Source organism: Squalius cephalus (genome assembly GCF_949319135.1).
Source record: "Squalius cephalus genome assembly, chromosome: 9".
NCBI lineage: Eukaryota > Metazoa > Chordata > Actinopteri > Cypriniformes > Leuciscidae > Squalius > Squalius cephalus.
Genome location: NC_137130.1, coordinates 39,873,039 through 40,017,217, shown reverse-complemented (window position 1 = coordinate 40,017,217; position 144,179 = coordinate 39,873,039). Strand labels below are relative to the sequence as shown.

Genomic DNA, 144,179 nt, shown 5'->3' with positions numbered 1-144,179 from the left:
CAAGTGATGAGTCCTACATAGTACGTTTTTTTTCGGACTTTGTCACGACGTATTTCGGATTCATAACGAGGTCTTTTAGGTTTCGTAACGTTAGACATTTTTTATCCGACACGTTTGTAGCTGCAGCTGTGGTAACTAGAGCAGAGCTGGCAACCCGGATGCCGAAACACTACTGACTTTGTGATTAGTAGATAGGTGGAGGGTGGAGCATCAGGCCAAAACACAACATGACAACATCAACATCAGTTTAGGGCTGCAACTTCACTTTTAAATGACAATATCCTGGCCGGACTACTGTTGTCAGTGATATAAGTATTTGAAATGAACGTGATTTCTTAATGTCTAGTGACATATCAGGGCCATTTTATGATTAATTGAAATACATTTCTTACATACGGTTCCTTTAAATACTAGGTTATCACTGTCATGTTGTTCGACTGGACCAGGACATGGTGGCCTTGCCATCATTTCCAGGCAGTCTTGGAGGCGTCTGTCAGACTACTTTCCTTCTGGAAACCGAGCCCAATTCCACGCCCATCTGATACAGGTGCGGTGATTTCCAGGAGACCAGGGCTCTGATGCAGCCATGGGTCACCCTGTAAAAAAATACGGCTCTCTGCGTGCGAATTGGAGCGAGTAACCCTTTTTATTGTCTTTAAAACCCAATTCAGCATGCCAGGAATGGCTTCCCAAGCCTGGCTCCGGGCGGCAAAGGGTTGGAGAGCCACACGCCGTACTGTGGTGGGGGGCTGATGCTTACAGCAGCATGAAACAGAGGAAGAATGCTCTTTTTGTGAAGGTGTTTGTTTTTAATGTGATTCGCCTTAACAGCGGGAAAAGGTCTGGGAGCCCATATAGCTGGTGGGGGGAACCCTGCATGAACCACACTCGTGGTGTGACAAATTTTGAGGAGATGATCTTTGTGCTGAAGGAAAAAAAATTCAAACTCAATGGCTTTTTTGTGCGACTTAAATAAGCAGTCGGCTTTGCCCATTTCAGGCTTCAGTATGCGGAGAAAACTGAGTTTCCCCATAAGCCTCAGAGACTGATGTAATGCGAAAGAAACTTATCAAAAGGGAGACAAATTATTCCAGGCCCTATTGGCAAACTGGGACACTTTAAACACATTCAAATGTTATTCAAGTGTAGGTCTAATGAATTAAATACACAATGACAATATAAACAACAATAATAATAAACATCACTTTTTTTAAGGAGGGGTGCAGGTACAGCAGAAGTCAAGTCCTCAGACTTCTTAGGATCAATTTCATCACCATATATAGCTTTGCAAATATTGCAAATGTCCCGGCCATCCGAGCTTGTACCCTCCATCTTTCTTGTTTTTTTTTTGGCAGGCTTTGTTTGTTTGTATGAAATGTACGAAAACTGTTAGCTGCATAAAGCACGTCTATCCTCAGTCACTCCAATGATGTTTCAGGGACTTGAAGAGGGACTTGTCCACCGGTTGCAGACAGTGGGTGGTGTGGGAAGAATAGCCCACCACATGTACCCTGTGTGACTGCATGAGCCTCAGGAATTTGATGTTGAATACATGGCTGGTGTGGCCATCCAGCAGCAGAACGTGGTCTGAGGTCATCCTTAGGGAGCATGTCCACGACCTGCATCCCCCAATCCAAAAATTGCTCAGCTGTTATCCAGCCGTTATAGGACACCTTCACCACTGTTGTTGGGGGAAATGTTATAAAGCCACTTGGCTTTGAAAATGACCAAGAGGGGGGCCATAGTCCCCTGCAACATTGAAGCTGGCCAAAGCATTTTTCGTCTCCCACTTTTCAGCTGATGTGACCTCATAGCAGGCACTCCCCACCTCTGAAATAACAGTGGCTGACAGAAACTCCTGTCTCATCGCAATTCAAAATGTGGGAAGGCACATCCTTGATTCCCAGCTCAGTAAGGGTATCTTGATACTGCTTAAACCATTTCTCAATTGCTGTGGGGTTAATCCCTGCTGCTCTTGCAGCAGAGAGGGCGTCCGGTTTCCGAGGACAGGATTTCAGCGCATACAATTTTCGAACCAGTACTACCTTAGCCCCCCACCTTTTTGTTGGTTGCCTATGTGTACTGGTAGACAAGCGACTGGATCTCATTTCTTCTAAGTGGGAAACCTCTCTTGGAAAGGGTTTTGAACAGCTTAGCCAACTCTGCCTCATTCTCGAAGCATGCTTGTAGCCTTGTACGCTATTCTTGAGAATGCTTTTTGGCACGTTTCAAACATGTGCAATCATGCAAAGTTGTGGACCCTGCCCTGCCTCCACCTGCTCCCTATACTCCATTATCACACCCTTCATCCTATTCTCACTCCATTGGTTCAACTTTTGCCCTGGCTTCTGCCCTGGCCTATTCTTCTTTTTTTCCTCATCTACTTCCTCCCTGTCCTCTTTTCTGCCATTGGATTCTGAAATAGGGCCTACACGATTATTATCATCATTGCTATTATTCTGTCGATCTGAAATTTTCAAATGAATTATGCTAACTAGTTTTTTTTTATATGAACTAGCTAGCTAGCAATTAGCATTAGCATTGCAAGCTTGCTCAATACAAACAGTTTAAGTTTATCTTTATTGAAATATCTACCTAGCTAACTAAATTTATGAGGGACACAAGGGAACTCAATTCCCCCATTTGAATGATTGGAATGGTTGTCCCAGTTTGCCATAAATACCCTGTCCTAGTTTAACAATGCTCTATTAGCAAACTGGGACAGTGTCAAAATCGCATAATAAAAAACACTTTTATACATCCTATAACAAAATATATAACAATCATAAACGATCCATGAGGTTTTTTTTACATTTATAAGCTCAACATTATTCATCTCAGAATGCTATGTCATACAATCACGGTTCACAGCAAGGTTGTTGAAAATGGTGTGCCACACCCCCGGAAGTGATGTCATAGCCGCAAAACCATTTTTTTATCACATACTTATGATGAGCTCAGTGTTGATTTACCTGAATATAAGACGAGGTTTTTGTCCTAAAAATAGGCTGAAAAATGGGGGGTCGTCTTATATTCGCGATATAGACAAAATCACGGGGGGAAAGGGAGAAAGGGTCTTATATTCGGGTCGTCTTATAGTCGGGTATATACGGTATATACATACAGTATATATATAATTAAATCATATGTACAGATATAAATTAAGAAGCTTAAATGTCTTTTACCCATCTTGGTAAAACCCATTTCTTACCCATTGTCCCACTATACCAGTATTCAACCTACGAGAGCTTGTTGTAGTTACTAATTACCTATTCAACAGTGTAATTAGATCACTGTACTAATTACTCTCTCTCGAAAGTATTTAATTATTTATTACTTTCTAAATCAACCTCAACCAGTGGAATAGGAACCAGCGGAACCAAGGACTGGAGTTTAGAACCACTGGTATAATCTAAAGCAATTCTATATAAAACAATAGTGGGTTTAACATCAAAATGATCACTAAATAAATATGGGAAGTCCGATCTCATGGCATTTCATACATATTGTACAAATTCATATAAATTAGACACCTTGTAAGAGTGAGGTTGTACGATTTAGACACCTCATAAAGTGTATACGAATTGCCGTGAGATTGGATTGGTCCATACACAGTATTTAGCTCAATTACATCAGAAGTAACTGTAATTAAATAACAGAAAAATTAAGAGTAATCCCTTACTTTACTTTTTCGAGGGAAAAGTAATTAAACTAGAATGCATTTCCGGAGGAACTGCGAAGTGTGCTTGCTCGGGTGCGGTTCACTAACGTTAGCAGGTAGTGGATAAAGGTGCGTTGAAGTTTGCTTGATCTGAGAATTTCAACAATAGTACTTTTTTCAAGATTGTGCAAAAAGGTGAAAAGTTATGTGCATTAAGAGACATGTCTACAATGTGGAGTAGTGCCAATGGCATTGTTTATGTGGCTTGGTTGTTGGTTTTGAAATAATTGGTTATGAGTATACAGCAGAGAGTGGGAGTGTTTTGGGTGATGAAATAGTAGCCTATTGAAAAGAAGTTGACAGTCTTCATTTACTGTATCCAATAAGCCAATACAAAACTCACCCAGCTGTTCTGTGGTTGAGTGTTCCCTTTGATTAGGAACAAATTTACTATCTCAAATTAAGGTCTACCGTAATTAGCGATGCTTTGATTGCTGCTGTCAAGATGGTTGTCATCACCTACACAGAAACGCTTATTTTTATAGCCTACCGTCAGTCCTCATATTGTAATTAAATGAAAAACGCTATCAGTTTCACTATTAGCTTATTCTAGATGCAATCGCAACAACATGGATAACGCTGTTTGGCCTTGCCTAACTTTATATGACATGCGCCATATGCTAGAGTTACACATCCCGCTGCCATTTCAGGGCTTGAATTTCGGTGCGGGAATGTGGGGATAGTGCATAATTTAAACCAGGGTTCACCAATCTCAGTCCTGGAGGGCCGCTGTCCTGCAGAGTTTAGCTCCAACCCCAATTAAACACACCTGAACCAGCTAATCAAGGTCTCACTAGGCATACTAGAAACTTTCAAACAGGTGTGTTGGAGCTGGTTGGAGCTAAACTCTGCAGAACCCAGAACCCTTTGAACCCTGATTTAAACCATTCCCGCAAGGTTAGCTTTTATAGTGCAAGAAATTCCCGCACAAATATATTCGCTTCATCTCAGAACAAATGATTAAAAAATAAATTCACAGAAAAAGATGTCAAACTGTCTTTTATTTTCGAATTGAATTCCTCAATCAGCGCTGGACCGGCATTTTCTGTCTTCCGCTGAGCCCTGGCCGTAGACAGATCATATGTTTTACCCTGTCAATGCAGTGGTCTGCGTTGCGCTGATCTTATTCACACTATCGAGTGTAGGTGCAGCATTCTAACATTGAGTCATAATGAGCTGTTTGTGAAGAAATTATCCGCCACCAAATTATGTAATTTTAATCACGAAATTGAAACATTAAAATACAATTTGCTCTTTATGGTGTGCGAGTGATAGAGCGCGGCAGCAACGAACCAACTGATCAGCTTGCAGCGTAACAACATTGAATGTTCAGCCGAACAGCTGATCATAGCTGTACAGGGCGCCTTATTATTTTTCATCTCCATAAATATATCTAGTAGTAAAGCTAATGCAAGGGCTAGAAATCAATTCATCTTTTGCTGATACTTCCTTGTCATCATGGAGAGCGCAGTTCATGGTTGCATAGCAACGACAGACGCCACGGGAGAGCAAGCGCTTGTGGAAAGGAGAGAGCGGCGCGCTCGCGCTTTCCACTTGTTTTTACACATCTAAGGTGCGTTCCATTCGACAGGGTCCATACGCAGTGTTCACTGCTCCCCTACTCCCTGAGCACGGTATATCAGTTGAAGTGGACTTCACTGACAAAAACCGTTCATTTGAAACGCCCTGCAAACGTCATCAAAGAAAGTCAACTACGGGGTCGTGCAGATTATGATATAACATTATATATATAGGACTACATTCATATTTTAATTTTTATTATTATATTATATATTTACAATTATATTGCACTATTTTACAACACCTCTAGAGCGACGTTGTTGATTGTTTGAGCATGTGACTGCGCGTTTCTCCTTGTTTTCTATTGTTATGCGCAGCATATTTCCCGTGCGCACAAACACAGCCACAGACAATGAATTGTTTGTTCGGTTAGCGAAGAAGAGCATGATGTATTTTGTATAAAGTTTTTTTTTTTTTTTTTGTTATTAACTGTTTTGAGATCTGGAAATGCACAATTCATGCATACAAATCTGTATATATTAATAAATGAAGATGATTAAATTAGACCAATGCAAAAAACGAAATTCATGCCTGCATTTATTAAGACAAACCTAGTAAAAACTAATGCAGTATATTACACTGACTTGGCAGCTCTGTGAAATGTAATACAACAGTGCCACCTACTGTCTAAATGCATTAACATTAAAAGTGTGAGGTGAAACTCTTGCATAGGTAAATGGGTTTGTCTATTAGCCTGAAATTAAAAAAAAATTAAAAAAATTCAGATTTTGTGCTTCCTCACATTGGAGTCCCGAGTTCATGTATAAAGTTTGGTTTCGATACATGACAGAGTTCCTGATATATGGACGACTTCCTGTTTGGCGACTACGCCGCTGATTTCGTTTGGCTGTGACGGGCAAACGCTTCCGAAAATCAAAAATCCTTCTAGTAACTTTTGTGAGGCTTGGTCCAAGGATCATGTACGTCCAGTTTCGTGAAGTTCGGACCAAATTTGTGACCTGTGAAAATTTAGTTTCGTTTTCTGTTCAATCCACTATGGCGGACGAACGACATGGACTAGTGATGTCATCTTCGTGAGCAACTTACACCGGTACTGACCGGACATTTTAAAGTTGGAACGGTGTCTCTGTCTCAAAGGGCCTAGGCGCAGGAGCTGGCCAAAATTTTTCTCCCGGGAATAATAATAATAATAATTATAACTAGAAAAATGCATTTCCGGAGGAACTGCAAAGTGTGCTTGCTCGGGTGCAGTGCACTAACGTTAGCTGGTAGTGGATAGATGCGAGATGCGAGAAAAAATGCGAGAATGCGAGAAAAAAGATGTCAAACTGTCTTTTATTTTCGAATTTAATTCCTCAATCAGTGCTGGACCGGCATTTTCTGTCTTCCGCTGAGCCCTGGCCGTAGACAGATCATATGTTTCACGCTGTCAATGCAGTGGTCTGCGTTGCGCTGATCTTATTCACACTATCGAGTGTAGGTGCAGCATTCTAACACTGAGTCATAATGAGCTGTTTGTGAAGAAATTATCCGCTTCCAAATTATGTCATTTTTATCACGAAATTGAAACATTAAAAAACTATTTGCTCTTTATGGTGTGCGAGTGATAGAGCTCGGCAGCAACGAACCATCAGCTTGCAGCGTAACGACATTGAATGCTCGGCCGAACAGCTGATCATAGCTGTACAGGGCGCCTTATTATTTTCCATCTCCATAAATATATCTAGTAGTAAAGCTAATGCAAGGGCTAGAGCTATTAATCTTTTGCTGATACTTCCTTAGCTGTGTCTGAAACCGCTCACTCGTTCACTCGTTCACTAATCCCTACATAGTGAATGGCAGTTGAGTGCACTACATCAGCAAAGAATTCGGACGCTGACATAATTATCACGCGCCAGAAAGCTCAGACAATTTGTCATAAACATTACCTACCCATCTTTAATATTTCCTTTTTTTGGCTGTATGAATTGTATGTAACAATTGTATGTATGTATTTTTCACGTTTATTGCGTTATTTGATTAAAAAAAAAGATAATAAAAACACTTGCTTGTCATATTTATTTACTTTTTACATTCATATGTGAAAATAAAAGAGAACAAAACACTACACAACACATTTGTTTATTCAAATATAGATATAACGGTATATATAAATAAATAACCAGGCGTCTGGTCTTATAAATTATTGTTTTCTAACTCACGTGCACCGTTGCCATGGTGACATTTTTGTTTATTTTTCATTCGCGCTCTATCGCCTTATTGTGTTGGATTGTGGGAAATAGTGTCTCAGCAAGTGTACATCGTATGTACACTCGAATTCAGAGAGGACTGTGGGTAAAAGTAGTGAAGAATGTAGGGAATGATGTCGTTCACTCAGAATTCGGACACCACTACAAAATGGCCGACGCCCTAAATAGTGCACTATATAGTGGATAGGGAGCGATTTCAGACACAGCTCTTGTCATCATGGAGAGTGCAGTTCATGGTTGCATAGCAACGACAGACGCCACAGGAGAACAAGCGCTTGTGGAAAGGAGACAGTGGCGCGCTCGCGCTTTCCTCTTGTTTTTACACATCTAATGTGCGTTCCATTCGACAGGGTCCATACGCAGTGTTCACTGCTCCCCTACTCCATGAGCACGGTATATCAGTTGAAGTGGACTTCACTGACAATAACCGCTCATTTGAAACGCCCTGCAAATGTCATCAAAGAAAGTCAACGACGGAGTCGCGCAGATTATGATATAACATAAATATATATAGGACTACATTCATATTTTAATTTTTATTATTATATTATATATTTACAATTATATTGCACTATTTTACAACTACCTCAAATAAAATCTCTTTACTTCACAAACTAGCTAAGCTGGCTGCATTCACTGAGGTAAATTATAATCATCAAAAATAGTATATGTAATATTCACAACAATAACCGTTAAAATACTGTCATTTGTATAACAATGGCGAAATGTATGAATACTTACACACATACGTAAACTCCTCCATCGTTAGTTATGACCGTTCTGACTGGTGATGACGTGGTGCGCGAAATGACAGTTGGGTGATCATCGCTCTCCACTTCCTGTGAAGTGATGTATCGATGTTCCCTTATTCCCTATGCCGTGCGCAGTGCCCTTCGAACTGAACATGTTCGCTCCCTTCGGATTAGAATCTAACTTAAGATGGCAGAAAACCCTGTGAAGTCCACTTTGCAGTCCACTTACGGTCAAATGGAACGCACCTGTTGATTGTTTGAGCATGTGACTGCGCGTTTCTCCTTGTTTTCTATTGTTATGCGCAGCATATTTCCTGTGCGCACAAACACAGCCACAGACAATGAATTGTTTGTTCGGTTAGCGAAGAAGAGCATGATGTATTTTGTATAAAGTTTTTTTTTTGTTATTAACTGCTTTGAGAACTGGAAATGCACAATTCATGCATACAAATCTGTATATATTAATAAATACAGATGATGATTAAATTAGACCAATGCAAAAAACGAAATTCATGCCTGCATTTATTAAGACAAACCTAGTAAAAACGAATGCAGTATATTACACTGACTTGGCAGCTCTGTGAAATGTAATACAACAGTGCCACCTACTGTCTAAATGCATTAACATTAAAAGTGTGAGGTGAAACTCTTGCATAGGTAAATGGGTTTGTCTATTAGCCTGAAATTAAAAAAAAATTAAAAAAATTCAGATTTTGTGCTTCCTCACATTGGAGTCCCGAGTTCATGTATAAAGTTTGGTTTCGATACGTGACAGAGTTCCTGAGATATGGACGACTTCCTGTTTGGCGACTACGCCGCTGATTTCGTTTGGCTGTGACGGGCAAACGCTTCCGAAAATCAAAAATCCTTCTAGTAACTTTTGTGAGGCTTGGTCCAAGGATCATGTACGTCCAGTTTCGTGAAGTTCGGACCAAATTTGTGACCTGTGAAACTTTAGTTTAGCTTTCTGTTCAATCCAATATTGCGGACAAACGACATGGACTCGTGATGTCATCTTCGCGAGCAACTTACACCGGTACTGACCGGACGTTTTAAAGTTGGAACGGTGTCTCTGTCTCAAAGGGCCTAGGCGCAGGAGCTGACCAAATAGCTGGGGGGGGGGGGGGGGGGTTTGCCAAATTATGTAAAATTTTGGATTTTTAAAAAAAAAAAATTATCTTGTACATCCTCACATTGGAGTCTTGAGTTAATGTACAAAGTTTGGTTTCGATACGTGATAGAGTTCCTGAAATATTAACTACTTCCTGTTTTGGCGACTACGCCGCAGATTTCGTTTGGCTGTGACGGGCAAACGCTTCCGAAAATCAAAAATCCTTCTAGTAACTTTTGTGAGGCTTGGTCCAAGGATCATGTACGTCTAGTTTCGTGAAGTTCGGACTAAATTTGTGACCTGTGAAAATTTAGTTTCGCTTTCTGTTCAATCCAGTGTGGCGGACAAACGACATGGACTCGTGATGTCATCTTCACGAGCAACTTAAACCGGTACTGACCGTACGTTTTAAAGTTGGAACGGTGTCTCTGTCTCAAAGGGCCTAGGCGCAGGAGCTGGCCAAAATTTTTCTCCCGGGAATAATAATAATAATAAGAAGAAGAAGAAGAAAACTTAAGAAGAACAGTAAGTGTGCTGCTTTCAGCAAGCACACTTAATAAGAAGAAAACTTAAGAAGAACAATAAGTGTGCGCTTTCAGCAAGCACACTTAATAATAATAATAATAATAAGAAAACTTAAGAAGAACAATAAGTGTGCTGCTTTCAGCAAGCACACTTAATTAATCTAACTAATTACTAAGTAATTAGTTACACCCAACACTGGCGGTCAGTGAGTAGAGAATGTGGTTACCTATGAATATGTGAGAGACTTTTACTAGAAACTGATCTTACACTGGACAGAGCTGTTACCATAGTGTAAGATTGAAAATAATCAAAGATATTTGAAGTCCCCTCTTTCTTACCCAAAGGACCATTGGGAATTCCTAAAGACAAAGAGGTACTGATAGGGCTCGAGACCTGTAGGCCAAGGTATCTGGACATTGGCCCTGCATCTCAATGTCTATACTATCCATCCTAAACAGTATGCGAGATTAAAATAAGTGTGTCCCAAAGCATAGTATGTTGAAAAGAGTATGCAAGAAGTCCCCGGATGGTCTACTATTTCTGGTGGATTTTCAAAGTGTGGATCCGTACTCACTATAACAGCTAATATTGCCCACAACCCAGGAACTACAAACATGAGTAAAAAGTGTTAAAAAACTACAAAACATGGCGTATATGCGTGACCGACGGTGAGAGGTTTAGATAAAGGTTTGAGTGACTTATCAAAGTTTAACCTGATAAAAAAAAAAAAATTATTTAATGTTACCCGTGTTATATTTCATCTGCAATAACAATGTGGACTTTTATAAAGATCCGTTTGGCCATTAACTTTTAAATGCATCATTAATAATGCATTAATATGAGGAGAGTTGAAAGACCCTGGAATGCAAATCAACGTGCTTCTGCATTTCTCTCCGATACGGTAGGAAATGAAATGAAATGTGGAGGATTTTAACTGTGACAAGATGATTGACAGGCCAGTTTAGTGTGACAGAAGCAACAGAGAGCAACAGTTAAAGAAACAATTGTATGACGTGATAGTATGTCCCAAAGCTTATCTACTTTTTACTACACACTCAAAAGGATCTACTTTTTCATCACAAAAAGAGTACATACTCTTAGGGCGTAGTATAAGTAGGCGAACTGAGACGCAACATGGGTGTCTTCTAATCGTCACACCTTTAGTACGATGGGGGAAGTTGTAATTATCTGATTGTTCAGTTTGAAAGTCTCACATTTGGGTTTCGGTCACATGGTGAAGGAAGGGATAAAAGAAGATTGTAACAGTTGCTCTGTCTTTGTTATTATTCTGTCTCTTCTTTGTGCTGGCTCTTTCTCTTTTCTCTTTTCTCTTACTCTCTTTCTCTCTCTCCCTATCTCTAAGGTAACATTTTACATATATGCTGGGTACAAGTAATGGTATAAGTTTTTATCATCTCATACATCTATTTTGTAACTATTTTAAGTGTAACCATAACCTTATTGTCATTAAATCCTTTCAATAGCAAATGAAGTGCTAACTAGTTTTGATTTGGTATTGACTTTGAAGTGCTACCAATTGCAATTCAATATAGTCACTCTATAGCAACGCTCTCCCACATATTAAGCTATCGTAATATTAAGCGCTTATTTCCGTCGTTGGTATAAGTAGTAGTGGGTGGTTATAGAGAAGAAATGTACAGTTGTCTACCATCTTGCTGATAACGTTTCTTCAGTCATTCGGCAGTCCTGCAGCCTGAACCCCTGCAGGAAATCCACCCTTACAATAGCAATCCAGATTGAATCCAATGCCGATCAGGCTAAATCCATTTTAAACTCCCACCAAGTTTCCTCCCCGTACAAGCAATGCAGCAAACAGTAAACCACAGAACAACAGGGAGACCGTCACATGTTCCTCTTAATTAACCCAGGCTTAACACTCACTCATAAACAGAATTTTATACTTATATCTATGAACTAAGATTTTTAAGTAAAGATTTCAAACTCTCTGTCAGAACATACAACAGTCAAGATTCAAATCCAGATTATTCCAGTTCATAGTTTATCAACTACATGAAAACATGCTTTGTCTTTATTAATCAAATATATGGACATCACAACACAAAAATGCACTTAGGTACAAATACATTTTTTTACTGAAAAGATTTCTGCAATGAAAACAGAATTTTTGCTTTCTTTCCTTATTTGAGACCACATGACACATGACTGACTTTAAATGGCAACTAGAAGTGATATAGCAATAACAATAACTGTCTCTCTCTCACTCTCTCTCTCTCTCTCTCTCTCTCTCTCCATATTAATAAAAGTTGGAAGAAAGTAATTTCCATTGTTTTCTATTTTTCAAAAACTTTTTTTTTTCTATTTTTCAAAGAATGAAAGGCTTATTACAACTGATATTATCAGCCTAAAAGTGTAAATGAACTACATAATGTTGTGAGCTTTATAGAAGTCAACTCAGCAACAACGTTTTATACTGTGTTGATACAATAAGCATTTACATGTTGAACAGACCTGAAGAAGCTACTGTACATTAAGCTACTGATATGACTGGAGTTTTCATCTCATGAGAGATCACATCATTTATTTTTATCATTTAACTTTTTTTGCTTTAGTAAACAAGTTCACTTTTAATAAGAACTTTTTAGGGGTGAAATTGTTCATCTGGGGGAAGTTATGAAACTGAGGGGTGGTTTAATTAATGCAAAAAAACGAATATAATAATACAAAAATATTTGCATATAATAAGGTTTAAAATGTAAAATATTTTAAATAAAATGTTTGTTTACTGTATTTCACTCAGTTTAAAAAGATGTAATAACATTTATGATGTTTGTTCATATTTTCAGATTAAAAAAAGCAATATTGTAAAGGCTGAAGATCATTAAAGGGCATTTCAAAAAGTTGCTATGTTTTAATGTAACCTTCATGTAACAAAAAAACTTAATAAAATAGTTTGAATTAAAAATAGTGGATGAAGTTCCACATTTCTTTCATCATCAGTTGAATGGACTGAAATACTGAACTAGGAAACACCTTTATGTATTTTTTACCTAAACCTGCAGTTTATGGATTGACTTATTTTAAGATGGCGTCCTCACAGATCCACTGAAAAACATCATTACATGGAAAATCCGCCAATCCTGGCTTATAATTTACAGCACAATCTTCATAAGTTCTGCCATTTGGCTCTACAGACGCCCAGAGCCTGAAATTAAAGATCAGCATTTGCTTTCTGTGTGATATGATACTGACTGTGAGGATCATTTATTAGACAATAATAATTTGAATTCAGTGATTTCTCACCCAGAGGTCGGTGTGCTGCCATCAACCCATTTCCATGTGCCCTCCTCATCACGGTCAGTCAGACCAATCCAGACGTTAACATTAGCAGATATTTTCTTAACAAAACTCTAATGAAAATGAAATAATAACACATTTAGATCTTAAAGATAATGAACAATTTTCTTCCAATAAACTGTCGTCCAGTCAGAAGATGAGTTTACTCACGTGTTCTTCTCTGTTGTTTATGATGATCAGATCGGCTCCTCTCTCTGTACAGTATCTTCTGCTCTCAGTCCAGCTCTTCTTCTCAGAGGAAATGAAGTAAAGACTGGATTTATAGTAAATCCATCCATCTGTAAACACAACCAGTTTAGGTTCAAGCACTTTATTCCCATCACACTGATCCACAAACTTTATTTTTAACCGGTTTCACCTAAATATTAGTAATGCATCCTGTAAAAACTAAACAACCAAGTTAAGTTTTTAATATACTTTGTTTACCCTTTACACGAAGACTTTTTGACAGTTCATTTTTCTCCTTATTTAACTGGTCTCTGTGTTTAATCAGCTCAAGGTTACTTGATGATAATTCATCTCTCTCTTTTGTCAATTTTGTGTCCCTGGTAAGTAGCTCATCTCTCTCTTCGGTGAGGATGGAGATCTTGGTTTGTTGTTGGTGTGTCTCTTCTGTGAGGATGGAGATCTTGGTTTGTTGTTGGTGTGTCTCTTCTGTGAGGATGGAGATCTTGGTTTGTTGTTGGTGTGTCTCTTCTGTGAGGATGGAGATCTTGGTTTGTTGTTGGTGTGTCTCTTCTGTGAGGATGGAGATCTTGGTTTGTTGTTGGTGTGTCTCTTCTGTGAGGATGGAGATCTTGGTTTGTTGTTGGTGTGTCTCTTCTGTGAGGATGGAGATCTTGGTTTGTTGTTGGTGTGTCTCTTCTGTGAGGATGGAGATCTTGGTTTGTTGTTGGTGTGTCTCTTCTGTGAGGATGGAGATCTTGGTTAGTAGCTGATGTTTCTCTTCAGTGAGGATGGAGATCTTGGTTAGTAGCTGGTGTGTCTCTTCAGTGTAGTTAGTGCTCTTTGTCTTGATGTGGACACACAGCACTATGACCGCAGTCAGCAGAAGAACACACAGCAGAGCCAAACACACGAGAGCTGCTCTGGAGCTTCTGTTCCTCACAGTCTCACTTCCTGAACACCACAGATATGAAGATCAACGCTAATTGCTCGTATTACTCAAATGCGTGTTATAATGAAATTAATCTCAGTACCTGTGTGTTGAGGTGTTTGAGAGTTCTCTGTTTCTGTCCTGACATCAGAATCATTTATAGGATCCACATTGGCATAGATATTCATCTCTTCTTCATCTTCTCTGTCCATGCCATCTTTCCTGGGAATGTTCATATTGCCGTAAGACATATTCAGTCTGCTGAAGTAGATGTGAGATTATTAGAAGTTGTTTCTTCAAGTGGATTGCACTGCTCTGAACTTCTGCTTTTGAGATTTACTTTCAGCAGACACAACCTCTGTCGTCAAGATCATGTGATATCCAGTTTGGGGGCTATTGACAAATTTTTTTTTATTTTATTTTTTTCAGTAAAAACAATTAATTTGTACTTGTGCATTTATGTCTTGTGTTTAGATGTATGTATATGACATTGTCCATATACTTCATTAACATGGACAAAGCCTGTCAGGTATGACCTGCAAAGCTACTAGAACTCATTTCACCATATAATTACAGATCAACTGAAATCATTTGGATCTTGACTGTTTTACATTCATTTTGATATCTTTACTTCAACAAGTACTTATAAATATATGTACAAAATTCTGTTTATGGGTGTGAGTTTTAAATTTGGGAGGAAGATGTGTGGCATGTTTAAATGTGGGAACGGCTGCAACACAAAACGTGTCAGATGAGGAACTGAAACGAAATAGGAAGTAAAGGTGATATAACAGATGTGTTATCATTGATTTGTGGTAGGATACTTAAAACTGCTGAAGTAGTTACAAGGGGGGAAAACAGTGATGTTAGTTTGTTGTTTTGTTACTAGGGCGCAGCCATCTTGAGCTTCAATGGTCCGTGACGTCACTGCATGATAGGCTACCTTGACAGCTCCAGCAAAATGGCATCTCAAGAGCATAACAGATCGAGAGGGGGGTCTTATTGGATTGCAAAAATTATAAAATTGTGATCTGTCCAACAAGAGAATATAACACCTCCGATGCCATCAAGGACTGAATAACCTGTTTGCAAAATGACTGGCATAAATGTGACCACGGTGGGTCCTGTAAACAAGTTCCACTCACCCCTTAGTTGTTATCGTGATGTTCACCTTCACCGGCTGCGCGCCTTGGCAGTTTAAAGATTCTATGTGTATCAGTATATTCTAGATCCCTGCATTACTGTAGTTCTTAAAGTGACAGCAGTCTATATAAGAGTATCAGTATACATTTCATTCATACTGTGAAGAATATGCAGTTTTATTATTTCATTTGATGATTCAATTTCTTACTTAAATGCTGTTTTTAGTGTTAACTTGTACAGTTAAAAAAAATTGTCCAGTCAAAATCAGTCAGTTCAGTCAGAGTAGCAGTCGAGTAGCCTGACATAACGTTAGTAGCCTACAGTGGTGCCATGCCAGTGACGTCATCGAACACGGCTGCGCTCTGATAACAACACATGTAAATTTCAGTATTGGGAAAAACTTCATATATGTTTTGTTTTTAATATTATTTTTGAATTAATTTGTTAACAATTTTAATAACCAACATGTTATCAAAATTATATTTTGTTCATTTCAGTTCCCCTTTAAGTAAAAGTACTGCTACTTTAGTAATAATTTACTTGATTACAAGTAGAAGTACTGAAAAATAATATGACTCAAGTAAGAGTAAATAAGTAGTAAATAAGTAGTTTGCTTAAAATCTACTCAAGTAACTACGTTACAAAGTACTTTAGTATTATTTTTCTATTTTTACCTTAATTGTGGAGATGATAGCGATATGTAGCACTAAACAATCTCATGTCATATCTGTTTCATTCATACTGGAAGCCCAGTACATACTGATTCACCCCGCGCAGAAAGTCCACAAGTGAGATTCATAGAAGTATTAAATTTATGACGTTTCAGGAAATGCCTTTTATGGATATAATAACATGCAAATAGAGACATTTTGACTGGTGAAACATGAAGACAAACACATGATAGTGATAATATATCTGTGTTCATCAAGCTATCTCAGGTATTTTCATAAGAATGATGTATGTCTTTAAAGGGATAGTTCACCCAAAAAGGAAAATTAGCCCCTGATTTACTCACCCTCAAGCCAGGTGTATATGACATTCTTCTTCAAGACGAACACAATCAGAGTTATATTAAAAAATGTCGAGGCTCTTCCAAGCTTTATAATGGCAGTGAATGGCTGAAGAAAATTTGAAGCCCAAAAAAATGTATCCATCCATGATAAAAGTGCTCCACTTTTACTCCAGGGGGTTAATAAAAGCCTTCTGAAGTGAAGCCATGCGTTTGTGTAAGGAAAATACCCATATTTAAAACTTTATAAACTATAATCACTAGCTTCCACCAGATGGCCGTACGCATCGATTTACAGTGGAAGACTAAACCCTGACCCAACGCACAACGTAATGACGAACGTGGAAGCTCAGAGGAAAGAGCTAAACTAAACCCTGGTCGCGAAGTAGCAATTTTTAAGAGAAATGACGGAGGATTTCTATATAATAGAAGAGGAGCTTCAGTTTGTTGCATAGCCCTATTTGTTTAAACAGCAAGAGGCGTCTAAGCTTACGATACTCCTACATTCTACGTCATACATGTGTCACGGGTTATTCTTGTGGCACAAGTCAATTTGCGTAGTATGCGTACGGTCGTCTGGCGGAAGCTAGTTATTTTAGATTATAAAGTTATAAATATGGCTATTTTTCTTACAAAAACCCATGGCTTCGCTTCTGAAGGCCTTTATTAACCCACTGGAGCCGTGTGGAGTATTTTTTTTTATCATGAATGAATGCATTTTTTTGGTTTTACATTTTTTCCAGCCATTCACTCCCATTGTAAAGCTCAGAAGAGCCAGGACATTTTTTAATGTAAATCAAGTGTTGCGTCAGTTCTGGCAGGTTACTCTCATCAGCTGACTCTCAGCTCATCCACATCTATAGGAATACGAAGCGTATCACATATATAAGCTCCTTCGGGATTATCAGCAGCTATCGCGTTTCTCAGGAGCTAATTAAATGGCGAAATTCAGCAGGCAAACAACACCATCTCACAAGGAATCGTGCAATCAGAAATTTAGCAAGAGGAATTCGATCCCCACAAGGATTTCACCTCAGATTCATCTCAAACTTGAACACGAGATTTGCTGCATTGATCATAAGTTGCCTGATTTGGAAGTGACCTCAGTCTGCATTGCTGCTCGCATCGCTGCATTATTGACACAGGAATCGACATGATTCATTCTCCATTCATCTCTGAAAGTCTTCACAAAGTTAAGCTAAGTCCTTTTTAATACTCATTGCTAAAAGCTATCATGGTATTGGCAACATGCTTGTTGCTAATGCTATACGTGTGGCTTGGGCTAATCTAACTTAGTCGTTTTCATTAAAATGCTCTTGCTAGGCTTATGCGATCCTATTGGCTATGTGCGTTGCTATGTGTTGTCATTGGCAACTGATCGCGTTGCACATGCTGTGCTTTTAGTACTTTGCAGCCCAGATTCAAGCAGCTGCTTGATATGAATTAACAATTCATGATGCAAACGGAATAATTCTGCAGTGGCACAGCTTTAAAAAAGACATAGTAAACAGTCACAATTCAGTTGAGTCACTTCAGCGTTATCGGAAACACTTGGTCTAGTTCTTGGAAACTAGACGTTATTAGCTATAGTGTATTGTGTACCGTGCTTTCATTTTAATGCATTGTTTTTTAAGGGCTTGCATTTTTATGGGCTGAAATTCAACATGGTGGTATATTTAAGCTGTGTCTAAAAAAAATAAATAAATAAATAAAATAAATATATATATATATATACTGTATATATATATATATATATATATATATATATATATATTGAAACACTGCTTGTTCTAAAGGCCATCTAGTGGCTATTGAGAACTGCTTGCTTTAAAATATGGATAGCATGGCTGTTTTACTTTTAAGGTTATTTAGCCCAGTCGTTATTTGGAACATGGCTGTGTTTTAGGCTTATACCTGGTGTCACTGTCACATGCTGTGCTAAGCTTATCAGATATCAGCAATATGCAATAATAGTTCAGCAACATCGCTATCAGTACCATATGGTGGTTGCTAGTTAAAGGGCGGATCTGCCGGGGTGGCATATGCAAATGCCACCCTAAAAGAAAGCCTTACCACCCCTGCTGCCACCCCAGTTGGCAGCAACAAATTAAAAGTTATGGCCAATTTGACAATTTACGAGCGCGAATCTCCAATGTTCGACTGCAGTGAATGCAGCCAGCACGAGATGACGCCGAGCGGCAAGAGACTGATTTGTTTGGAAAACAGAGTGGCGCGAAGCGAGGGAGCCAAGAGTCATGAGGAATGGAGACACAGGAGGAAAGAGGTAAAAACAGATTAACTATCTATCAATATATGAAATTATAATGAAAGCACAGTACTAGCATAGTTGCGATGCTGATTTTGAGATGATAAAAATCAGGTTGAAGAACGTTTTTTCGCTAACTATACATAGGCCTATAGTTAGGTCTGACGTTTGTTCTGTGTAAAGTATTGTTAGGCTACAAAAGCTAATATTGATTCAACGTCTGTCAAGGAAAACATTGTAAAGTTACTTTGAATCTTACAGAAATGAAGAGGAAAGGTAGCATATGTAATTTGTAAATGGTGTAAATCCTGCTGATCATGAAGCAGTGTTGTTATTGCTGTTGTTTTATAATGTTTCTTCTTTTGTATATACAGTATAAAACTGTCCAGAAACGGCCTGGACTGGGAGCTAAAGGCAAGGCAAGGCAAGTTTATTTATATAGCACATTTCATACACAATGGTAATTCAAAGTGCTTTACATACTATTAAAATATACAAAACAGTTTAAAATAAAGAAACGAGAAAGAACAAAAAATAATTAAAACAGTTTAGAATAAAGAACAGTTTAAAATAAAGAAACAAGAAAGAACTAAAAATAATTAAAACAGTTTAGAATAAAGACTAAAATAAGACACAGGATAAACAGTCGGACAAACAGTGACACAGTGCTCATTCATTAAATGCAAAGTTAAACAGATGTGTTTTGAGTCTGGATTTGAATGTGACTAATGTAGGAGCACGTCTGATCTCCTCTGGAAGCTGGTTCCAGCTGCGGCTGGCATAATAGCTAAAAGCGGACTCTCCTTGCTTAGAGTGAACCCTTGGTATTTCTAGCTGATATGATCCTAGTGATCTGAGTGATCTGTTGGGTTTATATTCAGTGAGCATATCTGCAATGTATTGAGGTCCTAGGCCATTGAATGATTTATATACTAGTAATAATACTTTAAAATCAATCCTATAAGTAACTGGCAGCCAGTGTAATGACCTGAGGACTGGTGTGATATGATCATATTTTCTGGTTCTGCTAAGAATCCTGGCGGCAGCGTTCTGTATGAGCTGCAACTGTCTTATGGTCTTTTTGGGAAGGCCAGTGAGGAGTCCATTACAATAATCCACCCTGCTGGTGATGAAAGCATGCACTAGTTTTTCTAAGTCTTGACTGGAAACAAAGCATCTAATTCTTGCAATATTTTTCAGATGATAGTATGCTGATTTAGTTATTGCTTTGACATGACTATTGAAACTAAGGTCTGACTCTAAAGACACACCAAGATTCTTGACCTGATTTTTAGTTGTTTGACCTTTAGAGTGAAGGTATGCATTCTAAATGTATTTTTATGTGACTTCTTTTCAGGTTTGTGGAGAAGAAACTCTACTGTTTGTGGAGATTTTGATGTAACACCCCTGTGATCCTTTTTGTTGATTTGTTGATACAGCAGCTCATATTTACATGCATGCAATGCATGAAATGTCCCTTTCATGTCGCCTTAACAGCTGTGAATATTTTATACTGTACTGTATTTCTCATCACTTTTTCAGTAAAGACCTCATCTGTCAAAAAAAACAAAAAACCTCAAGTTACTGAGGGACAAATGGGGAGAATGTGTGTTCTAAGTAAACAATAAAAGCGATGTCCAATACCTTGTTTGAGTGCCGTAACCTATTTATTTCCACAGTGTATTTATGCTTACTTTAGTACAGCTCAGTAGATCTTCATGGGTAAGTTTTTCTTTGTATAGTTTCTTCTTGTACAAATGCTGCTTCTCTGACACAGTCAAAAACTGTTTGCTTCCCCTCTCACACATCTGCCACTCATCACCTGTTTTACCTTAATGCCTTTCCTGTGATAATGCCCCTAACTTCTATCATACTTCTATCTCCTATTAAGTGAGAACACATTGTATGGTCACTTATTCCTAATATGTGACCCTGGATCACAAAACCAGTCTTATGTTGCACGGGTATATTTGTGGCAATAACCAACAAAACATTGTATGGCTCAAAATTATAGATTTTTCTTTTGTGCCAAAAATCATTAGGATATTAAGTAAAGATCATGTTCCATGAAGATATTTTGTAAATTTCCCACCTTATATATATATATATATATATATATACAGTATATATATATATATATATATATATATATATATAAAAATTGTGAAAGGATGCAGCACTATCGCCAATGGAAATGGACAACTTTAAAGTCGATTTTCTCAATATTTCGATTTTCCTGTACCCTCAGATTCCAGATTTTCAAATAGTTGTATTTATGCCAAATATTGTCCTATCCGAACAAACCATACATCAATGGAAAGATTATGTATTCAGCTTTCAGATGATGTATAAATCTCAATTTTAAAAAAATTACCCATAAGACTGGTTTTGTGGTCCAGGGTCACATATGAACTGTTTCACATGAAACCTCAAATGCAAGACATTGATTGCATGAGATTAAGTTTGTCTGTATGAGTTTGTAAATGGCAGCCTGTGCCCTTTTGTAGTGTGTACATACTATTTCTCATCAAACTGTGATAACTGTGATTAAATTCAGTATATATACGTCTGCCATATGTTTCCACCCCTCAAAAATTCCTGCCCCCCTCTCGCCACCCCATAAATATTTTTCTAGATCCGCCCCTTGCAATGTTATCGAATATATGCTTGTTACTTCGGCTTCTAGTATTGCGCATACTGTCCTCAGCAACATGCTGTAGTAATCAAGTGTTGTTTTATGCTTATCTGGTTGCATTGGAAAAATGCCTGTTCTTTATTCTATCTGATTATTGCAACATGCTGTGTTAAAGTTACCACATGCTTGTGGCTAAAGCTATACAGATATCGGTAACATACTTGTGCAAAATACACAGTACATTCACCGCAGAGGTCTGATATTCAACACTAACAACATCGTAGCTTGATGGTCCTGTGAAGGAGTGTGGAATCATGGGAGTCGTCATCTTCACCTCCACAGCCGAAGGAATCCGTAGGACAGGAGCAGAAATCGTATTAATGATGAGGAAGCACACTGTATTTCATTGCTCAGCTGCACACTGCATCTGACTCAGAGCTAGAGGGTGTATGCTTCTCCGACCGGACTACACTACTAGTTTTAATACTAGTCCTATGGTTATACAAACATGCTAGTTGAATCAGTTTTCTTGCCGCTAGTCGGAGTTATTGCTGTAGGGTGTATGCTTCCCCTGCCAAACTACACTAGTTTTAGCAATAGTTCTGTGATTTATACAACATGTTAGTTGTATCAGTTTTCTTGCCGCTAGTCGGAGTTATTGCTGCAGGGTGTATGCTTCCCCTGCCAAACTACACTAGTTTAGCAATAGTTCCACGATTATACAACATGTAAGCTTCCCCCAATAGATCCCATACAATTGTTAAATTGGCTACAGCAACACGCTTGTTGCAATGTGTCCTTGCTTGGGGTGATGCATCCCCCATAAGATTGGATCTATAGTACTCAACACATGCCGCTAACATCGGGATGTAACCATTCTATCAGCCTCAGTCGTGGTGGGGGTAGTGTGTAAAAAAATAAATAACAGAAAAAAAATTATTATTATTTTTTTTTTCTTGGTTTCTACAGAAGTAAACTACAACCAAGTATAACAAGGTTATGACGTCATTGACAGGTGACAGTGTCCGCAGTACACGTCAACAAATAACTTGTCTAGTGATTGGAATTTATTCAAATCTACATATTTGTGAGTGTGACTAAATGTATCCAAGCATCAGCATCACGCTTGTTACATTAAACCATCCAGCTGCATTAATGACATGTGTTGCTAATTCTGTGTGAACCGGAAGTTTCCACCAGGATTACTTCAGTATTGTGTACTTCAGAACTTATTTCCAATGAAAAAGATAATTGAAAAGGAAATCTCCATCTCTCATCTCTAGTCCACAGGCGTCACTCAAAGAAACTGGACTGTGAATACACAACAAGCAAGCAGCAGATTCATTTTGATATCTCAATTTTCACTTCTTCATTTCAGGTGGTATGTCATTCATTGCAATATGCATGTTTACTGCTAAGCATTTCGTGTATTGACAACATGCTTGTTGCTATGGCTTATACGGGTATTGGCAACATACTCGTTTAGGCCATCTAGGTGAGGGCAACATACTTGTTGCTTAAGGCTTTCAGTTGGGTTTGGGGGATATTGGCATATGGTTTTGTTTTGGGGGGTTATTGCTGCTCTCCCTGCTCTTATCCATGCTAGGCTGCATGGATGCACAGGGAGTTCTCGCCCAGAATGGAGCCATACCGCCTATCCAAACTGTATGCTAATTGGTAATCCTATTTGACGGTAGTGGTCCTGACAGAAATCAAGCGTAGCGTTAGTTCTGGCAGGTCACGTTAGTCCAGCTCGCATCAGCTGACTCTCAGCTGATCCACCTCTACCTATAGGAATACGACTCCTGTCACCGTATATATATATAAGCTCCTTCAGTATTATCAGCAGCTATCGCGTTTCTCAGGCGCTAATTACCCTCCTCCATCCCCAGCTCCTCCTCTCGCCAGTCAGGATTTGACATTCTGATTCCCCTTGAATCAAAATAAATTCTTGAATTAGGTTGTACTTTAAAATCTTGAATTAAATATATTTGCAAACATTCATGTTGGTTCTGTTCTGTTCTGTTCTGTCTACCATGTTTACCTCCCATGGATGCGCAGGGAGTTCTCGCCCAGAACAGAACCATACCGCCAATCCAAACTGTATGCTAATTGTCAATCGTATTTGACGGTAACTATTCGTCTGAAAGAAGAATGTTGTATACACCTAGGAGGACTTGAGGGTGAGTAAATCATCAAAATTTTCATTTTTGGGTGAACTAACCCTTTAATGCAATGCTAATCAACATAGCCTGTATCATAGAATTTAATCAAATAGTAAGTATATTCTCACTCTGTGTTAAGAAGCAACATGAAACCACAGAAGTAATTTCAAACACGACTGACATGTATTGTGATTTTGAAGCAAAACATGATATTAAACTCATAAATTGTAGTGTTAGATGGTATGTCAAGCAAACATACTTGCTTTCCCTGTTGTCAAGAGCAAATATTTTATTACTAATTTGGTAAAGTAAGTCCTGGTAAGATCATTTGAATGTTTTCATTTGAACCATTTCATAATTGAAAGCAAAGAAGGTTAATTGAGAGGTCCGATAAAAAAAGAGAGATGTACAATTGTATGAATAAAAAAGTGCCAGTAAAAATAAAAAAAAATTAAGTGGGGTATGGTTAACATGTTCAATTTTAAGCTCTTTTTCTTTCATTCTACCGAAAATGTGCTGGGAGGAAGCCCACTGTTGCTATAGTAACAAACTACACTTTTACATGCATCGATTGACAGATAAATCATGCGATCTTATTTCACTGTTGTTGAGGTTTTTTCAGCTTTGTACAAAGTTTGCTTCTTACATTTAGTTTAACTGTTAAAGAGTTAAAGTTAAAGAGGTTAAAGAGGGCTAGCTTTACCATTCAATTGAACTGTGTTAATGTTTTCAAGACACTTACATTTTTCTTGCACCTTCCATGCAATAACTGCGTCCATGTTATGAGCCAAGTTTTTTATTTACTTCAACTGCTCAGTGCTCTGGTATTATCAATGGTATGACCCATACTGACACATACATGCAAATTCACACACTCACTATAAAGAAGTAAAGCGTAAATGTATTTTTTATTATTACTGTTTGTCACATGGTATGTTTAACACATCACCTTCTGTTTTCTTCTAACGTGTGATAGATGATGATAAGATAAGAAAAAGACCTAAAGAGAGAAGAGAAAAGATTAACGAACTGAGACTGAGTGATTACCCTACTCTTGAAATTATCTGGATTACCTGTTGTTACCCATGCACCGAGTGATCTTCACAGTATCTGCACCTGAAATCACCGTATACTCACCTTGCACTATTGCCACCTGTAAATAAAGCTGTATCTGAGTTACTTACCTCCGATCTCCTTGTCTCTATCCTGACAACCAGTTTTATCAACTCTCCAACTCTTTCCAGCAACCTAAGCAGTTCAATAGTTATTAAACATTTAAGAACAATAGTTATTTTTATTATTATTTATTTTTATTACGGCTGTATCAGTCTTTAAGGGTCAAATAAGAAATTATTAATAGAAAATCATAATACATAAATGTGATGGCCTTTTCTTGGCTTGTGGCAGTGCACTAAGGCCATTTCACATTTGGTGGCATTTTGCAGTGACATCTCATTCTCCAAGTCAAAACAAATGCAAAAAACACCAGAGAAAAACATCAACTGAAACAAATAAGAGTGGGATGAAAAGTGCTTGTTCAAGATACCCAATGCAACTAGTCTCAACTAATGTGTTTGTTATACAAAGAATGAAACTAGTGAAGGAGTAAAGTTATATGAAGAGTAACTTTTCATAATGAACTGCAGTAAATGAGTATAATAAGAGTTTTGCTGGCATTCCTTAGTTGGGAACACATGACTGACTTTAAAAGCCAGCTGAAGTGCCTTGAAAGGCACAACATTATTTAAATGTGTTGACGCAATTTCCACTGAAACAGGAAAACAGGGTGGAGCATATCAAACAGCCCCTCCCCTTTTTGAAAATAGCCAATAGCGTTTTGTTTACATCTCAGCTCTGCAAAGCTGCATTAGACAGCTTATGACAGCCACAGTCTAATAGATCCCCTTTTAGATTTAATATGAAAGTGTTTCTAAAGCAAAACAGTGTCTCTGTGGAAATATAGACTGAACATTATCTACATTTCTACTGTGTCCTCAACATCATAGGAAATGTTGTTACATTTTGTTGTCTAGGAAGTAAATATTAGCCAGAATTAGCCTTTAGCCTAATGCTAGCATCAGTCTGTTGTTCCTGTGTGAGGCTCTTGATCTGATGTGTGTTAGAGCTCATCGTTTGGTAGTTTGCCATCACTGGTACTGAGATATCGGGAGTATAACAGTTTTATTGTGAATGTTGAGTAGCGCTTCTAGCCTACACATATTAAAATGGCAGAAAACTGCAGAGAAGTTACACACATGAAACAATAAAATATAACAGAAAGACAAATTAATTTGCTTAAAGGACAAGTTCGGTATTTTACACTTAAAGCCCTGTTTACAGATCGTTTCTGATGAAATAGAACGGTTAAGATTGAAATTTGGACAAATGCTGCTGTCCCGAGAATTTTAGGTTTCTTTCGCTTTCCCCCCCACCAGTAGACTGGGTGTATAGGTGCACTCGAACACTCCTTCCTAAAACACATTAAACTTTCATTTACAAAGACGTGAAACTCACCGAGTGGTCAGGGGTGTCCACTGATATGCTCACACAAAAATCGCTGCAAAAGATGCTTTCCAACAGGTGTTTTACCTTTCATTGTAAAACTGTGGAGCTATTTTTCCAAACGCCTCACACCCGAACTTCTTCCGTTGAGAGCTTGAATAATAGACACTCCAGCCCAGTTGGTGGCGATAATGCACCTTTGCAAGCAAACCACTGGCATTTCATTGTTTGCGATCCGCCCAAGCGGCAACCTCCCCGTCTCTCTCTTGAAACCAACACGGAAGTGAGTTAAACTGCAATTCGTTGACTGGCCGCTTGAGGCTGTTGTCAAAAGTGAGTCAAATCTGTATCTCCCCCATGTTAAAATGGCCAACTTTACAGCAGAAAAAAACATGTTTACAGCCTGGTGTCTGTATGTGGCTTTGGTCTATACAGCTAATTTTGCCCTTCATGACAACTGTGAGGGGGGTGAATTTTTTTATAACTCTTCCGTTTAGTTGATTAATATTTAAAGTTCTGCAAGGGTGTGGCCACTTGAGTGACAGGTGGATTGCCGCTGATGTCAATGCTAGCCGTTTGTCTGCTGTTACTAGCCGTCAGTTCACCTCAGCAAATTTTAGCTGCTGAACTTGCCACCTCACCTCTGCTGTGTTTTGTGCTTTTTTCGGGATTATTTCATACAATTTAAAACACCCATTACTTCGCCCACGGCTTTGGGTTCCGTCGTTGTCGTCGAGTATCGTTCGAGAGAACAACCAGCGCTGTATTTCAGTTGTTTTCCTCTGTGAACATGCACTAATGGATGTCTGACAATTTCGTTGCTTTTTGGAGTTATCAGATTTAAAAACGTCAATAAAGGCTTGTACGTTCTGCTCTCACGGAACAGATAGATTATAATATGCTTATGTACCGTCAGATGAAATCCTGCAGGCGTCGGCGCTTTCTCCGTCCATGCAATAACGTTAAATGCACATCCTAGAATGTGCGCGGATTTTCTAGCGCATTTACTTGAACTTCATAGGCAATATATATCTATGGAGAGGTGGCCAAAATCAGAATTTAAAATGGACTGAATAAGCTCTCTACGAACTTGACGAGCGATGCTGCGCTGACGGACCATAGACTAAAAAAGAGTGACTGACATGTATGCACATAAATCACTGTCTCACACACACACTCTCAGAGTAATATTAAGTTACTGCATAATGCATTTTCAACTAGCAGAATAGTACAGAATCACGATACACAGTCTCACTTGTAGCCATGTCTTTTAACTATTATAATATTTCGAAGGGCAAAAATAGGAACTTTTAATTGAGCTCCTCAGCTCCACTCACGCCCCGCCTCTTTGCCCATTTTCTGTTATCCGGGAGTGACGCAAGGCCAAGATGGCGACGGCCGGCTCCGCCCACTTTAGGCTTCAAAAATGCTCTTCAGAAACCTACGGGTGACGTCACGGACACTACGTCCATATTTTTTTACAGTCTATGGATCCGCCGTAAAAAAAAAAAAAAAAAACACGAAGAAGAAGAAGAAAACAACCCCTGAACCCCATTTCAGTTTCCGGCGCGGAGTAATACCGTACCTCACAGCACATCCAATGGAAGTCAATGGAGGAGACAAAAACTACGATAAAACCTGTTGGAAAGCATATTTTGCAGCGATTTTTGTGTGAGCATATCAGTGAACACCCCTGACCACTCGGTGAGTTTCACGTCTTTGTAAACGAAAGTTTAATGTGTTTTAGGAAGGAGTGTTCGAGTGCACCTATACACCCAGTCTACTGGTGGGGGGGAAAGCGAAAGAAACCGAAAATTCTCGGGACAGCAGCATTTGTCCAAAATTTAATCTTAACCGTTCTATTTCATCAGAAACGATCTGTAAACAGGGCTTTAAGTGTAAAATACCGAACTTGTCCTTTAATGATTCATTAATGAAGATGATTTATTACAGTACAATGTATAGCTTACAAAAATGTACAACTATATTTTTTGCAAATACAACTATTTTTGCCTGCTTCCTATTAGTGATCACATTACAGATTTTATTTTAAGATGCTTTTCTCACACATATCCATTTAAAACATCATTAACTGGATAATCATTTCACTCTGATGGAGCACAGTCTTCCTCTTTGCCTCTCCAGATGCCCAAAATCTGAAACTACAGATCAGCATTAGATGTTCAGTACTGCTTTTTGTGTGATATGATACTGGCATTGATAATCATTTATTCGATAAATCAGTTGAATTCAGTGATTTCTCACCCAGAGTTCAGTGTGCTGCTATCAACCCATTTCCATGTGTTCTCCACATCACTGTGAGTCAGACCAGTCCAGATTCCAGCATCAGTTTTAAAAGACTCCTAATAATAGAATAGAAGTGAAATAATTTTGTAATTTGTTAACTAAAGGCAGGCTCACACTATACAACTTTTGGCTGGAATTTTTTGACAAAACCCCCGGATCGCTGCCAAATCGGTGATTGTTGAGGTTGCTGATGCTCGTCAAACATGAGCATGTCAGAGATGTGATCGAAGCCTGTCTTGAGCAGGCACAGATGCTGCAATATTTTCCTGTTTGATGTTATCGCCACGTGATCTTGTAGTGTGAGTGATGAAACAACATGGTAAACTGCTCTTATGATATTGTGTACATGAATGCAAGGCGGCAATTTGATCATAATTATTTTACACTAATAAACTAACAAGTATCATATTTTAAAAATGTAAAGAAGTGGTCTTTGGCAATTCATGTAGTCTCATAGTTCTGTAGTGTTAGCTTGCCTTAAGATGGACCAGGACCAGCTTTCTATCGAGGCTCACACTAGGGATGGGCAAATGAAGCCTCATGAAGCACTGAGGATTTCCCCTGATTGTTCTGGGAAAAGATATGAATCATCATGAACGTTGAAAACAGCGCCATCTTGTGGCAGGTCAAATTTATCGCAGCGCCATTGTTTTATCTACCAAGCACAAATAAAAGCCTGATAACGCTAAATGTTCAGTTTTCTGATAATATAATTCACATATTAAAGTGTGGCAATAAATTAAATGTAACAATTATATTAATACTAATTATAAAAAATACCAAAAGAGTTGCCTGATGCAAATAAATGGAGGTCTAATTATTGTATGGTTTCTATGCTGTTTATATGGCAGAATATATGATGATGTAACATAGGCTATACGCTTATTTATAAAAAAAAAATAAAAAATTGTAAATGGACTTAAACTTCCAAAAACCTGAACATGGAAAACTGTGATAGATGGGCCTATTAAGCTTTAAGCTGAGGAGAAAATCCAACGCAAATTGGAGGGGACCAACAGAAACAGATGATTATGTATTTCTGCTCAGCTAGCAACACTAGACATCAACCAGATCGAAAACGAATGAAGACGGAAAGTGAGCTCAGCTGTGCGAATGCAACCAGAAAAACGGCCCTAGGGGAACCATTAGTTCTCGGGGATCCACGCTGGTGACTAGTGCCTGTAACTATTCTGTGCGAAAGCCCCTAATCAAACAACACAGTACAAAGAGAAGATCACTCACTACTCTACTGAATAACTTCAGTAGCTTTAATAGGAATCAGTGTATATTTAATTTATACAATGAAATCTATGTATTCATTCAATTTCTTACATATATGCTAGCCTACTGTAAAATATAACTACTGTGGCTGAACATTAAAAATAAAGCGATTTAAAGCTTTTGGTCGTATTGCCCACCCCTACTATGCCCAAAATGGTCTGTCATTTTTATTTATTGTTACATTGTAAGGCAAATTTTTTTTTTTAAATAAGCAAATTAGTTTGGCTGTACTGCAAAATATTCAGAAAAACCAACATGAAAATTAATCGAAATAAGATTGTGGATCGTGATCCGGTCTGAAAAAATCGTCATATGATATTTTTGCCATATCGCCCACCTCTAATTTAACCTAAAAACAAGACTTTCACTATCTAACACATATTTCTTTATTCACCAGAAGTCGTCAGAGGATGAGAAGGAAGATGAATCTCTCTGCACAATCAATCATGTAAGCAAATTTGACATGTATAAGAAGTGGCATTTTGATCAATTGAAGTTAAAGAGAAGAGATCAGCTTCTTCACCTGAGTGGAGCTCTGCCAACTGCAGGACAAGCTGAAGAGGCAGAAGTCAACCTGTCCAGTCTGTCAGACTCTCATTGAGGCCCTAGAAGGAATCCTGAAACGCTTTGGAGAGGTCATGAAAGGAACCAGAGCTGATCGCTGCAGCTGTACTGCTTCCAAAATTCAGAACCTCCTGGCCAACACACACACACACACACACACACACACACACTCACACACACACACACACACACACACACACGTTGTGTTTTCATCTTTTATGGGGACTTGGGCAAAACCATTGTTATATTGTACAAATGGTATATTATGTCCCCTATAACTCTAAACCTACTCATCACAGAAAACTTTTAGCATTTAAAAAAAAAAAAAAAAAAAAAAAATTACATGCATGAGTTCATCATGGGGAAAAATAAAAAAGTCCTGACAAGATAAAAAATTCTGGTATTACTATTTGTGGGGAATATTTAAACCACCTCAACTCTGAGTAATTATTATATATATATTATATATATTATTATATATATTTTACCAATTTACCAATTTCTTTGTTGAATGTATTTTAACTGACTGTCACTATTGAGTCCATGTGCTGTCCTAACAATGATCTGAACTCACCGTTTGTCCATGAAGGGGTTACTAGTCCACCTTTTTTAGTTGTTGGAATTAGTCTAGCATTCCTTTTATACATTTTGTGATGTCTTTCTGTCACTCCCAACACTTCCCTGACAAGCAGAGGATGACCTGTTTGTTAATACACATCATAATGTATTCAACCTTTGGCTTTTTTTCTCTAGGGGTAAACAGTGGTGGTATGAAATAAATAAGTAATACAAGCCCTTAATGCTGCCGTGGCTAGCAAATTAGATGGAAGTGGAGGAAAAGCTTTATGTAGAGGACAATTTTTATGATCATTATTATTGTTGTAGGATAATGTATAATAATAAGCTATGCTTAACTTTTTTTTGCTGTGTTAAATTTTTGCCCTTTTTGAGTGAATTTACTGGGGAAAAATACCTTGTTTGTACACACACACGGTTTGGTGTATGCAGAAGAAGAGGAGTCAAAAGCTCCAATACAAACTTTTACTTACAATATAATTCCAACAGGTACAGACAGAATGTACACACACAGTAAATAGGACTGAGAACAGACAATGTCAGACTGAACAGAAGGAACTTAATACCAACACAGATGACACTGATTAATAGAACACAGGTGATACAGATGAGGATGATTAACTAAACACAGGTGATACGGTTGAACTGATTAAGACAGTGAACACGACACCTGACGTGATGACAGGCTGACAAGTCCAATGAAACTAAACAGAACACAAATGTGACAGTACTCCCCCTTCCGGTAGGCGCGTAGTGCCAAACCAACTGCGGAGGGAGGGGACTCAGGAGGAGGACGAAGAGTAGGTGAAGGGCAGACAGAAGGCAAGAGGGACAAGGGCAGAGTAGACAGTGCAGGCGTCCAGGGTGAAGGGATGAGGCAAAACCAGAGGAGTGTAGTACCGAGGCGAGTGCAGGGCGAGGAACGACCAAGGCGGAGCTAGGGGGACGAGGCTTGGCCATCGTGGCTGAGGGCTCATACGGTGAGGCGCGGTAATCTTGGCTGAGGGCTCAGATGGTGAGGCGGTGGCCATCTTGGCTGAGGGCTCAGATGGTGGCCATCTTGGCTAAGGGCTCAGACGGTGAGGCAGAGGCAGTGGCCATCTTGGCTGAGGGCTCAAGCAACGAGGCGGCGGCCATCTTGGCTGAGGGCTCTACCGGTGAGGTGCAGCCATCTTGCCTGAAGACGAGGGCTCAGGCATGGCGGGCATGACGTGAAGAACAGGGTGGTCAGGCAGTTTCTTTCCAGTCCAATCCTGTGGTGTCTGGGAGGTCGCTATGGTGGTGGAAAGTTGCCCCGATCCAGAACAGGGTCCTTAGGGTCTCGACGTCCAGGGCGCTGGTGGTGGCAAGTTCTTTATAAAAGAAAAAAGGTTAGGACTCTCCTGAGCCAGGACGATTATTCTGGCCTTATCGTCCATTTTGGGGCGGTCCGTTCTTCTGTCACGGTGTGGTGTAGGCAGAATAAGAGGAGTCAAAAGCTCCAATACAAACTTTAACTTACAATAAAATTCCAACAGGTGCAGACAGGCAGAACACACACACACACACACACACACACACTAAATAGACAATATGAAGTAATTCGGAAGGATAATTTATTAATTTTTACAGTTGTGGCAGATATACATTGTTCCACCTGAACAGTCAGCATGGCACCACATATTGTAAGAGTGTCTCATATCTATTCCCCCCTGACCCCTTTTGCCTGACTTTTCCTCTTCTTTACATATTTGCAGGAATACAATATGCTCTTCAAATTTACCTCTGCACTAATGTTCCTCTTACAGGAGAACATACTGTTTTTATTGATTCATTAATATTTCACCACAAAAATATTAATGTCTTGAGGAAAAACTCCAAGACCATGAAAATTCAGTGCAGTCTGGATTACAGTGACATCAGAATTAATTATTCATAAATATATGTGTTGTATGCAGGTTAAAACTTAACTTGTAAATGAGCATCTGCATTTAAGTTAAACATCTACAGCTTTCTATCACTGTGATTTTCATGTTTTTATAAATGCTCGCGCGTGTGTGTGTGTGTGTGTGTGTGTGGGGGGGGGGGGGGGGGTTTGGTTGGGGGTGTTGACTTCCTGAAGATGATGTGATTTAATGTGCTGTCAGTGCAGTCACAGCACAACTCCATCATGAGAGCACAGAGTCTGGGTGAAATGCCACGAGATGTCATAGTGGGGACTCTATTTCATTTACTTCTACCTGTTTTACTTCTGACCGGTAAGTTAAAGCTTACTTGTAGGTAGTTTGAAAACAGTTGGCTTGTTAAAACAATCTTAGGCATGTAATAATTTCATAAAAATGTAGCCCATTCTTAGTCAAACGGGAGCAGAGGCAAATATTCTGCTGTCCATACAAAATCTTAGGGGAATACGTTCATGTTAATGTGCAGGTAGAACGATTAAAATGTCTCTGCACAGCACAGCAGAAATATTTTATGGTAGTTATTCTGCATTTTGGTATTGACCAATAACTGGAAGCTAGTATTATTTTCTAGAGAAACAGTATTTACCACTTTTACACAATGTAGTATCCGCCATTTTTTGCACTAATTGTAAATTAGTGCGTAACATTTTGTTTTGCATACCAAGCATTAGGGCTGCTCGATTGACAAAAAATCAATCCCAATTCTAATGGTTTTATTAAACATAAAACAAACTTGTAGGTGGATTTTCTTAAACTTTGAATATGAATAATTTAATACATGCCAATATGGGTTGCAGAAAGTGAGAAAAGAAGGCTCTTCTGTGTGACTTCAGCAATGAACTTCAGGCCATTGGCTGGAAAGATATGGAAAGAACTTATGACAATTACTATCAAATTTATTCATACATTTCTGAAAGAGTAAATATGGAAGAGTATGTAAGTACATTAATGAATATTGGATATACACTTAAGAGGCTAAAATGTTGCAAAGACTGAAGCATTGATTTTCATATTAAGTGTTTTAGTCTTGTATATTTTAAGTGGAAATAAATGTACTGTATGCAGATTTATACATTTTATATGGTTATACTGTTTTAATGCATAAGTGCACATATTTGTCTGGCACATTTTATTAGATTCTGAATAAAACAAACTTATTTTAAAGAACATAAAGGTATTTGGACACATTCAGGGGTGGAAAGAGTACTGAAAATTTGTACCTGTAAAAGTATTGCTACTTAACATTTTCTTCAGCTTAATGAAAGAAAATCCAAGATAATAATATTTGGTCAACCAAAAGTTAAAGAGAATATAGCCAGTACTATTGCTTCCCTAGGAATAACGGTGGAAGACAGTGTGAGGAATCTGGGTGTCATAATCCCTCAGCTTTGATAGACAGATCTGTTGTAAAAAGTAGCTCCCACGACTCCCACGACTCTTCCCATTGCAGCCTGTTTTACTCCCTGGCCGAGGGCACGCTTGGCATGGATGCACTGGCGCACAGCTGGCTGTGGGGCCTCCGCAAGTATGCGTTTCCCCCAGTGAGCCTTCTCGCACAGACACTGTGCAAGATCAGGGAGGATGAGGAGCAGGTCATTTTGTTTGCGCCTCTCTGGCCCACCTGGATCTGGTTCTCCGAACTAGTACTACACCTCCCCTGGCAAATTCCTTTGAGGAAGGACCTCCTTTCTCAGAGATGGGGTGCCCTCTGGCACCCTCGTCCCGATCTATGGAACCTACATGTGTGGCTCCTGGATGGGACAAGGCAGTTTTGAGTACCCTACCACCATAGGTGGTGGCTACCATCACTTCCGCTAGGGCCTTGTCAACTCGACACGCCTATGCGTTGAATTGGAACCTCTTTGTCACCTGGTGCTCTTCTTGACGAGAAGACCCCAGAAAATCCCAAATCAGGTCCGTGCTCTCCTTCCTCCAAGAAGGGTTGGAACGAAGGCTGTCTCCTTCCACCCTCAAGGTTTACGTGGCCTCTATCTCAGCCTACCATGTCCTCCTGGAGTCGAAAACAATAGGTCAGCACGACCTGGTCATCGGGTTCCTGAAGGGAGCCAGGAGATTAAATCATCCTCGCGCTCCCCTCGTACCCTCTTGGGACCTCGCAGTGGTCTTATCTGCCCTGTAGAGAGCTCTCTTTGAGCCTTTGCAATCAGTTGATCTTAAGTTCCTCTCTATGAAGACAGCGCTCCTGGTTGCATTGGCCTCCATCAAGAGGGTATTTTCATTTGACGAAGCGTGCCTAGAATTGTGCCCTGGATATGTGCCCAAGGCTCCCACCAGTCCCTTTCGAGATCAGGTGGTGAACCTGCAAGCACTGCCCTTGGAGGAGGCAGACCCAACCTTGGCACTGCTCTGTCCAGTATGCACCCTCCATGCCTACGTAGACAGAACGCAGTGTTTCAGGACCTCAGACCAGCTCTTTGTCTGTTATGATGGGAAGCTGAAGGGAAAGGCTCTCTCCAATCAAAGGTTGCCTCACTGGTTAGTGGAGGCCATTGCTTTGGCATACCAGCAGCAAGGCCGACCGTGCCCCCTTGGGGTTTGGGCACACTCCACTCGGAGTGAGTTTCTCCGGAAGCCCTGAGTTCCTCCATCACTGTTGACATCAACGCCAGAGTTATGCCTGCGGCAGCTTTCGTGTAAGCTAGGTGCCTCCATGTGCATGGTTCCCCCCTTGGGCGACCCCCACATGTGTATATCCACTGTACGCCTCTCTGAGCGTTTGTCTTTCCCTTGGCAAGCCACCTTGCCACCCCTGGGGTTGAAAGATTCCACCCTGCGGACTGGACACCCCAGTGTTCTCCATATGCAGCCCGCTCGCGGGTCATATGTGTATTCTGTAAGTCCTCCCTTCATGCAGGCATTGTGTTGCATATTTCTCCTGAGATATGCTTCCCACCCTGCCTTGGTATTCCTGTGTTAAGTAGGAGTCCTTCGTCCGTGCTAGTCTCACGACAGGGAGCTCAGACTTGCGCAGGGAACTGGAAGACAGCCTCTGTGGCGTGATTGAATTGGGACTTCCATTCGTCAGTCACTGATGTAACTCCGAGTGACTGAACGAAAGGGAACGTCTCCGTTTCGTATGTAACTCTCTCCTTCTCAGGGAACGGAGATGTTACATCCTCCTGCCACAACCGCTGGACTGCTGGGCTGCTGGAACAGCCGCAAGATCAGTCTCGGCTCTTTAGAATAACATAATGCGAGATTGCTGTGCTGCTTCCTTTATACCCACGTGGTGGGGTGGAGTTGCGCTATGCAAATTCCGCAGAACCATGGCATTGTTTTGCCATTGGCTTATTTTGTAAGAACTCGAAGGTGATAGGCTTCTGAGCGAAATCCCCATTCATCAGTCACTGACGTAACGTCTCCGTTCCCTCCTTAATTTTTGGAACGAGGGTTACATACGTAACCGAGACGTTCACTTAAGAAAGTAAAACTGTAAAGAGTTGCTGAACCCGATCACTGTATTTTCAAAGCCACATGTCGTCATTGGCTATACCTCCCTTAACTCTTTCCCTGCCATTGACGGAATTTTCCGACTTTCCGTATTCTCATTCTTTATACAGTAGGGGGCGCTGTTACGCATCTTCTGAAAGATGAATGAATCTCCTGATCAAAACACAGGCGAAGAAGCAGAAACAAGCGATATCATATGCATACGTAAAGTAACACGATCATCAACATTATTAAACAGCATATAAATCAAAACTGCCTAATGTTACTGAATGAAATGTTGACCCAGGACAAGCTATAGGGCTGAGAAGCTTTGGAGGTGTTGATGAACTCGATCTACTCCATTTGTGTTTTGATCATCGTTCTGAATCCCATATGAATGTAGTCTGTGACAAAAACATGTTTTTCTCAGCTTTTTGCTCAAAATGTTGCTTTTTTTTAATGAAACTTACCCACATTCAAGTGCTGATAAAAAAGGAATGCATGAAGCTATAACATTTTTTTGTTGTTGATGTTTAAAAGCAGAGGGTCTGTTCTTTCTTTTGATATATTGAATGATAGATATTCATACAACAAAATATTATGGGTGCCATGAAAGTTTTGTGAAAATGATCAAAAACGCTTGCGGGGAAAAATTTCACCTGTAGATCTTGGACATGGCTGAAAGCATATCTGGTGGGCCCTAGAACCATTCTGATGACATTAGCAGAACTAAGGCTACCCTGACGTTCAAGTGGGGAGCAGGACCATAATAACTTTCAATTTTTGGAAGGTAATGTGTCTGCGGTGTTTGAGAGACAACATGAGGGTAAACACTTCTCATCTGATGAGGATACCTAATAATCAGGGTCTTCCTCAATATTATCGTCTGTCTCAGACACATTCTCCTCTATGTCACTTTCTCTGTAAAAAAAAACTGTGACAAAATACATTGACAGAAAACCTTTGCTTAGATTTCATTTTCAATTGAGAGAGAGAGAGAGAGAGCCCACAGAGCACAAAGAGAAACGGTTTAGAAGGCTTCTGTTCAAGCTTTTATGTTTGCTCCTCCCCTATGTTTGGTAAATCACGAGAATTATGTTTTCCCCTCCTCCATGCCATAGTTAGAGCCCTACAACAGAGGGAAATGTTTTTGAATATTATATTAAATATATAAAAGTATAGTCAATATTCTAAAAGTATTGCATGTTATAGTGACCTCAATATCATCCAAAACAACCAAAACAAATGTGTGTAAAATTTTTATATCACTAAAAGTGCTTGGGGTTAAATTGACCCCAAAGAACACAGATGCTACAAAATGTTTGCAGGACTACAGAAAATATCATGATGTTGATTTTATGTTTACCGAGTTGCAATAATTCTTGCTAATTTACTGACCAGTGATTTGTCATTATGGTTAAGACCATTACATATTTTGCCATTTTTGGCTTGGCCTATTTTTTTCTGCCCAGGAGTGTATGTTTGTTTCATTGGGCAACGAGGTGCGTGTTTCTGTGTAAATGTGTTGTGTTGTGAACGATTTGAAAATCCGGTAATGTGTAATCCTCAGTCATTTAGTGTATGATGCCCAGTTTTCCTCTGTAACCATTTACAAAATCAGCAAGTGTTCAATGCCTTGAAGTCCAACGTGGCTTGCTTAGTTGGGGACACTAAATATTCAACAGTACATTTATTGTAACACCAAATTCCCTGACTGACTCTTCTGTGTGAGAACTGAACTGAGCTGGACGATGACATCACTGTTTTTGGTAGAAGTGCTTAATAGATGAATTTAATAATTGATAATCTTTACAACAGAACTGACTTCAGCTGAACAATGACACTTTTTTTTTTAGAGCTGCCGAAATGAACTGTTTGCATCATTGATCATTTTCCTGTTATCACTGTAAAGCTGCTTTGAAACAATCTGTATTGTTAAAAGCGCTATATAAATAAAGGTGACTTGACTTGTAGTGTGGAGCCGTGTAGTGTATTCTAGCACTTAGTGAAATTTTTTTTCTCACATATTTTCCAAACCGAGTTTTAAAAATGTCTGACTGAATAACTCCATAGGCATCTTGTAGTAAAGTCAAACCTCTTTTCTAGAGTTAATTCCACATTAACTGGACCAGTCTGAAATTTGTATTTTTTTTCGTCATGAGACCATTTTTGTCAAATATTGTAGATATTTCAATAATGCTGAAATATAATTGGTCTTTAAATCAGGTTTCGGTCTTTCCCCATTCAAGTAAATAGGAGCTACACATGCATTCTATTGCCTTATAAAGCATTGCTGTGTGATGGCGTTACCAAGATGTTCCTCAAATGAATCGACTTGAATTGAAAATCTTGAACTAGGGAATTTGGTGTTACAATAAATGTATGGAATATTAATATTCAAGTGTTTAAGATGAATTAATTTAACATTTCGAAAGAATATATATATTTTTTTGTTCATCATTTGAACAAATATTTTCAAAGAGAAACTATATTATTAAAATACCACATTGCATGCCGTTTCCTTTCCTGTTTGGTTAAAATATGCTCTTGCTGATAAATAACTTGCATCTGGGAAATTATTTCTGGAATTTTGCCACTAAAAAAGCATGGTAGCAGAAAAAAACATAGAATAATGATGACCCATGTATTCTTATGTCTCTTATACTTTTTCCTTTACTTATACTGTAAAACTTTTCTCCCCACAGCAATATCACTGAGGTACAATGGGCTGTCAGTCGTGTATCTTTTTTTCCTTCTGTCCGTACCGCTGTTGCCCAGTCCAGACTTGGCTACTATGAAGGGTAAGTGAGAATCAGTAATGCTTTCTCTATAGTAAGGTAATGTTTAAGGTAATGTACTGTAATATTTTGTGAACAACTTTTCCTATAGATATATCTACGACAAAAGAGTATCTGTAGTAGTGTGTGTGTGTGTGTGTGTGTGTGCAGTATGTATATATATAGTGGTGGCACATAGTGTATTTTTTTAGTTTTGGTTGGTATTCTTCTCAATTCAGCAAACATTGTTAAAGGTCTAGCCATCTCATCAATGATGCATTACAATAATTCCAGAGAGTTGTGCTGTCAGCAGAGTCAAGCTACAGAGATTACCTGCAAGTGGACATTTGGTTGAGTGCTTTATAGATCCATATAATCCTGTCAGACATTTTCTCACATATTTCCCTATATTTCCTCTGTCCTTGCTTTAAACTAATTTACACACACACACACACACACACACACACACACACACACACACACACACAGTGTTTACTGTAAAATGCAAGTTAAGGATGGTATAATTGTATAAGGTATCAGCTGAAAAAAAGATGACAAAGCTTTTAGAAAAAAAATTAGGCAATCAGTAACACATTTGCTGCATCAGCTAAGTGTTTTCACAAATATAATTGATTTATTGCTAACTAATCAAAATCTCTTTTAACACTTTATCCAACCAAGATGATACAGCATTCTCATTTCCCATACTTTTACAAAGACTAATGATGTTAAATATCCTGTGGGGGAAAGCACAGGATCAACCAGTGATGATTAACTGGCAGAATTAGCAGTGCTAAAAAATAATAAATAAATCCACAGTCAAGAGAGTGCAGAGCGGGGTCCAAAATGTATTAAAGTGCATTAAATTCAAGATCCAACAAATCCAATAAATTTTATCAAACACAATAAAAAACATTGTGGTTTGTAATGCTTTTTTTCTTTACAGCTATTGCAAAAGCTGTTTTGTTCATTAAAAGACAGTCTATATAGATAAGACATTTATTATTGATTTTTTATAGTGCAATAGTATTACATTTATTGCACTGCCTCGTGATGCTGGGATAGGTATTATTAAATGTAGTTTTAGAGTAGATTTTACTATAATAGATATTTATTACTTATATTTTACAGAACAATATTAAAATTACAGTACAAATATTGTTATGTCTGTCTTAATTTATTAATTTCACTAAGTGCAAATAGCAATAGATGCTACTTATGATATGTTTAAGATGGGTTTCTTTTGTAATTGTGTCTGGCTTCTCTTCGCTGAGTTATTTTCCCACTCTGTTTGATTTTCCATCTAGATCTGGCATAATCTGTTCATGAACTGTTGAGATAATAGTAAGTGTTCCTGTCAACTATTGAAGTGAATGTAGTGAAGCAGAATATACAGGGCAGTAAAAGTCAGAATCAACCTCGCTTTTATAGTGAACACAAGGCATTCTGTTCCTTTTTAGAGAAAGATCACTAAATGTGTTATAGTTGGATTTTATCATTTGTGAGGATGACGAAGTGGCATATACTGTATAAAGGACAATATAGTATGCACTATTGCTTCCATGAACTGTTTCATTTCCTCACCTGGCATGAAATGATTTTCAGCTGTGCGAGAAAGACCCAACTCATCCATGTGGGTCTAAAAAACATTGGGTCTTTTTTTATAGTGACGGGTTATTTTAGTACCTATTTAACCCAGCGTAACTGTCACACTCGTGTCAAGGCAGGAAGACAAAGACGGATCAAGATCAAAACACTCAAAAGTTTAATAATTCCTTAAGCAGGCAGACAAGTGATAGGACACACAACTTAACGTTACGGTGATAGGACAGAGAATGAATGTGAGAGACCAACTTATATAGCAAACACAAACGAGGATGATTAATAGAACACAGTTGAACCAAATTAACTTATAATGACGGTGACCATGGTAACAAAGGAGTGGTGGGAAAACTGAATAAAGGAAAACATGTGACTAATGAAAACAAAGTGAACATAATAGTGACATAACGCCCCCTTGGAGTAGGCATGACCTCGTGCCGAGAAGAACAACATAAACAGATGAGGGAGGGAGGGTGGAGGTTTTGGAGGTGGGCGAGGAGCTGGAGAAGGGCTGGAAAGGAGGAGCAGGCAGAGGGCTGGCAGAAACAGGCAGAGACTCCACAAAGGAACAGATGGAGGGAGCATCCATGGGGGCGATGACGAGAGGAGTGGCCAGATGGTAATGACCCAGAGAACGATGATGACGACAGGCAGATGACACAAAAGGATGGTGATGGTAGGACGACGATCCTCTGGTGGCGACGATGGTGGTTGGCCGATAGCACAGACCCAAAGCTCCCCAGTGCCGACAGCCCATGGCGGAGTCAAGAGGGAGGAGCCAAGATGGTGTTAAGCCCGCAACACACCAAGCCGACGCCGACGATCTAGGGGCGACAAACGCAGACTGCGGGGTCGGCTCACGTTGGCAGCGTCTTGGTCCAAAGATGCCCTGATACACCAAGCCGACGCTCGACACCGGATGGCCAAGTAGCACGTCCGTTCTGCGCCTGCGTAAGAGGAAATACCTTTCCGTACCAGCAGGTGGCAGTAGTCTGTTTTAGTTACTCAAAGCGGGAAACCGGAAGAGCTACAGGGATACAAAACATAACCAAAGGTGCCTTAAATGGCAGATCAGAATCTCGCTCACCACAGGCGGATTCGTGAAATTTTAGAAATGTCTGACACGTTGCAAATGGCACTGGCGTTGTCAGCTTCCCTTGGTCTTTTGCTTGTGGAAGAGGAAAGGAAGAAGCGGAGGCGAAAAATAAGCAAAAGTGCACTAAACGGGTGAAATACTCCAGAAACAGGCTCAAGGGGCTTTCCCGAACCGGTGTCGAGAGCTCAAGTTAGCTGAAACCTCCGATTTTAAAAATACACACACACACAAACACACACACAAAACAAAACCATAACAAATGTGATTTTTGCAAAATGGCTGCCTTCGCATCATCCAGGTGGTGCTGCACATTGGTGGTGGTTGAGGAGATTCTCCCTTCAATGTAAAGCGCTTTGAGTGCAGAGAAAAGCGCTATATAAATATAATGAATTATTATTATTATTATTATATAAATGTAACGAATTATTAAGGTGGCTGACAGCATCTGGGGGTCGACTAACGGAGACAGAGCCGGTGGCGCAGACTGAGGGTTGAGGGCGCTGAGCGACATCGCTGGTGCAGATCCAGGCCATGTCACAGCGACGAGCGTCGTAGGTAGGGCTGTCGCGATAACCGCAATATCGCAGTACCGCGCTACTGACAAGCCAACCGCAGAGGAATTCAAGTAACCGCAGCAACCGCGATATTCACGTGTTTTCTTTTTTCATAAGGCTATAACGTTACCCTTCTTGTTTTGAACTTCGTGCATGTGTATTGAATGTTAAATAAGTTAATAATGATAATAAGACGTGGTGATCATGGTTTTATCATGGTGATTTGTACAGAGGCTTCGTGGATTTGCACTTAAGCCTAAACAGACAGTAAATGAGAGAGATCGACTGAGCGCGTGCGATTACCTGCGTCTGTCTTTGAGGTCAAAGAATCCGTGAAAAGGTTGCCGTGTCCAAGGAAAGTTAAATATTTGTCCTGTCATCATTTTAACGTTTAAAATAAAGGGTATTTACCATGAATGGCATCAGCGACAGCGCTGGTCAGCATCCACAGCGCGAGGAACTCGCGGTCGCGGGAAACAAAACTCAGTGAGTAACGCATTGAATCAATGCCATTTGTCTCTATTAAGTGAAGCTTCAGTGTTACCTATGCAACGCATTGCTGGTCAGCTGAGCCTTGAAAAGTGGAGCTCAAAGTTAAAAATAATTAACCTTGTTTCATTACTATCTTTTAATGAATCAATCAGCGTTTTTGAACGTGTTGTTGAATGAATGGTTTAATGACTCACTCAAAGACAGTCCGTTGCCGTAACAACTGCGCGCTGAGTGACAGGCTTTCAATGCGCAGATACGCTGTTTAGTTTCGGTTTATTGGTTACTGAAAATGTACTCGTTTTTGTGCATGCTGACCACATCGTAACACTTATTTATATAGCAACAAATAAATCAAAATAAATCAAAATAAATTAATAAATGCGGTAAAACCGCATATCACGCTATTGAGCCACTCATAATTACCGCAAGGGAAAATCCTTCACCGCGACAGCCCTAGTCGTAGGTCGAGCTAGAGTACTCGAGGGCTGGGGCGACGATGGTGTGAGCGAAGCCGCCGGGAAGGATGAACCTGCTGCAGCTGAAGGGGTGGAGGGACGGAGTGCAGCGGATAGTCCGAAAGTTCGTGGCGGAAGTGGACTGACCAAAGGGGAGCCGGTGGGACCAGGGATTCCAGAGGAGCCACTAGACTGAGGGTCTCTGGTGGAGCCGAAGGTGGGAGGAGCCATGACGGAGCCGATGGGCCGAGATGGAGCGAAGAGATCCGAGACTGGAGGCGTAGCTCAAGGATCCTCCTGGATAGGCGCTGCTGGTGGTTACTCAATGTTATTGCAGGGCATCCCCAGAGATGGTGCGGGGCTGCAAGCATCCGGCAGCGATGGGACTGGAGTACTGGCTGAGCTCTGTGGTGGTGGTGGCGATGAAACTAGATTTGAGATGACAAAGGTAATCATGACACAAGTTCACACAGGATAAAGCAAAAAAGAAAAAATTATTTGAATAATAAATGGTCTGCCCTGTCCTCTTATCCTCGGGCTCTGGCTCACTTGTCACTGCGGGTGGTGCTGCTCGGTCTGCGGGGGGCTCACATGACTTCTCCACGATCGCTGGTGGTGAAACGGGCTCTGGGTCTGGCTGTGCTCTGAATCGGGGCACAATGCTCTCCAGACACCTCACGACGGCTTCCCTCCAGTTCAGTCCGGTGGTGTCTGGAAGGTCGATGGTGTTGTGGAAGTTTTACTTTTTCAGCTGTTAACGTTCATTTCAGACATAACCGACTATGTTTACTAGGACACTCATTATTGTTTTTGACAGTTTTGTGTGAATTTGTCTGTTCAAGCACAAGAAGACGTGAAAGAGAGCTCAGTTTAGTATTCATGCACTGTATGAGATGCAGCTTTCTGGGCTCTACTAATGATTTTCTGGGCTATAATAACAAAATTAGTTCCCTTTTGCATCTTCTTACACTTGAATATTTAATTTGTCAAGGCTTAAACTTTCCTGATGATGCAGCTCTGTTGCGTCGTTCACGTTCATGTTCTCGCAATATTTCAATGTTAGAATTTATACCAGCCAACCTGCGAGTGACATGATATACCCGCCAACACCGGTTCTTACTTGCATTTGGCTCTTCATTTTAGGCTCTGATTATAACTATCAAGCACAGGCCAGATACAATTGCTTTCTGAAAGAGAAATCTGAGGAGTGATGATGCATCATTTTGAGGCTCCAGTGATGCTAGTGCCATCAGCCAAGTAATTTTTGGGTGCACCCACAGTGTCTGTTACGGACACACCATTGAATGAACCTATGGAAGGGAACCTAACAACTAAAAGTTGTAAGATCATATGTGAAATTGTTAATGCAATGAATTGACTGTTGCAAAATTGTTTCTGTTTGTATATGCAGGGAAAACTGGCAGTTTTCTTCGTGCTCTTTGCTCCACTGGAGTAATATTTTTGGCATTGCAGTGTGGGATGCAAATCACCTTCACATATATTCCCAAGGACGGTAAGATCTTTTCTTATTTGTGCAAGTATTGTTATTATTGCTTAAAAGTAGCTCACAGTTAAAAATATAAAAGTAATTGTGAAAGTTTAAGATAGGAGATAGTCAAACTGTGAACAGACAAAAGTTGACCAACCAAGTGTTATTTTAGTATTATTTATATAGTATTATATATTTTTTTAATTAGCTTTTATTTTATTTATTTTGTTTAACTTTTCATTTTAATTTAAATTTGATTAATTTTGTTGTTATATGCTGTCCTTTGTTTATTTTACAAAATATTTATTTTTAGCTTTATTTTATTTTTATTTCAGCATTATTTAAAAGAAAAATATTTTTAATAATAATAAACTTTTGTTATAGTTTTGTTATAACAACACTAGACCAGCAAACACCACAATGCAAAAACAGCGAGGTCCTGAAGGTTTGCTTTGTACAACATTAGAAAGATCAAGCCCTTCCTGAACTGTGAGGATGCTGGACCATAGCAGTGCTCTTCTGTCTGGACTTCCAGCATGTACAATCAAACCTCTACAAATGATCTTGACCACAGCAAGCACATCTTTAATGAGCCCAAGTCAAACCTCTCTTTACTTCTTTCACTGGCTACCAGTAGCTGCTCACATCAAGTTCAGGACATTGAGAACAGCCATGTGTTCTCCACCTTCCTACTTTCACTCTCTATTACAACGTTTTGCTTCCTCCAGAAGCCTGGAGTACTATCACAGAAAGGCATTCAATAACTTGCATAACTAAATGTACCGCATGGCGGTACAAAATATGACCGCCGCTCAGGCCTGCACTGGCTTTCCACAAAAATAAATGACGTGGAGCAATTTGGCTGTATTGCGTGTTTATGTATATACCTAAAAAAAGTAGTAGTATGTGCATGTCTGTCTGTGTGTGTGTGTGTGTATGTGTGTGTGTTTGTGTATGTATGTGTCTGTGTGTGTGTGTGTGTGTCTGTGCGTGTATGTATGCGTGCGTACATGTGTGTGCGCGTGTGTGTTTGTGTGTGTGTGTCTGTGCATGTGGATTTGTATGTGTGTGTATGGGTGTGTGTCTGTGCGTGTGGATGTCAGTGTGTGCGCATGCTTGCGTTTGTTTGTATTCCTGCATGTGTGTGAGTGACAGTTAGGGTTGCCAACTTCAGAAAAGGAAAATGCGGGACAATCGTGGTTATTTATAGGAAAATGAGGGACACTCAAAATATTTGTACTGTATCACACAGTGTACGTCATTTCAGTGTCTGCAGTTAAGTTTGTGTTTAAAAGGTTATCAGACATAAACACATTTGTATTGCTTAACCTATTTATGTATTTAATTCTAAAAATAATTTTAATGTCATACATGAAAAAAGTCACATTACAAACAAACCATAGTTCAAAATAACAGCATTTATCTAAAATAGAAAGCTTTTTTAACATTATACACTAGGCTTACAGTTCAAAAGTTTGGGGTTAGTAAGATTATTTTTTGGGAAAAAAAATAAAGAAAGTAATTGCCTACTTTTATTCAGCAAGGATGCATTACATTAATCAAAAGTGACAGTTAAGATAATGTTACAAAAGCTTTCTATGTACTTTCTAAAAGCTTTAAAACATTAATAATAATCAGAAATGTTTTTTGAGCATATTATTCCCTCAGGTAGATTACATGTTTTCTTGCGTGGCTGGATGTTAGACTCATGAACAATAATCACGTTGTTTGCATTTGCCAAAATTGATTAGCCGAAATCAAAACGTGGACAGTGAAAGGAAATTACCGTTAGCGTGAGACGAGTCCGGCTTGAAGCGGAAGCGACCAGACGGCAGAGGATGTTCGCAAATCAAACAATGATTTGTCTCAAAACAGTGATTAAAAAAAGCTGTGATTGGATGATGACAGGTGTCGGTGATCATTCTCAAGTGTCGTGGTCAGCACTGCTGCTGTTGCTGTTGTATCAGTCAGTGGTTTATCAGCTTACAGGTTTATCAGGTTTATTAGTTTTATACGCTAGCGGCGGTCTCAAAAAATTCAGTTTTTCCTAAATAACTACCTGAACCGTGGCACCGAGGATGAAGAAATTTTTATGGTATGTTGCTCTTAAGGGCCCACATCAACCTAGCCCATAATCACTCATTTGTGATTTGTGCCCCTCCCATAAAAAATGAAAATGCAATATTATTCTGCTTTAATCGCCCCTATCTTCAGTTGAGATGTTCAGAACTGCACCATATTTCATGTGTATGATTAACTTGACATCCTCTGGGGGTATGCTAAGTTTCGTAGAATTTCATCCATGGGGGGGGGTATAAAATAAATTCATTTATGTGCACATTTAGTGACTGTACACTCATCGGCCTGTAGATGGTGCTGTTGAGCGAAGGGTTGCTGGTTTAGGATGATACTGTCACACACACACATGCAGGAATACAAACAAACGCAAGCATGCACACACACTGACATCCACACGCACAGACACACACACACACAAACACACACGCGCACACACATGTACGCACGCACACATACATGCACAGACACACACACACACAGACACACACATCCACAAACACACACACATGCACACACACACAGACAGACATGCACATACTACTACTTTTTTTAGGTATCAGCCATAAACCCGATTTACCTATACCCAATGTGTTATGCTTGGGCAGTATACTAATGAGGTGGGTGGGACATGTTTCATGCCATGTTAGATCACATCCTGAGAGTCTACGCTTTCAGAAAATATATAGTTTATATAGTTGAATCAGTTTTCTCTTCATGGTACAGACCAAAATGTATTATGTGTACACTTTCTTCACCTAAATCCATAAAATCCCATTAATTTCAATGGGACATTTACTTAAGTGTTCTACTAGGTACAGTGGTAATGAGTTTAATTTTGTTAAATGGGCTACAAGATAAAACCACTTTTTTGGGGAAAAAATGTTTTTTATTTCAGTAAAACACAACAAACCCATGCCAAAGTCAGATAACAGACTTTTACCATCAACAGGCACCTCAACCGTTTGGTAGAGGTTTGTAGAAATTGAATGGGAGGGTCCTTTGAAAAAAAAAATCACAGATTTTTCATACTTAGTATGTATAAGTATATTTTTTGTGGAAAGCCAGTGCAGGCCTGAGCGGCGGTCATATTTTGTACCGCCATGCGGTACATTTAGTTTTCTTCACTATTCTAGTCTGTACTGTTCTAGATTTTTTTTAATATATATATATATATATATTACACATATACACATTCAAGGGCATAGATTATAAATTTTGTCACTGATCCATGCACTGTCACGGAATGTTTGGAAGAAACTCTTTCCCCTCCTCAACTGAGTGAAATGTGCACGCTAAATTATTTAGATGGTTTGCTGATTATAGTCCACTCAGACAATGTGCTAAATAAGCCACAATGTTGTTTTTTCTAAGGCATGTTTATAAAGCTACTTAAATGCCCTAATTGAACAAAATCCTGTCTTAATCCAAGCCCTGTCTGTGAAACCAGCATTGTTGGGCCTCAATGGAGAACACTAGGTATGGGGCCTACTGTAGCATTTAGTAATGAGCAAAACTGAAAAGACAGATAAACTGCATGCTCATATTTCATATTATTTCATGCTCTTATGTCTTAACAACAACAAAAACAAGTCTTAAGCGTCTGTGACTTACTTTCACTTTGATTTGTGATAGTTTGCACATAGGCTTGATGAATAGATGCTCAGCTGCTCATCTGCGGTGATGCGTGTGTCATATCTGGCTGTAACAAAGACATATAGCCAATAACATGCTCTCACACATTTATTTTTTAGCATTGTTGGGAGGAGTAAAATTTACATATGTGTTTTCAACAATAAGATGCATTTACACTTGTCCAGTTTCAACTGGAATGCGTGTTAGACCTCCTCCTGAAGTGGTTTGAAGGATTTAAATCCGTCTCAAATGTGTTGCAGAGGGCATTTACACCTGGGGCCCGTTCTTCGTACGTTGCTTATTACATCCGAGATCAAATGACACATCCAAGATGATATCATCGTGCGAATCATGATCTGGCTAACTCGGTTCTTCGAACACACTTGCCGGATATGATTAGTATAGCTGGATTGTGTTATCTGAGATAATTGCGCGTTCATGCGCTGGTTAAAAGGGGATATGTATCGATAGTAGAAACATTGATCAGCAACGCTGCTATTGGCTGCTCAGCGTGGCCAAAGAACGCACTCAGTTTTTCTCCTCAGCAGAGCAAGAACTAATAGTCGAAGTTTATTCGGAATTTTAATGTTTAATCAAAACGCCAGGGAACACCTCAAAGTCTGCAAAAGCCAGGAGAGAGGGCTGGCAAAAAGTAGCAGACAATTTAAATCCGTTAGAAGTGCCATGTTAGATGTTTTTATCACTTATTAGCTTTTTTTTTTTTTTTTTTTTAATAATTGCATAATTACTTTGTTCATTGTAATGTCAGAGTCACCACACTAGAACATGGGAACTAATAAAAGTGAAGTACAAAAATATTCTACATAATGGTCATTTTTAGTTATATAGTCTCTTTCATAAAAGGCACTGTTAAATAAATGGTGTTCTGTTTATAAAAGCAACCAAGAAAAAGGCTGAGAAAAAAAGAAAAGAAAAGATCTTAGTAGCCTACACTGTAAAATAATTTTTGCTGCATTAAATTAAGGCCGTATAGTCATTTCAACTGTTAAATCTTGAGTAATGATGAATTGCTTTGACTTGTGAAAGTGAAAACTGATAAACTTACGTTAATGTAAAAATATTTTGCCATGAGTTATTGATCACATTTTTCCCCAGTGTAGTTCATTGTAATGACATTGTGTTTTCCTCTTTTGTGCACTTTTACATAATACACCAACACTTGTATCTGTTCCCAAGAAAGTGGTGGCTGAAATATGTGCAGTAAGTGGACATTTTCTAACTTTCCAAAGGAAAGAAAGTATAAGACTTTGTAATGTCCATTTGTTTCCATTGCACTGGACAGTGAATAAACCCTCTCAGATAACTGTCATATGGAGGAACTAGCCTACCTGCGAGTGCATAAATAACTTTACTTCATTTATACTTGTATGCTTTATGGCTGCAATATAAGTTGCAGGATTCCACATCTACAGAAAGGCCCACAAAAGAGTCTGCCCAGACAGAGGAGACATAGGCCTACAGGTGGACAGTGGATAGACAACTTTTCCTTTTTATTTGTTGCATGAGGCATGTGTCTAATATCTCTTGTTGCAGGCACTTGACCACTGGCTTTTCTTTACAAAGAACAATTGAAATAAAACTCAAGGAACTAAGCATATTAGTCTTTTATTAAACATTTAATGAAAAGTGTTTTTTTTTTTTTTTTTGGCAATGTTGTGTAATATGGCACATGCAACAATGTCCCAGGCCCTGTCAGGTGTGCAACCCTCAGACTTTTCAGACACTGAAATCTTCCCTTTAGTTAGCCAAAGTTCATTTCATTGTGTGCCCTTGTCCTGGCTAGAGCTGCATTGTAACTGGTTTGGGTCAGGGAATGGGGTCATAAAACACCTGTCTGCAGGAACATGTCATAATCACCTATGAAAAAATGCAGTTCTGTTTGGATCAGCATAAGTGTATGTAATACAGTGAGCTTGATATTTAATTGTGGAACTTTTCTTACCACTTGCAAATAATGTGCATACATGTGAATCTCTAAAAATGATTAAGTCATGCACAGATCCTGGCCATTTTGCTTTCACATTTGTGATATGGAAGATTTTAGTCAACTGCCTTTTTTTATTTTATATAATATTACTAATCTGGAATATTAAGAATCACAATAGTAACTGGGCTGCACATTTACATTGTGAATCCCCTTTCTGTTCACATAATCCCCTTCATTGAGGCCTTGATGGCAGTCTATGGTTTAGCCTATAGTCTATAGTACCAATCACGTTAGTGAAGCCTGAGTGACATATCTGTAATCGGCATGGTCATGATTGTATGATCTTCATAAAAAATTATGATAACCTAAAAAAAATAATTAAAAAAAACTGCTTTACAACATTGGGTCTTAAGTGGCTTGGAAATAAAAAAAATAAAAAAATAAACCTGTTTTTTTAAACATAAAAGCGACAAAAAACGACAATCTCACGAATCACGAGAAAAAAAAAAAATATATATATATAGTACAGGCCAAAAGTTTGGACACATTACTATTTTTAATGTTTTTGAAAGAAGTTTCTTCTGCTCATCAAGCCTGCATTTATTTGATCAAAAATACAGAAAAAAATGTAATATTGTGATATATTATTACAATTTAAAATAATTGGTTTTCAATTTATTATACTTTAAATTATCATTTATTTCGGTGATGCAAAGCTGAATTTTCAGGATCATTACTCCAGTCTTCAGTGTCACATGTGACATCCAGTCAATCACATGATCCTTTAGAAATCATTCTAATAAGATGATTTATTATGAGTGTTGGAAACAGTTCTGCTGCCTAATATATTTGATGAATAAAAGGTTAAAAATAACTGCATTTATTCACAAAAAAAAAAATTTTTTTTTTTATATAAATCTTCTTTATTATCACTTTTTATCAATTTAACACATCCTTGCTGAATAAAATTATTGATTTATTTAAAAAATAAATAAAGAAAAAAATTACTGACCCCAAATTACTGACCAGTAGTGTATATTGTTGTTATAAAAGATTTCTATCTTGAAAACATTTGCTTCTTTTTTTTTTCTTTTCTTTTTTCTTTTTCTTTTTTTATTCATCAAAGTATCCTAAAAAAGTATCACAGGTTATGAAAAAATATTAAGCAGCAGATCTGTTTCCAACTTTGATAATGAATCATCATATTAGAATGATTTCTAAAGGATCATTTGATAGACTGGAGTAATGATCCTGAAAATTCAGCTTTGCATCACCAAAATAAATGATAATTTAAAGTATAATAAATTGAAAACCAATTATTTTAAATTGTAATAATATATCACAATATTACATTTTTTTCTGTATTTTTGATCAAATAAATGCAGGCTTGATGAGCAGAAGAAACTTCTTTCAAAAACATTAAAAATAGTAATGTGTCCAAACTTTTGGCCTGTACTGTATATATATATATATATATATATATCTCAGAAAGTGCACTATCGCGCTGCGCTGGACTTCCCGTATCAGCTCCGCTTATGAAGCCGCGGTCTAATCCTGTTAACATGAAATAAACCTGCTCCCGAGCAGGTTTAAGTTTGCGCACCTGTTGCTATGACAGCAAGTCCAGGATGAGCGTTGAAGAACCAAACAATCCAGGATCATGCCAAATCGCCAACAATCAAATCCAGCTAAGTGAGTTAGCGACGTACGAAGAACGGACCCCTGGTCAGATCACAGAAAACGCATGAAGTGGCCTGGTGTAAACAGACCCTAAGCTATTAACATACAATCATTTAAAAGTCAATTTTTTTTGTTAAATATCAAATGTCCAGGATTCAAGTTAAATGCAAGTGTCATATAGGTGTCATTATCCCTTTACACAGGACAAGTGGTTAGGAGAATGAATTGATGAATGTAAAGTCACGATTACATGAAGTCCCTAATCACTTTACTTACTTTGAAGTGGAAAAGGGCTTCCATATTCATCAGCTTTTTGAAAAGTTGTCAAGTTTTCTATTTACCCTAAATTATCCATGCATAATAATACATGCTTTTTATTCATCAGCGACTGGGCCATGGGACAACATTTACTTTCACCTCGGCATTGTCAGGTATGAAACATATGAATTCTTTCAATTTAGAATTTTAATTTTATTCAAAATGCCAAATAACTGTATAATATATGCCAAATAAGTATAATATAATTATTCAAAACCAGCAACAATATTAAAAAATAAAAAAAAATAAATGGCTAAATGTCCAATAGTTAACAAAATAAAGAATGTTCAGGGTTCTTCTTCATCTGAGGAGGAGAGACCAGCATTTCCAAGCCCTGCTTTTACGAGGCGGATCTGAAGTTTCGCTTTGGTTTGCTGCAGTTTGGTCAGCTTGATTTGTTCCTCTGCCAGGAGTATCTGTGCTTCTGCTCTTTCAGTTTCTCGTTTAAGAAGTGATTCACAGGCATCATCATTATTATTCGGCAAAGGATGCTTCAAGCCTCTTTTCTGAGCTCCTGTGACTGCTGGCTCTACCAGTGATGATCAAGGTTGTTCTTCAATAATAGGGCTGAGATCCAGAAAGAATGTTTCCTCTGCATTAGGAGGAACTGGCCCACTTTCCTCTACAACCGTAGGCTCACCATCCCCTACAACACCTTGAATACCGTGCAGAGCTTTAGAGTTCTCACCTCCAATAATGTCCAGAACCACATCTGTGTATTCACCTTTCTTAAAGCTTACCTTTGAACAACTGACCCCAAAGTGTGACCCCAAAGTGTGTTCACAAAAAACATTTTACTTTGTAGCCCTTCCTGGGCTCAAAAACACTCATGTGCTCCGAACACCAAGCAGGAGACATTCACTCGTTTTAGATCACCCACTCTTTTTGCGGATGACAAAGCGAACGGTAGTGCGCATTGTGATCAGAAAACATCTGCCAGTCACATCACGCAGAGATGTTTTTTAAAAACTTCCACTTTGAAACCCATTTTTAAAAGTTTGCGTTTTCAGGCATCCAAAGCACCGTTGTCATGCAAATGAATGGCCAAAATGCATAAAAAGTTTTAGGTTTTTAGTTGAAAAAGGTGTCGTGTAAACAGCCCCTGAATGGGCTGAATGACTGATTACAAGATTGAGGACATGTGTGATACTAATTAAACAAAACAGTCAAGTTTAAAGCATCACTGTAATACAATTATTTGTATTTCTTTTAAAGTTGTACCATCAAATCTGTCCAGACCATTTTAGAATATATCTGTAGAATAAACTATAATTCATATATTTTCGCACTTTCTTTGCATTACACCAAAGGCATGTAGATATACATGAGAATATTCCTTTTAAGTATGGAATCAATAATTTGTTCCCCCAATGAGCTGTAAGTGTACCAACAAATTTGTAGAAGTCTGTAGCATAGATACTATATTTGCTTTCATATGCTTCAATTTGCACATTGTTTGGAGGACAACATTGACCAGGATGTAGAACAATTTTTTTATTATGAAATACAAAAAAAGAAGAAATAAAACAGATCTTTTATCCGATGTATCAAAGAAATAGTCAACAGAGCATATGACCTGAAAATCTGAGTCAGGTTTGTTTGATTAGGGAGAAACAAAAAGTGCTGTGTTGGGTGTTCTTCAGGACCAGTGTTTAGAAACCAGCTGAGATCAAGCTGTGAAATCAAAGGGTGCCCCAAAGACCATGTACAGAGCATACAGAAAATATGATCAGTGGCAGGGAAAGAGTAATGTTAATTCTGGAAAGGATGTGACAAATATATAACACACCATCCGTATAAGTAGCTTATGTTTTTATGAAAACCTTATTAAAACTATTTTGGTTGTTGATCAACTTCCATTGTCCTGGAGTGATTCTGCTTTTCAGTTTACTGCAACAAAATCAAACAGAATAAAAAATGTAAAACAATAAAAATTGCATAAGGGAGACAAGTTTCAAAAAAGACTCTGACTGTATTGCAAAACCAACACATTTTAAATTCAGAACAAAAAAGGAGCAATTAAGCAGAAAACCAGCATCCCATGCAAGTCTATAAGTAATCTAGTCTACAAGTCTAATTCGCAATCGTTTTTCAAACGAGTCATAAGCCGTTTCGTTCTGATGTCAAGACGAAAAATTAGCATATCGCCCGCCAAGTTATTGTGCCCGCAGACACCAGGGAAAACTTGAGCCTCAAACCAGCAGCAGATTCCAGTGGATACTGCATAGCATCATGTCGAGTCTACACTGTGACGGTAAAGCCAGTTTTTTTTTTCACTGCCCAAGGACGAGCATGTGAAGAATCAGTGGTTAAAATTCATCTTTACATATTCATATCACAGCAGTATAATCCTAAACTTTTGCTGTGTTCCCTTTATTTCACTGACGACTGCTTCTCAAATCTCGGAGTTCAATGCAGGATTCATAAACCGCTTGCTCTTGAAAGATGGTGTTCAGAATTGTGTAGGTCTCCTGCTAACTGGTTAACTCACATTATCACTGTCTTACTGAAATTCTTCTGCTAATCAGCTGTGGACCACTATTACCTATAACTGTGACTATTAATGCAGATCGTCTGTCGTTCTCACTACTTTGAGGAAAGATTACACATTGAGCAAGATCTGTTTTACCAACGTTTATGTTACATCAGATCATTCACGCTAGAGCTCGGCTAATGTATACAACATTGCATACATGCACTGTTATTGATACAGTTTCCATGTATTCACCGCAATATATTAGAAAAATACTCCGTAAATAAATTATTACAAGTAAAATAATCGGTTTGTTGATGGACATGCACCTGTTAATGCTGATGGTGAGGAATTACAGTTGCAACATCTCATAATGTCCCTCAAACTGAGTAGTGTATCACTGAGAAACACTGAGTCCTGCTCGAGCCGTCCTTGCGATGGAGGTTCGGGTTGAATAACTAGTTCTTCCAGGGTTTCATCATCGGACTCGCGCTCGCATTGATATGGTAAAATCAATGTCATTGTTCATTTCTGTGTTTAGTTTACAGTGTAGGAAGCCTCAGGACACGCAGACCTGATGTTGTTATGGCAATGGACGTTTTTGTTGTCGACACGCTCGCTGTAAGCGGTAAACGAATCACAACAGACTGAGTTGTCTGGCCAATCAGAGCAGAGTAGCTTGTGGAAAGGTGGGATTTAGAGAGATTGATTCATCTCACGAGTCGTTTGAGAATCATGGAAAATGTGGTGATGTGCAAGTGTATATTATGAGAAAATTAAACAGTTTTTTTACCTTTGATGCATGTAAACCTGTTGTAGGAGACTCCAAAACAACATTAGGAAACTTTAAAATAGCATAATAGGGGCACTTTAAATTTTCTCAATGATTCCAGTATATTTGCTTTTTGTAAGTGAAACTTTTTTTTATTGAACTCTTTCCAGGTTTAGCGATGTGGACACACTTAACATAATACGTCTGCTAATGCCAGATTTTGCTGTCTTCCTGTCTACACTGTGCATCATTCGCCGGTGTAAGCCCAAGAAGCTACATCACAGTGAAAACAGCCGGCAGCTCTACGAGACTGAGGTAATGAACAGCTAGTCTTGTTATTGTAGAGCAACTTTCTGTGAATCAAATCAAACACACCTGGGCCAGTTGATCAAGGACTCTGGGTTTACTTGAAAATGAAAGCATGGCTGGAACTTAACTTTGCCTAAAGGTCAATTGATTAAATCATCCAAAACGTACTGGCTACTTTGTATTGTAACATAAATGATTATAAGGAATAAGGTTTTTTTTGCTGTATTTATTTTATTTCCATTTTTAGTGTTGGCTGCTTTTGTCCTGTGTCCTTATTTGACAGGGTTCCGAAGAAGAGATTTCAGACTCAGAATATGAAGGGGAGAGTGGAATGTCTGAGGGTTCCTCTTTAGACACCTCTGCTGAGAGCCGCACAGCTCCTGCCTCCTCTCCCGACGTTCTGCAGAAACTCATCATATTTATGACTGGTCTGAGACTCCTCATGTCTTCTGTAATGAACACTGCTGGAAAAGTTTTGGTTACTGTTCTATTAGGACTGGCAGGTAAAGCATACAGAGATGAACGTGTGCATGCATTCTGGAAAATTATCTATAGATGCAGTCAGTGATGTTACATATTTTGACAGGTATAACGTTTCCCTCCCTGACGTCAGCACTGTATTTCATGGTGTTTCTTGGCCTTGTGTGGTGCTGGGTATTGGACTACACCGTCTCTCTGCTGCACTACAGCTCTTTGTGTGTAATGATGACCATCTTCAGTGGAGGACACATCCTTATCCTCTACCTCTACCAGCTGCCCCTCTTCCAACAGCTCATTCCTCCACAGGATGACTTTGCCAGGTGCAGTTCCCCAGACAGCAACACAGTGTCGGCCCAGATCCGGCCCACATCTGGTACACGTGGAATCCACATATACCAGATGTGGTCCAGATCTGGGCCAGCACTATGTTGCTGTCTGGGTCAGATCTCTACTAAGTAAACCAATATCATTCTGTAAAAGCCAATGTTATTGACATCAAGCATGCTGTACAAGTGTGTTTTACAATGAAGAAGCATGATCACTTTACTTGTTCAGGAAGTAAAGTATCCTACGCATGTGTTTTAGCCGATTATGATGTATTTAGTTAAATAAAACACATGTAAGGGATGATAGTGTTGAAGTTTTACCTTCGATACGAGCAAGAGTGAGTCTGCAGTGTATTCACGAATAGCGCGTGCAATCAGGGCAACAAATTAATGGAAATCCACTGTCTCCTCAAAAGAGTCCATTTGCAAGCAGCAGAAAGCCATCTTATGCTTGTGCGCACACACACACACACACACACACACACACACACACACACAGTAAACCTGTGTTGTTTACTCAGCTGCACATAATAGCACCAAATTAATAAAAAAACGATATATTGTCCCATGTTCGGTTTTCTATCATGCGCCGTGCACGTTTGCGATGACGTAAGATGCACGCAAACGCACCAGAGTTCGATAGAATCAGGTTGAGTGTGAAACCAGGCCAACGCTGCGGGGGTGCCGGGAACAATCGCGCCCGGGCTCGGACCGCAGCAAACGAGCCCAGTGTGAAAGCCCCCCTAAACATGAACAGACCTCAAAACATGACACCAGTAGAGTCCCAGAGTCTTGCAGGGTCAAGGCACATTGAAGCTGTTGGTCCAACACCTTACTAATACACATTCAGCATCTGTTTGCATCTAATATCTATGTCTGTTTACTAGGTTGTTTGGTTTGACAGCGCTCATCCAGACCAACATGTCAGAACCGTATATCCTGGCTCTGCATGAAGATGGCAGCTGGCCTGCAATAATGAACCCACTAATGCTCCTACTGCTGTATTTTTCAGTCATGAGTCTACTACAAAAGTGGAATCAATCTGTTGAGGAGGTACTGTAATGCACTTCACACACACACACAGACACGAGGCTACAAAAAAACATGTTTCTCTGTGACGGGGTGTCCAAATCTGCTCCTGGAGGGCTACCATCATCTTCTGCAGAGTTTAACATCAGATATATGCATACACCATATAATACCTGTCCTCCTAACACGTTATGTAGCTACAGGGCTAAACAGCTGCTGCTAAGTACTCACATTTATGACACAGCAGTTAGGAGAGTTGCTCATCCAGTCTATGAAGCCCTTTGTTTGTTGTGCATGTGCTAAAAAATAATAGTACGAAAGTGCAAAGAAAGTGCATGCCTCAATGTGAGCGATACATCACGCACAATGACTCATAATTTGTGTGTGGTGTGTCTCGGAGTGAGTGCGAACGGTCAGCTCTTGAGGGGGCTAGCTGTGCGTACTGTGATGCATTGACTGTGAAAAAGCTCTACTCTTGCCTGGCTTTGTTCTCGGGGGACAAGATTCAGGCGTCTGCGCCAAGGCAGAGCGTTGTCTGCACACATGGGGTCTGCAGCTGGATCTAGCTGAAGAGCTTGGGTCGGGTCTTTCCCTTTCCCAATCCTATGTTGCCAGTTCCGATGCACTCGCACCGAACTCTGAAGCACGCTTGCCGGCTTCTTCCGGTCCGGGTGAGAGCATGTTGCTCGGTCAATCTAGCTCTAAGGAGGCTGCCTCCTCCATGTCACCCACGTATGGGGAGTTACTTAATGTAATGACCTGCGCCACCACCAGATTAAGCCTAGACTGGTCGGTGGAGAGACAGGAGAGCACTCCAAGCAGACTGGATGAGTGTTTATTAGCGTGTCATAAACGTGTTTACCCCGCCAGTCTTCCATTTCTCCCAGACCTCTATGAGGGTCTGTTAAGGTTTTTTAGTCATACATGGCGACTGGACAGGTGAGGCAGGATGGGTTATTCCACTTCTCGCGTCTCACTTCCTCATGTGTCGCTTCTCCTTTTAAATACAGAGAGAAGGATATGCTCCTTTCATGTTTGCATAATAAGGGCTGTCTTACATGGCTGAAAGAGGATGGGCGTTTCCACGGCTACGCATCCCACTTTATCAGTGGTGTCCCCGTGGGGTACGAGCTTGGAAGTAGTAATATATATACGTTTCCGTATGCAAGCTGAATGGGGATGAGTGGTATTTCACCCTCATCACTCTCTCACTATACAGTTCAAGAAGTGCTTGCACGTGCTCCTGGAAGCTAGACTTTTATCTCCGACCTTACTCAAACACATCTGAACCACCTAATCAAAATATTTAGTATAACTAGAAACTTCCAGGCAGGTGTGTTAGGGCAAGTTGAAACTGAACCCTGCAGGAAAGTGGCCCTCCTACAGCATGATTTAAACACTTCTAGCACAGTGGTTTCAAACCCTGGTCCAACCCCAACATTGCACATTTTTGATGTCTCTCTTATCTGACACACTCATTTGAGGTCTTGGAGTTTACTAACGAGCTGATAAGATGAGTCAGGTGTAGCAGTTTTACTTAACCTCAAACAAGACCCCAGTTATGTTGGAGTTTTATAGGTGGCGCCAAATTAATATTGTGAGTTTTGGTCACACCACTTAATCTGAGTGTGAAATTGTGAGATGACCTCTTAAGCCTGGTTTATACTCACTGCTTCTGCATAAGCGCAAAGGTGCGAGTGACAAAAATTACGTCATTGCAGTGTAGGCGATTGTGCACATCGAGTGCCTAAGACCCCATGTGGCCCGATGTGTTGTAGTTTACATAAATTTTTAAGGATTTTAAACATGGTTATGAATATATTTAGATGGATTTGTGTGGCTTATATTTTTTCAGCCACCACTGCTGCATCTAAAAGGAATTTTAATTGTTGTTTGGGTGTTAACCTTAGGGATTAGTCTCAATATGGGTGCAGGGCAGAAATTGCCTGTGGATCAATGAGCAGTCCTACCTATCCAATGTTTGAGGTGTCTGTCAGTTGTCTTAGCACCCTTATCTGATAATGTTGGACAATCCAATTGAAATGTCGCAAACCTTTCTTCACTGTTGCAGTCAGAGAGGGAGCCCTATCATTAAACTGGGCCCTAGAATGTGCTGTATGCTACACAGGTGTGTTTTATTAGGGAGACATCTAAAGTGTTCAGTGCTGGGGCACTTCAGGACCAGGGCTGGGAACCACTGCTCTAGCATATCCAAAATGTACTACCTAACTTGTTTTTATCTCCTGGCAATCCTGTAATTGAATCTCTTAATTATATTACTGCAGTCACTGCTACTTAATGCAATTGAGTAAATCTGTTTTATTTTGCACTCCAAAAGTATTGCTGAAAACACTGAAAAAAAGGCAATTGTGTACATGTTTGTCTATGTATCTGCATTTGTAACCCGAATATATACCATGCTCAGGAACATGTTGAAAACCATTCTGAAGACTCCAGCATCCAATCAAGCTTCTCCAAAATGAACCATTTCCCCCCTGAAAGAAAAGAGGTAAGATATAATTTGTCAATAGAAATAAAAATCAATATAGATAGAATTGCTCTCATGAAGTTTCTGTAAAGACTATCCATTTGAGCACACACAGAAAAATGCACACTCGCCACTATATTCACAGGACAGGCTCCAGGACCAGCGATCGGAAACACTGCCATTAGGTGATGATCACGAGCAATAGACCCTTATTATTTACATGGTTAATACAACAGGGAAGGTCTGTTACTTTCTTAAGCCTTTGTGATTCCTATGCCACATGGCAGTCAGTGATGACATAACCTTCTGGAGTCTGTGCTATACTGCCTCACCAAGCTTGTGAAGTAGGCATATTTTATCTATAAAACAATCTGTCACGTAAAGTGAACTGTAGGCTAGTCCAGTAGAAACCAAGAACAGTTTATTATAGAAGAGAACAAATACTAAAAAAAAAACAAAAAAAAAAAACAGATGATGACTTGCCTTGCCTAAACTGTGAGAATGAGACTCAACGACAGAAGGCTGACACAAACAAAGCTCGGAAATTGACAGGAAACATGAGGTCTATAAGTACACAATCACTAATTGGCAAACAAGAAAGAGCATTAAATAATCATGGGAATAATAAACAAGAAAACTACAAAGGGATTCGCTCCCCGGAATTGCAGATGCAGATTGTAATTGTAGAATGCACTGAATAACGCAGATTAAAAGACGGGGAGGAGCCGAAGTATGCTGCCATTTTAAAAGTTTTAAAGGGGACTAAGGCGATCATGAATTTGTGAACATATTATGGAGCTAATCAGAATTTTTGGGTACACAACCACTTACTGAACAGGTGGGGACTATGTTGAGCAAGAAAGAAGACATTGTTCAGCAGAGGACTGGAGGACAACATAGACATGTTGGGCCTACATGAGGCTGCAGGGCAGTTCTGCATGGGATTATGGCTATCGATCACATAGAGCTTACAGGAGGGGGCAGGATATACGTATATGTCTGAGGTTTTTTTTGTGGCGTAAGGCCATTTGTGAGGCACCTTGTGCTCTAGGTCTGTGTATGGTGTTAAGTGGTTAAGAGGTAACATAGTATGTTGAAAAGAGTATGACAGCAGTCAGATGGTCTACTATTTTCAGTGGATTTTCGAAGTGTGGATCCGTGCTCACTATAACAACTAATATTGCCCACAACCCATTGCGCTTTGGAAGAGGAACTGCAAGCACGACGAGTAAAAAGTGTTAAAAAACAACAAAACATGGCGGATATGCGCAACCGATGGTGAGAGGTTTAGATAAAGGTTTGAGTGACTAATCAAATTTTAACCTAATAATAATTTTTTTTTTTTATTATAAAGATCCGTTTAGCCATTAACTTTTAAATGCATTATTATGCATTATTACATGGCTTATTACATTACAACCGTAGAGACGGAACGGACTATTTTCTTTAGCGGAAGCAATACAATCGTTTTTAAATCAATAAACTCCTTTTTAAATCAATATTTTGTGTCAAATTATTGATTTATTTGGTAGGTAGCCATGTAATGAGCTGGATTATTACATGCCTACATGCCTTATTACATGCCTCCGCTTTGCGTCGGGGTCCTGATCAGGCTGTCGGGGTTGTATTCGCTATAACAACCGCCTCGCTCTATATTATCCCTTACTTAATATGAGGAGAAATCTCCGCATGAAAGACCCGCGACTGGCAGATCAATGTGCTACTGCATTTTTCTCCGATACGGTAGGAAATGAAATCAAATCAAATGTGGAGGATTTTATCTTTGACAAGGTGATTGACAGGTCAGTTTACGAGAGCAACCGTTAAAGAGGCAATTGTATGTGATAGTATGTCTCAAAGCTTGTGTACTCTTTTGCTACGCACTCAAAAGTATCTACTTTTTCTTCACAAAAAGAGTACATACTTTTAGGGCGTAGTATATTGGCGCAGCACATGTTTCATGATGTGATTGGCTGTTCCCTGCCCCACTATCATGTGACGAGCACATGACCCATCTCATCTCCGTTTGCCAACAAGTTATGCTTATTTCTCTGGATTTAAACATTCTTAGAAACATTTGGGATAATGTAAGTACACAAATCAACAAAATATATAACATTGTTGTAGTGGTTTTTGGATATTTTTATCAGAAATCAACATAATGTGCCTTTAAGCATAATTAGAGCAGTTACTTGCAGTACTACATCGTACCATTATTTAAACATCTGTTTTATGTGCTGTTGTTGCCATGTTTTAGGCTATGGTGTTGGTGTGGAAGAGGACGTGGCAAGACCACGAAGGTTCTGGGGTGGATTCGCTGATTCTGGAGGATGACTACCCAAATTGCTTGGCTTTATCTCCATACACACAGAAGATCTCTTATTGTTCATTAAAAAGTAATTAAATATAGAAAGTCTACATTATTCATGTGTACATTTTGCCCAAATACACACAAAACAACAGGACAGAAGAGAGTTTGAGAACAAGGTCAGCTATGACTAAAGGCTAGATGATAAAACAATGCATAGAGGAGCTGGGAAGGAGGTGGGTTGATGTGCTGATATCTGAACTCTCTGAACTATTGCTAAACTAGATATAGTTTTGTCATTGCAACAGTCAATACATATACAGGTAATGGCTTGCAAACGTCAAACTCCTAAAATATTTGAGATTTACACTCTGTTCACATCTATTTATTAAGTTTATTTTTTTTTTACATTTTATAATCTGTGTGTGTGATTGTGTGATTGTGTGATGCATGCACAGAATATACTGTGGAGAATGAAAGCAGTGACGGAGGCAATGAAATATTGAATGACGAGGACGCTCTACCTTCCACTGATCGGCCTGGACCCAGTGCCTTGATCCAGCTTGGACAGTTCGTCATGAAACAGAGCTATATAATTGCTCTCATCATCGCGATGGTAACGTAGTGTTTACGGGCAGAATAGCCCTATGTTGATTCATGCTTGCAGTATAATCTGAGTATTTTCTGACCTTTTGATATTTATAGATGATTATAGATGTGACCCCTAGGGGGCGCTCCAACGCACACAATTTGATTATCTTAACTAGAAAACCCAAACAGCGCTCCCCTTTAAACTATTTAGGCAGGTTGTATCCAATGAAAGGATGGAAATGGGACTGATGTACTCAATTATAGTTTTATTAAACACTAGACAATGTACTGAATTGGCAATCAGAGCAACAAATATTCCCTGTAGGTAACAGAGAACAATTCTACAATAAATAAATCACAGTGAATAAAAGTCTCATAGTAAATGAGGTACAGGATATAAAGTCTAACAATATCAAGTCTACAGTGAATAAAATCGAATAAATAGATACTATTCACATACACACACTCCAACACTGCAAGAGACTTCAAACCAAATCGGCCGTGCATACACTAACACAGCATTTCACACTTCACACTAGTGAACATTGCAAAATAGACTCTGTCCCCAAAGGAGATATTGCACAATGCCCATAGGCCGAATATTGGAATATGATTGCCAAACAGAGAAACAAAAACAAAACAAACAAAACAAGCAAACCATTTGGATTAACAAGCTACCACTAGCAAGACTCCATCCTAGGTCCAGGTCATCACAAAACAATGGTAGCGGATCCCCAAGACACACACACATACATACAAAGAAATACAAAGTAAAACAAAATGATTAAACCCAGGAAAAACAGTGGCTAGTGACAGACGAAGGCAATCCACGTTTTTCTTTAGACACCAGCCTAGATGAATTAGCGCTATATGCCCCGTAACAATAAAGCTAAACGGTGTGGATGACTAATAACTGTGCACTCTTCCCAGTGTTGCTTGTTGCTGCAAACCCGTATAGAATCACTACTCGCTATTATGTGAGCAAGATTCTATAGACTCGTAACTGCTGGTACCAGTTACTGGTCACCATACACGCAGACGCCAGACCAAGATTCTCCCGTTTACACAGCCAATACACCAAGAGGCTCACTCTTCAACTCACACCGCATTAATGCTTTTCTGTTCATGTCTCACGACACATTTAAAGGGACTCCAAATAATCAGTGGCAGTGAGCAGGTCTTAAAGGTACACTTCCCATCTCAACCCCCCTACCCGCTACATAGAGAAGGAAAAAACTGTATTTTTCCGTATTTTTCAACATAACACCTTTACAGGTTGCTCAGAATGGGTGGTGGCTAATCAGTGGGCGTTTTCAAACTTTCAATCATGTGATCAATACGCATACATGACTTATATAGAAGCTGTGACAAAAGCTGTATTTTAGACCAATATCCTACAGATTTAATTAATTTAATGATGAAAAACAACACCGTCATTTTTTAGTGTGTGGAATTTCTTGCACTTCAGATAAAGTCAAAAACCCTGTCTGGCTGCAATCACTCCAGCACTCCTTGAGTACCTTATTGCTTTTATAAAATGGTTACCCCACGATACAAATATTAAAATGCTTTATGAACTGTTCATGAAAATACATTGTTCCATGCAATTTCTATCGTTGTTACCTAGGATAATTATCAAAATTGTTAATGAAAGTGAAGTGCATGTCACTAATGATGTTGGATAGTCTGGCCATTAACAGAGCAGGTTATGATCCAGGGTTAGTTTACTTCTTTAAAAACTGAATGCAGTAAATATGCATTCAGATCCAGTCGCCATGACATTTCACACTATATATAACATTGAGCAATGCTTTTTTTTACACTCAATAATTTTGCAATCACTGTAAAACAAGTAATAAAAACTCAGTGAGTGTTTTAGCGCAATTTTCTGACGTCATGGGATCACAACACTAAGAGATAGTAAATCTTTTTATGTTTTTTTTTTTTTTTTTTTTTTTTTTTTGTGTGCGTTCCCGAGATTAGACCTTCCTTAACATAATGCCGAAAACCCGAAGTCTCTAGGTGGTCTGGTTGAGGAGTAGATAGAAGTGCAAGATTGGTGCGCACAGACAGAACAGAAATCATGAGTTAACAATCGCAATTTTGTACGTAGGAAAATTGCGCTAAAAATTCCATAAAAATACATTACAATGTTCCATATTAATTTGAAGGAATTTTCCATATTTGTCTTTTACGGGTCTTTTACCCGTATTTTTACGGAATTATTTTTACAGTATAATATATTTATATAATAAATATATCACAAAAACTGTGGAAGCAAAACAGCTAAACATAAAAAAATAAACCTACATGCTACAGCCATATTATCTTTGCTAGTGTAACCGGTTGAATGGTCCTATTATTATTAGAACATATGCCCTCTCCCGATCTGCACACTTCCCAAATTGGAAGACACACCCACTCGTGTCAAGCCTTGTTCCATGAAATTGAGGGCACTTGCTCTTCTTCTGGACGGAGGCCCGTCAAGTTACATGCTTGTTTTTCTGTATATGTGTGCAGGTATGGAGCATCAGCTATAACTCATGGCTCACGTTAATATTACTGGTGTGGTCATGTGTGATCTGGATGCTGAAGGATCGGCGGCGGTTCGCTATGCTTAGCGCTCCATTTCTTGCTGTCTACGGGACATTGCTGCTAGTGGTTACATTCATCAGCCAACTCCATCTTAAGCATATTGACATTTTCCCTGCTTTACCGAAGGTTGTGTTGATTGACTTTGATGTCTATGGTTATCCAGTGCCCAGTGTGCACCTTGCTGCAAAGGTATGAAATTTTGTGATGGAGCTTAACAAAGTGTTCTCAGTTATAGAGCTGCACGATTAATTGTTAAAGGAATTGTTATATTGTGTTGTTATTCCTGAATGACAACAATTTAGCTACATCTATTATCGCCGCTACAAGAGAGCGCAGTTGTTATATATGTCTAAAATCACCCCATATGCCCTTAAATAGGGCATTATTTGAGGGGACAGCCATTTGTAGTGGTGTCTGAAACCATAGTGGACGTTATTAAGTGAACTCATTCAATCCCACAATGCACCACAATAACAAGTTTACAACCGATGTACAACTGAATAATCCATCCATCTATTTTCGAAACCTCTGATCTAATGTGGCTACAGCATAACATCATACACGTATAAATTCCTTTTTACTTGATTATTCAGTTGTTTAATTAAGATTGATCTTGAACTTGTCATGGAAATGTGCAATTATTACATTATAAAAATGTATTTAAAAATGTAATATTAGGTTTTATTAAACGTTTTTTATTTTTATTTTTTTTATTGATTGACAGCACTCATTTTTATAAGATGTGTTATATATGTGTAACGTCCCATATCTGTTTTAAAATCTAATGATTTCTTTGCAGGTTTCTTTTACGTTTAGTTTCTGGATTTTACTCAGGCAACGGCTGAAGGAAAAAAAAGAGGAGCTACAGAGCAAGGATGATTTAATGGAAGTCAAAGTTCAAGCATGTATGGATATATTTTTGATCTTTTGATTAATTATTATTTTTAACAGAATCTGTGCATGATATACAGCATGTGGTTGTTCTGCATTGTCTGATTAGGGCCAGGTGAAGTCACTATAGATTTATAGGTATAACATAAATATGTGATTTTAAAAAAAAACAACATTATTTGGCCTGCAACTGTTTTTGCAAAATACATGTACAATGTGTTAAGATGATTGAAGGCCACAAAACAAAGGCAGTATGGATGCAGATGCTAAAACATAAACGGCTCTACTTTATATTAAGTGGCTTTAAGTGCTATGTACTTACATCAACAAATAAGTACATGTACTTACTGTGTTCATGATGGATTGTAAAACACTTGTGCTGCTGTTGAGGTGTGATACGGGTAAGGTTAGGGACAGGTGTGGTTTAAGGGTGGGTTAAGGTGTAAGGGAAGGGTCAACAGTGTTATTACAATGTAATTACATACATTAATTACAGCTGTAATTACATACAGGTATTTTCACAACATAAGTACAATGTGAAAACATGTATGTACACAATAAGCCCATTGTATCAATTTATTAATTTCAATGTAAGTACAGAGTACCTATAGCCACTTAATATAAAGTGGGACCCTAATTAATACTGTATATGGGCTAGGTGTGTATTACACAATTTTAATGCACAAAGTGGATTGAGTTATACATTACAGATTGTTTCAAAGCAGCTTCATAGTAATAAACGGGAACAAACAGTAATGATGCAAACTGCTGTAAAGAAGAGCTACAGAAGACACTTTAATGTTGATTCAATTCAGTTCAGTAACAGTATCAGTGTTGCAAAATTGGTCAGTTATGAAACAAAGTTGATTGCAGTTGAAGAGCAGTTGACAGAAATGGAGAAGAAAACCCTTGTGAGAAACAAGGCTCAGTGGGGGTTGGCCAGCTCTCTCCTGGCCAAATGAGCAAACATAGTGGGATTTAATCCAGGCTGTCAGATTCTGGATTGATATGATTCAAATGTTTCATCCAGCTCTTTCTGCTTTAAGATTGATAAGCCATTTCCTATATTTAGTGGGAACAGTAGAAGCTGGCCTGTGCAAAGGACTTGTTTGGTTCTTGTTGTCTTTGCTGAGGGTCTGTGCCAAGGGCTGTCTAGTCGACTAGGTCTTCACAGGAGATCTGTCCTTAGGGCCTGTCAAAGTGTCGTGGTCTTCACTGACATTCAGGGCTGAGTTGTGGCCGCCGTTGTTTATGATGGGCTTAGCTCGTTCAAGGTCTTCTCATAGCTTAGCCAAGCTAGTTTTCCTCACTGAAAAGTGCCCTGAATCAGCTTAGGGAGATCAGCTAAGACCAGGAAGCCAGCTTAGGTCCTGTTCACACCTGGTATTAAAGGGATGGTTAGGGGTTCGGTACATCCTTATGCAGCGCTTTCTGCCAGGACTTTTACGAGCTTTTCCCAAACCACTGAAGTGACGTTGACGTCCAGGTTAGCGGTAGCATGAGCCGTCAGGCAAGTGTTATTTAAATAAACTCCTGATGTACTTACAAACTTTCCAATGTCTCGTTTTATGAGTACAGAACCTATTTGTGCTACTGTAGAAGTTTGGTGCCATTCTGGGCATTATTAGTGGGGAAATTTACCAGATACATCATAGGATCCATTAGTGCCTGCACTAAACCATCCGGCTGATATCTCTAAATAAGCTCTAACTTTAATCATGTTCAACCAAAGGAAAAAAGGCTTCTGGGGGGTGTTTGGCTCGAGGTCATGGTGCAAAGGACCCTAGGTTGATTTTACTCCGAACCATCCCTTTAAGATGCATTTTGGTAGATCGGATCACAAGTAGATGAGGTTACGCTGTTTACGCTTGCTTTTTTTGTCCACTTTTGTTCACTTCTTTATTAGAGGGGTGTTACACACAATGTTTACGCATTAGGTTAGTTCTAGCCGTTCTTTTGTGGCAGTTTGAATGCATTCGACCTCTTGACTGAACTGTGAAAGCAATCCGAAATAATCCTGGAAGTGGACAAGCTCAAAACATTTTAGACCCCATTTACACCTGTATTTAGTGTCGTCCACTTGTGATCAGATTGAAGAAAATGTTTGCTTCTTAATACCAGGTGTAAACAGGAGCTTAGACTTTAGTAACAGTTTTTTTTAAATCATAATTTTTATCAATTAGCCTACTTCAATTTCAGTTGATGTCAAGGGATAGAAAATGCTGCTGTTTCTATAAATGACAGTAGATTACTATGTCTTTAAGTCTTATGTCTTTCATGTTTGAAAATATAACATCTCAAAATAATCAATATATTGTGGAAATGTGTGTATATTTCTATTACAGGTGACAACAGTCAAAGCTCTCAAATGATGACGGTGTTTGGAGGATTAGTGAAAGGCATGTTGGTGAAGTACTGGATCTTCTGCTGCTGCTTCATGTTCTTCTTTGTCAGTTTCTCAGACAAAGTGGCAGTCTACAAAATTCTCTATATCTGCTTATTCCTTTTCGGTGTGGTTCTGTACGAGGTGAGTTTAGACCATTTTAACATTTCTGTAATGAAATGCCCACTTTTCACCATTTCCAGATGCATAAAATAAAGTCATTAGACTTTCATATATCTTTTTTTTTTTTTTTTTTTTTTTTTTGTTCTCTCATTGATTTTAATTTCACTTGGAAATGTCACATTACTTAAATAAAATGGGTTGTGAATTCTGTTTACCTTGAATATTGATGTAACTGTTTTGTCCAGGTGCATTATGAACTATGGAGGAGTCAACTGAAGTATTTCTGGGCAGTTGTGGTTGGATACTCTATGCTAGTTTTGATGCTGATCTACATATACCAGTTTAAAAGTGTCTGTAACCTGTTCCAACAGATCTTAGGCATAACAGAGGAAAGGTAAGTACTGCCATGAAGATAATAATTTCTTAGAATCATTTAAGAAATTAACAGGGCTTTGGGGCAAAAATGCCACCAAAAATGATTTACATGCTAGTTTTCTGATGTACATATGATTATGAGACAGCTTTTCCACATGAAATCTGTGTGTTCACTCTGTCAGGTTACGAGACCTTGGGTTAGAACAGTTTGACACCGTTGAACTATTTGCACGAATCTTACGGCCGGCCTTCTTCCTTCTGGCCTGCATTCTTCAGCTGCATTATTTCAACTGTGACTTCCTCTCTGTAACCGATCTTCAGACAGTTTCAACGGAGAACCGAACAAACAGGTGTGGCAAAATACGCAGACACACAAACACAATGCATCTTTGTCTTTTGGACTCAATACCATCAGAATAAAAACTCTGCATACTCCATAGCTTCTATTCAAACTTTTCTTTCAATTTTATCTTTTTTTTTTTCTATGTTAATCAGTTCCATCAGCAGTGAACTGAACAAACATTCTCTTATGGCTAATGCTAACTCGCCTGCCTTTTACACTGCAAAATGTATTCTTAATAAATAGTTTTATATAATTTTCCAATTAAAACAAGATGAATTTACTTGAGAAGCAACATTGCATTAATGTCTATTAATATCTTGAGATATGATTTCAGAGAAGAATATCTGAAGGAAACACTGAAGGGGATTTTTGATATGTGAGTATTTCACCTCTTGCAGCGGCTTTAAATAGTTTTCTTTTTTTACTTCATTAAATACATTTTCCATAATTAATTGAACGAAATCAACACAATAAATTGACAGCTCTAATATATTATTTGTTTTCCTTAATGATAATTGCATCCTTTCAGCTGAGGTGACTGGTGATTTTGTGCATTTATTTATACAACCTGAGTTTTCTTGATCCTGAAGTCATGCATCTTCCGCCTCTAAAGCACCTTCATCCTTTGTGCGTTATAAGAACTCCTGTAATAAACTGACTTTCTTTTTCTTTTCTTTTATATTTACTGCAGGATAAGGAAAAACACTGAGAAACTGATGAAATGGTGAGTGAGGTTTAGGTTTGCAGGGCTTCAAGTGAGAAGTCACAGAAACAGATGGTCCTTTAAAGCCATTTGCAGAACAAAATTCAGGTTTAATGTGTAGCTTCAGTGCCTTACTCAAGGGCACAATGGTTATAGTAAATGGAAAATTTCTAGATGAAGAGATGTGCTAACGCACACATCTGATTTTGATTCTTCTTACACTTTTTGAATATGTTTATTAGTGGTTGCAGTCCAGAAAAACACAGCTGGTTTTCGGCTGTGGAACAAATGAACGTTGCAGCCCTTAAATTATGACCATTACGAAAAAGACTTTCGGTAGATGCTTTAGATTTTTTTAGAAATAGAAGTACAGCTGGAAGTGACAAAATAAAAGAGAGACAGGTGTACTTTTTTACTTTAATAAATTGTAAAGAATCTGAATGTACATTGATTTTCTGTTGAATTGCACTTCAGTTTTATTTTTGTCCACATGCCCTGAGTGTGACGTGTAAACTGACTACAGATCACAGGAATGCTGTGTGTTAGTATCTCCCCCTTCACCCTTATTGTTGAATAAGATGCTTTGTTCTAAGTTGTTGCAATTTTTTTTTTCACAGTTCTGTCCATAATTTATTGTTGTTTTAAAACATTTTGACCCATGTGCACTTTTCCACATTACAAAAGCAAATGGGGTGAGAAAACGCTAGATGGCGCTGTTCCCCAATAAAGCAAGCAACTGCATGTAATTCAACTGCATTGTTTCAAAATCTCAACACATCTCAGTGGGGAGGTATACGTGACTCTGTCTTTCTCCCTTGAAGGCTGAAGGAAGGGCAGCTCCGAGGAAAAGGTGGTGATCAAATACATATTTCGTCTTCCTCCTTGGACAAACATCATGAAATAGAATTAGAAGATGATGGTATGTACAATTCCTACCTGGACAATTTGGTTTAAAATGCACCACACAAGTAATCCATACAACACGTTCTGTGTGAGGAAGCCATAATTTAGTGGAAATATTTTTTCTCCAACGACACTCAAAAATAGTTTATTTCCTGAAATAAATTGAGGAAAACTTTGTAGAGAGTATAACAGTCCATTCAAATAAATTATGTTTTGTGAAACAAATTGAAGTAATTGAAGTTCTTGTGTAGCAGACCAAAATTGTGTAAAACCAAAATAGCCTTTATTTAAAAAAAAAAAAAAAAAAAAAAATCTTAACTTTACTGGAGATCACAGGAGAATAAATAGTAGAAGAACACGAAAACTGCAAACCACACTAAATGCAAACTAAAAGCCACCAGAGTGACTAAGACACAGGGCTTTATGCCGCCTTCACGTGAAAAAAAATGACGTAATGCAATATATTGAAATAAGCAGAATGTGTGCATGTTTTGTAGTGGACGCAGTGAGCCACTGGCTGGTGGTGGTGGACAGGGTGCATGAGTTGATGCTGCGTGCTGTTCTGTTGTTCTGGAGAGGTCAGGAGGTGTGCTGGAGAATATTGGAGCTCCACAGCTTCAAACTAGTCTCCACAGGCATCATCTGGGTTTGCGTGAAGGAGGTAAAACATAAACCAGTGTACATCCTACACAAACCTTACATTAGATTAGTTGGACATGCAGTCAAGCTCAACTAGCACATATACACTGTTACTTACACTCTTACATGCGGTTTGTATTTCAGGTATCGCTGATGAACTTTTTGTTTTTGGTGTTTTGGACATTTGCTCTGCCATATCCGAGACTGCGGCCTTTGGCCTTCAATGTGTCTTCTGTTTGGGCATGTGTGATGGTTGTGTGTAAAATGATGTACCAGCTAAAAAGTATCAAACCATCTGAATATTCTTCAAACTGCACTGCTGTAAGTATGATTTATGTAACTGCTGACTTGGAAACATCATTTTACTGTTATATTACTAATGCACCAGCAATTCTTACACACACACACTCACACACACACAGTGTGGCAGCCCTCCATAGTCTAATCTGTTTTACCACAGTTTCATGATGAATAATTTTGGCTTTACACACATACATATGCACATTGTTACCACAGAAACTTTTGCATGCCAGTGAGGTTTGTTTGACGCACACACAAGTTCGGAGTTCAGGCCATCTTGGAGGTCCTGGGTGGGGTCCTGGACGGGGTTCCACCTGGAGACTATATAGTTCTGCAGGGCGACTTCAACGAGTGCGTTGCTTCCCCAAGTAGAGGAGTTCAAGTACCTCAGGGTCTTGTTCACGAGTGAGGCTAGGTCAGAGCATGAGATTGACAGGTGGATAGGTGCGGTGGCAGCAGGAATGCGGTCATGTACCGGACTGTCGTGGTGAAAAAAGAGCTAGGCCTGAAGGCGAAGCTTTTGATTTACCAATCGATCTATGTTCCAGACCTCACCTATGGTCACAAGCTCTGGGTAGTGACCGAAAGAATGAGATTGTGGGTACAAAATTAGTTTCCTCTGCAGGGTTTCTCTGACCCTGAGAGACAGTGCGAAGCTCAGACATCCTTGAGAGACTCAGAGAAGAGCCACTGCTCCTCCGCATGGAAAGGAGCCAGATCTGGTTCAGGATCTGTCAGTGGAGGTGTTCCAGGCATGTCCAACTGGGAAGAGACCCCAAGGCACACCCAGAACATAATGGAGGGATTGCTTTGGGATCCTCCAGGATGAGCTGGATGAAGTGGCCTGGGAAAAGGACATATGGGCATCCTCACTTAGACTGCTGCCACCGTGACCCAGTCCAGGATTAGCGGTGGATGATATGAATTAAATATAAATTTTTATTTAACAATGCAGTATTACAATATAAATTTGTTTCTGTCTTAGAAATGTATAATAATAAAATAATAATAATATAAAAATATAATATTTGAGTGATATGGACTGAGGCACCATCAAAAAAAAAAAAAAAAAGTCCAGGTACAAGTCAATGTAAATACTTTTTTATTTTGCTAAAAATTGGTCAATGAAGAGAGGTTGGAGCTCAGTGTTGCATTAGATTGATGCATTTAATATGTACAACATTTTCATTTGGAAAAGAATGGCCAGTATTCATTCCTGACTACTGGTATTCATTTCTGGCTTTTTGCTTGGCATTATTTGGGATAGACAGATCACTTCTCATGCACACATACAGTGACTATTACCGTAACCAGATAAAAAGTTAAACAATATATGATCTACACATTTTGTGTCCTTTTAAATGTCCAAATTTATATGTCGAAGTTCTTTAATAGTCCAACCTTTCCAAAGGGCCTGTCATCATCTAATGAGAGTTGGACTGCTGGTAACAGAGCAGAGCTACTGAGGACTTCAGTTCTGTATGTGGCACCAGTAGATCCAGCGATGTGGGTCGGCGGACTGAGGAAGTGTGAGGATCGCATCCTGCCCTGTCTCTGGGTATTCTGCTACGCATTTTTTATAATAATATTAATGAATTACATAATTTTTTTGGAATACATTTTTTTCAAAAACCCCAAATGAAAAAGTATAACCATTTTTAAAGGTCCCATTCCATGGATTATTTTTATTATTTTATAATGTTTCCAGGGGTGCCCTTATAATGTTAGTATGTTTTTTAGATCAAAAATTGTTATAATTTAGAAATAAAAGGCATATTTCCTAGCCTGATTTCATTCCCTGGTTTGAACACTCTGTTTGAGGGGGCGTGTCTGCTGTGAGACTTCAGTGTAAACGCCCTCTGCTGTGATTGGCTGACATGCTTGCATATGAAATATCTGGCATTACATGTGGAACTATCTGGAAAACTTTTACTATTACAGCTATTATACGTTTTTACTATTACAGCTATCGGGATTAACGAATCGTGAGAAGTTTTTTAAGTATTTAGATCTATTCCCATCACATAAAAGGTTGCAGTTATGAGCATTGAGCAGATGACAGCCTGTTGATCGCGTGAAAGATCTTATCATTGCAACGAAGTTTCTGCACTCTCACTAATGATTTCACCAATGCAAACATGAGGTAAGTACAGTAAGAGCTTCGTTGTGCAGTGTAACAGCGTCATTGATTTCATAACGAGTTTTGTTCTTTGATCGCTTTCTGTATATATATATATATATATATATATATATATATATATATATATATATATATATATATATATATATATTAATCACAGTTTAAGTAAGATTATTTTCATCCTACTAAGAGAAACGATGTGAAGTTGATCGCTACTTCCATATTAAATCACTACTTACCGCTTGCTGGAATATAGTTGAAATTGTCCCCTTCGTCAGTATGAAACGCTGAGAGAAGTCTGCTTGATATTATCCCAGGTTAGAAAAACAGTCCGTGGTGAAATGGACAGAGCAAACTAACAACTTCGAATTAAACTTTTGCGGTATCCGATTATAGATAAACATCAACCGTCTGTTGACATTTCGCCATCAATACGCCTGTGTTCCTGTGGGCGGAGGTTAGTCAAAAAACAGTTTTAATGACATCACTAAAGAAGGAAGTAGAGGGATGTAGTCCAATCCAGCCGTTTTTTGTAGTCAACTTCTGTTAAATAAAATATCTCGCTTGGCATTGAACTTTGAGCTTTATAATTTTACAGATATTATTTATACTCTAACAACAACATTACACACTAACTAAAGTTTGAAACATGGGATCACATAGAACGGGACCTTTAATGATTCATATTGCTGATCTAGGGGAATTACATCCTAGCATATCCTGTTTCACCCAGAAATGTCACATTACAGAATTTAATGAATGGAGATTCATGTTGACTTTAAATAAATTGTCAATAAATGCAGACTTAAGAATAATGTTTATTTTTTTTATTTTTTGGTGATTCCAATAGAATCACCTGTTAATTTTAGGCCTCCTTGTGTTTGATGTGACTGTCCATCGCCACCAGCTGCATCACCGTCTTCAATATGGCCTTAAAGCAACATACAGCCGCATCATATTCCAGGGTGTGACGCATCATAATCTGGACCATGGCATTCTGCCCTGCCTCAGATATTTTGCCAACTATTTCTTCTACAAGTTTGGTTTGGAGGTACGTAAAGTTAGTATACAATACTTTAATAGCATATATTACATGACTAGTTATGTTTGAGTACAACATAACCTTTTTATCTTTTGACGTCTACCATCTCATGCATCCCCTAATGATTTAGTTTTTTGGATTCATTTGCAGTAAATTACAGACTCTTCTTTGCAGTTTCATGTTTTACAAACAGCACTGCAACTGAAACAATTATAAGTCAGAGTAACCAACTAAAAATAGTGACACTAACTTCGTTACATATTGACTTGCTTATAGTTGCTTAGACAAAATGATCTGCATTTCAAGCAAAAAGCTATTTTTCTTTCAACTAGCATAGTGTGAAATGTGACATAATTTGAGTATTTTAAATTGGATCTCAAATCTCAAATTTAGGCTGAAATTAAATTTAGATTATGATTGTTGACTACAATAACAATTTGTTACTTGAAATAAAATTAACATTAACTGAGGTAAAATAAATACAAATAATTGAACTTGAAGAAAGCGCCTGATTAAACTAAGTAACCTGATCAGTGTGGCTGCACAGCGAGCAGCTTAGAGAAACATCAGGAATGTTTTGGACGTCTCCTTTATACTTTGGGACTAAGGGGGTGTTTACAAGATACCCTTTACAACTAAAAAATGAAACCTTTTTAAACGTTTTGGTCATTCATTTACACGACAACGGCATTTTGGGGTCCCGAAAACGGGTTTTGAAAGTGGGTTTTTAAAATGATATTGTTTCCGTATTCCAACTACTAAAATGCGAATTTGTGAAAAGGATGACAATGTGCGCTTGCCTGTTCTGTGTTCAGTCTATAGGCACGGCGTGTTTCTTTACAAAGTGATATTGCCAACTACTGGCCTGGCAGCAGAAGACAGCATTTTTAATAGTTTTCGTGGATCCGCTTGAATGGGGATTGTTTTGACAATGTTGTTGTTTTTAGTATACCGTTGTTGTGTAAACGTACCCTAAACCTTTGAAACCTTTAGCATTTACTTAGAAGAGATTTAGAAGAGATTCAGAAAGGTTACAAAGTTGAGAAAACTTTACAGATTCAATATCTATTTTGCCTTAAATTTTTAGAGCAAAATAATTATTCAGTATTTTATGTTCCAGCTTCTGTTTTTTGCTTCTAAAAAAATGTACTACATTTTCCACATTATTTTATGTATCAGGTGTGTATTGTGGTAGCAGTAAATGTCATTGGCCAACGGATGGATGTCTGTGCGCTTCTGCACTCTTTCGCTCTAATGGCTGTTCTGGCACGTCGTCGTAGGAAGGCCATAGGAGAAGTGTGGCCCAAATACTGCTGCTTCATCGCAAGTTTCATGGTACTGCAGTACCTGCTGTGCATTGGCCTACCACCAGCGCTCTGCATCGGTCAGTTACTCAACATTCACTACTGCAAAGTTGACTTGTAAGAAAGGGATACATTTATTTGCAGGTCTGTTGCAGAGAATTGTAATGTTCAGGGAGTTAATTAACAGATAAACACATTGTGACAGTATAAACAGCTGTTTCACTTCAAAACCATTAGGTTGGGTTATGGATTTAACTCAGCAGGCTGGGTTGCTCATTTAACTCAAACGTCAGCTAATATTAACTAGTTGCTTGCATCATTTTACCTTATTTTTAATTTGCCTTACTGATAAAAGTGTCAGATGTGTTAAATGTGTAACTGTGAGAAACGGGCAAAATGACACATGAGAAGAGGAGACTTTCCATTTACCAATCTGATGAAGATGTAACCTTTGGCTAAGGGGTATTATGAATAAAAAAGCCACTTGGATGATATTACCACCCACAATGTCCTCTGTGAACATCACAGGCCATGGGGTTTCTGTCTTATCTCATCTGTCAGGAAAGGCTGACAGATGAGATAAGACAGAAACCCTATGGCCTGTGATGTTCACAGAGGACATTGTGATCTGTAGTGATCTGATCTCCATTGCAACCAGGAAAGGGCCGATCATTGATGCAATCCCAACTTTACCTTGAACCAGTCTGTCATTCCTACTGCATACCTCACTGTCGTCACACTGCCCTTATACATATCCTGAACCACTCTTACGCACTGTACGTCTCTGCCACTCCTGAATTCTTCATTCAGTGACGAAAGTCTTGTCTTGGCACCGTCATACATTTTCTTTAGATGCACAACACGCAATGCAACTTTTTCTGGCCTTCTCTATACTTTTTCATCAACACTCTCAAAGCAAATGTCTCATGTTCTTTCCTGGAATTAACCCACATTGCTGCTTACAGATCATCACCTCTTCTCTCAGTCTAGCTTCCACTACTCTTTCCCATAACTTCATGATGTGGCGGATACACTTCAAGCCCCTGTAGTTACAGCAGCTCTGGCTTCAGGCATCCTCTTACTTTGCAAGATTTTATTGAACAATCTGGTTAAAAACATTACTGCCATCTCTCTTAAACATCTCCATGCCTCCACTGGTCTGCCATCTGGACCAAAGCTTTTCCACTGCCCTCACCTCATCCATACTAATCTCCTGCACTTTTTTATGTATACATCATCCCACCTTCTTTCTCTGTCATTTTCTACATTCATCAGCTCGTCGATATACTCCATCCACCCTCTCAACACAATCTTGCAGGACATTTCCAACTGCATCCGTTATCAACCTAACCTGCAGAACATCTTTCCCAGTTAGGTCTGTCTGGCCAATTGGTAAAAGTCATTTTCTCCTTCTTTAGAGTCTAACTTCTCATACAGCTTGGCATACGCATGTTCTTAGTCTTTGCTACCTATCTCTTCACCTTGAGCTGCATGTCCTTGTATTCTTCCTTATGCTTACCTGTACTTCCTCACCTCCTCTCTGAATTTCACTCAACAGTCTTCCTCCTTCAGCTTTTGAGTTGCTGCTGCTCGAGAACCAGATTGAGAAGAATCGCACAGTCCTAATCTCATACAGAGAAGATATCTGTGCTCTCTAGGAACGGGGTTATCGAACGATCACATTAAATAATAGCTTAAAACTGGCCTTGATGATCCTACAATCACAGAGGAAGATCTTATCACAGCGATGAACAAAGCTGCAAGTCTTGATTGGGAAATACAGCAAATGTTCAATAAAAATGCCCACGTTAAAAAGACTAAAGTCATGGAGGTTCCAGCAAAAATACAGCAAAGTCAAGAGAGAATGGGTCATGCTGTCGGAGGTAAAGAACAGTCCATGCAAACAGCTTTGAAAACCCAACAGGTCATGGACAAGAAAGACTCTGAGCTCCAAGAGGTTGTCAAGCAGCTGAGAAAGGAGATTGGAGAAATGAGGAAAGTCATGAGTGTTCCGCGCAGCCCTGAGAAGGGAAGCGAGGATGCCGTGGGTGTCAGGAGCATAGTAGAGGTGACCAATGTGATCATTGTTTTAAATGTGGGCAAATTGGACATCTTTCCAGAGAGTGCAGAGGACCACCTGCTGGAAGAACAGAAAGAGGACACTCAGCTAGCAGTATGGCGGTAACAACTCACACAACAATATCACAGTGGCCGGACCATCAATGTGAACTCCTGTGTGACAGCATTAGGCAGCTGGAAGCCTGGGAGGCAGCAAAGCAGAAGGAGAGCCACCTACAGCTTATCAGATCCAGAAGTGCTAATCAGCTGTCCACCAAACGTAATGCACAGTTATTGAATTCCCTCTGCCTTTTCCCTCCAGCTTTTTTCCCTCTGTCTTTGGACACACCTTCCCCCTCTCCTCCTCCTCCTGCTTTGCCCAACTGTATGCATAGTGCTGGTCAGCTTGCTGGTCAATAGTTCTGGTGGCGGTCGTTGGTGACCCGTTCCTCGACTGGTCTGGTTTGAAAGTCTGGTTTATGATGGAAGTCTGGTTTTACACCTGATGCCGTTCCTGACACAACCCTCCTCATTTTATCTCAGCTTGTGCAACTCCAGTGGTTAGGTTAAGCTGGAGCAGAGGTACAATTTAGAAAAAGAGAAAATTGGATTTAATAACAAAAAAGGGAGTCTCTATTAATGAGCTAATGAGTCAAATCAAGAGTTTTAGGTAAGAGTAGTGCTTGAGGATGTACAAAAATAGGGCCAGGATCATTTTAGAATCAAAAAGTACATTTTTATAAAGCACAAAATCCATAAAGCATGTGCCCTAATGAAACACTTCCACTTTGTGCTAGATTATCCCTGGAGGAAATCATCTCCGGCTTTGAGCTCTAATCTGATAAAGTGGCTGTATCTACCAGACTACGCCATGAGTCCCAACGCCACCTTCATCCTTTGTAACTTACTCCATCACACCACATTTAATTAAATTAACATGTATTCCAAGAGAAATGCGTGTATCACTCTCATTTTCTAATTTCTTTTCGGTCAGATGACTGCCTGCTGTTGTTGGTAGCGTCTCTGCAGTGGCAGGTCTTTGAGGATGAAAATCAGGCTTGCATGAGACTCCTGGCAGGAGAGAATGTGGAGATCAGCCGAACCCTGGATCCTCAAACCCTAAACCAGTACACTCCTGTCAACAACTTCCTTCATTGCCGGTGTGTATTGGTTTTCCATTAGTGTTCATTTCCTAAAAATATTTGAAGTGTAATTTAATTGTTTAGTTGGTCTCACGTGCCGTTAAATAACATGTGGAGGCGGGGTTTATGACATATACTAGGACCAGTCACCGGGGGGCGATCGAGACGCTTTGGCTTCAGAGCTTGTGCGGCACGCTTGGTCTCAAGTCAAAGATCTACTGTACTGTCGTTCGTCCTGTTGCTCTTTATGGCGCTGAGTGTTTGGCCTGTGACGAAAGATGTAGAACGCCGTTTCTGTGTCATGGAAACAAACAGTATTCTGCAATTCTGTAACGGTATGGTGTTGCCTTAATATCTAACAAGCTACGTGAAGCCCAGCTTTGGTGGTACGGCCATGTCCTGCGCGCTGACAGTACAATGCTTGCCAAAATTGGCTTCCAGCTGGAAGTCAGCTTAAAGCGACCGAAGGGATGGCCGAAGGTAGATCGACACGGTGCACAACGATCTCAAGCTTACCGGTTTGCACCCCGATCAAGCCGATGATCGTATAAAATGGCGCCAGCGATCCAGAAAAGCAGACCCTGCTACTATGTGGGACAAACGCTAAAGAAAAAGAAGAAGATGTACATTTTTTCACCCTGATTATGCTTGTTCAGCACTTTGGCAAACAATTGCTGTTTTTAAAAAGTGCTCTATAAACAAACTTTGATTTGATTTGAACATGTAACTTCAAAAAAAAGAAAAAAAAGAAGAAGAATCAGGATTTCCGATAATGCAAAATGTAATAATGTTCAGAGTGTCATTTATTTTATTCCTTTAGCATAAATGCTTATGTAAATACATTGTGTCAGATGTAAAATGTTGTGATATGTCTTTTGTGTGTGTGTGCCTTCAGGTCGTTTCTGGACATGTTGAAGCTGTTTGTGTTCAGTTATTTTTTCTGGATGGTGTTATGTCTCATCTTCATCACTGGAACCACAAGAATTAACATCTTTTGTCTGGGTTATCTGGTGGCCTGTTTCTACTTCATGCTGTTTGGAGGCACGTTACTGCTGCAGCCAGTGCAGTATGTGCTCAGACTGTGGGACGGTCTCATAGCGTACACCTGTGTGGTCATCAGCCTCAAGAACATGCTCTCAGTAAGCACATCTCTTGAGTGTTTTGTCATGCCCTGTGGTATGAGACTGTGACCAAGAGAGATTGAAAAATTGTATATAACCATGCTATGCCACTCTGGGAATTTCACCCAGAGAATAACATCATTTCTGCCAATTACAGGCAATTTCTATAAGGTCAACGATAACACAAAGGGTTCAGATATGTAGTTTTTGACTTCATATGTTTATTAAATGCCATGCACATATCAAATCAGATCAGTAAATAGATATGGTTTTATTAAATCCCAAACATATAACCCTACAGTGCATGTAAAAAGTCTACCCAAGAAACAGAAAGGCAAATGGAGAATAATGAGTGTAGCAGCTGCTGTTCATAACATTAGAGTTTGCTATCCTTGGTACCACCAAGAGTTTTGTGAGTTTGAAAAGCATATTGGATTGTAGCGCGATAAATACACAGAAGCTAAAACATTTAGGGCCTTATAAGTAAATGGCAATACTTTATAATCGATACAGAACTCTAGCAGCTGCATTTTGGATCACTTGTATCTTGTTAATTGAGGATGCAGGAGATCAATCAAGTAATGATTGCAGTAATCTAGTCTAGGGGTCATGAAAGCATGAACTAGCTTTTCTGCATCAGAAACAGATCGCATGCTCCGGAGCTGAGCGATGTTTCTGAGGTGGAAGTTGCTGTCTAATACATGTATAACACACAGATCTTTAACTGTAGAGGATAAAGTTACAGTACATCCATCTAAATGCAAATTGTATTAAATATACAATACACTATATACTTGTAAATATACAAACTTCTGTGTACAGGTTTTTGGCCCAACAAGTAATGTCAGTAGCACTTTATTTTACAGTCCTGTTTCCCATGTTCACACTATGTACTGTACTTATTATAATAATTACAATAACTGGGTTATAACTAGGTACTAACACTGAAGCGACCCCTAAATCTAACCTTAACCCATGCAGTTACCTTATATTACTCAGTACTTTCTTAGGTAGGTACAAGTAACACTGTACAGTAAGTACAACTGTTATATATCTTATCCGAATTTAACTTAAGAAAATGACTGGTCATCCAATATTTAACACTGTCAAATTGAATAATTTAGAAATTTCACCTGGTCTTGAAATATTTAATGGAGTATCATCTGCATACAATGGAATCTAATCCCATGTTTTCTAATAATATTACCAAGAGGCAGCATGCATACTGATAATAGCTCGTTATTCCTCTGAAGTATAAGTACTTCTTGTGTTTGTGTGTGTGATCAGCTTGGCTCTTGTGCTTATCTGGAGAGTCTACAGAAGAACGGCTGTTGGCTCATTCAAGCTTTTAGCATGTTCTGCACCATCAAAGGCTACAGTTTACGTGAGTAACCTAATGGAAAAGGATTCCTTGTATCATTAGTCAAATTATATCATTATATTTATCAATGCACACCTGAGGTGTAATGGCATTTCCACTTCACGTTGTGTATCACCTCAGGTATGCATAGATTTTCAATAATTCAATGATTCATCTTCAGTAATTCATTACATATGTGTAAGAAATACAGGAATCATGATGGATGAGAGAATTGTACCAATGTTTTGGCATTTCACGATTGTTAATGAGAAACACAGGTGCCATTTTAACTTGTTTGGTGTTAGCTATTTTCCCCAAAGCTAACATTAGTTACTGGAGTCCTATTATTGTCTGAAAATGGTTTGCAAACTACCATGGACTCATTAACCTAGTGCTTTTAATTGTTGTTTTTTTCCACCATGTAAACTGTAAAAAAAATAAATAAAAAAATAACCAAAGACTACTTACTATTGTTAAGTTCTTACAACTTTCACAAACAAGCAGTAATGAATCTCAATACAACTTTTCATAACAATATTTGCTTCTCAGATTTATTTATTTAATTTAAGTTAACCCATCGAGGACTCTCATCTCTCCCACAATAATGATATTTTATGATGGCTATTGGTTGTGTGTGTGTGTGTGTAGTTGTATATATACAGTAGAGCATAGTAGCCTATACATTTTTGAAGGGTGATGATTTTTGAAGGGTGAATCTACATCAACTGTCTTGCAGGTGGAGATTTAACTTTTCAACCAATAAGTTAATGTTTGGCCAGAGAAGTGATTCTGCAGCAGAGATTAGATTTAGATCCGTTCTAAAGTCTTAAACTTAGCATAATGGAAGCAGTTGACCAGAGGCATTACATCAATTAAATGTGTTATATCATTAACATATGTGTTTGTATAGCTAAGCCTGACAGTCAGTGTGAACTGCCAGAGGGTGAAGCTGGTATCGTCTGGGACGCGATCTGTTTCACTGTGCTGTTGGCTCAGAGGAGGGTCTTCCTCAGCTACTACTTCCTCTACGTCGTGTCTGACCTTCAGACTTCGAAGATCCTTGCTTCAAGGTATTCAAGGACATCTTTACAACATCTAACCCGTAAACATTATTAACGTGTGTATTAACAATAGTAGAAATGTAAAAACATGTATGCATGAAAATGATCACAATAATTTATTTATAGAAAAAATGTCAAAAAGCAGTAACAGAGTAGTCTTACATAATAATAACTTAACATCTAGGTTTATTCTAATATTTCTTTATTTTAAGAGGTGCAGAGTTGTTTGAAGCCAAAGTGAAGAAACAGGTGGCAGCAAGATTGGAGATGGAGATAAAATCTGTGGAGACACTGAAGAAACAGTATGGAGACATTTTATTTTTTTTTTTTTGTTACCGATTAATGAAATACTTTAATATTGTAAATACGTGTAAAGCCGGTTTCATTCGTGTCCCACAGAATGGAGAAAATCAAGTCAAAACAGAAGAAAGCTCCTCATGAGCAAGAGACATCCTCTGCTGTTCATCCCGAATCCTCACATATCCCAAAGCGAAAAGGTAGCCCACTTTGAACAGATATTTTAATATTATATAGTTGTGATGAAATCCACATGTTGATATGAACTATAAATCGTCTTCTCACTGGTGCTTATTTCATTGGCCAGACCATATCACAACATCACCAATCTGAATAAAATTGAATGAGCATCATAAAATAATATATGATGATTTTTTGATAAAAATATGATTTTAATGTAAAGAGCGTCCTGACGTGTGTGTGTGTGTGTGTGTGTGTGTGTGTGTGTGTGTGTGTGTGTGTGTGTGTGTGTGTCTGCTTTTATTCAGATGGGGACTGTGGCTATGATCTGTTTGAAACTGACAGTGAGGAAGAGGAAGATGAGGTGAAGGACAGGACACAGGACAACATTTTACCTAAGAAGAAAACTGCTTTTCAGGTATAGAGAGGATAAAAGTACACAATACTATTCACAAAGAACACAATTTGGTAACACTTTATTTTATTTGTTTCATGTACTTAACATAGTAATAACAGTAAATTATGCATAATTACATGCAAATAACCCTCAACCAAACCCTAATCCTACCCTAACCCTATAGTTAGTACATGTAGTTAATTAATATTACTCAGTACTTAAATATAGAATTACACAGTAACAATGACACCTTAAAATAAAGTGTAACCCACAATTTATAGAGATAAATAAATTCATATATTGAATAAATGTAACTACATTGTAGGGATTCTCATACATGGCACCAAAACATGTTTTGCGTGTCAGATGACCCTTTCATTCTTTAATTACGGGGGTAACACTTTAGAATAATGGTCCGTCATTAATAAGTAACTATGCAGGAAGTAATGCAGAACTAATGATTAGTACTACATTAACACTTCAGCTACTATTAAATAATATAGAAACAAGCTTAACTAATCAGTTAGTAATATCAAATTTAGGAGATAGTTAGGTAATCAATAATTACTTAATGAGATTAGCCTAATAACTATCAACTAACTGAGACGTAATCATTTTTACTCTGAATATAGTCATAAAATGCATCACTAATTACTCAAGTGTTACCTAGTCACTATGCAGGAACTACTAGTGATCTGTATTCATTTGTATGCTAACATTTGAATTTGTGTAAGATGTCTAACGAGCCTTCAAACATATTACAATCAGCAAATCCCAAACCAAACTGAACATTTTTTGTAGTGAGAGGGTGATCCTGAATCCATTAAGTTTCTCACAGATGTCTTTACATATCATCAACAATGTAACAGATGATAATAATATATTATTTATACTTACTATATTATATATTATTTGATAATAATAACAAATAAATAATTAACTCATAACAGTATAGTGGGCCAATACGGAAGCAAATACAGCTACTGGTAATCTTCTTTTTCACCAACAGTTGGCATACATGGCTTGGACGTCAGGCGCCAAGGCGACCCTGAGAGACCATGAACTTCAAGAGGAAGAAGAGCAAAGAAAAGCCAAAAGACAGTTGCACAGACAAGAGGGTACAGTTTCTGAACTATGCTTGCATGAAATACCAAGCTTGTGCTTGACTTGTGGAATTATTAGTTCATTTCTATAAGGTTTACTCTGTGTCTTACATTTTCTGTGTAACCATCTGCTCGTTTGATCTCATTCAGGAATGATTTGAGACAGCAATTCCACTAAATATCTCTTGATCTCTCTGAGATCTATCTTTTCTGATTTTATATTGAAACATATAGGAAAAATGTATAGTACAGAATCTTCCTATCTTACAGTAATTCTTAAGTTGGCTGCCGATGCAACAGAAACCAGAAGAGAATGATTGGGTAAAGGATCTATCATCTAGAGTTTCATGACAGAACTTTATATTAAGAAGAGGATCTGTGACTTCTGGAAGCATCTTTTTTCAGTAGAAAAGAATGACAGGGATTGATCCTCAGGGGTATAGTGCCATGTCCGATCCAACACAGTAACCGATGGTTGCATGGTCATTAGGGCTGTGCATCTTTGGGTAGACAGCGAATCGATTCAATTCACGATTCATAGGTTTTCAATTCGAGAATGATTTTTGCAAATCCAGAACGATTCACATTAAAATGCAATGCAATTTGATTAATGATTCAATTCTGCATTTTTATATGCATTCATAGGATTAGTGCAAGTTTTTGAAAGCGATACAGTTATTGTCTCAGTGTAAACTACAAAAACGTGAATATGTGAAAATAGTGATGATGTGCATGCGTATTACATGTTGAGTCTATAGGCACATAATTTATTTACAAAGTGAAATTGCCATCGACTGGCCAGACAGCAGAATTCAGCATTTTTAGTCGTTTCCTTGAATCCATGTGAACGGGGATCGTTTCGACAACGTTGTCGACAAACGTTTTATCCAACATATACAAGAGAAATGTCCATGAAAGCATGTAAATGAATATTAAGGAAGTGTTTTTCTTGTTATATCACAGCCGTGGAGAAAGAGGAGTCTGATGAGGAGCAGCAAGAGGAGCTCAGTCTAAATGAAGAGGAAGAAAGAGGTAAAGCTGCTGTAATGTAATATCCTTCTATATTAATTACAGACTATAAAGGAGAACTTGTCTTTTCTTTTACGAAACACTAACCACAGCTCCTAAGTTAACACAGAAATTTTAGTTTAAATTAAACACAATATTAAGTCAATGTAATGATCAACATCATGAGGCGCATTTCCACTGTCGGGCCAAAAGCGAGCTGCTAGTGCGGGCCAGGGCCAGACGTGTTTCCACTGTCACTTCGATGCTTGGGTTTTAAATCTTTAACTAAACAACATGTTTGTTTTGCGATCTCGCTAGTTTCCAGTGATTTGTTTCTGATTAGTTTTTTAATAAAACTTCCATTTGTTGGTGAAATGATGGGTTTGTGTGATGTTGGTTTTGGGCTCGGCGCTCCAGGTCCGAGCCTGTTAGCCCAGCCCGTTTAAAGCACTGGCTCGCACTGGCCCGACAGTGGAAACACGGCTATTATGCCAACAGAAATCAACAAAATAATGTTTGCAACTTAAACGCTTTAACAAAATCAACAAATTAGAATTTTTAACTTGCCACCATGCATTAATTCAAGTTGGAAACACAACTTAATTGAATTAGCAGGTTGGAGAAAAAGAAAGATTTTTAATTATTCAGATTATACAAATTAGCACATCTTGATCATTAATGCACATATGCATTTAATCATTGATATTTTAATTGTTTTCTTTAACCATTTTTCTCTCTTTTTCTTGTAGAGCACATATTTAAGCGAATTCTTGACACGGTGAAGTTTCTCTGGGTTTTCCTACTCTATCTTACTGAGGATGCAATATCAGGTCTGAAGTCGCTCTGTAAGGACAGCTTGGACATCTCTAAGGTGCTTCGGCTTGAGAAAACTCTACTGAGCATTCAACAGAACAAGGTGAGGTCAATATTCTGCCAGTTATATTTTACTCCATTGCACTGAAATGGAAGATTGTTTAGATCAGAGGTCTTCAGTCCTGCTCCTGGAGGGCCTCTGTCCTGCAGAGTTTAGTTCCAACCTGCCTCAGCACACCTGCCTTTGAATACTCAAGCGATTCTGAAGTGCTTAGTTTAGATGAGGATTATAGCATTATTATATTATAGTTAAGGCCTTTATTTCCAAACATATGGAGTATTGCTGAAAAATGGGATGCTAGGATAAAGGGGGTGGTGATGAAAATGAAACCCATGTCCCAACAGGACACTTCATCACCTATTTGTCAGAAGCAAGTTTCCTTAACAGACTTGACTTCCTGTCATGACTTGTCCAATTTATTTAGTTGAACATGCCTGAAAAGATTTATTTGTTTTACTAAAAACAGTAAAACAGTGAGCAGGATTTTTTTTTCTCTTAGGCTACGTTCAATCTTTCAATACAAATCCAAATGTTTGTGAAGATCCGATATGTGAAAATCTGATCCGATTTAGCAAGTGTGAACGGCAAAATGCTACCTCCATATGTGGTCAATTGAAAATTTAATTTAGAAGAAATATGCTTTAAAAATGTAGTCTCTCTACCAACGATATGGATCAACAATTTTGATTAAACCATTCTGCACTTAAAAAACAGATTTTAGGGCTTTCACACCAGAGGAACTTTTCATAGTTCCTAGAACTATTGGTGGAAGTACCCAGTGCTTCGCAGAAACTAGGAACGATTTTAGTTCTAAGAACTTCTTTTGGAAGAACTGATTGAGCTCCTACTTCAGAGTCGGTCTAAACCAGCACTACAGGAACTACAGTGACATTAGTGTTCGCTGATTGGCCGAACGCACACGAAACACCAGCACCCGTCATTTTAAAAAAGCTGTGTAAACACACAGATTATAGCCTACATATTTACTCCAGAAACTAACTCTACGAACATGGAAAACAGTGATAGACGACCCTCTCAACCTTTACGCTGAGGAGAGAATCCAACACAACATTGGACTGAGCAAAACACGATTATGTATTTCTGCTCAGCGAGCGGCATTGGCCATCAACCACACGGAATACGCTAATACCTTTTCATATACTGTCTACTTTCTTTGTATAACAGTTCTATTTAATAACGTATATTATACAGGACTGTTAGACAGAGAATGCGAGCACTGTGAGTTCAGGCTCTGGCGTTCTCAGTGTTGTTAAAATAAAAGTCAGAAGAAGAAGAAGAAGAGGCCGTAAAATCCTTTCTTGTAGTATGAGGTTAGACACCGGTGTGCGGGAGTGGCGGGATTAAAGCCTTTCTCCTTGATCAACAGTTACCTTTCCTTCTTAGACCCTGAGCAAAGCAGTGTTAAACATGAGTGGAATACCAACACCGAAACTGACCGACAGGAAACCAAAAGATGAGGCAGATGGGTAGTGATCAAGAGGGGGAGAAGAACATTAACATATTCTCCTCAATGCATGTTTAAGCAATAATATTGTACATTAGGATACTTTAATATCTCTATTAAGTTCACCACCGTTCAGTTCAGTGGATAAGCTGTCAGATGAGACCAAACATGGCCAGTTACATATTAGAACACACTAGTAAATAAACAGTATGTAGTTAAAAGCATATGTCCTGTGAAGCAAATGGTACAGACGTGTCATTGAGGTGCAAACGACTCTTGTCTCTCCCGACAGAACCATCCTGAGCCTGGAGTGTCCCAACAGTCCTCGATCCGCATACTGATGAAATCCCTGCACTAGATAGGCTTTAGTATACTGTGATGATGAAGGCCATTGTGCCACGTTTAATTCACATGTATACCTTTAAAAGGATTTCGGAAATACTAGGGCAGTAAAGAGTTCTGCCCATATTTGCTCAGCCCTACAAATACATGCGAATGCAACCAGGAAAACGGCCCTTGGGGAACATTTAGTTCTCGGGGAACCACCCTGGTGGATAGTTCCTATAACTGAGTTCCTATAACTACCTGGTGAGAAAACGCCCCTAATATCCTATGTCCAAATCGACACAGAGTTAAAAATGATTTACATCCATTTGACTTCTACGCTGAATGTTGAATTTGAAAGTGCTGTAGTGGAGAACAAACGTTGCAAAAAACAGCACTGATGAAATAATGTCAGTGCCAAGAATAAATTGCATGCTTTTGCACCTACAAATCATAACATTACTAAATATTATGACTTTTTCTGTAGTAAAGGTTTCATATAAAATCTAAATGGAGAATCTATTAGACTTAATTGTATTACAACTGAGACAAGCTGTCAAGTGTGGCTTTGTCAGGCTGTGATGTCAAGGCAATATTATTGGCTGTTTTTCTTCATGGTATATCATTTATTTTGCGAAATAATTGAAGTTAAAATGACACTTCTCGCTGTTTAGGGCAGGGATGTCACTCATGAGAGTATTCACCAGTTCTACAAAAACTGGCTCTCCAGACAAGACACAGAGGCATCATTGGACAAGGCCAAAGAGGATATACAGGAAATAATCTCCACACCTCCAGCCATGAGCAGTTACCCGCGTGGCTACGTCAAACTCAACAGTGCCCACTCATGGGGCAGCAGCCTATCCAGGTATGCTAATAACATTATACTTGTATAAGTATGAGAATGCAAACTTGAATGGGGTGACAGAGAGCCAAAAAAAATATTTTACAGTATGACATTGAAAAGACAGGTCAAATTAAGTTTTTGTATAGTGCTTACAGAATCTAGTGACCTCTGGACGAACATACGGAGGTAGAAAACAAACATTGGCTATAATCATGTGGTGTAATTAACTGGTAAAACAGACATTTTTTTATTATTATTTTAGCTGACCTGACTCATGCAACATATTAAGTTAACATGGTAGTGGTGAAGTAAGCCAATCATGTCAATTCAAGCCAAGCTTCATGACGATTGGACTTTGCCTTAAGACAACAAAGGGAAGCTATTTGTTCAATAATTAGACGAATCAAAATTCGTGTGACAATTTAGTTTTTTTGGGGGGGGACTATAGTATATACCCACCAAATTTCATGCCAATTGAACACATAACCTATTCATTTAAAGTTTGGTTCCCTTTCGAAGTGGAACTTCGACACTGTGTTTTGGATTGACGCTATGGGGAAAGCCATCAACGCCATCAGTGTCTGAAGCACATGTGACAAACATGCCAATTTATTGTTTAAACCCGTAAGATTAACCCCCTGAGGTCGGCGGTATCGCCGGCGATACCAGCTCGCTTTTTTTTTATCAGTGTAAAAGAAACTCATAAATACTCTATTGACTTTGATTTTTCATAGGAGTTTCGTACATCAATCGATTCTGTTAAATGTGTATTATTTTTGTGTATACTCACAATAAAAACAAAGTGTGGTGCTTTTCGCCAAATAAAGAAAAATAAACAAGAAGCGAGTTCTGCCTTCTCTCTGTCAGTGTAGTCCGTTCTGAAACGCGTCCGAAAATGAACTGTAACTCAGCGAATACTTCTCACACAGACACGTGAGATATGTCTTTATGAAGCTTGAAATCTCCTCTTTTAAATGAAGTAATTTATATAAAAAACAAATGTTTTCAACTCATGTAATCCGTTTGAAAGCAAGGAGAGGTACCGTTTTTCCTTCTGCCTCATTATCTCTATAATAAGCTGCGGTCGCCCCGCCCCCGGCTCTATTCACATGGTAAATAGTTTAGGTGATCTAGTATGCATCGCATACGCCCCCCGATCAATGCCATAAAAACACAGTTTCTTCATCAGACTTACTGATAGTTCATCGCGTTTTGAGTATGGCACGCTTCTCCGGTAAAGACGCCCTTCAGATGATTCTGGACAGCGAGGAAGAATGCACCTTTTCCTCAGAGGAAGATTGTAACTAAGACGACGAACGGCAGCATTTTGAAGAGCGAATTCCGCCGAGGACACAATTTCGGAGTAAGTTTTACTTAAAAGTCTTTTGTCTTTTATTTTTCGTGTTCGCATTTATGAGGAAAAAACAATATTACGTGACAGTTCTCCATTGTGGACGCGAGCGCTCTGAAAGCAGCACTAAAAGACTTTCAAACTTTCACAGAGACCTCAAAACAGAAAGTACAAATCCTTTCTTTAAAACGAATTTCGTTTTGTATTAATTGTATCTTAATTTTAATAATTTTTTCATTAACAAATTTCCTGGATTTAATACATAAAAAGTAAATATAGGCTAGCAATCACAACATAAGGTGCTTGAACTGGAGATCATCATTAACCAGACCATAGCCTACTCGCCTCACATGTCTAAAAAATGTTAAATATATTTACAGAAAGCTGGTTCTAAACAAAACCATCCAAAACAAAAAACTATGTAGCCTAATAAATGTGCATTTCTCCGGTGCGTTCACTAGCCTACTGCGAAGATCGCGAGTCAATAGCCTATCGTCAACTTCATCTTTGCCAGAAGTTAATAAACAATTCAAATGTCTTATTGCAATATTTTACATATTCATAACCATTACTTTTGGTGGATCTTTGAGGCAGCTTTTTAGGTTTATGGCGTTTTGGAAAAGAGCTCTTCACGTACAAACACCGTTTCACCAAGGCACAGCGGCCCTTCAGCACATCAGGTGTGAACTACTAAATATGCATGATCGTTTACACCCCATCCGCATATTGGCTTTCCAAACTAGAAGTGTTTCACAAAACTTAAATCAATGTATCGTTTTATGTGAATGATTAGGCAGGATGATTTTCACATCATTTTGAAGAAACAACTCTAGGCGACGACATCCATTAGTCAAAAGTCTTATTGACACATATTTACTATGTGTTTTGTGGCCTTATTTCAGAAACTTTAGTTTTTAGTTTTTTCAATAACCATGCATAAACATTATTCTCTCAAAAATGAAAACATGTACATACACGTGGCTCACATATTATGGTAGCCCTGTTTGTGCTATATAGAGTGAATTTACACCTTTGCCGTTAATATGTTTATAAGCAACTGAAAAAAGCACAAATGTCAGGGCATGTCAGAACATCTCAAGGGCCCCAAAAACAGCCCAGACCCCAGAGGGTTAAAGGGTGCCTGTAATACACATCATCAGCCTTTTTGTCTTCAGGAGCTGTTTTTGTTTAAGCATGTGTGAAGGTGAATACAACAGATTCAAGCAGCAAATGCTTGCTTGGGTGCGGAGCGTGCATTCAGCACTTGGCATTGAGGAAACTCGGCTCATGCTTGGCTTTCTTCTCTAGAGATGAGTGACAAGTGTCTGCACCTCATGGCTTGGGTCCCGCTGTTGCTGAGGCACAGGGTAGACTAGGGCTTGCAGGTTGCCATCCAGTCCTGAGGAGGCCTACCAGGCTGATTTGTTGGGAGATTTAGATCATGGGTAGGGTTTGTCTCTTGGGGCTGTTGCCATAAAATATTAATGCTCTATTGTAATATGGCCTACAGTAAAACCCGCTCTAAAACTAACCGATAATGTTAACAAAAGCATATGTGAGGAAATTTGCTGAAGCAATCGTGACAATTTATTGACTTTTGATTTATTGTCAACAGTCACACTTCATTTCTGATAAGACACTGAACTCCTTGAACTACTCTGTCCGAATAATGTGCAAAATTATTACACACAGAGAAAAAGATGCTGAAGAGAAAATGATATTGTTCCAAACTCAAGCTCTGTAGACAAAATATAAAATCTGACTCAGAAACACAGGACATGATTATAACAGAAGTGATTAATACAGACAATCAGGTTTTTAAGATATACAACTCACAATTCTACTGCACAGAGGCTTTCCCCAGTGTTCATAGTACAATAGTTGAGATGGTTCAAGTACTGCTCCAGCCTAATAATGCAGGCTACAATTTGGCTCACATGAGATTTAATTTATATTAACGTTTGTTCACATTCCTTTGATATGTTGTGTCAACGTTTGTCCACGTTTTGTCGGGCCATCCGTCCCTTTGCAGATGCGCGTCGGGGTTGCTCTCGTCAGTAAACCGCGGAGACGTAAGGCTTGTTCGACTTCATGCAGCTCTACGCAGACCGATCGGCGGCTGACTTGAAGCAGTGCATGCCGGTTAGAAATTTTGTATGCCATCAAAGTACCGCGAGTGCGATTCGAGAGTAGCCGGAGAACTCAGCCAGCGCAGCTTCTCAAGAGCGGCTGCACGAGGGCTGATGACGACACAGCTGTTCCACGATTGGCCGGATTCACCGCATGACAACGATCACGTGTGTTTCGTGTTTATTCGAACACCTTTAGTTCCTCTAAAGCTCACAAATCAGTTTTTATAACAGTAAACACTCTTTTCATGTAGTTGCGATGTTATATTGTGTCATGTTTATAAAATTAAAACTGATTAAAAAACGTAGACTCCACTTCATTGATAGTAGCTTATGTTGAACTTTATTCTTGTTCAAACAGACGCTGTATGAAGCAGTACATAAAGTATTGAATGAAAATGTCTCTGAAACATCTGTGTATTATTTGGCAAATATTGCATTTATTTCACTTCAGCTGTGGTAAATTATGCAAACACCACGTGAGCGGTCACTACGGGAACCAGAAAGTGACCGACTTCACGTCTCCGTTTGCAGCTCCTCCCGCCTGCACGTGGCTACTCTCGCCGATCAGTTACATCCAGCCGCAGCCGATGTCGAACACACCTGTAGCCTAATGCCTCAGAAAATCCGAACTGCCTGTTTACATGGCAGTCGCATTGGCACATATCTGATTTATTTCCACATATGAATGAGGCCTGAAACCGATCTCGAAATATCCGAATGCTTGCGTTTTTTCCCCGTTTACACTGTCATAGAACACATCCGATCTGTGTCACATGTGAGCGAAAAATCGGAATTGGGTCACATTTCACTGACAGTGTAAACGAGGCCCAAGACAACCTCTTGTCCCACCTCCTTGTTTCCTGTTACCACGCCCCCTTGTTTAGTCCTAGTCCAGTCCTCGTTTTTTAATAATTGTGCTCACCTGATCCTCATGTGCTCTGGTCCCTTTATATTGTACATCTTTCCCTCATGTCTTTGCTGTATGTACTTTGTGGTGTTTTCCGGTTTGTTCTTTTAAAATGATCTTAGTGCTTCCCAGTAGTGATGGGAAGTTCGGATAATTTTACAGACTCTCTTGTTCGATCTCGTTCATCAAAATGAACTAATCTTTTTTTGAGTAATTTTGTTTATTTAAGTGGCTTTAAATGTACTTTTAACAGCCACATTCCCCGAACACATCCACCTATACAATCTTGATCATATTCTGAATTAAGAAATCATTATGATGCAGTCAAAAATTATATTTATTATTTACAAGTAGCATAAATAATTACTTTATCTTCCGAGTCTTTCATTCATTTGTCAAGTGACAGACGCAATCTGGTTCTGTGATCCTCTACTTTGCTGCAAGACTAGTGCTACATCTGAGATCTACAACAAGCTACGAGTTCCTTGTGTTCCTGCCTGGTCTTTCCTTCGGAGCTGCCTCTATTGCACTCACGTCATCGCCATCTTACTGAGGGTCTCAGTGGTCATCCGTCCTGCCTGTCGTTGTGTCGTCTGCCCTGCCCTACTGTTTGAACTGTGGTTCACGCTTCACTCTCCCTGCTGTCTCAAATCATCTGTCTTGTTAATAAAAAAAAACCTTGTCTACTCGTTTGCGTCTGGGTCCTATCTCTTGCAGAATTGTGACATCCATTCTTTAATATGATTAGAGTTGTTGATAAAAAGTCGTTAATCATAATTTAGCTCTCCAAGCACTTCATCAGTAAGCAGTTTCAAAAATCGAACAGATTTTATCCCAGTTCTCTTACCCAGGGTATCTAACCTGATGCTTAAAATGTGGCCAAGTTGGTAGAGCATAAGTGTCTAGAAGGTACAACCCCAAATCAGAAAAAGTTGGGACACTGTACAAATTGTGAGTAAAAAAGGAATGGAATAATTTACAAATCTCATAAACTTTATTCACAATAGAATATAGATAACATATAAAATGTTGAAAGTGAGACATTTTGAAATGTTATGCCAAATATTGGCTCATTTTGGATTTCATGAGAGCTACACATTCCAAAAAAGTTGGGACAGGTAGCAATAAGAGGCCGGAAAAGTTAAATGTACATATAAGGAACCGCTGGAGGACCAATTTGCAACTTATTAGGTCAATTGGCAACATGATTGGGTATAAAAAGAGCCTCTCAGAGTAGCAGTGTCTCTCAGAAGTCAAGATGGGCAGAGGATCACCAATTCCCCCAATGCTGCGGGAGCAATATCAGAAAGGAGTTTCTCAGAGAAAAATTGCAAAGAGTTTGAAGTTATCATCATCTACAGAGCATAATATCATCCAAAGATTCAGAGAATCTGGAACAATCTCTGTGCATAAGGGTCAAGGCCGGAAAACCATACTGGATGCCCGTGATCTTCGGGCCCTTAGACGGCACTGCATCACATACAGGAATGCTACTGTAATGGAAATCACAACATGGGCTCAGGAATACTTCCAGAAAACATTGTCGGTGAACACAATCCACCGTGCCATTCGCCGTTGCCAGCTAAAACTCTATAGGTCAAAAAAGAAGCCATATCTAAACAGGATCCAGAAGCGCAGGCGTTTTCTCTGGGCCAAGGCTCATTTAAAATGGACTGTGGCAAAGTGGAAAACTGTTCTGTGGTCAGACGAATCAAAATTTGAAGTTCTTTTTGGAAAACTGGGACGCCATGTCATCCAGACTAAAGAGGACAAGGACAACCCAAGTTGTTATCAGCGCTCAGTTCAGAAGCCTGCATCTCCGATGGTATGGGGTTGCATGAGTGTGTGTGGCATGGGCAGCTTACACATCTGGAAAGGCACCATCAATGCTGAAAGGTATATCCAAGTTCTAGAACAACATATGCTCCCATCCAGACGTCGTCTCTTTCAGGGAAGACCTTGCATTTTCCAACATGACAATGCCAGACCATATACTGCATCAATTACAATATCATGGCTGCGTAGAAGAAGGATCCGGGTACTGAAATGGCCAGCCTACAGTCCAGATCATTCACCCATAGAAAACATTTGGTGCATCATAAAGAGGAAGATGCGGCAAAGAAGACCTAAGACAGTTGAGCAACTAGAAGCCTGTATTAGACAAGAATGGGACAACATTCCTATTCCTAAACTTGATCAACTTGTCTCCTCAGTCCCCAGACGTTTGCAGACTGTTATAAAAAGAAGAGGGGATGCCACACAGTGGGAAACATGGCCTTGTCCCAACTTTTTTGAGATGTGTTGATGCCATGAAATTTAAAATCAACTTATTTTTCCCTTAAAATGATACATTTTCTCAGTTTAAACATTTGATATGTCATCTATGTTGTATTTTGAATAAAATATTGAAATTTGAAACCTCCACATCATTGAATTCTGTTTTTATTCACAATTTGTACAGTGTCCCAACTTTTTCTGATTTGGGGTTGTAAAATGTCACTCTGAAATGTCACATTAAGAAAATTAAACGGTTTGCGAACTCTGTTGAATTTACCTTTGTATGTTGTTCAGCTGTCAGACTGATGACACTCTTCTAGTAACACGCCAGCCAACTCAAGAAGACTTGGATGCCCTGGATCTTACGCAACTGGATGCTGTCCAGAACTGCAACAATGGAGATGTCCTGTCCCAGTAAACATCAGTTTCTTCTTTTTTCACTGTCTAACACAACAAAATAACCACTTTCTGTGCCTTGTACAATAACTTTCTGTTAGCACGCACTTATACAATAGTGTAATTTCTGTTGTTGATTAATTTATTCCTCATAAGAAATCCTGATTACAACGAAGAGCTGAAGGATCATGATGAAGGATTTGAAAAGATAACAGATGAATGGACAAATGAAGAAAATACATCTAACATTGTGCTGCCAGAATTTCCCGAACTGAATCATTTGCATGAGGGAAAAAAGGAAGAGATCCAAGAGTCCAGAATGCTCAATCAAGAGACCAGAGCACTTACTGCCAGCGAATTGCTGCTTAACAAGTGAGACACACGCGCACACACACACACGCACAACATGATTGGAGACATCACTGCAAATATCATAGGTAAAAAAGTGAAACCAACACATGTACCAACACACAGTTGGACTTTATCAGTAAGGGTCAACGGGTTGGTCTTGGATCTGGTCCTGTAAGATACTTTCAGATGAATCGGCTCCACTAATATTTTACAACATTTCACCTTTTTGAACATTATATCTTGTGATGTTTAAAATAACGAAGGCACCAATGTTCTTGACTATACTAGATTTAATACAGTTAAAAATACTCACTTGACTATCTATGTGCTGTTTGACTGCCAGGCAGCTTCTTTTAATACCCTGCTCATGTGTGTGCTCCTTAACATGAATAGTTCACCCAAAGATGAAAGAGTTTTAATTTTTGGGTGACCTATTATGACAGCTAAAATAGTAAAGCGTAAAAAATATGTATTAATATGTTACTTCTTTAAAGTAAAATCATTCAATTCCATCCTTCCGCCAATCTAAATGTGCAGTGCTGCGGTTACTCAGGACCAGGTTTGGAAACGGCATCAGTTCACAAACACACACCAGGCACACATTTTATATATGGTGGTTTTCAGAAGGCTGTTTTCTAATTTCTCTTTTTTCACTTACTTTTTACAGAATATTTGATATTCCAGAGATTGAGGAGTCTGAGAAATTCTACTCTTCGTTACCGTGTGGTGTGCGTCTCATCTTTGCTCTCTACAATTTGATGGAGTCTCAGTCGGAGATGTTCTGTTACTTTGTGATTATCTTTAATCACATGGTGTCCGCCTCTCTGCTAACACTCTTCCTGCCCATCCTCATCTTCCTGTGGGCCATGCTGTCAGTGCCACGGCCAACCAAGCGCTTCTGGATGACCGCTATCATCTACACTCAGGTCAGCATCTCTCCAACCGCTGCAGCTGATGTTAAAAATCATTGACGAAGCCATAATCATTAGGCCACAACAGCCTAGTAGATTTATAATTCGTGAAGCACCTAATTGCTCTTACTGTAAACACCACCCATCAACTCAAAACAAGGGTGCAGAGAATGTGTGCCATCTCCCATATTATGGAAAGGAGCAATTTAAGTTCACATTAAATTGCAGGTGTTTTTTGTTCTTTATTGAACAAAATAGTCCACTTTAGACATTCAGTGATTCAGCGTTTTACCACATACACTGCCGGACATGTGGCCTTGTGCTGTTTCAGTATATTTGGAGTATTTTCAAGGTTGTTTGGAAATATGCTATACTTTTGTAATTCTGCTAGGCGCCACTAGTGTCGCAGAAACGGCATACTTCACGGTTTCAGAGACTTAACTGAAAGCAGTGCCATTGTTTTATCTGAAGATGGACACAATTTTCTAAGGCATGTTTATAAAAGCTACTTAAATGTCCTAAATTAACTAAGGCCTAATCCTGGAAACCAGGATCTAAATCTGTGAAACCAGGCCATAGTGCCCAGTTAATGTAGAATATTCTATCAGCGTTTCCGTCAAGTTTAACATGAGGGTGTATATGCAACAATAAAAAAAAAACAGTTACGAAACTCACAAGGAAGATAAAAAGGACATAGAGTTCAATACCTGAGTTACAAATTGTATGCCAAACTATTGATGTGCTGCACAAAATTTCCTATAAACACACACCTCCGCGTTCTTTCCCTGTTGTGAGATTCTCTCTGTTCATTCAGATGGCTGATCCAAAGCCCTCAATCTGTAAACTGTTGTCATCAATTGAGTCATCCAGACTCAAGTTTTAATGATCACCATCATGTGAATGTTTCTATATATGTGCATGAAACTCACATTGGCTTGCAGTTCATCCAGTATGTGGCGAAGGGAGCTAACAATACTTAGGAGTATTTCAGTCAGTGGGGTGAATCTTTGAGCTCGGTTTAATACCTCCGCGTCAAACTCCACGATTCCTGCGTTTCCTGCTTGTTTTCCTTTTCTGAACAGGAATATTTCAAGCAGGATCAACAGAACCAACATTCGAAAGCAAACCCAGCAGAAACGCCCGGGTCATCACAGGCACGCTCCATACCCCATAACTGAAGCCACTCTTCCTAAATAATATGAAACATTTGATAGCAGTCACTTTGTCCTTTTATTTTGACATTAGGAAACCACAGTTAGGAAACCTCTCTTGTCCAGAGACTCAGAACTTGGACAATCTGCTTTTGTCTTTTTGGCATGGAGACACAGGACGTGCTGCATCTGTTATTGTCTTGTTGGATGAAGACTCTAAACATAGTTTTTGTTAACGTCTATTTCCTCTCAAGTTGTAGACTCAGAGCGTGGAATCTGAACTCAAAACTTGGTTGTATCTGTTTATATCTCTGCCCTCATGGGCCGGAGACTCAGAACTTTGTATCTGATCACTGGTATTATGACAGAATTGTTATAGTTTCATGTAAAATTTAACAGAAATCTATTAGACTATTTTTAATACAGCTGTAGCTGTCATAAATGTTACTGATATGTATCTAGTTATTATTCCCCACTCTCCAAGGGTGCGATCTAATGTTCATTTTAAATAAACATGTTTATGGACCTGCTGTTTTGACAACAACTTGGAGATCCAGGATTGTGGTGTGTTTCAGATCACTCAGTAATCCATGTATGAAGAATGGTGCCCAGAGGTTGTAGGATCATTTTCCACTTACATTTCTAGCGAAGTATTGTAGTCTTTAATTATCTGCTTTGTTATGACTAAAACTAATTAGATCATTAAACATGTTATTCTGCTTTGAAAGTCTGTTATTGTAGTGAGGCAATAGGCAGCTGCCTTAGCTTTCAGATGCAGACTGGAATTTAAAACACTTTTAAATTAAAGACAAAAAACGATCCTCAAAATAAAATGACAAAACCATAACAGATAAACACAAAAGCTTTACAGGTAACACCAGCAGAAACACTGGAGCAGAGAACATAGACCTGAAATGTTCAAAGCTCCCATCTTTTCCCCCTTTCTTCATCTCTCTCCACTCAGCTCACAGTTGTGGTGAAGTACTTTTTCCAGTTTGGCTTCTTCCCATGGACTACATCAGCATATCGTGGCATTAATGCGGAGCGTCCATTCGCATTACCCAACATAGTTGGAGTTGAGAAGAAAGATGGCTACGTCCTGGTAGACCTCATCCAGCTAATTGCTCTGTTCTTCCATCGCTCCATCCTTAAGGTTCTTCACCTTCCCAGAAATCTACTAAAAGACAGTTTATGATCTGTATGTTTTATTGCAAGGATACATTAAATTGTGTAACATATTCCATTTTTAATTAGAAATGTTTTATCAATATTTTTCATTATTTAATTCATTTTAACTTTTTATAACCAACATTTTTCCTAAAACCATTGGAAAAATGTGCGGCCCTAACTACATTTCTGCAAAACTCCCAAGCCATACCTATTCATACAATTCAATGCAGTTTCCAGCTGAAATAAATTCTAGGGGCTGTAAAACACAGACTTCTTGAATGCATTTTATAATTACAGAGGCAGATTATCAATTTATAAATATTATAAATTATTTTTTGCACATTTTCTTGCACAATACTGTCTCTGCTGCAACCACCAATCGTAACACAGTCTTTGCATCAGGAGTGTGTCTATGATGCCTGGTTTTGTGGTTCAGGAGGTTTTATAACAGAGCCAGTGAGATTTTTGTGCCTTTGTTTTGGTTCCTTCAGAGTCATGGTTTATGGGATAACAAGGAGGTGGAGATGCCAGACTTCTTTAAGAAGCTAAAGAGGAAAACAGAGAAAAACAAGATGACTGGAGGATCAAGACGACGAGAAGAAAACACAAGCAGACGAATTCCCTTCATTCCTCTTCAGGCTTCATTCTCTTCATTCCTTCGGAGACAGAGAGCAGAGAGTCCTGAGAGACAGGGTATGATCTTCATATGGAAATCCATGAGGAATATTCTGAATATAAAAAATATCTTTATATATATATATGCTTGGTGACGCGTTATCTCAAAAATGCACTGGTGCACGTTAAGGTTTATAATAAGCGTGTTCGCTCTAGACAGTGTTAGCTGCTCAGTTGTTTACTCTCATAACACATGGCAACACAGCTAAAAGTTTCCTATATTTGAGCATTTATTGAAAGTAGCCTATATTTACCTGTTGATGCCTTCACAAGCACCCGTAAAAGCTGAAGAGTCAAAAGTTGAGTCACGCGAAGTGCGCGAAAGGGGGGGTTTGTTTATAAAATGTATGCCAGGTGTGTTTTTTTAAAAAAAGTTTTTTAAAAAAAAGTATAATATAATAAATATTAGAAGCCTATTATAAATACAATATAAGTAAAATATCATTAGAATAAATGTATGTAGCCTACAAAAATATAATTATTCTTATCAAAAATAAGTTGAAATAATTCAAATTGATGACTTTAACAAACGCATAGACTACGATTAACAGCCTCGGATAGTTACAGGTCTGCTTACAGAAGGTCTGTCTATAACAGTAAGTTTTCGTTAAAAATAAATGTCCCTATGGAGAAAATAAAATACTGTGAAAATAGTTTCCGTTAAGACCTTTTTTCACTTGAAAAAGTCTAGTCTAGTTAGTCTTGTATCAAACACAATATGATTTCCGTTGATCAAGATCTGGCAGCAGCACATTTTTCCTCTTGGGCGAGTGATCCGCGGACAGCTTACCTTGCACATTAAATCCCCTATATGCAAGCAAACCAATGAGAATGCGGGACAGTGATGACGATACATAACAGGGCATACGCGGCAAAGCTGCTGTGAATCCGCATACCCGGAACTATCAATGAGTGGCAGATTTGAAGAAAATTACCGTCGTTTGGCAAATAAATAAATGGCATGGGAATGCAGAGCATTCGCAGCTTATATGGACCATACGCCATTGATACACACACACACACACACACACACACACACACACACACACACAGATAACGCATATACAGTACATTACAAAGATACATGTATATACACAATGACAAATTTTTCACAGGCTAGTTTGTTCTCTCTTTGTTTTGCTCATGTCTACTGTTGTATGATATCATACACAAGTATTTATATATCTGTGTTAATATCCTTTTTTAAATATTATATCATCAGATGAGAGCCATAGCAGGAAAAGGCATTCACAGAAGAAGCGGCAGAGGAATGTGCCGCTAAGCAGAAAGGAGCGAATGAAAAAGTATATGAATGACCGAATGCTGGAGGCCAAAGCTGCTGTCATAGAGCTGTAAGAGATAAGTAGCATGACACATGTTCAATTTAACATTTGTATATACTTTGAAAATGCATTGTTCGAGAAAGATTTACATAATCAAAAACATTAATTTAAAAATATTCTACTGTTTGCTTCAATTAAAATATTCTGTATATAATTATGGAATATCATACACAAACAAAGTCACTCAGTGATGCAGACCATGCTGATGATGAATGTATACACAGCGGCACTCAGCCTCTGTTCACTTTCTCTCGTATTCTGGGTGATAAAGAACTGTACGTAAGAGTTTGTAGTTTTGAGAAAATGATGTTTACGCATGGTTTGTGAAAAAAAATAAAAATAAATGTTAGTCACTGAAATAAGGCCATATAACCCACATTGATTATTTGTTCACAAGGCATTTGAAAATTGTATCACGTAGCCTAGAATTTATGCTTCAAAACTAAGTGAAAATCATCCTGCCCACTCGTAGGCAGCACAATCCTGCCCACAAAATTTGTAAGACATGTTTTTTGTAGGAAAGCTTTAAGCGAGGAGGCGTGAATCATGATTATTGATCTATTTCACACCTGAGAAAGACAAAGACCCTCCCATAATGGCCCTATCAGGTGGGATTGTGACAACAAAGGTCAAAAAGCCACATTATTGAGCACAATCTTAACAGAGAGGCTTGAACAGTCACACACCTTTGTACCATTCCTAAAACAGTTACCATTTAATATACCTTTCATTTCCAAGCAGTTTGCTTTTTCATTTTACCATGTTTATGTACAGAGTCTCGTGTGAATGTTTAAGTCAGCAGGACTCATCGGTGGCTTCTGGAAAAAAAACAAAAACTGTGAACATGCTAATATCAGTATCATATTTTCTGTTTAATATTACGATTTAAAATTCACTATGTGTACTGTATATATATATATATATATATATATATATATATATATATATATATATATATATATATATATATATATATATAAAATGAACACCAGGTTGATTGCATATACTTGTAGGGCTGCATAAAATAATAACAATAATAATAATAATTTTTACATTACAGAAAACTTTTTTTTTTTTTTGAAGAAATTCAGGCTTGCTTCTGCCCAAAAAATTGTTTTCTGTAAAGTAAAAATGATTATTATTGTTATTAACTATAAATCATTAAAAAGGAACACTTCAGTACACTTCACTTGACAGAAAATATGGATTTTCATATGTTACTTCAAGTGTTTTCAGACGTTATGAAATGAGATTTGAGTAAAAACATACACTCATACTAGCCTACTTTTATATCATGCTGTTTTATATTAAAGAGCATAAAAACATTCTCGTGTCATACATTTATATTTATTTAGCATTTAAAGGTTGCCTACCTGTCTATAGTTCATTTTTCAACATGTTTGCGTCAATTTCATACATTTTAGTCTAGCAACAGTTCAACTACAATGTGAAGTTTATGCAACAATAACACTCTAACTAATATAATTCAGAATTCATTTCTTACCTTAAAATCTTTCTTATCTTCAAATTGCATTCTTCTTCTGAGGTAAATCCAATGTAAGCTCACAGCATGTCTTCCAAATTCAATGAAAAGCAGAAGAATGATGAAGTTTGATGCTTTGTTTTTGAGGTAATAAGGGCGTTTACAGGTTTGCGTTCCTTCACGTGGACGATATGCATGTGAATTTATTTTGCGTGGTCACATAAGTGCTCACATTAGAGCTAATGAGCACGTGCTTGAGAAACTGGACATCTTGTTAGTTTCATACAAATTACTTAAACAGAGAATATTTGTTTTCGTTTTGAATTAGATAATATAAAAGTACACACTTTACTGTTTATAAAGATATATTGCTCATGTCTGTGTGACAAGTATTCACTGAGTTTTGTTTTAATTTAGAGACGCGCTCCAGATAAAAAGTTCCCGGAGACGGAGAGGCAGAAAGCACATCCTGTTTATTTTCTTTATTTTACAAAAGCACAATGTTTTGTTTTGATTGTAAGTGGACACAAACAAAAGTAGACATCTTACAGATTCTTTTTTCACATTTCTTTTTTCTGTATGACCATATATAACGCAGTAATTCAAGTCTATTGTGCTACTATGTGAAGAAAAACCAGCAAAACGCGCCGGCGCGTTTGTTAACCCCTAATGGTTAACCAACATGTGCTACACCTTCCACACTGATGAACTTGTGAACCAAACAGGCAGCACATATATTATGCATATCATCACCAATGTTAACCTGCATGCAAGGAGGAAAACTCTTCGTAAAGGCCATGGTCGCCACTCAAAAGGGGAATTATTCCACTTGGCTAAGAAACTGTTTAGTGAAGAAAGAAAAATCTGACGTGATGGTGCCAAACATTAGCTAATAAGGATCAGATCATGTGACCCCACCACAGGCACATCTGTTGATAGTGGAGGCCGCCCTCACTCCGTTGAAGGAGGCAGGCATTGGGATCCTCAACTATCTAGATGACTGGCTCATAATGGCCCAGTCACAAGATCAGTTATACACACACACAGGTGCTCATGCACCTCAGCCGTTTGGGGCTTCGCGTCAATTGGGAAGAGAGCAAACTCGCCCCTGTGCAGAGAATCTCTTTTCTTGGTATGGAGGTGGACTCAGTCGACATGACGGCCCGCCTCACAAATGAAGTGCTGAAGAGTGGGACAGTGGCTATTCCAGAGGCTCCTGGGGCATTTGGCATCTGTAGCCGCAGTCGCGCCACTCTGATTGCTTCACATGAGACCGAGTCAGCGCTGGCTTCATGACCAGGTCCCAAGATGAGCCCAGGTCTACCGCGGCACACAATGAGAGGAAATCACTCTGGTCTGTCGCCAGTGTCCAGGCATGTTGTTGTCTCAACAGATGCCTCCAGCATGTGCTGTGGTGCTGTATGCGACGGGCATGCAGCCTCGGGCTCCTGGACAGGACCCCAGCTGCAATGGCATATCAATCACCCTGAGTTGCTATCAGTACACCTTGCCCAGCGCCGGTTTCTGCCATTGCTGCGGGGCAACAATGTGCTGGTCTGGACAGACAACACTTCGACTGTTGCGTACATCAACTGCCAGGGTGGTTTACGCTCCAGTCGTATGTCACAACTCGCCCGCCATCTCTCAGGTCGCAGCGACTCAGGTTGTCAGTCGTGCAGCTGACGAGCTCTCACGACAGTGTACATCCATGGAAGAGTGGAGACTCCACCCCCGGACAGTCCAGTTGATTTTGGAATGCTTGGGGGTCGTTCAGGTAGACCTGTTTGCAACGTTGGAGTCAACCCACTGCCAGTTGTTCTATTCCCTGACCGAAGTGACCCTCGGCATGGATACACTGGCACACAGCTGGCTCCAGGGCCTACGCGAGTATGTGTTTCCCCCAGTGAGCCTGCTCGCACAGACACTGCAAGGTCAGGAAGGATGAGGAGCAGGTCTTGTAGGTTGCGCCTTACTGGCCCACCCAAACCTGGTTCACAGAACTCATGCTCCTCTCGACACCCTCTCCCTGACGGATTCCCCTAAGGAAGGACCTGCTTTCTCAGGGACGGGGTACCACCTGCCACCCACTTACCTTCTACCTCTGGTACCTCCACGTGTGGTCTCTGGACAGGACGTGGAGAACTTAAGTTACCTACCTCCAGCAGTAGTTGACACTATCACTTCAGCTAGAGCCCCCTCTATAAGGTGTGCTTACGCTTTGAAGTGGAACCTCTTTGTTGATTGGTGTTCTTCCTGCAGGGAAGATGCCCTGTCATCATCCCTGTAGTTGCCCTGTCATCATAATTCCTTCAAGAAGGGTAGGAGGGAAGGCTGTCTCCCTTCACCCTGAAAGTGTATGTTGCCACTATTTCTGCACACCACAATGCAGTAGATGGTAAGTCTCTGGGGAAACACGACTTGATCATCAGGTTCTTGAGAGGAGCCAGGAGGTTGAATCCTCCTCAGTCATGCCTCATACCCTCTTGGGACCTCTCCTTGGTCCTGACAGCCTTACAGAGAGCACCCTTTGAGCCCTTGCAGTCAGTAGAGATTGAGATCCTGTCTCTTAAGACAGCACTCCTGACTGCTCTCACATCCATTAAGAGGGTGGGGGACCTGAAAGCATTCTTGGTTGACGAAGCGTGCATGGAATCGGGCTGGCTTACCCTCATCCTGAGACCCTGGCCTGGTTACATGCCCAAAGTTCCACCACTCCTTTCAGGGACCAGGTGGTGAACTTGTAAGTGCTGCCCCTGATGGAGGCAGACCCATCCCATGTGTTGCTATATCCTGTTCACGCTTTGCGTTTGTACGTGGACAAAGCAAAGCTTCAGAACCTCACAACAGCTCTTTGTCTGCTATGGAGGCCAGTAGAAAGGCTGTCTTCAAACAGAGATTGGCCCACTGGATATTGAACACCATCATCTTAGCATACCAATCCCAAGACGAACCGTGCCCCTTAGGAGTGAGAGCTCACTCAGTATGAATGTTGCTTCCTTCCTCCTGTTGGCGCTCGGAGCCTCTTTGGCAGACATCTGCAGAGCTGCGGGCTGGGCAACACCGAACACATTTGCAAGATTCTACAATCTCCGAGTGGAGCCTGTGTCTTCCCATGTTTTGTCTACAATTAGGTGATATGCTGGAAAGATGGCTCGGTGTCTCGCTTGCTGCGCCATTCCCCTGTGATGATGAGATAAGAGCACTTATTTTGCTCCACAGGTGAGTTCCCTGGCCAGTGAATCCTCCAGCATCCTCGACAGTCAGATACGGCGGAGGCATCTGACGCCAGGTCTAGTACTTGTGGGTACCTGAAGGAGGGAACGGAGATGTTAACGCCCATCTCCACAACTCCTGTACTTCACTTAAAGTGAGTATTCACACATTACCTTATATACCCTGAAGCGGGGGATCGGCTTGAGATGCAAATCTCACTCGCCAATGTACATTGGCTTGTTCTGTTACCAATCAAAGGTGATTGGGATCTGAGGCGAGATCCCAATTTGCCAGTCATTGGCGTTAATGTCACTGTTCCCTCCTTCAGGGAATAGGGGTTATATTAGTAACCTAGACATTTTCTGTAAAGTTATTTTGAAACGATGTGCATTTTGTAAAGTGCTATATAAATAAAAATGATTGGCCTGAGACCATGGCCTGGTACATCTACCTTAGTCAGGTTAGACGCTATATTGAATTTAATGCAAATGAAAACAAGGCTGTGAGGGATAGACGTACAGTCTCTACAATGGCACATTCTGTATTTTCACAACTCACAACTTTTAAAAGTGTTAATTTTGTGTCTACTGAAACGTTTTCCGGAAAGACGTTTTGTCAGCTGAACAATCAGTATGTTGTTAAACAACAGTGCAACAAAATTAAATAAAGTACTATGTGAGTAACTATCTACCTGACATGACCTCTATGAAACAAGAAAGAGACAGAGGCTGAGAAGAGTCACTGCAACTTATGTACATTGTAACTTCGGCTTACGTCAGTGAGTAATTTTGTATGTGTTCTATCCATCTAATGAATATCTAGTGCCAAGCACTGTCTCTCCCGCGAGACAGTGATAAATCAGGATAAATGAAACAGAATCCCCTCTGTTGCTCAGTCACGGCACATATGCTCACCAATCACTTGTTTTCACAATTGCCATTTCATCTGCATTGATTGTTGACTGCACTGCATGTGATCTGGGTCGATTTATGTCTATTCTGTACTTCCAAATAACAGCATTTTAGAAAGATAGTTCTGTGGAATAGTGCTATAATAAAACAATGCAATAATAATAGTCCTGCTCATTTAAAACTTTTTCTTTTCTTTTCTTTTCAGTGCTCTACACATATATTTACCGATAAGGCAATTCTTCTATGACATCATTCACCCCGAGTACAGCCCTGTGTGTGATGTGTATGCGCTGATGTTTCTGATAGATGTGGTGAACTTCATCGTCATTATATTTGGATATTGGGCTTTTGGAGTAAGTATTAGAAGTGCTCTCACAATCCTACAATAATTTTTAGTCACTCTTCAATTTAATTTAATTATTTTAGTGAAGTATTTCAATTTTAAGGAATTGCAGAAAGCATTGTATGTTTAAATGAGTTTGACAAAAGTTCCTGGATGGTCTACTATTTACGGTATATTTTCAAAGCCAAATTGAAGAACAAAACTGAGGTGACATTATTTCCAACAAAATCAGGCCAAAAAACAAAGTTGGTTTGGACTTTGTTTTGGGAGTTTGAAACAGCTTGCCAAGACAACATTCTGGAAAAATTGGCTCAGGCTGGTAAATACCTTCAAACTACCATTGGTTTGTAACAATTATGTAATGGGTAGGTATGGCGCTGTGACTCCGCCTTCTTAGACATGGGTTCATTTCTTCTGTTCAGTCCATCAAGATCAGACGTCCACGGGTAAAAACACAAACACACTGTAGAGATGTTATATATTAGAAATGTGTACCAACATTTGTACCGACTTGTAACACACAGCCGGTACAAGTTGGAAAAAAAGCTGTCATCTCATAATTATGACATGATGTAAATGCAGCAAATAGAGACGCCCTGAGAAGAGATTGAGTTGTTAATGATCATTAACAATCATTAATAATCAATAACCTGACAGAAAATATTTAATATTTATCTGTTATATTCCTTTTTTAACAACATTTTGAACTTTCATAAAGATATGAATAGTATAATAGCAAAACAGATACATTTCATCATTAACTAGATGCATTATGCAAAAAAACATTAGCAGTGTTTTGTGCATGAAAGACCCATGCCTGTTAGATCAACATGCTAAAGTGTCAAAGACTCTTATTTGGACATTTGAGCATACTGAATTTCATTGTTGAGATGTGACCACCACCATTTCTAACTTGCTCATCTGTTTTTCTGTGTTTATGTTTATTTGGTAATTAATGAATGTATTGAATGATTGATACAGAAGCACAGCGCGGCCGCCGATATAACAGAATCACTGTCAGAAGACCAAGTTCCTGAGGCTTTCCTTGTCATGCTTCTCATCCAGTTCAGTACCATGATTGTGGACAGAGCACTCTATCTCCGTAAAACTCTCCTTGGGAAGTGTGTTTTCCAGGTAGTGCTTGTGTTTGGGATCCACTTCTGGATGTTCTTCATACTACCTGGTGTCACAGAGAGGTGAGGAATAACTGAAGAACTGTTAATCACTGAAAAAGATCTGAATTATGAAATTACACAAATGGAAGTATAATTATGTAATGATCAAAACAAGTTTAGACCCTTTCACACCAAACCTGATGAAAAACACTGGGCCTGTCGTACTTTTCAAAGACATGCATCATGTTTTTGAAAAGTAACTAGTAAAGTAACTAATTACTTTGAAAATAAGTAATCTACCGCCAGCAGTCAATTTTGATATTCTAGGTATTATCAACTGGCCAGAATTTTGAGATCGCAATAGACATTAAGGACTATAATGCGCTAAGAGCTCGCTCAAGTACTGGGGAGCTAAACCATTTACTGCGTTGTAAGCAGTGTTGGTCAAGTTACTTGGAAAAAGTAATTAGTTACTGATTACTGATTACTTCTCCAAGAAAGTAATCCAGTTACTTTACTGATTACTTATTTTCAAAAGTAATTAGTTACTTTACTAGTAACTAATTATTTTTACATTCTTTTTTAAAAGTAACATTCTTTTTTAAAACTTGTTTTATTAGTTTCAGTATTTTAACTTTACGCACATTGCATCAATGACTCACTCATTAAGATGGTCGCCTGCCGCCTCCTACTGGCGGTTTATTAATATTATTTCTATGCACAAATAATATTTCTTATTTGTATGTTCAAAAAATATTTTAAATAATCTCATTACATTATTTAATGCAATTTATTTGATTGGTAACAGCCCTTTAGCATCTTATTATTCTATTGTAATTTATTGATCAAATTTAAGAATTTTAAATGAAAGATGAAGCAAACGATTAGGGAAAAATGCCCTTTATAAAGGTTAAAATATCATAAATATGCCGATTTATATATGTTAAAGCTGACTGAACTGATGAGAATACTGATACGGAATAAATTATATTTACAACACACACACAAAAAATCAAATTTTTTTCCTGTTCTAACAAATGTTTTTACTCGGACAAGTGAATGACCGACCGAAGGACAAATGAAAAGGCTTAAATGTTGAGCCCTGGTATATGTTTTTTTATTATTATTCATTTACTTACCCATAAACCTGTCTTTAGGAAGCCATAAGTTACAGTGGCAAGAATACCTTTGTGAAACCTTTGGGGGTGGTGGACAGGGTTTACATTAAGACAGGAGTTTGCCTTAATCTAGTTGATTATGCATTTCTTTTCTTTTATTCCACAGCTGATGTGTGCAGTTTTTTTTATTGCTTGCATTAAAATCATTTTCTCTTGTTTTGTTTTTTAATTGCAGTCTTTTTCTTCTGCCATTCATGCTTATCAGCTCCATGCAATCTTAAGCTTTTCTTGGTTCAGCTGCACACAGTCTGAAAAGGTTTGCTAAAATAAAAGACCCATTCTAAGAGCCATCGTTTAAGCTGTTGACTTTTCTACCTTGGGAAAGAACGTTAAACGAACAACTTAAAAAGGCATGACAAATCATGACATAAGACTGACATCACTCACATCGCACCAATGCATTATCCCTCAGGAACAAATATAACGTCTGATGTTTGCACGTGCATACCAGTTTACCATTACGACATCGTTCATGAATAAACATGACGTCTGAACACGGACAAACGGTGCGTGTTGACGCGTCAAAATTCACGCGTTTCGTTCAAAGACTTTTGAACGCGATCGCTTGCCATAGTGTTTACCACTGACTTCGCGGCGCTCATGTCATTGTCACTCACGAGTAGTGATCGACCGATATATCGGTCGGCCGATAAATCGGGCCGATATTTGCAGGTTTGACGCGGCTGCTGCGTTCGCCGATAGTTTTTTCCCGGCATTATTTACAGACAGGCGTCCGCAGGCAGCTCTGTGTTGCTGGAGACGCTGCAGTTCACGTGCAGCCCATGCACTGCCCCTCCCACACTAGCAGAGTGCTGGAAGCCTCTTCAAGACAATGGCGAGTTTTAAACTTTCAAAGCATCTTTTAACTGTTTGACTTAGCTGAAATATTGACATACACTTTAAAAGTGGAAACACGTTGCTCTATATGCGTGTGCAACTAAGCAAGTTTGTGGGTCCAAATGGAAAACGTGAATGCCTCATCTATAAAACTGCTTGTCATTGTATTTAGGGAGCTGCAAATAGTTAAGTTTGAGGATATGCATACGACAGCTGTTACGAACACTGGTCATAGGATTAAATAATGCCGATGTTGTTCCGTGATATTTATTTTCAGTAATTTTAGCACCGAACTTTTTTTTACTTGTTCTACCTCACATGTTTTTAATATTTGTCAAATATAGTTTTTTTTTTAAGTTCAATAAATGTTCCTTTTTTAAATTGAGACTTGTAACATTTGTTATCATCATTGTGTCATTTTTATGATTTAAATTGAGTGAGCAAAAGCAATATCGGCTCCAAATATCGGCCCAAGAAAATCGGCAGCCCGTATCGGTCATCGGCTAAGGCTGATGAAAAAAAATCGGTATCGGCATCGGCACTAAAAAATCCATATCGGTCGATCCCTACTCACGAGTCACGGCTCAAGTCGCGAGACAGTCTCGCAGTAATGCAGCCTGCTTACGGGGAAGTAACAGTAATCTAATTACTGTTTTTGCAATTGTAATCCCCTACTTTACTCGTTACTTGAAAAAAGTAATCGGATTACTGTAACGTGTTGCTTCTAACGCGTTACTGCCCATCAGTGGTTGTAAGTAATCAGCATTATTTAAAAATGTATGCAATGTTTAATAGGGAGCCAATGCAGTGTTGACAGAACTGGGCTAATATGGTCATACTTCCTGGTTCTAGTAAGAACTGCTGCATTTTGGACCAGCTGTAGTTTGTTTATTAAGCGTGCAGGGCAACCACCCATAAGAGAATTACAATAATCTAGCCCTGAGGTCATGAACGCATGAACTAACTGTTCCGCATTTTTCATTGAAAGCATATGTCGTAACTTAGATATATTTTTAAGATGGAAGAATGCAGTTTTACAGATGCTAGAAACGTGAAAATGAAAGATTGATATCAAAAAGCACACCCAGGTTCCTAACTGATAACGAAGACTTGACAAAGCAGCCATCAATTTTTAGACAGAATTCTACATTATTATGTGCAGAGGTTTTTGGTCCAATCATTAGAAACTCTGTTTTTTTCAGAATTAAGTAATAGGAAATTACTAATCATCAGCTATGCATTCCGTTAATTTTGTGAATTGGTAAGTTTCGTTGGGGCGCGAAGAAATATAGAGCTGGGTATCATCGGCATAACAGTGAAAACTAATGCTGCCCAATGATATCATCTCCCAAGTGTAGCATGTACAGAGTGAACAGTAATGGTACTAGTACTTTGCCTTGCGGTACTCCATTCTTAACTTGTGATCGATATGACATCTCTTCGTTTACTACTACAAACTGATAACAGTCAGATAAGTATGATTTAAACCATGCTAATGCAATTCCACTAATGCCAACATAATTTTTGAGTCTATTCAAAAGAATGCTGTGATCGATAGTATCAAATACAGAACTAACATTGAGTAACACTAATAGAGAGATACAACCACGATGGACTATGGACAGTAGTATTCCTCTTTTACATAAGGTATTTTAAAAGTATAAATTTAATAGTATAAGTTTAAATGACTTGTCTCTGAGAGAAAAAGCCGTTAGAATTGTTCATTTTAATTTTTCTCAAATGTTTATAATTTCAGGAGGTTCAACCGGAATCGAGTTGCTCAACTGTGGTACTTTGTCAAGTGCATCTATTTTGGTCTCTCAGCATACCAGATCAAATGTGGCTACCCTAACCGGGTTCTTGGAAATTTTCTTACCAAGAACCACAACTACTTCAACCTCTTCCTCTTTCAGGGGTAAGTCAGTTACAACGACTGATTTGTTTCTGTATAATCAACAGAATGAATAAAACAATGTGTCATACAGTCTACTAAATGAAAAGGGTAACTGTTTAGAATAATGGTCCATTATTAATAGGTAAATATGAATTCAGGACTTTCAGGATTCAGAAATACTTTAAAATAATGGTCCAGATTGCTGGTTGTTCTTGAAGATCACTTCAAGTTATCTTATTTCCAAGTGAAGGACATTTGTTTTTAAATCTGGACCATTATTTTAAAGTGAAAAAATACTTTGTTTTCATTTTAATTCTACTCTTTCAGAAGTTGCAAAATAGAGCCTTTTACTGTATAACAGTAAAAACATGGATAGCCGGAAAGTTTTGTCAATGGAGGGGAAAGAGTTAATATAGTACTATGTTAGGAGTAAAAAAGACAGTTGCTCACATCACAGACAAATGTTAGTGTTGTGATTTATTATTTAATTGTTAATTTGTTACAATTTGTCATAGTTAGTTAATAGTTCTTAATGAGGCTAATCTAATTTTGTAATTATTGATTGCCTATTAAGTCTAAAATCTAGAATCCTGGAGCATAACTTCAAGCCATTAGTATCCTGACCAGGGAATCCTGAAAATTGTTCTGTGTGGATAATTTCTACAGCTCAAATAATCAGAGAAGCATGATGCGTTGATGATTTGCCATTTGTACTTGTGTACTTAGACCATTGTTAGTGTGTGTGTGTCTCACTAATGGGCAGTTCCCTTTCAGCCGGTCACTCTCGACATACGTCAGAGGTGATCTGACGAATGGGGATATCGCTTGAGAGACCAATCCACTTCGAGTGTAAAATAAACGAGCCAATGGACATTGGCATGCGAACGTGCATCAGATGCTCCACCCCGTCGCGCGGGTATAAATACGGAAGCGGATGCGGCGCATATTGTCTTTCTCTTCAGAACTGAACGGTGAATGATGTTCCTGTTCTGCAAAGGATCTTCTTTGAGTGTCTGCTGGACGAGTCTTTTCTGGAAAGAAGCCTCTACTAGTTGGTGTCGGTGCCATTCTTCTTATTATGTAACGAGTACATCGGGTGTTGTAGGAAGTGTTTCCGGTTACAGCTGACCTAATTTATGCAGCCTAATAATCATTTAACTGATTTGAATAATAGGAATGTATAATGTTCTATGTGTATGCCAGGAGATGTGTTTTTAGTTTAGATTTAAATTGACAAGAGTGTGTCTGCTTCCCGGACAATGTTAGGAAGACTGTTCCAGAGTTTAGATGCTAAATAGGAACAACGTGTGCAGTGGTAGTCCCAATCTCTCGAAAGAGCTTACAACCAAAACAGCTGTTTTCACAGCTTTCAGAGTGGGCGACTTCAATGAGTTGCTGGTTAGAGGTTGCGTCTTCAATGAGACTGTGAGAGCTCACACAGGCTTGTACTATCGCCCTGTTGTGTGGCCGCAGCCATCTCCCTGTGCGCTTCGGCACCAGAGAGAGCAATTTCCTAAAAGAGCTAACACTGTTTGACCCTGCGTCTTTTTCAAGATGTCATTCAAACCATGTGTTTCTGGATGCGGTCGTTGCCTGACTCCGGCGGACGGTCATGATCACTGCATCACGTGCTTGGGCTATAAGCATTCTGAGGTAGCGTTCATGGATGTCTCATGTTCTCACTGTGGGAACATGTCCATCGTGGCATTACGGTCGAGACTCCAAAACCTCGAAAGAGGTAGAGCCCCTTCGCATAATCTCTGATGTAGTTATTCTGGCCAGAAGAAGCCTACTTTGGTTAATAGCCTTGGTGACCTGAGGATCACAGTAAGTCAACCTCCTCGGGCCCCTCACTCCTCTTTAACGCCACAAGACGTGCAGCTTCCAAGAGAGCGCGCAGGCCCTTCTCCAGGGGTGTCAGTCATTTCTTTTGGGCCGCCACCGGATGATCGGATGTCGATTGCTGCATCGAAGGGTGAGCTAATGTCCTCTGGGGATGAAGATTCAGGTGCGTTGCCCCCTTCGGGTGTGGCAGCATTGACCGAGTAAGACCCAGAGCTCACGGCTATTCTCGGGCCGCCGCAAGTGTCGGGCTCGAGTTGAACCCTCCACAGTGTCCTGAATCTTCACGGCTGGACAACTGGTATCTCGAGGAAGCCAATGCTGGTTCTTAGCGCTCCACCCCAGTGCCTTTCTTTCCGGAAGTGCATGACGAGGTCACCAGATCATGGACAGCACCTTTTTCTGCCCGAAACCAGTCTGGTGCCTTTTCCTCCCTCACTACCCTCGATGGCGGAGTGGCTAGGGGGTACATGTAGCTCACCCCTGAGAAGCCGTCTGTGGCAATGCAACTGTGTCCCAAGACCGCTACCTCTTGGCGGGGTAATCGCGTCTCCCCTCCCGGGCTTGTAAGTTCTCATCCGCTCTCGCGGGCAAGGCTTACCTGTGGCTGAACCTGGCAGATATGCGTGAGCCCGACAAGGTTCGTTTCCTCAATGCCCCTGTTTGCCAGGCCGGCCTCTTCAGCAACACTGTGTAAAACTTTGCCCAGCAGTTTTCTGCAACCCAGAAGCAGACAGAGGCAATCCGGCACATCCTGCCCTGAAGACCAGCTGCTGCCTCCAACCAGTCGTCGGCCGCAGCAACTCAGCCTGCCCGTTTTGCTGGCTCATCCGTACCATCAGACTCGGCTATGCGATTTCAGGTTGTCAGGCCCCCACCCAAGTTCAGGAGCAGCGATGACCCTGTCTTGCAGGCAGAGATCGATGTCCTACTGGCTAAGGACCCGATCGAGCCGTTCCCTCCAGGCGATATGAAGACAGGGTTATACAGCCCCTACTTCATTGTACCCAAGAAAGGCGGTGGGTTATGGGCAATCTTGGACTTACGAACCTTGAAACCTGACCTGCACAAGCCGCTCGGATTGCTACATATGAGACAGCTTCAGCACTGGATTCATGGCCGAGTCCCGAGAGGGGCGCACTGTCACCAAACCTACAGCCCGTGGTCGGACCCTTCGTTCCTATGGGCATGAGTTACCTAGAACAAGTGTCTAGGCATGCTGTGGTATTCACGGATGCCTCTGCCGCTGGCTGGGGGGCCACGTACAACGGGCATGCAGTGTCAGATCTGTACACGGGCCCCTGCATTGGCACATCAATTGCCTTGAGTTGCTCGCAGTATGCCTTGCGCCGGGCGGCCTCAAGGGGCCGCTACACGGTAAACAGCACTGCGACCGTTGCGTACATCAACCAACAAGGTGGTCTATGCTCCCGTCGCATTTCACAACTCGCCTATGGGAGTCTCCTCCTATGTCAGAAGCATCTGAGGTCGCTTCGTGCCATTCACATCCCTGGCATGCTCAATTGTGCAGTCGACAAGCTTTCACGACAGCCTGCGCTTCCGGGAGAGTGGTGACTCCATCCCCAGGTTGTCCAGCTGATATGGGACTTCTTCGGAGCCGCACAGGTAGATTTTTTTGCCTCCCTGGACTCGTCCCATTACCAGTTGTTTTATTCCCTGACCGAGGGGACCCTTGACACAGATGTGCTGGCACACAGCTGGCCCCGGGACCTACGAAAGTATGCGTTTCCCCCAGTGAGCCCTCTCGCACAGACGCTGTGCAAAGTCAGGGAGGACGAGGAGCAAGTCTTGTTAGTTGCTTCGCACTGGACCAACCGGATCCGGTTCCCAGAACTCATGCTCCTCGTGACAGCCCCTCCTTGGCCCATTCCTCTGAAGAAGGGCCTGCTTTCTCAGAGATGGGGCACTCTATGCCACCCGTGTCCAGACCTCTAGAACCTCCATGTCTTGGTCCCTGGAAGGGACGCAGAGGTTCTAAGTGGCCTACCCCAGTCAGTGGTGGACACTATCACTTCCGCTAGAGCCCCCTCTATGAGGCGCCTCTACGCATTGAAGTGGAACCTGTATGTTGAATGGTATTCTTCCCACTGGGAAGACCCTCGAAGATGCTTGGTCAGTGTTCTGCTTTCCTTCCTTCAAGATGGGTGGGAGCAAAGGCTGTCTCCCTTCACCCTCAAAGTTTGTGTTGCTGCAATCGCCGTGCATCACAATGTGAAAGAAGGTGAGTCCGTAGGGAAGCATGACCTGGTCGTCAGGTTCTTCAGAGGTGCGAGACTGTTTAATCATCCTCGTCCTACCTCAGTACCCTCTTGAGCTTTCTCTCTGGTGCTCACTGCACTTCAGAGGCCTCCCTTTGAACCTTTACAGTCAGCTGAGTTGAAGATTCTGTCACTAAAGACAGTACTTGTTCCTAAATGTCGGCCTGCAACGCCACTCCCACATGCTGGGCCGGATATGTGCATCTATTTGCTCCAGTAGTGTTCCCCAGGAATAGCTAACCCTGTTGAGGTCCTCCGTCACACCTGCGGCAGTCAGACGTTGCGTAGAGCTTCTCTGCGTAGAGCACCTACCTTCCGCCCCAACACTGGGGGCAGGCCAGGAGACTCAAGCGCTGATAGGGCCAGCAACAGTGGCGTGTTGGTAGAATACCCATTGAAAGTGAATACCCATTGAAAGTCATACAATGAAAGTGACCGACCGAAAGGGAACGTCTTGGTTACATATGTAACACTCGTTCCCTGAAGGAGGGAACGGAGATGTATGTCCCGGCGGCACAGTTGCTGAACCTCCGCTGTATGGCCAAGTCATAAGGTCTGGCTATGTCCATTGGCTTGTTTACTTTACACCCGAATTGCATTGGTCTCTCAAACGAGATCTCAAATTGTCAGATCACCTCTTAGGTACGTCTCCGTTCCCTCCTTCAGGGAACGAGGGTTACATATGTAACCAAGACGTTTTCTTTCTTCCACAGGTTCCGGTTCGTTCCTTTCCTGACTGAGTTGAGGGCCGTGATGGACTGGGTGTGGACAGACACCACTCTTAGCCTGTCTAACTGGATCTGTGTGGAGGACATCTATGCCAACATCTTTATCCTCAAGTGCTGGAGGGAAGCGGAAAAGGTGAACACTTGACATCCAAATAAATTTTATTGTAAGGGGATTTACAGTTAAATACCCAAAAGCCAGATATGATTAATTAAGACCAGAAGTTAGAAGTGCAGTCAATTTAAGACAAGAGTCAGAATTATAATAAATTGAAGATAGTTGGCAGTTTCATCAGGCAAAAGTTGACAGTTTCATCAGGCAAAAGTCAGCTTCAGTGTTCACAAGGAGTTTGTAGGAAGAATAGATATATGTTTTAACACGTGCTGAAGACCTTTCTCAAACAAAACGAGTCCATATTTCATTTCTGGAAGCCAAGCTAAATAAGCAAGCACTGTTACTGCATTCCTGGCATGGGCCAGCCCCTTAGTCACCTCTCAGATATCAAATACAGAATACATTAGAGAATACATGAAAAGAACATTTCAGTAATCACACTGGTAAAAACAAAGTAAAAACTCATAAGCTTAGATAAGTCATTCAACTCATTTGATCTTTAGAAGGAAAAATATTGATTAGTACCTTGATTGTAATCAGTCAATGTAGGTCAGTGGTTCAGTACCTGTAATTCTATAAAAAATAATATTAGAATGTTTCTATGTTCAGTCGATTTTACTACCACCATCTCAGACCAAATTCGCAGAAATAAAATACTTTACTTGCATCTTTCTTCCTCTGAGCCATTTGAAAACTTCAGCTGATACCTTTATCAACAATTGTTTTTAAAATGTAAGTGTCTGTCACACTTACATGACAGCTATAGCTAGGCGAATTACCAATGTTGTGTTGCAAAGACATTATAATGCTCTATGGCAGTGGTTCACCCAGATCACACGTGATTCAACTCATCGAAATTGAGAAACTTTTATGATTCTAACGTGTGTCAGTGATCACATGTGTATTGTATGTTTTCTGGCCACAGAAATACCCTCATCAACGAGGACAGAGGAAGAAGAAGGTGGTGAAATACACCATGGGCGGCTTCATCATTTTTGCTCTTATCTGCATCGTCTGGTTTCCTCTTCTCTTCATGTCATTGGTTAAATCTGTAGCAGGAGTTACCAATCAACCGTTAGATGTGTCCATCCAGCTGAGCATATTAGGATACGAGGTGTGCAATTTAACACAGTGACATTGTTGTCTTTATTATATGTGCTCACAACATACATTACATTCACACAAGTATGTTTATATCTGTGAAATATGTCTATATGTTAATATATATATATATATATATATATATAATTATTGTATGCATATATTTGAATAAATATATATTAGAGCTGGGAAAAACAATGTGTTCTTTTCTGTGAATAATATAGACTATGTTTACAGCCATTGTTCAGCATGAGTGCTCAGGAGAACAATTTGATCCCATACTCTCAATCAGCCTTACAGAGGATGACCAATCACTACGCCACTTACCCGGTACACATTACATTTGTCCCTCGTAGTTATCTACAATCACACTTTGAACCTTGAGTTTAAACAGCTAGACTGTCATCCTTCTGATGTCAGTCTGATCAAACTATCCTCCTTGTGCCTCAATTAGTCGGCGATGCAGTTCATTGTGAACTATATGGCAGAGGACATAGTGTTGGCAAAGATCAAAAGTGACGCCAGTCTGCTGTGGAGCGTCAGTCCTGCCAGCCGAGACGCCATGATCAATGAACTCAGCAACTCAACACACTTCTACATCACTCTGCGCTGGACTTTACTGCGGTATACTCTCACAAGTACAACAACTGCACACATTATACAGGCCAAAGGCTTGATGTATTCCAATGAAGTTCTTGAGCCCAAAAGATCTTTTTAGTTAATCCTATACATCCTGTCAGAATGTGAACGTGTACCATGATGGGAAACAGTTCTGTATGTTCTCACTCATGTAGTCTTCTGTCTCATCTCATAATCAACATTTCACAGTGCGTGTGATATGTCACTGTGTATTTTGCTCGTTTGAGCAGAAATGCATCGCTGGTGATGAATGCTGAGACGGCTGGTGAACACACAGTGAAGTATGAAGACAGCGTACTGAGAGATGAACTGGTGTCTATGCTCAGAGGGACACACAGCCGTCCACTGTACGTGTTTCTCAAACATTTAAATGTGGATTCTCGCTACATCTGTTTTTAACACTTCTCATTCTATCTGTTTTCTGATGCCTGTCAGGATGCTGGAAAATCTGCTGCCAAAGTATATCAGAGGAACTTCCGGACCTAATGCTAAAGTGGCACATCGACTTCAAGTGGGTGAGTTAACAACTGTATTTTAAAATTTATTTAAAAGAGACTTAAATGCTTACAATTGCACTATTTCTGATTTTCTACCTTGTTCTTGCATGTACTCTTATAGACAATCTTTGAAACTGTGTAATTTTAGCACTTCTCATGTTTATTAAGAGGAATCTCTACATTGTTTTTCTGCAAGTTGCTTTGCATAAAAGCATCTACTAAAAAAAAAAAAAAGTAAATTAATGGCATTAGAACGTCAGATCTTTAACAGAATCATTCACAGAGCGTTCCAGAGGCTCGGATGATGGTCATCTCCAGTTCTTCCGTCCTCTGTCCGTCAAACTGCAGCGGGGGAACGGGAGCTCCGCAGGGATGGGGTCGCAGTGGTGGGTGGTGGAAGAGTGTTTTCCTGAGCCTCCAGCCAGCACATGCCAGAGTATTGAGATGGTGGTGTTCAATGATAAAGTCAGCCCATCTAGTGTGGGCTTCCTAGCCGGATATGGGTGAGTTTAAGACATTTTTACAATTTCTGTATCATGTCTGGTATGTAACTTAGCTACATGCAGCTTTAAAAGAAAGTAATTAACTGATCAAAAAGATGGAAAAATACCAAGAACATCTTCAGTATGCAATGAAGTGAAAGAGGATTCACTTTATCTAAAAACATCTGCTTAATACATGTATGATGTAATGCACATTTAAAGGTAATTTAATATTTTAATAAAATAAACAGTATTTAACTCAAAACAGTGTTTGTGGCAAGATTAAAATTCATGTATATTTAGCAGCAACAGTGTGCAGTACTTTTTGCAGTGGCATAAATTATTTTACACACAAATTACAATTGCAGAAATAATGTAAATAAATAAATATAAAAATGAATATTTGAATGAACTGGTGATTTAAAATATGAAATCTATCCATCTTGTTGTTTTCTCTCCTCTTGTGCTGCAGCATTGTGGGTATGTACATGTCCGTGGTGCTGGTCATTGGTAAGTTTGTGCGGGAATTCTTCACAGGCATATCTCGATCCATCATGTACGAGGAGCTGCCGTGTGTGGACCGCGTGCTCAAACTGTGCAATGACATCTTTGTTGTGCGAGAGGCTGGAGAGATGGAGATGGAAGAGCAACTGTTTGACAAGCTCATCTTCCTGTACCGCTCACCTGAGACCATGATCAAAATGACCCACCAAAAGAACGAGTAGCTTTCATTTATGACTGTCAAAATATCAACCTCTGAACATCTCAGGAGGACAATATTGTATGAAACTAGCGTCTGCTATAAGGCACCAAGCAGAAAGTCTTTTATACATTATACTGCAGTACTAAGGAATATGATGTGCATTTACATCTGTCCATGAGGGGTTTTTGATGCCATGTACTGCATAAACTGAAAATAGCATCAATGTAAAATAAATCATATATTCATGAATGATAGAGGTTGGATGAAATAATGTATGCTTAATTGACTTCACTATTGCTATATCAATATTCATACAATGCATGACTATTTCATCTTTAATATTTCAATGAGATTTTTTAATTCAGTTAAACTGTTTCATATGTTGGAATATTATGCTGCATAGTGATTCACATAATAAACCATGGCATGTGGAAAACAACTTGTATTACATTTGTATTGCATCTTGTTGCTTAGCTGGAAAGTTCTCATTGAACATTAAAGGGCACCTATTATGCAAAATTCACTTTTACATGGTGTTTGAACATAAATGTGTGTTGGCAGTGTGTGAGCAAAACCACCCTAGAATGATAAAAATCCACCCAGTGTTTTTTTTTACAATCTCAATAAATCATAAGCACTGTCTCAGAATGAGCTGTTCTAAGATTCTATGCAATGTGACGTAGAATTGCACAGGCCCCTCCCACGACTGTTGAGTGACACTTCAGTTTGAGCCTAGACCCGCCCTGAGTGAGCTGGACACAGAGTCCGCCATTGTTCGACGCTTGAGCAGCTGTAGACAAGAATGTCTCCTAAGCGATTGAGGTGTGTTGTTGTTGGATGTAAGAATGAACATAAGTGTCTTCATTTACTCTTGTTGTTACTCGAGGATGGATCAGTACTGTTTGTGATCCAGCTTACGGTCTTCAGAGCGACAGGACTAACGTTACTGACCACGGCAGAAATGAAAGTGAGAGCGCGCTCTTTATGACAGCTCTTCGAGTCATTTTACGGATATCAGGTTTACCAGTTTATTTAGCACCCACTGAAAAGGTGTGTTTATATTTGTTTACTGTTAGCTGTAACTTCGCTCTGTATGTTGTTGATAATGAAAGGGAGAGAGAGAGAGTTTATGGATAAGACTGTGTTTATTCAGCTCTTACTGTGATTCTCTGGAGTAAAACTAACGCTTCATCTTTTCATCAGTATATTTTGGTCATCATTCGGACAGTGTCTGCTACAGCAGGCTTGCATTAATAGTGGATAAAAGCAGATGACAAGTAAATTATAACCATAATTAAACTAAACTATACCTGTTCTATCTCCATACAGCATATAGTCTCTGGCTCTGTGGGCATTATTGTCCGACTCCGAGTCGAAATGAACACTGCAACTGAGAGTTTCTGTTCTGATATTATCAGATGAGATTGTCCTGGTTCTGAGCAGGAGCTTGTGAAGCTCCGCCCCCTGGGCCGGCAGCAGCAGTTAATTTGCATTTAAAGGGCACACACTAAAATAGCGCGTTTGTCTGAGCCCCAAAAAATTACAATCTAAACATGCTGTAAAAAATGATCTGTTGGGTATTTTGAGCTAAAACTTCACATACATACTCTGGGGACATCAGAGACTTATTTTACATCTTGTGAAAAGAGTCATAATAGGTGCCATTTAAGACTATCTTAAAAATCTTTGGTCTGGAGGAATAAATGAGCGATATCAAACAAGTAGGCATGCGATATGGCTCAACGCTGCTATGAGTGTGATATTGCGTTTATACAACAGTTCTACGGCACAAGTGTGTAAATAAATAAGATTTACATTCTTCAGGTCAATGTCCATAATCCATTATAAAATATCAGTTTAAATGTCTGCTGAGGAAAGCAATATCTTTGTCCTTTTAACAGTTAAGGGGATATTTCCATGACCGCGCTAGTCAATGCATTTTTTTCAGTTGCGTCTAATAAGGAGTTTCTTAACAGCATCCTTGTTTACAACCTTGTTTCAGTCCCTTAAATATAAAAGTCTTTGCTACTGACTCACTCATGAAGACAGTCTTTGCCGCCGTCTAATGGTGTAATAATGTAATTTTCACTGAATTCAAAATCACAATCACTAACGGACCCTTTCTCGGTACTAAATACGACATGTTAAATAATATTTATTGAAAAATATTTTTTAAATAAAAAATATTAGCCATTATAAAAGTATAAGAAGTTAGTTAGCTTTTTTGTGCATTTGGCACCTCTTTGGCATCTCTCAAGTTCGCTTTCCCACCTTGTTTTTGTATTGTTAATTGTTCCTGTGTAAATATTATTTTCTTTTCACTTTTGGCAGCTGTCCGTCTCACTTTTATTGATGTCGCCATTTTCCTCTTCCTCTCTCTCTCCCTGCACCTCCATGAACAAAAACATTAAACAGAACTAATGCTTCGCTACGTCTTCTTCCTCCCCAATTGCGGCATCAATCGACTCGGTAACCTTCTTGATTAATGAGAGCTTAGTAGAGACATATTCGGTGGGATGTTTCGGTTGTAACTTTTTCGGTTTTGTTACAATCAAATCAAATACATTGGAGTACAATTATTCCTTCACTTGGTCGAGCTGCAACAGCCACAGTCTCTCTGTTACATGTTCGACTAGTGCTTCCAGATCCATCTCGCGCTGGTATGCACCCACTTACCCGGCCGAGACTCTGCGCTTGCTTGCATGCTCTCGCCATTCCCTCTGGTGATCCCTTTGGCTCGCACAATAGGTTTGTTTGAGATGCGCCTTGCCTCTCCTGAAATGTAGTCGAGAGTAGGCGGCTGCAGTGAGAGGAGGAGAGAAAAAAGTGCAGGCAAGCCAGACAGTTCTCTCTTCTCGTAGTGGATCTGACACCTGTGAGATCAAAGGCGGATATCGCGGGATTCACGCTCATGCACGGTGTTGCTAATAAACTAGATGTAATAAAGTTCTGTTGCTTTTATATGAAAATAAATGATGAACAAGACACGCAAAGTACTTGTTGTTTAATTCCATTCCAAATACATGTTTATCAATCATTTTTACTTTAATACAGACATATGTTTATATATATTTTTTTTTTAAATGACATCACATAACCCATATAGAGATCACACTCAGAAAGTTTGGGAATATTCACTCATAATTTATACACATAAAAACATGATATAAGAGTTTTAAAAAGAAACATTTTAAAAGAGAAAAATACATCATGGTTGTTTAAACGTGCAAGTCGTTTCCCATCGTGCTTTTGATCAGTGCAGTCGGTGGAGAGCAACTGCAGAATCCGATAAGTCCGTCTTGCACTCGCAAGAGTTTTTTGACACATGTCAGCATGACATCAGAGCAAGGCGGACCACTCTCAGACACATTTCTAACCGGCATGCATCTTGCGGTGAATACCGGTGATAGCGCAGATTTTGCTCATCTCAAACAAGCCTTTTGTCTCTCACTTCGTCTCGCACTCCAGCTCGCACGTCTTACAAATCCCAGCGGTGCCTCCAAGCATTTGTTGCATGTCGAAATGAATCAATGGTAACACTTTAGAATACTGTTCCTTCATTAATGAATAACTACACAGGAACAAATGAGTAATGCATTAATAACACTCTAGTAACTACTATTAACTAACAAGAAACTCTGATTAACAAATTAGTAAGTAATAGCGCTCAGTCGGATGTGGTAGTTCACTATTAGCTAATCAATAACTACTATTTTTCATATCTCACTGAAGACTATAAGAACTACTATATACAGGTTAATACATATTTATAATGCACAATGTTTAATATAAGGTAATGGTAGCCCATTAGTAATGAATCAAGTGTTACTACATCATTCTAAAGGAACTACTAATAATTTGGATCAGTATCTAAAGTGAAAAACATGATAACAACCTAATATTGACTGAAGTCACTGTAAGCTTTTAAGGCTTTTGTAAGGTTTTGGATAGTAATGACTCAATTGTTACTACATCTTTCTAAAGGAACTACTAATTATTTGGATCAGTATTCTAAAGTGAAGATCATGGGAACACACTAGTAATGACTAAAGTGTTACCAAATCCATTGGAAGGAATTGCTATTCAAAATCTTACAAAAATCTCAAAAGCTTACAATGACTTCAGTCAATATTAGGTAGTTATCATGTTTTTCACTTTAGATACTGATCCAAATAATTAGTAGTTCCTTTAGAATGATGTAGTAATACTTGAGTCATTACTAGTGGGTTACCATTACCTTTTATTATAAATTATGCATTATTCATGTTAATTATGAACCTGTAGATAGTAGTCCTCTGGGAGGTATGAAAAAAATAGTAGTTATTGATTAGCTAATAGTGAACTACTACATTCATCTGAGCGCTATTACTTACTAATTTGTTAATCAGAGTTTCTTGTTAGTTAATAGGTGTTACTAGAATGTTAATAATATGTTACTCGTTTGTTCCTGTGTAATTATTCATTAATGAAGGAACAGTATTCTAAAGTGTTACCGAATCAATTTCCAAACGTACATAATTTGATGGGTTCATTTAATCTTGTTCACCGCTTACATTACAACGGCATTTATTCGCAGTACACAAAAACACTGTTGTTCTGTTTATACTCCACGCCCGCACCTGTCTTCCGTGGGTGCTCTCTCCTGTAGGTTTGTTAAAACAACATGCCTGCTTCAGCATTACTCACTATAAATTAAGCAGGATGTTATGCATTTGCACCAACATTTATTTAAACACATTTCCTGCATTAACCTCATCATGAATTTAGAATACATAAGAACTATCCAAGTGAACAATAAAAATAAAAGGCAGGGTGTTACTTTCTCTCTAAACATTAACATTAACATTACAGAGAATATTATTATGAGCCCCACACTCAGCTGTAGTATTAATGTAATAAAGAGAAAGTAAAATACTCTATAACATCTCTGTCACGATCCACACACAAAGGAAAGGGAAAAGGGAAGATCCAAATGCAGTAAAGATTATTTTATTGGGCAAATCCAAAATCGTATCCAGTCCAGGCAGAGGTCAAAATCCAAATAATCAATCCAAGAAACAAGAACATAAACAGGAAACACAGGGAACGGAAGTGGCGTGATATAATACAAGGAATCCGTGACAAACACTAGACAGGCAGGGTATATTTATAACAAGAACTAACAATGAATAACATAACAGGGAACAGCTGGGTACAATGATGACAGGGAACAGCTGAGTACAATGAACAGTGATTGGTACTGACAAGGATTGTGGGGAATGCAGTTCATGAATGGGATGACACCGTGGAATCGAGGACCTCTAGTGGACACCAGTGATACACAAACAGACACTGTGACAATCTCAGTGTTTATGATTCATCATGCAGCTCAATGTATTATTGGTAGAATCTCTCTACAATCTATCCTTTTTCATCAACACAGTATCACTGATGATCCAATAAAAACCAAAAACCCAGGATAGAGTGGTTGAGTGAATGTGGTCTGGACTGTGTGGATGAGGCTCATCGTGTGAGAGACGCTGTAGAAGGACAGAGTTCCTGCACTGTGATCCACATACCAGAGATGGGGGACTCGAGTCACATGACTTGACTCGAGTCAGACTCGAGTCGCAAATTTAAGGACTTGAGACTTGCTTGACTAAATTAAGAAAATGACTCGACTTGACTTTGATTTGAGATCCAATGACTCGAGACTTGACTTGACTTGAACTGTATGACTCGAGAATGACTTGATATACATTTTTATATAAATCATCACAACATCAATTGATGAACAAAATGAAAGCAACGGAACCATTGACGCCAGTCATCAGATTCTGCGCGATTGCGTGACGCTGCACAAGCCCAGAAAAAACATACATCGTGGTGAGCGCGCGCTAAATACAAAAACATCTCCCAGCATCGTTTCTTTTTGGATATAAACACTAGAAATTGACCATATTCATACAAGAAGGTTTGCTGTACGAATAATAACAGGCAAGGGAAATCGGACGACCATCACAACCTCGAACAGTCGAACTTCATTCACCACGTCTAAAAGTAAGCTATGGCTTGTTTGTTATAGTTAATCTGACTATCTTTAAATCTAGAGAGAATATTGGTCGAAACAGCATGCCTCTTTATAGGCTACACAATTATGTTTTCAAATGTAGCTTAAAGGAGAACTCCGGTCAATTTTAACATTGAGCTCATTTTTTTGTACATTTGGAGTGCTGTCAATACAGAGAACAACGACAAAAATCGGTGTTGCCTACACCGAGTTATTCTATTGTTAAAATTTGCACCCTGTTGACTTCAATGGGGCAAGTTTTAAACCTGCTTTTAGCCTCTTAACATCCTTGATGTGTCATTACAAGTGCCAAGCCAATGTGAGTGATTCCTTCAGAGTGAACACGGGTGAATCTGACTGCAGTAGATGTGAAAGATATGTATAGAAATTATGTTATTTAAGCCAGCGCAAATACCTGTGTTTACATCCTGTTTTCGGTTGAAGTCCAAAGTAGTCGATTGCCGAGTTCACGCGCGTGATCATAGGTACTAAACCTATGCGTGTGAACTCGGCAATCGACTACTTTGGACTTCAACCGAAAACAGGATGTATATACAGGTATTTGCGCTGGCTTAAATAACATAATTTCTATACATATCTTTCACATCTACTGCAGTCAGATTCACCCGTGTTCACTCTGAAGGAATCACTCACATTGGCTTGGCACTTGTAATGACACATCAAGGATGTTAAGAGGCTAAAAGCAGGTTTAAAACTTGCCCCATTGAAGTCAACAGGGTGCAAATTTTAACAATAGAATAACTCGGTGTAGGCAACACCGATTTTTGTCGTTGTTCTCTGTATTGACAGCACTCCAAATGTACAAAAAAATGAGCTCAATGTTAAAATTGACCGGAGTTCTCCTTTAATGTTGTCAATATTCAAATGATAATTAATGATGGTATATGTTTTGTATAACATTTGCCACATTTCTTTCCAATCATGCTTTAAAGCCAAATATGTTGTTCTTTCCAATGACAAAAAACAACATAGAAAACTGTTAATGTTTTGTCGTGTTTTATGTTTCTCTTAAAGCAGGGTTAGATGTTATCAGGGGGTTGGGGGCAAAATGGCAGCAGAATTAATATGCACCCAAAATTCAAAATGCCCTATGAGTTATTTTTATAATTATAACATATGATATTAAAAAATATTTCCAGAATATTGCGCGATTGCAAATGTGATAATGATTTTATAAAACAGTTCAGTAAACAAAGAGTGAATATTGTGATGTGACATTTTAGACATAATATTCCAAATATTCTCTGTTTTTGCTCTATTTCTCCAATGACAATAGTTCCAAACAAGCCACAGAAAGAGTTATGCGTATTTGTGATTCAGTGACCTAGTTGCTTAGTTCCAGAACGAATCTGCCGTTTTGAACAAATCAGTTGAATGAATGCTTCTATGACTCGTACATTAAGACGGTGATTTGGCGCCACCTATTGATGGATTTAACTTCATAATTAAAAAATAGCCTATATAACTTATAGGCTATAAAGGGGATGCCAGTTTGAAGAATGCCATTTGGTGGCATATGAACCATTATACTTGAATTGTGAATTGTTTAATACCTATTAATGGTCTTCTGCAATGTTTGAGGCATATTTATTTTTTAATGCTTTAATGTTGGCCTAATTTCAGTTACATTTACATTTTAGGCTATGTAGTTTGAAATGTTATTTATTTTTTATTTTTTAGATTTTTATTGTAGTAACCACTCAGCTGTATATGGAAATGCATATTTAAAAAAAATGTTGCAAATAAAACCATAGTCCACAACTTCTGTAGTTTTAACTTATTTTAATATATAAATTCAGTGAAATCATCAAACGTTTGTATGACTTGCCAATGACTTGTGACCCAAGCTACGACTTGACTTGACTTGCTTGACATAAAGCAGTGACTTGACTTGCTTTTCACAAAATTGACACGGGCTGCGTCCGAAATCGAATACTTCCCTACTATATAGTTTGCGAAAAACAGTACGCGAGCAGAGTAGTATGTCCGAAATCATAGAATTCGAAAAACAGTAGGCGAGAAGTACCCGGATGACCTACTACATCCGGCGAGATTCCGAAGTGTGCATACGATGGACACTTTACTATCCCATGATGCCACGGGGGAGGAGTTGTCGTCGTTATATTCAGGGCCGGCGCGTCCATATAGGCGAACTAGGCAATTGCCTAGAGCGGCACTTTTCTAAGGGCGGCAAAATGTGTGCCAATCGGGAATGAACAATTCACAAAATAGGCTACATGATTTGCTGCGCCGCCCCGCCCCGCCCCGCCCCCTGCTCTCACGAGTCATGAGTCATGACTGAGTGATGGGAAGTTCGGATCATTTTACTGTCTCTCTTGTTCGATCTCGTTCATCAAAATGAACGAATCTTTATTTGAGTCATTTCGTTAATTTAAGTGGCTTTAAATGTTACACTTTTAACAGCCAAATTCCCCGATCACATCCACATACGCATATAGTATATTTGCTTCCTCTTGGCCTACTAAAGTGTTCCTGCAGGGAGTGTTCTCTGGCTATAGAGCGCAGAACAGCGGAGTGTGTGTGGACAGAAGTGCATGCCTGAGCTTGTGTTTTGGGTTAAGCTGCGTTGCTTTGACATTGTGGAAAATATAACAATAGAAACAAAATGTATTAGCCTTTTTACCCGTTATTATCAATCTAAATTAATCTTGTTTTTAACTTAATTTCGTTTTTCTTTATTTAAATTTCGTTTTACTTTATTTAAATTTCGTTTTTTCTTTATTTAAATTTTACATTTTGTTTTTTCTTTATTTAAATTTTAAATTTCGTTTTTTCTTTATTTAAATTTTTAATTTCGATTTTTCTTTATTTAAATTGTGTTTTTCTTTATTTAAATTTAGTTTTTTCTTTACTGAAATTTTAAATTCTGTTTTTTCTTTATTTAAATTTTGTTTTTCTTTATTTAAATTTTGTTTTTCTTAATTTAAATCTACCCTTTACTGTGTCAGTAATTTGTTAGTCAGAAAAATACCTTAAAGTATTGCTTAATTTAACAGACCTGTGTGTGCGTTTTATATCACTAGTGCAGCGTGCGTTAAGTAGCCTATATAGCCCTGCCCGCGTGAGGTGCGCCGCTTCCCGCTCGCGCTGTTCTGTAGTAAAAGTTTATTAATTCTGAACGTGTTGCGTCTCGCGTGTCCATATTGCACCACCAAATGCGACACTGCACTCCCTTGTGAAGTCGATTGGATGAACGGTTCTCGAAATAATCAAAATGCAAACGGACATAAAGACACATAGAGAATACTGCTTTTATTCGAGAGAAGAATATGTTCAGCACCCTCTCGAAGCTTTGAATATTCGATGTTCATTACTACCGAAGCTTCGAAGCTCAAAAAATGGTATTCGGACCAGCCCTAGGGGCGGCACAAATGTTTTTCGCCTAGAGCGGCAGAAGTGCACGCGCCGGCCCTGGTTATATTTGAAAATGGCGGAAATGGCGGAAAGCGGAGACGCGGCTGTTTTCAAGTGTAAGTACTTTATAAAACAGTTTTTGTTTCTTTGTGGTTAAATCGTATTATTTTAACATAATTTAAGTAAACGATTGACTTGTTAAAAATTTAAATAATGTAAATTGAGGGTGTTCTTTTCCAGCCAATTCAGAAAAAATATAGTTTTATCATTATTATTATGGAATAGTCCGAGCTAATGTAAATCAGCTAGCTAACACTGTTTTCTTTAAACAAAGACGTTCGTTGTTTAGCAGTTTAATGAGATGGTTACAAAACTACAGTAAATTAAAACGATTTTATTTCTCCTTTACCAGTGTTGATATTATGAAATATTTGTTGGTTACATAGCAAGCTACTGTTAACAAGTGTAACTTTATGTTACCTCAGCTTTTCCATGTAACATTAATAAATGGTACATGGAAAAGCTGAGGTAAAGTTACACTTGTTAACAGTATTAATAGATTGACCATGGATCATTACGTTCAATTCTGTGTTGATTTTGCAAGGGCTGATGAACACACACGTGTTCTCATTGAGTGGAGAGTGGCTAATGAAGCCCTCTTCACTGGAAAAAGAAACGCTGCAATTAAAGGTTTTGAGTAAGTATACAAGACAAATGTAATATGTTAATGTATTCAAGTGTAGATTCAATGGTACGTTAGTTGTCGATGTAAACATTTCTACTCAAGCTCTTACTGCATTCCTTTTATGCTTGATTTCTGTGCATTTATTGCAGAGTTTTTATCACAGAGCAGAGGCTAGAGGGCAAAATGTCTGCTCTTCAGATTAAAAAGAAATGGGAGAACCTTAAACAAAAATATAAAGTAAGATTTTTTTTACTATTATTGTGGTTCACCCTAAAATGAGAATTCTGTCATGATTGAATCATGCTCATGTTTGGCCCTGTAATGCAATCATTTAACAAATCATATGTTTTACAATGTAATTGACTGTCTTGATATTCTGTTTTCAAATATTTGTAGGATCTGAAATGTCCACAGACTGGGGTGAGCACTGAGGATGGGGGGGGGGGGGGGGTAACAGCAGCATCCTGGAAATGGTATTCTGCCATGGATGAGGCAATAGGGGGCAGACCCTCCATCACACCACCCACCCTTATTGCCTCATCTGGCCCGGATGTTGCTGTTACCTCTCCATCCTCAGTGAGGTCAGAGCGTGAAAGAGTAGGGAGGAAAAGGAAAGATTTTGAGGAGGTGATTCGAGAGATGGAGGAGAGGGAAGCTGAGAGAGAAAGAGATGCCATTGAAAGGGAGGAGAGGCGATGGCGAGAGATGGAGGAAAAGGAGGAAAGAAAAGAAAGAGAGCGACGAGAGCATGAGAGGAGACTAGAACAGGAGGCCAGAGAAAGAGAGGAACGAAGAGACCGAGAAGTGAGAGAGAGAGAAAGAAGAACAAAAGAGAGAGAGGAAAGATTTCTTCAGCTGTTAGAAATAATTGCAAAAAAATAATAAAGGAATCAAATGGTACACACTCTCTTTTCATTTATTTGTTAGTAAGTTCACTGTGTCATGCTGTTTTTGCTAGTTTTATTACAAAACACTTAATTCCCAGGGATTTACAGTAGCTAGATTGTCAGTTGTAAAGTGCTTAATATGTGGCATTGAGTAATTAATATTTTTTAGGTGTTTTGTGTGTGTGTGTTTTGTAGCAGATTCCAGATGGTTTTTGAAACAAGTGCCGTACTGTAGAGAAATACCCACACACTCCAGACACTGTTAAAGTGTATTTGTTTTATTTTTTGTGTATATAACTTTTAAATGGATACAGAATACAAAGCTTAAAACAAAATCACAACTTTGGCATAAAGTAGTATAATAGAGCTTAAAGCACCACCAAAAGGAAAATTACTCAAATTATTAAAACATTTTTACTATAGTGTCATGATGAGGAAAGAAAATGAACTTCAGCAGCTTCAGTAAGGTAATTTTCACAGGTTTCTTAACAATCTAAAGGGACTTTGATACAAGCAATCTCATTTGTAGGCAGGGTCCGAAATTAACTTTTTGGCTCACCTGCCACGGGGACTGGTAGATGAAAAAATCCACCAGCCAAGCAGATTTTTTACCGGCCAAAATAATAAACAGCCTTTTTTTTTGTCACATATACATTCATTTCAGTACATTTAATTGAGATAATAAGGTATTATGTTGAATACAAAATTAAAAAATTGTCCAGAGCAAAATTTGAAATGTAGCCTATAATAAAAAAAAATCTATATATTGATCAAAATTAGAGAATATTTCATATTTTGGTATGAACATTCACCCGCCAGTGTGGCGGATAGCCTTTTGAGATTTACTCGCCAAACGGAAAATCTACCCGCATTTGGCGCTTGGCAGGTGTTAATTTCGGACCCTGTTTGTAGGGCATCACTTTAAAATAATTAAATATATGATTCTTTCAAAGCATGTGTACAAGATGAGGACTTTACACCTTGGGTAATTTTGGATTTGGATTTGAAGTAAATAATTTGTAATTAAGCTCAAGTATGTGATATGTAGTTATAATTTTAAAGATTTGGTATACCAATTCACACACAGCCTAAGGCAGTGTGCCAGTGGTTGGTGGGTGTCACCTCTAGGGACCACTGTAGCTCCGAGATCCTCTGTCGATTAGCCTGGGTCTGCAATATCCCCAGTTACCATGTGCAGCCGCGAGGAGGCCCGACAGGAGTCTTGGTGATGGAGAGGCTTTGTCCAGCGGCAGTGAGCTGATAGACAGAGGGATGCACACAGATAGCCATGCACCTCTCTAACTACTACTACTGCACTGTACGCATCACAGCACCCTGTGGGCTGTGCCCACACACACACACCTAACTATTTACATAATAACTAACATAACTAACAGACAACCTGGAACACTGTCAATCTAAGAACAAGAACTGATTTTAACCTGTGTTAATTATCCTACAGGTAATCGTGCTCATGAAGAGCAGGCACACAGTTGCCTGGTGCAGACACCGCTGCAGCTAAATTGTCCCGCACGTGCTCTCCTGCGCTGGCTTCTGTGTTGCGGGGTTCAGGTGGGCCATCGTCATCCTCCTCAACTTCTGGATCAACTATGTCCCCATTTAGAAGACAGAGGTTGTGGAGCACCGTGTTGCAGCATGCAACAACATCTGGCACAAAAGCAGGGCTGACTTCCAGTGCCTTGAAAAAAATGGAACGCCAGCGCGTTTTCAGCATCCCGAAGGCCCTCTCGACGATGTTCCGTGCACGCGAATGCTTCCTATTGTAGCGAGCCTGTACAGCATTCTGTACAGGCTCTCTATATGGCGTCATGAGGCAGATGGGCGCACTCAGGCAAGGATACCCACCATCTCCAAGGATGCATTTTCCTGCAGGTGGAAACAGGTGGCCAGTGTGCACAGGGCTGTTCTTCAGCACCCTGGCATCGTGCACCGACCCATGATACCCAACAAAAATGTCAAGGAACTTCCCCTGGTGGTCAGTGATGGCCTGCAGCTGTACAGAATTAAACAGCTTCCTGTTGAAATAGCACTGCACGTCACTTGCTGGTGGTTTGATGTCACAGCCATCTATTGCCCCAGCTACTACTCTGAAAGCTGGAGACCCTGCCAGTTGAGCAAAACCTGCTCCCACCACCTCCAGGTCATCTGCGCTGGGGAAAGCGATGAGCTGCCTCAAAATGCCGATGACTGCCTTGCTCATTCTGTGCACAATGTCGTGCACAGTAGACTTCGGGATGTCAAAGGCGAGTGACACTACCCGGTATGATGCTGCATGGGCCAGCCAGTAGAGGAAAACCAGCACCTCAACGTCCTTTTCCCACCCATGGTCGCATTCAGGCTTCACTGCAGCAATCAAGGACTGGATGGACTGCCGTGAAAGTCGAAGGTTGGGGCGGAGGTCAGCTCCATCTTCAAAATACAGCCGAAGAATTGGCACAGCAGCATTCAGGTGGCAGTAGGTTGTAGGGCTCACAATCTGTAAACGTGTATATAGTTTTATATTAGAATACAATTTTAATTAACAAGATACTTGTTTCTTGTGTTGGCTTATTTATAAATATAGTATGTCTGTATTTATATGTATACAATCCATTTCTTATGCATGATGTATTTGAATATATGTATGTGTAAATATTATAAATATAATGAAGACATCAGATGTAAAAGCCTCTAACTGACAATTGAAATTCTATCCTAGAATTATAGGAGAAATGATTAAAATATTAAAAATTAAAATATTATTTTTATCAAGCTTGTATATTTATGTTCAGTAATTTCACTAATGGTAATGAAAATGAGCTATTGCCATTAAAATTAAATTTAAAATTGTCATTAAAATTTAATAAAAATGTATCTCTATTGATTCATTCATTGATGGTAATTTCACAAGCTGTACATTATATATATATATATATATATATACATATACACACATACAGGCACACTGCTTGTGCTATTACCATCAATGAATGAATCAATAGAGATACACACACACACATAAGTTACATAACGTTATCTCTATTGATTCATTCATGTTTATTCATTGATGGTAATAGCACAAGCAAATAAATTACTTTTTCCTTGCCAAATATCAACATCTGTCATCGTTCACAGGTTTGTGTTTTTCTGAGGTAAAATTTATTAGCTAAATAAATTATGATACTTACGTTACGTCTTTAAATTTTCGAGCTATTATGATAGCGTATGTCACGTGACATGCTCTGTTGACAGCGTATGTCACGTGACATTTCCAACATGGCGTATGTAGTACGTCCGGACTCCATTCATACTACCGTATTCATACTATATAGAACGTACTTTTTTAACGGTTGCGAAGTACGTTCTAATTTAAATGTAGTACCTACTCACATAGTACGCGATTTCGGACGCAGCCTTGAACTTGCTTGAGACTTGCACATGTGTGACTTACTCCCACCTCTGCCACATACACTCCTATTCTACGGCTGATGGACTTTACAGGGAGTTTAGTCTCTATGTTATTGTGTCTGAATGAGTATCTGGAGGAAGAGCAGAACAATCTCCAGGACTGATCATTAGATCCAAACAAACACTCTTCATCCGATCCCTTCCTGCTGATGCTCTTATATGACACTGATATACACACACCATATTCTCCACTCCACTCAATCTCCCAGTAACAGCGTCCACACACACTCTCTCTACACAACACCTGCTGATACACATCAAATCTGTCTGGATGATCAGGATACGGCTGCTCTGGGTAAGTGTTAGTAATCACTCTGTTCCTCTCAGACAGACGGAGGTGTTTATTCACTGTGTCCAGATCCAGAGTGAGCTGATGGGAATCTGATGGAGATAAAACACATCAGAATCAGAAATTATGAATCTGTCTGATCTTTTAATGGACACGTAAAAATGACTTTTGCTGCTGGTTGAATGAACTGGTAGCACTTTATAATAACTGCATGCTATGAATCATTAGTTAAGCATTAGTAAATAGTTAATTCACAATTTATAAAGCATTAATAGACATTAATTAGCAGTTTGTAAAGACAGCTATAAATGCTTTATTCTTATTATATAGATATCTATAATTATGTAATAAAGTGTGTTTAATAATTGTATTTTCATAATTTATTAATGATCGATTTATCATTTCTAAATGATTATTTACAAACCAGTTATTTAGGAGTTGTAAGTGGTTTATAAGATCATTTAGAAAGTGCAAGTAAATGATTAGTAAACTATTGGCACCTATTGTTCATCTCATGAGCTACAGTTCATTCACATTGAACATCGACAGGCACCAACTCATTTGCAGGCTGACGTGGTCTCATCAACATTGCACTTAAAGGGACACTTCACCCATTTGCATTAAGCTTTGCATTGTTAGAAACCCAGTCATACTATTGAATGGTCATGCAACATTTTTTCATTTTCCCCCGAGACAAGAGAAATCTGTATTTACCTCTTTACACTTCCTCCTACAATGACGCAAAAATCGTCATTTTGCGTCATTGTAGGAGGAAGTGTAAGAGGGGGGGATTTCTGTTAAGACTACAAGCACTAGATCCACCCTTTTAAACCCGCCCATAGGGGGTTGGACCTAATGCGCTAACAGACCTATCACAGATCAGTGCCAGTGCGTTTGATTTCAACGGCAGAAACCTGCAGAAAACAGGGACGAAGAAAGCTGAGTAGTAGGGGTTACCATACTCTATTTCCCGGACATGTCCGGCCGTCGAGATCGACAAAAATGTCCGGGATTCAGCTTTTGCTTTCTGCGGTCGCCATCCATTGTTTACATGCTCACCTTTTGTTTCAATCTAACTGAATTCACCCCGATTGGTGAATCTGAATGTAATGTTTACATGAATGCTAAACAAGTGATCGGTTGATTTGCGTTTTAACATTGCTAAGAAAATACCCGCACCTCCGTAAGAGATAGCCCATGAGACCGGTGCATCTCACAGGCGCGCTCATCAGTAATCACAGTAATACAGGGAGCAGGACGAGGCTAGCGCCGCGGGAGAAAGACGCGAGGCCGGTGGCGTGATCGGTTGATATGTGTTTTACCATTGCTAAGAAAATACCTGCTCCTCCGTGCGAGATACGAGAACAGTGCCTCACAGGTGTCGGTCGTCAGTAATCACGCCACCGGCCTCGCGCCGTTCTCCCGCGCCCCTCAGCCTCGTCCTGCTCGCCACAGTAAACATGATGAATGGCGACTGTAGAACGCAAAAGCCGAATCCCGGACATTTTGGGCAAACTCGTCACGGAGACTCACTCGTAGCCTAGCCTTGCCTTGTTGTTTTCAACTGCGCTGTCTTACCGGTAGGCGTGGCTTGGGAGTGGCCTTGTAGGGCAGCGAAGCAAGTGCATTCTGGGAGTTGTTGTCTTTCATCCACATAAGCCAAAAATACATTTTCTGGCTTTTCTCAGTATAGAAAGCTCCAAATTCAAAAATAATTTCACATTTCTTCTACATAAATGACCCACTTTCAATACACATTCATGTCTCCACGGGTGAAATTACCCTTTAAGCACTGTTTCATCTTGCATCTACTACTCTAAAAACTGAGCTCTTGGTAGCTAAAGATGCTACTATAAAAAGTCTGAACTACTTGATGTTTCCCTCGCAACTGAACTGACAATGTGTGTTTACTGACTGTATGGTGATTTGTGGTGTAATACACATGGCTCATTGAAACGTGGAAGTCTCTGGTCCCTTAATTCTTTATGCAGCATCAAAAGTGTTTCTAAAAGCAGGTGTTACATAAAATATGGCACCTGAACAGAAGAAAAAGAAAAACCTAATTGAATCTTGGTGAGAGACACAAATTCTACTTTCAATGAGTCATGCTGCATATGTGTTTCTATTGTGACCATATTTTGAGGTGTCACTGCATTGCAATCAACTTGGGTCTTTTAAGCTAAAGTTACTTCAAGTGGTTGGTTAGTTGCAAAATGTCCTCCTTGCAAAGAGGGACAGAGAGGGATGCTCCTTTAAGCCCAGACTATTCTTCAGAATCTTTGTATTTAATTTTTAGATAATTTTTTAAAAAATTTAGATAATATTTATTAATATAATAAATATATATTTATTATATATATTAATATAATAAATATATTAATATTTATCTAATATTTAATCAGATAAATATTATCTGATTATTGGTTAATTTTCGGTTAAATGTCCTCCCTCGTTACCTGCCTTGTTTTCTCCCTATTTATTCTCTCTCTGTTTGCAGTCCAGTGTCAGATCGTCATTGTATGTACCTCTTATGTCCAGCCCTGTCTATTCCTGTTTCCAGTAATTTTTTTATCAATAAAAAGCCTGAACTCTGCATCCTTGAGTCCTCACCTCACCCCTTACCTCAACCATGATAGGCTACTTCTTACAAGCTCATCCCGCAGCCATATCACACTGTAGCCCAAGACTGGTTGCCCACTGAAGCTAAGCAGTGCTGAGCCCGGTTAGTACCTGGATGGGAGACCTCCTGGGAAAACCAGTTGCTGCTGGAAGAGGTGTTAGTGAGGCCAGTAGGGGGCGCTCACCCTGTGGTCTGTGTGGGTCCTAACGCCAGAGTATAGTGACAGGGACACTATACTGTCAAAGAGCACCGTCCTTCAGATGAAACGTAAAACCGAGGTCCTGACTCTCTGTGGTCATTAAAAATCCCATGGCATTTCTCGTAAATAGTAGGGGTGTAACCCCGGTGTCCTGGCTACATTCCACCCATTGGCCCTTGCCAATCATGGCCTCCTAATAATCCCCATCCACTGAATTGGCTCTATCACTCGCTCTCCTCTCCACCAATAGCTCAATAGTGTGTGGTGAGCGCACTGGCGCTGTTGTACTGTGGCTGCCGTCGCATCATCCAAGTGGATCCTGCACACTGGTGGTGGTTGAGGAGAGATTCTCTGATATGATTGTAAAGCGCTTTGGGTGTACAGTAGTACATATGAAAGCTATATAAATTCTTCATTCATTCATTCATTCATCCTGTATGTTACATGCAATAATAATGAACTTAACCCTCTGGGGTCTAAGGTGTTTTTGGGGCCCTTGGGATGTTTTGACATGCCCTGACATTTGTGCTTTTTTCAGTTATTTATAAACATGATAATGGCAAAGGTGTAAATTCACTCTATATAGCACAAACAGGGCTACCATAATATGTAAGCAACATGAATGTAGATGTTTGTATTTTTAAGAGAATAATGTTTATGCGTGGTTATTGGAAAAAATAAAAATGAAAGTTGCTGAAATAAGACCACAAAACTCATACTAAATATGTGTCAATAAGACTTTTGACTAATGGCTTCAAAATTATGTGAAAATAGTCTTGCTTTATCGTTCACATAAAACAATACATTGATTTAAATTGTGTAAAACAGGTTTTGCTTGGAAAGCCAATATGCGAGGGGGGCGTAAAGGGGGAGTAGTTTACACCTGAGAATACAATGTCCCACCCACTCTGTATAATGAGCCATTCATTTAGGTGTGACACTGACTGAGCCAAGAATGAATGCAAGGACAATATATATATTTAGAAGAAGACTTATATTGACCATTTAAGATTTTGCTTACATCTATCTTGTAAATATGTTTTGCTATTTTATTAAAAAGGTTACAATTACAACAATAATTACAATTTCAACAATATTTCAAGTGTACTCTTTCTTTGTAAAAAAAAAGATTATAGGCCTACATTTTATCATATGTATTCATTAGTTTGAATATAGCCAACATTGGAACAGCTAACATCTTAGTTGATGACTTTATTTTTGACAAAAAAAGTATTTTATATATATATGTTCAAAGATGGCGGACTCTGTGGGTGTAGGGGCTCGAATTTTTAGCCGCCCGCGTTTAAAACCAGATATATATAGAACTATGGATGGCAAGATCATTGTTGAGGATGAGTTGCTTAACTTTCTTGCTGTTAAAATGAAGACAATGAATCAAGATGAGATTGTTTTGCTGGCTACAAACACATTTGACTCAGAGTGGATAGAGTCTTCCAAGAAAGTTTTGTTTGATCTCTGCACTACCACGCAGCGCAATGTTGCCCATAAAGGATCGCAGAAGGACATTAACAACATAAAAAGCTGCCTCAAAGTGTTGAATGAGTGTGGTGAGAATATACCCAGATTTGTTTCCCACTATTTGGAAGAGCTACCTCCGGTAACTTTTTCCAACATGGATGTCTCGTGTCTACTCGGGAAAGTGGAGCAGCTTGCATCTGAGGTATGCGCCCTGAAGCGCGTAATGCAGCTGCAGGTGAACGTGTCTGAGGATCTGCGGGAAGTTACTAAGGATATTAACCGGCGAGTTGGGTGCTTTGGAAGCATCTGACCTGGCTCCTGGGGGTGGCCTGGAGGTGTCCATGGCTTTGGGTGGAGGTGCCGCCAGCCCGGACGACTTGGCGCTCAGATGTGTCTCAACGGATGGATCGGTGCTGCGTGATGGAATGGGGGCTGTGTCTGGGGATCCTGCTCATGGCCTGGAGGGGGCTACACCCACGGGAATCCCGGCAAGCTCAACTGGTTTAGCTGGCTCGCCCAAGTGGAGCCAGATCGTTAAAAAGGGAGGACAACATGGCCCAGCGCACACGCATGCCAAACCCGGGGCGCGCACAGCCATCTCGGGGCCGAAGAAGAAATCAGGCACGTCTGTTGTTGGGACTGGAGCTGCAGGTAACATCAGAACTGTCAAGACTAAGCTGGTGAGTGTGTTTGCTTCTAAGTTCGCACCTGATCTGGATGCGGAAGCTCTCTCTGGTTATCTTGGTGAAAAGCTTGGACGTGTGGTGTCATGCAACCGGATCGGTAATGGCAACGGCAGATATAGCTCTTTTAAAGTTTCTGTTGAGTGTCATGAGGTCAGAGAAATGTACAATCCGGAGCTCTGGCCGGACGGGGCATTTGTCCGCCGATACTATGAGCCGCGCCGCGTGGGTGCTACCGGGGTTAAGGCTGTTTTGACTAATGCTGTTTTGCCTGCTGAGCTGAGAAGTGGGTCTACTGGTGCTGCGAGCATTTACTAGTTCACTCATATGACTGGTCCTCTTCGTGTTTTGTCCTACAACTGTCGAGGCCTGCGTCTGGGCCAGGGCGCAGGTGACAGGGCTCGCCGTTTGGTTGTTGACAATCTCTTGGAAAATTGTGACATTTTGTGCTTACAAGAGACGTTTCTGGCAAAGCAAGACTTGGCAAAATTAAACATTCTTGATGTCAATTTTCATGGTGCAGGGGAATCAACAACTGATCTTAGTTCGAGAATAATCAGGGGTAGAATACCTGGGGGTGTGGCCATCCTGTGGAACAAGAGACTTGACTTACTTGTTAATGTGCTTAGGCTTGATGTAGACTGGTGTATTGGTGTTCAGCTCAGTTACAGTGGCAGGGAGTTCATCATACTTAATGTTTATACACCATATGAATGTATTCAGAATGAAGCTGAATATCTTAATAGGCTTGCTTTTATTTATTCTTTTATTCAGTGTAGCAATACTTCTTGTATTTATGTAATTGGGGATATGAATGCTGACATTGCAGACTGAATGCTGAATTCACTGTTTGCTAATCACATGATCCAGTTTTGTCAGGATAACAGTTTAATGCTATCAAGTCAAGAGTTTCTACCCTCAAATACTTATACTTATATTAGTGAGGCTTGGCATACTGCCTCGTGGTTGGATCACTGTATCAGCACAGCTGATGCACACTCATCTATAGTGGGTATGGACATTTTGTATGGGGCAGCCACTTCTGATCACATGCCTGTGCTTATATTGATAAATGTTGAGGATATTCCAATGCTCTCTTGTGATAGTTATGATTGTAATACTGATTTTTTGGACTGGTCTACCCTTTCCAGGGAGGATATTGCTGGCTACTATGCTGATACAAATAGATTATTGAGTAAAATCAGTCTTCCCAGTGATGCAATCAGGTGTAGTGATCCTACCTGTAATGACTGGAAGCACAGGGAGGAAATCTCCTCTCTATATGATCATGTTGTGAGAGCCCTTTATGAAAGCAGTAGACCCTATTTTAAACGGAAAAACAAAAGGGGTAAAATGAGGCCTGGCTGGAATAAGTATGTGGCCGGATATCATGAGGAAGCTAAGTTAGCGTTTAAATCCTGGGTGTTGGCTGGTAGACCAAGGCAAGGGCCGCTGTTTGAACAAAAGAAAAATGCTAATGCAGCGTATAAATATGCTGTCAGATTTATCTGTAAAAATGAGCAAGCTATGAGGGCAGAATCTATGGCCGAGAAGGTAATGGATAACAACACTACTGAATTTTGGAAGGAGGTAAAGGGTCTTAACAAATGTAGTATACCTCCCCCGTGCACTGTAGATGGTATCTCAGGTGTTGAGAATATTTCTGAGATGTGGAGACAGCACTACAGGACCTTGTTTAATTGTGTTAAAAGTGATATTTATATGTCTGATAATGTTAAGTGTGCTGATTTTAAGGCAATTTTTTCACATGAGGTATCACGCACTATAAATAAGTTAGCAGATAATAAAGCAAGCGGGTCGGATCACATCACTGCTGAGCACATTAAATATGCCAGCATGAGGTTAGCCCCCCTTCTTGGTATCTGTTTTAATTCTTTTTTTAATTCATGGTTTCCTGCCGGATACAATGATATCTGTCTTGCTTGTGCCGGTAATCAAGGATAAGTCTGGTAAGGTTGGTTGCACTGATAACTACAGACCAATAGCCCTTGCCAGTGTATTGTCTAAAGTTTTTGAAAGCATCCTGTTGAGCAGAATTGTGGACATTATCCCCTCTACTGACAAACAATTTGGCTTTAAACCTAAACATGGCACAGATATGGCCATATATTCCTTAACCCATACAAAAATGTAATATATGGCCATATATGTACTTATATTTTAAATAGCATGACATATATCTCTACATATATTTGACTTATCTGAGAACACATTATATGCCTGCAACATATATCTATACATATATTTGACTTATCTGAGAACACAATATATGACTGCAACATATATCTATACATATATTTGACTTATCTGAGAACACAATATATGACTGCAAC

General features: G+C 39.3%; 1 protein-coding gene across 1 annotated transcript; it reads left to right on the top strand.

Moving 5' to 3' along the window:
• Positions 1 to 32,953: 32,953 nt before the first annotated feature.
• On the top strand, positions 32,954 to 122,171 carry LOC307163967 (piezo-type mechanosensitive ion channel component 2; the record flags this gene model as incomplete). The annotated part of the gene is given in 50 exon segments (XM_079880314.1): positions 32,954 to 33,017; positions 38,879 to 38,974; positions 44,561 to 44,662; positions 52,363 to 52,408; positions 55,711 to 55,855; positions 56,133 to 56,352; positions 56,436 to 56,649; positions 57,543 to 57,708; positions 62,430 to 62,555; positions 62,941 to 63,096; positions 65,592 to 65,855; positions 66,466 to 66,571; positions 68,903 to 69,084; positions 69,309 to 69,457; positions 69,621 to 69,788; positions 71,306 to 71,403; positions 71,885 to 72,048; positions 72,171 to 72,347; positions 73,738 to 73,884; positions 75,317 to 75,517; positions 76,688 to 76,892; positions 79,668 to 79,769; positions 79,865 to 80,030; positions 80,908 to 81,151; positions 82,421 to 82,517; positions 83,404 to 83,563; positions 83,767 to 83,856; positions 83,954 to 84,051; positions 84,340 to 84,449; positions 85,438 to 85,546; positions 86,495 to 86,563; positions 87,289 to 87,455; positions 89,877 to 90,070; positions 97,011 to 97,130; positions 97,269 to 97,484; positions 98,131 to 98,389; positions 100,490 to 100,678; positions 101,187 to 101,388; positions 102,593 to 102,722; positions 108,526 to 108,673; positions 109,645 to 109,859; positions 113,550 to 113,708; positions 118,522 to 118,669; positions 119,574 to 119,762; positions 119,987 to 120,079; positions 120,204 to 120,373; positions 120,619 to 120,778; positions 120,780 to 120,903; positions 121,169 to 121,388; positions 121,840 to 122,171. Coding segments are annotated over 50 exon segments (7,797 nt in total). The 3' UTR covers positions 122,093 to 122,171.
• Positions 122,172 to 144,179: the final 22,008 nt, after the last annotated feature.